Source organism: Rutilus rutilus (genome assembly GCF_951802725.1).
Source record: "Rutilus rutilus genome assembly, chromosome: 7".
Classification (NCBI taxonomy): domain Eukaryota; kingdom Metazoa; phylum Chordata; class Actinopteri; order Cypriniformes; family Leuciscidae; genus Rutilus; species Rutilus rutilus.
Window position 1 is genome coordinate 5,931,081 of NC_140221.1, and position 144,179 is coordinate 6,075,259.

A 144,179-nucleotide genomic window follows, 5' to 3' on the forward strand; every position below is an offset into this window, starting at 1 on the left:
CATTGTAGCAAAATTTAACTTAGAAAATGAGACCCGAAAACGGTTAGATGTCTTGTTCATGCTGGCAGCCTAGACTAACCAGGATGAGAGTCCTGCACGCGGGCACGGGTGAACCACTAATACTTGATGTAAAGGTTTTTTAATAAATGTAATCCACATTTGCAGTGCGGATGAGGGTCGGGAATCAATAGGCATGGGCGGACTGCAGGTCCAATAATGACGTACGGTACCTACTGATAGGAACTGCTTTCAAACGGTCCCATTTTTGTCACATTCTGTAGTCTGAAGACTGTCAAAGATTTCGAATTACAAGGCGATTTGCAGCATTTAGCATTGTTTTCTTTTTGCTCTCAAGTGCTCTTTGAAGCAAAGAAAAACAGTACTGGTTACACTTTATTTTGATGGTCCCTTTTATAGACATTCTGCTGACTATAAGTAACATTGCACCTACATGTCAACTAACTTTCATTAGAGTATTATTCGAGTATTAGTAGACTGTTAGGGGTGGGGATAAGTAGGATAAGGGGTTATGGCTAATACAGTAAGATGAAACGTACTTGCAAATTTAATTATAGTCAGTAGAATGTCTATTGGGAGACCATCACAATAAAGTGTTAGCAGACAGTCTGTTAATACTCTAATACTCTTATGAGAGTTAGTTGACAACTTTTGTTAGTCAACAGAATGTCTAAAGGAGATCATCAAATAAGCTTAGACAAACGAACAAGTTTAAACAAGATGGACATTTAAGGGACAATGTACAGTCTTATAATTTATTACACAAATCTCTTTGCCTCAAAAGAAAGTCTAAAATTGTAATCTAAATTAATCTTTTGAGTCAGTTTGAACTACAGTAAAGTAGGGTAGACAGTGTTTTGAACCAAGGAATCAATCATACTGCGAGCATTGGCTCGAGAATGGGGCACTGCCTCCAAAATGATGGCCAGGGGTTCATGATAAACACACTTGACAGGGAGGTAATTGAATCCACACAAGCTTTATTGAACACACAAGCTGAAGCAGAGGTAAACAGGCGAGTGAGTAGTTATCAAGTTTGTGGATGGAATGCAGATAATAATGAAATGTCTCTCTTACAGGTGATAGACAGAAGGAGTGGATGGATTGTTGAAGCACACACCTAAGAGGGTAGATGTGGGAGACAAGCACAGGTAAGTATCACTTGGAAATCTACAAGAGAAGAATCACAGGAACCAGAGTTAAGGTGACAAATCACAGGTAAGGGTCCATGTCCTAGTTCAAGGCCAGACATCAAGTAAACTGAGGTGTGTGCTTATTGCACACTCAGTATTTGAGTGACAGGTGTCATTGATTAGAACTTGGGTGACTTGGATCATTAAATGGTGGTGGTGAGAAAGCCTGGTGAACCCATGACAAGGGGTTCTCAACTCTGGCCCTCGAGGTCCACTTTCCTGCAGAGATTAGCTCTAAACCTAATCAAATCAAGATCTTCAGGATTACTAAAAAGCTACTGGTGCTGCGTTCCAGTCCACTTTTAGACACGCACTTGCAAACTTCCCTACGCACTTCCCCTCGGGAGAATCCCCGCCGCCATTTTGAAGTGCTTTCCACTTCGTGAAGTGGACGAGGGAAGTTTATATGGACAGACCCTACTTCATATGTACACTTCAGGCACCTATATGTCCCACAATGCAGTACGATTGTGCGTCACCACAGATCTCATCTAATCACCACCACAACAAACAACTCTATGATATATTAATTCTATTTTTTTATTATTGAAAACAACCCAAACACCATATATACATTTGGATGCTGCATTAAACAAATTCTTAAAGGGAAAACAAATGTAAATAATAAATCAACTACAAAGCTGATTCCAAGTGATCAAGGGCTTAGGACGTTCCAATTCAGCCCATTGCAGTTTCCGCCAGTAGTGGGCACTCGCAATGACGTACATCCGAGTGAACGAGACGGAGGGAAGTTAGCAAGTGAAGGGCATGACAATTTTGGACTGGAACGCAGCCTTGGAGTTCAGTTTGATAGTCCTCAGGTCCAACAGCTCCTCCAAAGGATGGAGAGAGGCTCTTGCTTTTAGAGTGCGGACTGGTCATAGTAGGTTTTATTATAGTCTTATTAAGTATTGTCATTCTGCCATGAAACTCTAGATGGTGCAGGCTGATGGGTCCTTAATGCAACCTGCTGACAATTACATTGTTAACTACATGGTACAAGATGATTGGTTCCTGTTGCATTGAGCTTGCTGCTGATCATTTAAAGGGTTAGTTCACCCAAAAATGAAATTTCTGTCATTAATTACTCACCCTCATGTCGTTTCAAACCCCATAAGACCTTTGTTCATCTTCTGAACACAAATTAAGATATTTTTGGTGAAATCCGAGAGGTTTCTGACCCCATATAGACAGCAATGTCATTGGAACATTCAAGGCCTAGAAAAGTAGTAAAGACATCATTAAAATAGTGTCTACAGTGGTTCAACCTTAATGTTATTAAGTGACGAGAATACTTTTTGTACGCAATTGTGTGCGCAAAATTGAGAACAATTAATTTTTTTATAAATCATACAGGGCCATAATTGGAAATCACATAATCCTATTGGGAATTACATGTTCCAAAATATTAGATTGATCTAGTTTTGAACCATTAGGTTTAGTTTGATGTTGGAATCCTAAATGACAATTCCCTGTAGGGTTCTAAAGAACTGATTCCAAATAATTCCCAGATGGGAATAATTAATAAAAGATTAATGTGTACAAATAATTAATGTGGAAATGGAAATTCCAATTTCCTTTATACATTCCTTTCACCGTTCACAGATTAGAAAAACCAGCACTTAAAACAAGACAGTTGTGGAAGAAGGTTTCGAGTGACTTTGGGAGACATACTAAGAAGAGTGGGACAACCAATACGTATTCTATTAAGAAGCGGTTAAGGACACCCTTGGAGGGTGTTTAGAATTGTATTTCTCAGACAGAGTTGAGAGAGAGAAAGAGGTGAACTGGTTGAGCAGAATAAAAAAGATGACAGTAGAGGGAAGAGATACGGATGTAAGGGGCATAGAAACAAAAGCAGGGGAAAATGGGGGGGGGGGGGGGGGGGGCATAATGAGAGAAAATGCAGTCCACTCCATAGCTGAAAGAAATGTTTTATTCATGCCGAGGCCGTAGATGCAAGACATGACAGAACAGAGGATTGCAAAAAAGAGGGATGAATACCATTACAGTCTAGCAAACACCACTGAAATATAAATAACTTGTTTACTATACTCACTGAATTATCAGCTTTGTTATTAGTTACAAAAAAAAAAAAATCTGTTTATCTAGTCAAGTTAATCTAGGATTTTATTTTATTATTTAAATTGTTATGAGTAGCCTAGTATCAAGGACTTTAACATTGCATTTATTTGGGATTTTCTGACCATTCTCTTCTAATAGTGAATATGTTCATTTTTTATTTATTTTTTTTATTGTAGATTTTGAATGCTGTTAGATGCTTTGCTGTAGTTTTGCTATCCTTATCACCTTTGAGGAGTTCACCTTTATAGTTAACAGCTATGCCGTTCCATCACTATTTGACATGCACCTTCCTTCTCTCTTATTGAAAATGCTGTGAGCATCGCCACTCTCTCAGCTCACGGAGAAGGATGCTGGAAACACCTGAGCAGACAAGAAAAATGATCCTCATTTTCCAAAGGGCTGCAAGTCAGCCAGGAATGTCTATTATTCCATCGACGCTGTCTGTATTAAGTTATTTCCCTCTCTAAATACAAAAAAAGTTCATGAATATCTATTGAGTTCCAGGTGCGGACTCAGGAGGTTTTTCTTCACCACAATACTGTTCTCTTGCGAGAGATTGAGACCCTATATTCTACCTCGCTAACTTTTTTTCTCCTGAAATTGAAGTGTAAGACAATAGTATTGGAAATTGGCTTATAAATCCTTTGAGAAAAGCACCACTACATTTTTTTTTTTTTTTTTTTCATGAGAGGGTTAAAGATGTTCTTTGTGTTTTCACCATCTTGTCTCTTGAATTTGATTGCTGGGCAATCCTACACCTGTTTAAGTCTGTATACCCTTGTGCCAGCCGAGGCTCATGAGAGAGATTTTAATGTGCTCCAAAGCCTGTGAGAATGGCAGCATGCCAGGACTTGACTGGAGGGTGATGCTGAGTGGAGCTACAAGCTGTTCATGCGCTCCCTCAATCATTTAGGTAAATAATATCATAAATAAAAGGGCCTGGGAGAGCTAGCACAATGAGGAATTGAAGAGGGATGAAGGGAAAGAGAAATGTTTGAGATACCTACAGTACAAGAAGGGAGGAAATCAGCTACTGTATTCTTATGAGCCACCAGGGTGATCGTATTTGCTCCCTGTGATTTTACCTTTACCTTTGTGAGGGCAATTTTTAAAATGACCTTTTGAAATGTGTCTGTTGTTTGCATGTGTCAACTATTTAAACGTGTAACTATTTAATGTGTCAGCTATTCAAATTTACAAAATAGAATAAAATATATTAATAGTTGTCTACACTGAAAACAAATTGTGTAGGATTTTTTGGAAACACAGTACATTTCACAAATAATTACAAGAAATGGCAGTAGCACAGTGAATTTAAATGTGAAATTTTGAAGTAAAGGCAGGAAAAAATTCTTGTTCCTTAACATTTTAAATTGTGGTGCTGATATTTAATTACCTGCTATTCAGTCCTTGACTGTGTGATGTGATAATTTAACTCACACATCCTTGCTTCCTCTATCTTTCCTTTTCCCAACTAATCCCCCACCCCCACTTTAACACTCATCTTTCACATCCTCCAACACACATAGCCACACATGTTGCCTCTTGTCAGTTCCCTCTTCGCTAGCGTGATCACACTAATGCTAAAGAGGTGATTGTGTGGAAGAAACAGTACTCTTACTGTTACTCAGCATGTACGTGGATATGCAAAAACAAAGAGCCAGAAACAAAGAAAAAGATGCAACCTAAAAATAAACCTTAAAAAGCCAAGACAAAACTGAAATTGACATTATCCTCATTGTATAAAAAAGATTTAAAAAAGCATGTATGGATTATGAGAATTTAGTAAATGTTCCAAATGAAAAAATTATATTTTTGTCTTACAGATATAAACGAAACTTTAGGGAAATAGTTCCCCCAAAATCAACATTCTGCCATTATTTACTTTATTCATTTCCTTCATTACATCATTTCATTTCATTCCAATCCTGCACACTAAAATGATTTTTTTTCTTCTTCTGTGCAACAGAAAAAAACACCATAAAACATGTTTGATTATAAGTCTTCAGAAAGACAAGATACATTGACAATTGACAAATGTAGTATGGACATTTTTTTCATATTCTTCAAAATGTCTCCTTTTGTTTTAAACAGAATATATAACAACAGCATGTTTGGAACAACACGAGGGCAAGTAAATAATGATCTTTACATTTAACTGAATTTATTCATTTTATTCACTGGGAATAAAATGAATCACTGGGAATAAAATACGTTTAAGAAAAAATGTAATCTCTTAAATCTTACTGCTGGCACAAAGTAAAGCATACCATACCAATCTTACCATGCCAATGAGTAAAAAATGAATGCTTTATCTATACTTTCTATACACATTTTCCTTTCTCTGCCTCCCTCTCTTTCTTGCTGTCACTCTCTCTCTCTCCCTGGTTTTTGCCTTGCTGCTATGTCTCATTTGAATAATTCAGCACAGTACTAGTATTCTCCAGGGATCCATTGTCTCAGTGTGGCAGTCAAGCAAAAGAGAGAGAGAGAGGAAAGGAGCAAAGAAGGAAGGGCAAAAGCCATAGCAGTGAGGCTTTCTTGCCTGCTCGCCTGACTGTGTAAATCAGTCCTAATGAGCCGGTGAAATGGCAGATAGTCCAACACGCGCACACACACAGCAGCCATCATATCTTCCAGAAGCTTAAGGTATTGACTGCTCACCTGACCTTCTCCTTATTCCTCTACTTCCATCTCTGTACCTTTTCTCTGCCTTTTCGACTCAATTCAAGCCAATTGTGGTGGCAAACAAGATACAGAATTGTATTTAAATGAATTTAAAGAAGCAGAATTATATTGTAATGAATTCAAATATATTCATTTAGCTGCAGTAAGTTCAGATTTTAATAATGCACTTAAGTCTTATAAGACATCTTAAAATGTCATCATAACAACAATTATTTTTTTTATTTTTTTTACATTAGCTAGATCCATCCATCCATTTTCCTGCTTAGCATTCCACATGTCCTTTTCCTCTAGTTCCTCTTGTTGTGATACCAGGGCACTTTTCCCTCTCTGCTGGGAGATCAAATTCCTCCAGTGTGTCCTGGGTCTGCTTGGGGTCTCTTCCCAGTTTGACATGTCCTGAAACACCTTTACTGGAAGACATCCCGGATATATCCTGACTAGATGCATAAACTATCTCAACTTCTCAGATATCTGGTATCTAGGGTTAGCCCAGATACTCTAGAAAGCTCATTCCAGATACTTGTACTCCTTCTTTCAGTCCCTATACCCAAAACTAATGACCATAGCTAAGGGTGGGGAAACAGATGCCCTGAAATCACCTTTACTGGAAGACATCCTGGATGTATCCTGACCAGATGCATAAACCATCTCAACCTCTCGGAAATCTGAGTTTTGCATCTGGAATCTCGGGATTAGCCCAGATACCCTACAGAGAAAGCTTTTCAGACACGCGTACTCCTTATTTCAGTCACTACCCAAAACTCATGAGTTTCATGACCATAGTTGAGGCTGGGAACACAGATAGACTCATAAATTGAGAGCTTTGCCTTCATGCTCAGATTCCTCTTTTCAGCTTCCTGCATTATAACAGTCACTGCACCCATCTGCCTATCAACCTCATTCTCCAACCTGCCATCACTTGTGTACAAGACCCCGAGATACTTGAAGTCCTCCACTTAGAGAAGCAACTCACCCCCTAGCCGAAGAGGGCAATCCACCTTTTCCAGCTAAGATCCATGGCCTTGGATTTGGAGGTGCTTTTCATCATCCTCACCACAAGAACCGTTTCAAAATGCAAAAACTGGAAAATCATGCAACAATTCCAAAACGTTACAATACAATACGACAGTGGGAATACTGTACAAAGAGAACAAAACAACATAAGTATTTTTTTTTTTAATTACCCACATACATATCATTTGAGAGAAATTAGAGAAAATAGCACTCACATAACAATCAGCTACACTTCACGAGGGCTGAAATCCCCAACATTATGTTGCACACTGTGTAAATAATCACATCAAATAATTATCACATGAAAAGCACATTCAACATTTGATTTTTTTTTGGCATAACGCCAAATAAACTGGCCTACACTGCATGGTGTGACGTCATATCATCACATTACACACAACATAACTTTTCAAACATGACGGTTCACCGAGTTAACACAACAAAATATGCATCCACAAATGGTATTTATCAAAAAATATATACACAAACATTGTATTTACTAGTGATGTGACGGTTGATACAAGGGCTCTGATGCTCCGACAGTTTTCAAAGCACTATTGTATCACACACTGTGCCGATGCTGCTTATATCGAAATGACAAAACCACGTGAGTGATGACGTTTGAAGCTTCGAAAGTCTTGCAGTATCGGAAGGTCAGGACAGCTGGTTTGAAGAAAATTGGCTGATTATGGAGGAGGCATTGTTTATGGAGGAGGCATTGTTTAAATGATTTAGGCCTAACACTACACTTCCCTATAACATAATTTACTTCTTTCTTTTTTTTCTTTTTTTACAGAACACCCAAAATATATTTTTCAATTACAATTACTATGATCACATAGATAATATTTTATATTATTGATCAATTATGTGAGTCCGTTGACCAGGCTTACACATGACACGAGTTGTGGTCTTACTGGCACAAATTCATTTAGATGAGAACTGTATTGATCCCACACTTGACTTCCGAAGCTTTATTTGGTCACATGCTTTTTCTGCTCTGCAGTGATTTGTTAGATATGGTGGAGAAAACAAGTCTGACCACCAGATGTCACTAATGCGCACTGCGTTAAAAACTTCGAGTAACGAACCTTTTTTGGCACAATTTGATGAAAGCATCAAATGCTTCAGAAAGCCTCGGTTTCCCATGACCTCAAATTCTCCACAATTTCCAGAGAGTGCGCGTCTCTCTCGCACTGCCCGCTGCATGTCTCACCAAATGGCAGAGGCGAAAGCGCACGCGCACATTGTATCGTACGCAACACACATGCCACCAGTTGATGACTTTATAATTGAACATATTAAATCACAATTAAATCACAGTTTAAACTTACAAGGAGAGAAACCAACTTTAAAGGCCCCCTGAAATCAAAATGTAAGTTGTTTAGCTCTTAGGATGAATATGTCTTTGTTATAAATAAGCTGTGTGTTCCGAAACAATGACAACATTCGCATTTAGGAGATATAAGCATTAAAAATGTACAGTCTCTCACTTCCACTAAAATGGATCACGGATTTTTATGACGTCTTTTATGACAGCTTCTCATCACATCTTCTGTCCAATCAAATGATCTCTAGAAATGATGTTTTATTAACAAGGTTCGGGAGGAGCACGTTCAGATAATTAACACAGGTGGAGAGCACTCAGCAATCAATGGTAAGAGGTGTATATATACTCAGCAGTCTCACCTCATTTCATTGACAGTTTTTGCAGCATCCCTCCACCACCCCTTCTCCACGCTTCTAGTCCTAAACACTTACATACGGGGGGAGTACTCTGGGTTCGGGCCGAACTCCGAGCTCGGAGCCCTCCCTCCGGACAGCACGCCAAATACGCATTAAACTTTACCCCCTCAAATTATATGTAAGTGTGAACTCGTGAATCTGAAGCTTCCCGCCCCCTTCGCTATAAATACCACCTGGCCAACGCGATCGTGGCTGTACCTGACTGTACGTTTGGTAGTAAATGCATGTTCGATGTCAGCTGCTCGTGCTCATCAGTTACATCAGTTAACTGTCGGAGTTACTGGAGTAACATTTATTCCACCGGTTCACAAAAAAAAAGAACCGGTTCAAAAGAACGATGTATATGCTATGTATACTCCCGTTGTCACGTGATGGAGCAATATGGGTTGGAGATGTGTGTTCGGTTGCTCAAACGTTCGAGTTTTATTCCGTTTTCAGAATGAAATGGCTAGAATTTATTCACACCTCTTACGTTACTATTGAATCCAACGTATCAGCGCTCGGATTCGCTTCCATGATGATGGTGCTGTCAAGTATGAAATTGCAGTCTGTAAGGTAAACTAAATTCTATTGGCTATTTGAAAAGGCGGAGGGGCCATTCAATATGTCCCGCCTTAGCTTCCTGTTTCAGTGGAAATTACGTCAAAGCATCATACAAAGCTGCACGTTTCAAGGCACTTAAGTGGGCCTTTAAGGGTATTTACCACCCGGTTACACTTTTTTTTTTTATCCAAACTTTCCCAGTTCCCCCTAACAATCTCTCTGGGTTTCCCTGGTCTGTCCGGCAGTCTCCCCCACCATCTTATGACTGGCCCCTACTTATGACCCACTTATGACGGGCCCCACTTTCGATTACAATTCTGGAATTGGATACATAAGGTCAGGAATCAGATACTTGTAATAAAATAAAAGCTCGATTCTGCTTATCGATTCCTGTGTGCAAATTTTAATGAGATTTCAAACCATTTTCAAGAGCAAGAAGACAAAAAAGAGATCTCAATTTGTCTTGTAGACACCTATACTCATATAGTGCACAATTTTGAATGAGTTCTCGTACATGTCTTCTTGCCCTTGAATGCACAAATACACACAAAATGATGTCAAAATATCCGGTAACACTTTATTTTGATGGTCCCTTTTGAACATTATGTGACTAAATTATGACTATATTAGTATATTCATACTACTGTAACTGTAGGTGCATCCCCTAACAGTAGGCCTATGTTGGATCCTGCATTGGGTCTTAAAGTGAGAGCAGCCTAATAAACCTGCTGCAGTCTGTCATTAACGTTAATCAAAGAACAAAGAAAAAGAAAATCACTTTATAACTTTTGTATCTTCAATTAATGATTAATCTATATTTTATTTATAAAAAGAATGCAGTGTTATTTTACATTTGATTATACTTTCTGTATCTGAACTTTGTTCAATTTTTTATTTATTTGTGCTATTGCTAATTTATTTGCTCTTATTTTATTACTGTTTACTATTATTAGTACAGTTGTTTTTACTGTGGTATTTTTGTTTAAACCATAGGAAAATGCTATATATCGTCGCCAGGGATGGATTAACGCAGTTATGAATGCGCACCATGCCAGATACGCTTTGGCCAGAGGAGGACTGATCCCCCTTCTGAGCCTGGTTTCTCCCAAGTTTTTTTCTTCTTTATTTCTGTCACCTGATGAAGTTTATAATACCGGTATTTATTTTCCCAAAAACAAAAAATCACATTCACTAAAAAGATGATTTATTATAAAGACCATAAACTAAAAACCTGTCCTTGATTTACATTATTTAATAATGTACAACACTTCCACATTAAGTAACACAAACATAATTTGTTCACACATAACTTCAAAAATGGGTTATTTCTATTTTAAGTGACCGAATAAAGTAATCTCAAAGTGGTTTTATATGGTTCCCATGGTTCTCAATCTCTCTTCCGTTAGGTCCATGCCTTTCTGTGACAATAAACACCCAACTTATCCATGTTAAACTGGCATTTTTCCGCACTCTGTCAAACCGCAGATTCCCAGTCTCTTTAGTAGGCCATACTGCATTAGTTTATCGTGAGACTCTTTGTCAGGTGCATGGATAATGATGTCATTTGAAATGTTCTCTGCTCCTTTAGTGCCAGTCAGAACAGTGGCTATTTTATGCTGGTATGGTTTATCTGAATCTGCTCTCCTTTCACTATGTTGCATTCACATTATCTGATCTCTACCCCCTTTTTTGGACGCAAGATTCACTGTCTCTTTTACCTTAATTTCTGAAGTGATGTGCATTGCCGCCATCTGCTGTTCAACACGTTCGCACTGTGCTTGATTGTCTTTATCAGCAACAAAATCACAATCCTTCTCTCTCTCTCTCTCTCGCTCTCTCTCTGTGTGTGTGTGAATGCTCTTTTATAGATTTGCACCTCTGAGTTCTCTGAATTTCAACTTCCACCATCGAGAACCTGCTGATTCTTATAGATGTTTGAAATTCTTTCAAAATACTACAACTACTAATAATAATGACAACAACAAAAAACTCAAAACATCCAAGGTCTAGTTCCAGGAGGCATGAACAATCAGATTTTTCTTATCTTATTGAAAACATCTGATATATTTCCTTTCTGAATTTTTCAGGTTTGTAAATTATATTTATTGCATGTGAAAATTATCCTTTTTGATTCATTCTTCTACAAAATGAGTGTAATGTGTTTGGAAAGATATTATTATAGGTTTTGGAAATAGGCTAATTGCTTGCTTACTTTAAAAAAGAAAGTTCCCTTTCGAGGGAACTCGAAAGCGTCGTCGCTGCGTCGATGACGCTTTGGGATTGCATCTGCGTGATTGTGTCTAAAGCATGAGTGTCAACTAGTCCAATGGCAAGACAGAATGTCACGGGCGGGTGACGTCACGACTAGGAAAGGATAAAAGCACATCCGAAATGACCGGCGTCAGCTTCTGTACCTCAGCAAGTGCTATGTATACAAAATCACACTTATTATGGCGAACCAAACATGAAAACAGTGTGCTTCTCACTGCCTGCATGCGCTTCCTAACGGGTGGGGATGCACACGACTTGTGTGATGTTTGGGAGAGGATCATGCTCTGTCAGCCTTCGAGGGGACTGTGAGTGAGCATTGTGAGAGGCTGCCGCTCTCCGCTTCACTCCCGCCTGCCACTTTTCGAGGAAAGTGTTCAGGTTTGCGTTCTGGCCACGCTGCTGCCGAGGCAAATGTATCTCTCGGAGGGGTTAGAGATGGGCGCAAACTTCCATTGACACATTCTTCCTTACTTCCACATACTTCCATATCCGCGAGGCGGATTCAGTCTCCTCGCGCCCCTCAGGAACCTGACGATCCGGCCGTGCTTTCCCACGGATCACCCATCAACTGCATCGTGATGTGCGGCAATAGAGGCAACATACACTTTGAGGGTGGAGGGAGACAGCCCTCGCTCCAGCACCTCTTGCAGGAAGGAAAGCACAGTACCGATCGAACATCTTTGGGGGGCTTCTCGGAGAGAAGAACACCACTCAACGAACAGGTTCCACTTCAGGGCATAAGCATGCCTCGTAGAGGGTGCTCTCGCAGAAGTGATGGTGTCTACGACAGCTTGTGGTAGAGAACCTCCGCGTCCTGTCCAGGGACCAGACATGGAGTTTCCAGGGGTCTGGACACGGGTGCCATACGGTGCCCCGTCTTTGAGAGAGGAGGTCCTCCCTGAGAGGAATTGGCCAGGGAGGGGCTGTCGAGAGGAGCATCAGTTCGGGGAACCAGGTCCGGTTGGGCCAATAAGGGGCAACTAGTAAAACTAGTGTCTGTGCAAGAAGGCTCACTGGGGGAAACGCATACTTGCGGAGGCCCCGGGGCCAGCTGTGTGCCAATGCATCCGTGCCGAGGGTCCCCTCGGTCAGGGAGTAAAACAACTGGCAGTGGGACAAGTCTGGAGAGGCAAACAGATCTATCTGTGCGGCCCCGAAGTGGTCTCAGATCAACTGGACCGCCTGGGGTTGGAGTCTCCACTCTCCCTGGGCACAGGCTGTTGTGTGAGCTCGTCGGCAGCACGATTGAGCAGGCTGGGGATATAAGTGGCACGAAGCGACCTCAGATGCTTCTGACTCCACAGGAGGAGATGGCCGGCGAGTTGCGAGGGGAGCGTAGACCACCTTGATGGGCAAAAAAAAAAAAAAATCCTGTTGTACTACCACACTTGACGGTGTGTTTCTTGAAACATAAAAGCCTAAAATGCCATTATACTACTATCTTTTTCTTTTTTTTCTTTATCTTTTTCTTCTTTTTTTTTGAATGCAGAAAGAATGTAATGTCTTTGGTTTTGTTACTTTTAGTTATTTGTGTTATTTATTGTTGTTTATTGTTAAAAAACAAGAAAACACATATAATTTCCTGTGTTAAAATGAAAACCTGAAATATTTAATTGCATACACTGTAAAAAATATTTTTGCAATTTAGTTATTTCAACTTATTTTTGTGAGTAGAGATAACTAGATTGTCCAGACAACAAATTTTTTTAAGTTTTCTTGTCCTCAACTAGACTGAAAGTTGAATGAACGACTTAAATTGTTACTTTAACTCAAAAATGTATGTTTAAACAACTGCACTAGATTTTCTGTTGAATTAACAAGTATAATTGTTATTTTAACTTATAAATGTAAGTTGAAACAACTGCACTAAATTTTCTGCTGGTTTTACTTCAATTATACTCTAATGCTTTATTAGAAGTAAATTTGTAAACTAAACTTAGTAAACTAAACTTAATTTATCTATATATCTTGCTGTCTGGTAGACTGCATAAAAACCTAAACTTCAATTTTATTAGTGTGTACATTAAAAACATTACACTGTAAACCCCAATGTTGTCATTAATAAAGAAATCAAGTTGTCATAACTTAACATTACTTACAAGTTTTTGCATCAAAAATTAAACATTTGATTTTAATGTACTCATCTGGCAGCAAAAATCTTTCAGATTAAGATTTTAAGTGTTATGCACTCAAAATGTCAAGTAATTTAAATGATTCCCTATGTGTCTGTTTAATATGATTGTGCCTGAAATTCTGCCTTGACAACACGCTGATTGGTCGATGCACAAGGCAGTAGTTTTTTTGTTAATCGTGAATTTGCTGATGCAGGCAGCAGGCCAGAGGCACTGACACTGCATAAAAACAGTAATTTCGGGGTTAAAACGGAGCCGGCCCGTTTCAGGCTTCGCATTTGGAACTGAATCACACAAGACCATAGACAGTATATATAAACACAAGACTGACGCAGGCTGTAAATGGAATCTTTTTTTGAACCGACTCTCGAGCCTCTTCTCCCCCTCCCCCGCTGACTCACTGCAGTTCTTGCGCGCGCAGCCGCAGAGAGCGTCCGGTATTTTCTGAGAAAACGAATGGTAAGTGTGAATTCATAAAACTATTTTAAATAACATGTTTGCCAGAACATAACGACAACATTTGTTCAATGTTCTAACGTTTTTATTTTTTACTGTATTTTCTAGACCGACATTGTTTTCGAGCCGTTAATTCCCGCTCCTGCTCCATTCAAATCTTGCGCGCTGATAACGTCCGGTATTTTCTGTGAGATTTACATCAGACGAAGGTAAGTTTGAATTCATAAAATCATTGTAAATAACATGTTTACCATAAAACAACGGCAAAGTTTTTCAATGCCATATTTTATCTGAACCGTATTTTATAGCCCACTGCCTTCGTTACTGCGTACGCTGACATCGTCCAGTGTTTCAGACGTTTAGCCTATATCAGACGAGGGTAAGTGCAAATTCATGAAACCTTTTTAAATAAAGTATTTACCAAAACATAAGATTTGGTGTTGATTTAAATTGAGTGTGTTTATGTTGTAAAATAAGTCTAGCTATCTTAGTTAGTCTAACTTAGTTAGGTACGTTAACTGCTAACTGATGTTACTTAACTTAGCATCTGCAACTGTAACTACACACATTTCTAAGTTAGTCATTAGTTAAATATTCACGTTTATTAATTAATTAACTGTTAATTAATTAGCTAGTGTGCTTGAGTTGTTAACGTATTCTCCTTTGACAAATTAGTAGACACTTTCTTCTCAACTGTCCTCAGAGGCTTCAGAAACAGCACTGAAGGAAGCTGACTTTTGATTGATGTGAGGCAGACAAGGCCCAAAAGGTTTTAGCTATGTACTTAAAAATATATCATATTTGTTAAAGTGCAGTGTATCACTCCATTTGTTTGTTTTAATGTTCTAGTAAGTGTAGAAATCTACCATGTACTTAGTTTTATTATGATGTAATGTACTGTGCAAGTTATATATATGATTGTTTTCAGGCCAGTTGGTAAATGCTGCCATTCTTCTCAAATACTGCTGCTCTTCAAAGAACAGAGTCATTCATCAGGTAACACACACAAAAATAGTTTTTGTTTGAATACCATTTAGTTTCCCAAGTTATCTTGTATTTTATTTAGTTAATGAAACGGCAAGAAAGCACTTTGACTTGCTTTATTTCCATTCTTGTTGCTGTCCAACTAACAAAATTGCTTTGTATTGTTACATTTTTATTATTATATCACTCTAACCTGTTATTTACAATTATGAGCACAGATTAATTAAAATTGTCTAGCAGTTTTTATTCATGGTCAGATTCAATCCATCATGGATGGATTTGAGCACATAGACGATTCACTGATTTTTTTACTTCCTTGTGTTCAAGCTTCAGTCAAGTTGATTAAAAGCTGCTTGTTCACCAACCGGACCAAACAGGATTTTTTCTTTTACCTCAGTTTCATCTCAGTTGCAGAGCTCTACCAGATATAGGTAAGTCTTCACCACAATCTTTGAATTAAAAAAAAGTTACTGTCAAATTGAATCGTTATGGGTGATATAAATAGCAAGTAATACGTCTGTGGTTTGAAATGTCACGGTTTTCATTATTACTATTCAGTGTTTGGATTTTGCCTCGCGCCATTTCAATGCGCTTTTGTTCATGTTTTAAGAAATCTTGATAATAGGGTGAATTATTCACAATGTTGTCACAAATTTAAAGGGGTCATATAATGCCATTTTTGCACAAGCTAATATGAGTCTTTTTTTCTTTCTTTTTTACCTCAGTCACTTCAATTCAACTCAGTTGCAGAGCGCCAGATATACGTACGTTTTGACCACAATCTTGGAATTACAAAAGTAAATGTCATATTGAATCGATATGGGTGATGTACAATTAATACGTCTGTGGTTTGAATGTTTTCATTATTTCTATTCGTAGTTTGGATCTTGCGCCATGTCATCACGCTTATGTTCATGTTTTAAGAAATCTTGATAATAGGGTGAATTAGTCATGATATTGTCACAAATTTAAGATTATTGAGTGTATTTCAAATCAGAGTGTTTTGCACATAGACGATTCGCTCATTGTATTTCCTCGTGTTGACTCACAGGTTCCGTCAAGTTGACTAAAAGCTTGTTCACCAACCGGATTTATTACCTCAGTCACTACATAAGTTGCAGAGCACCAGATACAGGTGAGTTTTCACTGCAATCTTTGGCAATCATTAAAATAAACTATCAATTTGAATTGATGTGTGTAAAATAAGTAACTTATTATATCTGTACTTTTAAATGTTACTGTTTTTATTGATATTGGAAATGGTTGTGGCGCTCTCGTGAACTCATTTTGAGGCCCACACAGAAGAAAAAGAATAGTTGAAAAAAGTATTTTTTCTTTTCTTTTTTTTACGAAGTATTCTCGTTACTTGATAAACTTAAGGTTGAGCCACTCTGCCGTGCAAAGGCAAAAGACCGTAACTTCGTTTTTGGTCGAAAATGAGTTATTTATATTTTTGGCACATTCAAGACCTTCTTTATCATGTGGATAAGTATCTTGAATCAATTCCGTTTTTTTTTTCGAGAAAATAATGATTTGTCTTAACAGTAACTTCCAAAAGCCCATGAGAAACCAAGGCAGAACACCGTAACATCAATTACCGCTCTTTGGCTTTGTTTTGGAACGCTCAAATTACGAGTTGCGGTGTTCTGCCTTTGTTTAGCCGCGCGTCAATATGAAGTTACTGTGCCGGTGTTCAATCAAATAATGCTACCTACCAGATTGTACGGTTATCTGCCTTTGTTTTAATGTCCATTAAAATTAAAATTACGGTGTAGCCTGTGTACTTTGTACAGCTGCCATCAGTCGCTCTAACTTCTGATGTCCTCAGAGCGGTCAGAACATTTGTCTGCTCCATCGACAAACGTGCGATATCGATCGCGAAGGATTATGCAGAGTTGACAGAAAAACGTTACACATTGCCGTATCAGATGAATACAACCAAGAATTAAAGCTCGCCAAACTAGCTGGCAGAGTGCCAAAACTTCGCCTTCAGCCCCGCCCTAAACGCGGTCGAGTCAACGCTGGACTAATAGGAGGTATTTTGTCATGTCATTAATAATGCCATCAGAATGCAACCAAAGCACAGGATAGCAATAAGTAGATGGCTATAAATAATTGTAAATCATACAAAATAAATGCCATGATCACTAGATTTTATACAGGTGTGTACTATAATGATTTTGTTAATGGTGATCAGCAACTAAATATTGATAATGTGGAAGTTACTGCCTTTTGCCTTGGCATGACTTCTCACTTTTTGCTGACAATACAAAGGCAGAGTAAAGTAACTTTAAAATAGTGGTCAAAAGTCAAGTTTGAGCTCAAGATTTTTTTATGTATATAATTTCCATTACTAAAACATCTATTTGCCAGATTTCCAGTGTCCTACCTATAATTAATTTGGCGGGACAACTACAAATCTTTAAAGTCATTTTTCTCAGTTCCACACTCTAGCGACTTAAGGTCTTTTGCCTTTGTAGGGCAGCACTGTAGTCACTTGGACTATTGTAACAATGTTTTTACAATTTTTTCTGGGCTGGCAGATATCGATTACCCAGCAGTCTATGAAGGAGTGAGCCAGCTCTCAGATTTCATCAAAAATATCTTAATTTGTGTTCCGAAGATGAACGAAAGTCTTACAGGGTTGGAACAACACCTTTAATGCTTTTCATAGTTTCTTTTTGAAAGGAATGTTGTGAACAGGATGTTTCATGTGTTGGTATGTTGTGGGAGTGGCATTTTAGAGTGATGAATTTGTTGAAGCTTGAGAGCATAAATAATTGGTAACTTAGTTGATATTAAAATGGCATTTAAGCCAATTCATAGGTCTTTAATGTGTTAAACAATGTTTAAACGGTATCTTTTGGAACAAAGGATGTTTCTATATTGAATGCTGTGGGTTGATCTTGTTTAATGTAACAGATTAATCCACAAGACATGCATTGAGACAGGTGTAAAACACCTTTTCACAAGGTTGTTTTCTGCAATTTCATTGCAGTTCATTGCAAAAAAAAATTGAATTGTATATAACACCTGATGTACTTGTTACATCATAAGAAGAATGGCATCTACGCTAATGTTAGTCTTTTTGTTTATTCCAAGGTTTACTGAAGTCAGCCGGATCCGGGCCGTATCCAGATCAGGTGGTGGACCTGCGCCTGGACACGTCCACAACGCATCCCTGAAGTGCCAGCCTCATCAGCCCTGTGAAGGCCTCATCGACACTACAGCCATCAGCACTGATCCTCAACAAACTCGTCTCCATACCGGCGTGACTCCGACTTCCAGTCAGATGAAACTGGATAATATTCTGAATGTTCTGATCCAATCTGACTTCTGACCTGTAATGCTGCCTGAATCATAATCATACACTGTTCGTTCTTTGCCCAGAGGTGAACTGAGTGACTGAGCCTGGGTTCTCCCAAGGTTTTTTTTCTCCATTCTGTCACCTGATGGAGTTTTGGTTCCTTGCCACTGTTGCCTTGGCTTTTGGCTTGCTTAGTTAGGGACATTTAATATTCAACAATATTATTGATTTGCCTTACTTAAGGTGAAAGATGACACAATTTTCTCCTAGAAACAAACTTTGTTGTATTATTTTCATGTTATCACTGTGCTGCTTTGATACAATCTGTATTGTAAAAAGTGCTATATAAATAAAGGTGACTTAACTAATTAACTTATTGTAAATTGTATCAGTGATCGTCAATTTTACATATTTTTTTAAATCAAATGTATTTTACAAATTAATGTTCTAGTAGTAATTCATTATTTGGTACTGCTGCAGTTTTTAAAACACCACTTTAGTTGGCTGAACTTATTGGGTGTAGTTTAGAAAACTAATCTTTAGTTTGCTGAACTTATTGGGTGTAGTTTAGAAAACTTAACTTTAGTTGACTGAACTTATTGGGTGTAGTTTAGAAAACTTAGCTTTAGTTGACTGAACTTAAATTCGAAGTTTACTTAACTAAATTAAATCAGTTCATTGTACTTTATAACTTGTCAGGTAAACTTATCCAAATTTGTCAGGTACACTTTTATAAATAAGTTAGTAAAACTCAAAAAAATCCATGCAAAAAGATAACAAAAAATAATGAGTTAAGTCAACAAAAGATTTTTTTACAGTGTACTTCAATAAATAAATAATTATAATAAAGATTAATAAAGAAATAAAGAATATCTTGATTATGTTTTAAAATAAATGAGTATTATAGTTCATATTTTCTGATTTCCATAGTATGTGTATGAATTCCGGTACTTTTACCATTAAGTGACATATCAACCATTTGGTAGAGGCCGATATTTAAAAAATGATGGGATGTGCTAAAAAAAAACAAAAAAAACATTGAGTGTGGTAACTAGCGACATAAGGACATATGCCCTTTCTTGGTGGGGCAGTTAAAGTTTAATTTTTAATTTTTATGATTTAATTAGTCTGCTTAATAGCTTTTCATTAAACTCAAGAACCCAGTTCCACCAGGAATCCCAATCTTTGTATTTTTATATCAATATACAAGATTACCCTATTGAAATCAATGTGATAAACAAGTTACGTCAAAAGTAATCAAAAAGTAATCAAAAAGAAGTCAGAATACATTATGAAAAATCGATTACATTACTTAAACTACAATTTGTGTCATGCATGTCATTTGGAATCAGTAACTGATTTAAATTTGTAAGTAATCTACCCAGGCCAGCACTATTTATGGTAGTGTAGAATAACTGACATAATAATATCTCTGCAAAGAAATGGATACTCTGCTCTCAATAGATCATTTTATGTAATAGGAAAGCATGATTCTGGTAATTATAACAAGAATGAGAATTTGAAATAGAAAGAATCCAGCACAGAGAAGAAGTAAAACCTCTTGATATCAATTAATATTCTTGTATAGCATATCAACTATTTTAAAGAAATAGCCTACATTTGTGTAACAGAAGAATAAAGATTCTGTTAGACTATTTCTTTCCCAGTACTTTATACTGTCTATGGTACTTTCACACGTCAACGCGTCACACTCCAGCCCAGTAGATGGCGAAAATGTACCAATAGCTTGACAACCGCCGTAAAACATAGTAGAAGAAGAGGAAAAAGAAGACGAAGAAGACATCGGCGCCAAATTTCAACGTTCATGGCGGAGTTTGCTTTCACTTGCTGATGTAAAGATTTTATGCAATCCTATCGAAGTCTTTTTAAGAAATTGTACTAAATGGCAAATCGTCTGGAAACGCCTGTGACATTTTGCGCCTTTTAATTCGAAGTGTCATGCCGGTTGATAGTTAATTTCACCACTAACAAGCGTCAAGAATGTGGAATAACGTCGAACTTCTGCTGAACGAGGACACTAACACAGTCCGACTGTACAGCGATGCTGAACAAGAGTCCGGGAACGCGTTATATCAAGTGGATACCTTGGTTAAAATCTCATCCTCCGAAAGGGTTAGCAAAAACTGTCTTTGTTGCTAACTGCTATAACAAAAAGTGCTGTCTAGTGACATGCCTTTGGAACAGTGGTAATGACAGCTGGGTTTTGACGTAACGTATCGTGTATTACGATCTCATCAATATACAGGACGGGTCAAAAGTTTGAAAACATGACTATTTACATTTTTAGTTGTCACTTTATTTCAGCGCTATTTATGCTGATTTGATACTCAGTTATTATTATCAATGTTGGAAACATTTGTGCTGTGATTTGGAACCTGTGATACTTTTTTTTCAGGATTCATTGATGAATAAAAAGTTAAAAAGAACAGCGTTAAAAATATATATATAAATATATTTTATAACAACATAATCTTTACTATCACTTTTTATCCATTTAATACATAAGTGCTTATTAAAAGTATTAATTTCTTTCAAAAAGAATGAAAAAAAATAAAAAAAATAATAATAATAATCGCCCAAACTTTTGAGTGTTTTGTTACAAAAGATTTCTATTTTAAATGCTGTTCTTTTTTGAAACTTTTTATTCATCAAAGAATCGTGAAAAAAAGTATCACAGGGTATACAAAAAATAAATAAAGCTGCACAGCTGTTTCCAACATTGATAATGACTGAGTATCAAATCAGCATATTAGAATGATTTCTGAAGGATCATGTGACATTGAAGACTCGAGTAAAAATTCAGATTTGCATCACAGAAATAAATTATATTTTAAAGTATATTCAAATAGAAAACTATTATTTTAAAGTGTAATAATTTTTCATGATATTACTGTTTTTTCAGTATTTTTTATCAAATAAATGCAGGCTTGATGAGCATAAGAGAGTGCCTTCAAAAACATTAAAAATAGTAATGTTTCCAAACTTTTGACCGGTACTGTATATGTAATAGTTTGTACATTTTTGCATTGCATTGATACCTTGCCTGTTTTACACTGAAATTTATATTTTTTTCTTTATATCTGTATTTGAGTTGTACTATATAGGCTAGTTTGTATAATGATGATGATAATAATAACAAATATTGTTTCTTTTATGCTCCAGGTACTGTCTAATCCAAAGGTCTATGCCTCCAGTTCTCCAAACTGCTGTATTGTTGTTGCTGACACTGCGGTGGTTGTCTTTGATGCTGGTTTTCAGACTGTTCTGATTCACCTGTATTTTGGTAACACAAGCTCTGTCATGCACAGTTAACATTCACTGTCCACAGTACTGTATACAAAATAAGGAAAAGCTATATCTTTAATTGCTCTCATGTGTGATTCAGACTCCGTAGTAGATGCTGTTACCGCTTGCCCCCAAGGCCAGTTTCTTCTGGTTGGAGAGAGAAATGGAAGTCTGCACATCATCTATGTCCCTCTGAAGAAGACAGTGCTGACCAAAGTAAGCCGCAATAAATGGAATTGTATTAATTGCTAGTTTGACTCCAACATCACAGAGCTGAAACGAAAGTTGCGATTAGTTTTTCCTTATGGTGACTTGCATCCGAGTGGAACGGCTTCTTGAACAAGAAAAAATGTAGGACGGGACTTGATTTTGTCCATCAGGAATCGACTGAATCATTGTGGTTTGTTATTGCTGTGATCTCATGTGAGTGACAGGTTGTCCTCCTGCCCTCGCACCAGTAAACACATCAACAGAGGAGAGATGAAGCTGGAAGGGGAATTAAAGAAAAAGATTACAAGGCCACATAATTAAAAAAAAATGTGCACGGATTAAAAAAAGAAAGAAAAAAGAATTAGCTAGCTATTTGATTTCATGGTAACTAATCTTTTTTCCAGGCTCTGCACCAACAAAACCCCTCTGATGGTGATGAGACAACCTTTAAGAGCCTAATTCTACACGAGACACCTGGTTCTAAAGGTGAGTTTATATAAATGGTATAGTAAGCAGTAAAATAAAGATGCTACATATATAGATGTGGCCACTGACAGCATTTCCTTAGTCTGTACTTGTTAAATTATTAAAACATTTTCTTTCTTTTGTGTTTTAGGAGTGTATGATCTGTTTTTCATTGTTAACAATGGTTTCCTACACACATCGAATGTGGCTTTGGGAAAAATACAGAGCGCGATTGAAAACATGGATCTAGTGGCTTTAAATAAGGTAGATGTTTCAATTAATCAAATGTCTCTAATGTTTTTCACACATTTCTTTTATTAAAGGGATAGTTCACCCACAAATGAAAATTCTGTCATTAATTACTCACTCTCATGTTGTTTCAAACCTGTCACCCCTTCAAGGCCCAGAAAGGTAGTAAAGACATTGTTAAAACATGTGAATAAAAGCCTGAATTAAATATCTTCATCATTTAAAAGTGATTGTGTCTCTTCAGAAGACTTGGATTAAACCACTCCATTCATATGTATTACTTTTACTATTTGTTATGAACATTTTTGAAGCGTGACATTTTTGGTAGAGTGGACTTTCATTGGAGGGACACAAATCTCTCAGGTTTTATTAAAAATGTCTTTGTGTTATGGAAGATTAACACGTTTTATGGATTCAAAAACTGGAGGGTGGGTAAATAATGATAGAATTTACATTTTTGGGTAAACTATCCTGTTAAAATGATCATAGCTGGTCATAGGAATGGTTGTCTCATGATATATGAGACCAGTCTAAATCAAAGGAAACAAGAGAAAAATGTATTATTTTGTTTTCCTTACAGATCCAAGATGATATTCTAATAAACTTCTGCTCTACTGAAGAGATTCATGAAGATGGTTGCATCTCAGCAGGTCTGGTCTGCTTTGGAAGCACAATCCACCTTCTGATTGGGGTAACTTTGATTCTAAATCTTAAACTCAACTGCATTTTCTCTTCCTTCCCCAAAATAATCTCATGCTTCTTTTCCTCCTGCTTTCCAACAAAATGATTTTCTGTGGAATTATGACATAAGTTGATTTCTGAAATAAATTTCAGGGGTTAAGGGGCGATCACAGTACAATTTTAATTCCACTGACTTCCATTTATACGCATTTGAATGCAGGAGATGGGGAAACTAAAGCTCAAGTAGAGAAGTTTCACATTTTGCTGCATCCAGAAGTTGTGAATTTGTATCACTTGAAGACTTGTGACTAGGGCTGGGTGATAAAACAATAACAATAATTATCGTGAATTAATTTTCCTCAAAATGATAACAAGAGTTTGATAAATTTTCGATATAATGTTTATGCGTCAAAAGTGGATCCGACCGCATCACATGCCCCATTTATCCACTCGGCTCAAAGTTCAAACGGCAGCTCAGAGCGAGCTTACTAGATCAGATGCGTTTACTTGCTGATCAATCTTGGTCATGCGACCACTAAACAGTGCAGTCAGAAGGCTTTTCAATCTACAAATCGCCATGGATTTACTGTAGTAACACTAACTGCACCATGGTATTGTGGCAGAAATGTGGGATATTCATATCAAATTTTATGATATATTTAATGTAGATGTATTAGATGTATTAAAGGAGTAATGTGATTAAGCTATAGCATTTGTGCATTTTTAATAAATGTTTGTAGTCTACTGTTTTTTTCATAAAAATACCATAGAAACCATTCAGTTACATTTTACCATGGTAGTAAGGTGTTATGCATGGTTTTAATCTGTGGTCAACATGGTCTAAATATATGCTACTTTTGAAAATCAATTGTTAATTTTAATAAAACTCAAACAGTCAGAATATTACAATTTTACCATATAAAAATGGGGTGGTGGTTAATTTTTTTTACAGATGTTACTGTTTTTTTAGGGATGAACAGTTATGAAAATGTTGGTTGATACCGATAATTATATATATTTGAACGCCGATAACCGATATATTGTCCGATAAGTCTAAATCCAAATTTTTATATACTTTGAAAGCCTGTCCAAAAAACTTATTCAAAAATATTCAATACAGTAGACTAGTTTGAACCGAGTGTAAGATTCCTTAACTTTTAAAATAAATGTTACACTCTTATGGCCAACTTTCTTTATAATAAAACAAATGGTAACACTTGCAATAAGGTTTCATTTTGTTAGCATTAGTTAAAGGTGCATTGCGCAACATTTCATGTTAAAAAGACCCGTTTTTCTAACCCATACATGCTTAAACAATTGCCTGATGGGCTGAATGAGCCCTTCTATGATCACTGCGATTGCCTCTATAATCCTGTACAGTAAAATAAATAAGAGGGATTCGGGTCGGAATCGACTGGGCGTGACATCATGCGCGTTCACGCTCACCTGGCTATGTCTGGCAGGTTTGTGTATTCGCCGCCATTATCCGCATCAGCGAAGACAACTCAAGCGACTTTTGCAAAAGTAGAAGATGGATTCAAAGAGACCGGCTTCTAGTTCATCCCAAACCCCAACGCAAACTCCACGTAACCGCGTGCACAACTCTGGTTGCAGTTTCGCGTGTCGCCAGAAGGGGGCATAGTTCTGCAAAAACTCAGAGACTTGCGCAATGCACCTTTAACATGAACCAACAATGAATGAACAATTCTTATTCAGGATTTCTAAGACATTTTTAAGATGCAAAGTTGTATAACATAGTTAATGCACTAACATGAACACAAATATTTTAACAACAAAGGTTATTGCTCTCTGTTAGTTCATGTTATTAATGCATTAACAAATGAAGACCTTATTGTAAATTGTTACCAAAAAATCGTATTACCTAACAAAAAAATAAAATACCTAAACAATGCAAACAATTATTTGAACAACATAACTTAGGCTACATATAAAGAAACAAATTGCATGTGCCATGGATAAATAAAATTGAATCGCCTCCGCATGGACAATAAGGAAAGGAATTTAATCACTATATTGTTGATAAGAATAATAGGAGAACAATACAAGTGCTAGTTATTAATAACGCATCAATGTTTTAATTTTTCTTTACAGTAATACATCTCTAATTTTACTGTTTCAAATAACATCATTGCTGTTTGAGCTCCGCGCGCTGAAGTTGAAGAGAATGAACACCCGTAAACTGAAGCACTTTGCTAGAAGGTTAATTAATTCAATGGAACGCATCTTATATAAAATACATCAGATAATTATACAAAATAAACATACTGCTACAAGTTATTTTTGCACAAAATCACGCACAGATGAACTTGAACTAATTTATGACAGCCGCAATCATAGTTATTAATGTTATTAAAGAGCTGCAGATTATTTACCTCAACAAAACATATATATATATATATATACACATACATACATACATACATACATACACACATACAGTGCTATGCATAAGTTTAGACACCCATGCTAAAGTTGACTTAAAAGAGGAATAAAAAATCATCTTTTGGAAATTGAACTTAATGCCTTAATTTAAAAAATTAGGAAAAATCCAACCTTTAAGGACACCAATTTTCTTTGTGAATGAATAATGTATCGTAAATAAATAAATGTTCTTCCTTAAAATACAGGGTGCATAAGTTTGGACACCCCTATGTTAAATTCCCATAGAGGCAGGCAGATTTTTATTTTTAAGTATTAAAAAAAATAAAATAATTTGGATACTATGCATCCTGATAAAGTTCCCTTGGCCTTTGGAATTAAAATAGCCCCACATCATCACATAGCCTTCACCATACCTAGAGATTGGCATGGGGTACTTTCCATAAGATCATCTCTCAATGCAAATCAAACTAGCTATTAGGCTAACTGAAATAAAACCATGCCAATCTCTAGGTATGGTGAATGCTATGTGATGATGTGGGGCTATTTTAATTCCAAAGGCCAAGGGAACTTTATCAGGATGCATAGTATCCTGGATCCATGAAGTAACTGGCCTTTAAAAATAAAAATCTGCCTGTCTCTATGGGAATTTAACATAGGGGTGTCCAAACTTATGCACCCTGTATTTTAAGGAAGAACATTTATTTATTTACGATGTATTATTCATTCACAAAGAAAATTGGTGTCCTTAAAGGTTGGATTTTTCCTAATTTTTTAAATTAAGGCATTAAGTTCAGTTTCCAAAAGATGATTTTTTATTCCTCTTTTTAGTCAACTTTAGTATGGGTGTCTAAACTTATGCATAGCACTGTATATATATGTATATGTGTGTGTGTATATATATATATGTATATATATATATATATGTGTGTGTATATATATATATATATATATATATATATATATATATATATATATATATATGTATGTGTGTGTGTGTGTATATGTATATGTTTCATATATACATACGTGTGTGTGTGTGTATATATATATATATATATATATATATATAACTTATAATGCAGTTAAAGCAGGAATCAAGGCTTCATTGGGACAGCATTCTTGCAATGCACGGAGAAGAGCCACTCTTTGGTTTTCAACCACTCAAAGAATCAGACGCTGCTGCTTTTTATATAACACATTTCCCGTTAGGAATTATGATACCGCTTGTTCCGTTGGTCCGTTGGGTTGGATTGCTTTCTCACCTCAACCGAACCGCTCCAGAGTTCGTTTCAATCAGGCCGAGACCACCTCGTTCAAGCGATTGTTTTGGTGTGGATCAGAGCCTGATTGCTGTTTTCATAAATGCCTATAATATGAACCAAGCTAAGGGAGAAAACACACCAGGTTTCGAAACAAAAGTTCCAAACAAGCCAGGTGTGAAAACGCCCATAAAGGAACGCAAACTTTAAATCTGCAGTGTTGCAGTAAAGTGAAGTAGATCGCATATTTTTACATTTTTTTTATATGTTGAATTATGTTTTTAAGACACTGCAGAGTGACGTCTTTTTGCATTTGCAGTGTCTGTAAAATTTTGCGTGCTCAAAGTCTAGTGTGACAGCGGCTTTACAGCAGGCAAGAATTGGTGGGGAAGGAATTAGGTACATCAAGTATAAAAAGAAAACTAAGAATTGATGGCTTAAACAAGTTAATTATCTATTGCTTAAACTATATAAGTTTTAAAAGACCTTTAAATGACTTTACCAAACATATTAATGTTTCATTAAAAAAACAAAAACAGATTCCTGTTGATTTCTTTGTTCTTTTTTTTAAGAATCATGGACAGACTGTGCCTTTTATTCTCTCTGGTTCAAATGTTAAACAGATCTCCTTTGTTAAGGATATTGTCAAAGATATGGAGATATTTTAAGTACTCTTCCTTAGATTTATTGATTGGAGAATTAAAATGCATTTTCAAAGTAAATTTCATTATCATTCCCTTTCCATGACTGATATACAGTCATCATTTTTAAAATGAAAATTTTCACCTGTATCTATATGACAGGCTGATGGTGCTAATGTTCTTTCACTTTGGACCATGGGCAGACATCATGGGCAGACATCACTGTCTCTCACAAAACTCCTTGACTCTGCTTTAATGTCAGGTACTAAATGTGTTCTTGCTATGTTTACATTGATTATTACTAAATATGAAGTGTGTAACATAGCTGTAAATAAATTAAAATGTTCTATTTGTCTATTCAAGAGGTGAAGAAGATTCAAGTTGTGGATAATTGGATGTATGTCCTAAACAAAGAGGTAAGGCCTTCTGGAAACTAATGTTGATGCTAGAGATCCACCCGAATTAAAATTCTTGCCTGAAACCCAAAATATTTTGGACACTAGGGGTGTGCGATACTGACAAAAAACAAAACAAAAACGGTTCTGACGCACTCTGTGTCTGAATTTGTTTCACTCATTTCATTCACTCCTTCAAGGGGACTATATTATTGGACTAATGTAGGGAATAGTGAATGAGTGTATAGAAAGTGATTCTGAACACAGCTAAGGTCTTCAGGATTACCATAAACGACCAGGCAGGTGAGTTGGAGCTGGCTGGGGGGGATCTGGGAAATGCTCTCCTCTGGAAGAAGAAATGTAAATAAAAAATGTATATGCATTGACTTCTACCTGGACCTTGCAGTCGACTCAAGCCTCTATTTAGATATATAATGTCACTGTCCACATTACATTCACAGTGGTGTTTTTAGGAAGCCAAACAATTTGCTAACCAATCAGATCTCAAGGTATTCGTCCAAAATGCCACCATAATCAATCAGACCATTTTCATAATCGATCATTGCTATCACTTTCGATTACCTGGGTACTTTGGGTGCCCATCCCTAGTGAACAGCATAATGCAGAATTGAGTACCGACCCACTTCAAGCACTGCCGTCCCTGTGATATTTCAGACTGTTCTCAGGGCTGCCCGATTGCCCAGGTCAAGCGTGAAAGATGCTCGGGACAGATGACACAGTTGGCTACATATTGTTACGAAAGTTGATCATTTTCACGTATTTTGGCAGTCTTGCCAATTTAAGCATTCAAGCAAGGCATGATAAGACTCTACATACAGTGAAGACTGAAGTGTTCTGTTTTTACATTTGATTATTCAGTTCATTACTTGAATGCTGCTGTTTAATAGAGTGCTGCAGGGATGGCTTATCTTTTTAGGCCAACCCCAGGAATTAGCATCACAGTGGTTACCTCGTCAAAAAACCCAGTAGGATTTTTCCATAGGCTTTATTATTATCTCATAAAATAAGCTTTTTGATCAACAAACATTTATTAATCTTACGTTTTGTCCTAGATATTTCTTCACAAATTAACAACTTTTAAACCCTGAATACAATCGCCCGAAATAAAAAGCTAACCATGGTTGCTTAACTTCAGCATCACCACCAAGCTTCCAACAACTCTTTCAGTCTTTAGTTACATTTTCCTTGACAGTTCAAGTTAATAGTTTGCAAGAGGTTATAAACACAAGGCTGTGAAAAGCAGACTATTGCGCATATGAGTTTACCTGTCCAGCTGATAATTAATGTCCCCGAAAACGTCTGTAGGCCGATTGAGCAACATGCTAGCAACCACCTTTTTCAAGACATGTAAAAGCATGAGTGGGGTATCACTGGTGTGTTTTATGTCATAGAGTAAAACGTGAAAATATCTTGAGCTTGTTTTCACCTCAGACCGTATTTCAGGCTTTTAACCAAAAACTCATAAAAAAAAACATTGAATTTGGGATGATGGACCCAGAAGTGCTAAAATGCTCACTTGTTTAGCACTCTATAGACCCAGTGTACCTGAAAAAATTGAAAGCAGTTTATTTCATTTGTACGTTTATTTTGTTTTTGCCCTATTGTTTGTAATTTGTTTCTTTGTTCTTACATTTAATAACAGAGATAAAATAAATAATGAAATAAAATAAGTGAAATTATAATTGATTGGTCATATTGCTCGCATGTACTTTGGTCTAAATGGAATGTCATTCACACACCTACAGTCAATGATCGCAGTGTTGATATCTGCAGTGTAAATTATGACTAGTAATAATTGTATAATGCATATCTGCATAAATTATATTTGTCAAAACTGAATTATGTAAACTATTAGTCAAGCTTGGGGCATTAATTAGTAAAATGGCTTGCTCTAATGTGTCAGCTGATGAGATCAGTGACATCATTAAAGATGTATCAAATGGAAATTTGACTACTCTGTGTTTTTTTTCTCTGAAATCTTGAATCATCAGTCCTCAGGCCATATAGCGCAAGCATGGTGTTGATGCTATTTTAGCTTCTTGCATGTCATACATTAGGCAGATGCTGTTTATAGAACTTTATTCTCTGTGTAATTTGTTATGAGCCTAGATGACACAGGCAGTTGTCATAGCTCTTGGTAGTTCGTTTTATTTACTAAGTCCTTCCTGAGATCAGAGGTGTAGTAAATGACATAGAAGTTTCCGGCTGTTATCTAGCTGAGATTTAGCTGCAATTCACACCATTTGAAGTCCAATGTAGTTCTCTGAACTGTTCAAAACTGTTTAATGTCAGCATTATTGTTAGCAAAATTGACAATCAAATGACAGTTTGGTGCAATTTTCTGTATAATTTGTAAAAGTGTTACAAGGGGAACTTTAAAAATACATATTCTTAGTGATCTGATTGATATGGGCCGATCACAGTGTAAAGAAAATCTGTTATTGGCATCAGCTTAAAATTTCCTGATCAGTGCACCACTAATTTGTATTTAAAATATTCTATTTCTTTCTAGGGCATGCTCAGCTTGTTGGACATCCACTCTTTTGTCATGCTTTGTTGCTGGCCGGATCAATACATTGTTGATTTCCTGCTGATATCAGAGAGAAACTCCTCATCTATTACACAGCAAGTGTCTTGTTTGACTTCTTTTTGTAAGACATAGAGAGACAGGGTGCTTGTTTTTCATAATTAATCCACACATTGACAGGTAAATGTCTTTTGTGTTGAACAGGCAAGATGATAACAGCTTGAAAATCATGACCTTGGTAGCTGAAGAAAACAAGGTATGTTTGTTACTATTTCAGTCATAGACGACTCTTGCTATACGTGGGAGACTCCATGAATTTTCTTAGCAATTATTTTTTCAGGGGTAGGTTGCTAGGTCTTTCCCCAACCCTCCCCATTACTCACACACATGTGCACTCACACCCACGGACAATTTAGCATCACCATTTCACCTATACTGCATGTTTTTGGGCTGTGGGGAAAATTGGAGCACCCTGTGGAAACCCACACGGACACAGAAAGGATGTATATATGTAATTGAAAAGACAGTTTTATTCCTCACTTGTTTTATTTGTTATCTATGTCAAGGGTCATGCTAGGAAGCTTGTGATTCAGTCCCTGCCTTCTATGGAGGTTTTCTACTCACTAGAAGTTTCTTCTGAGTCTTGGTTGATCCAGAAGGGAATCAATATGGTAAATATAACAATTGATATTTACAATATGGAAATAAATCAAATTAAATGAAATGTAATGTAATGCAAACCTGTAATATTTGTTGCTAATGTTCAACGGGTTGTCCTTAGAATTTCTTTGTCATATTTTGTAGGGGAGATACTGGTTGAAATAAAGCTAAAATTTGAATATTGTTTCTATCGCGATTATGCCAGTGTTTCTTGGCTGAATCTCCAATATCTGAGCTATGGGTGCAACTGTACACAAGAATGACAAAAGTGGTACAGTAAGTTTTCAGCACGGCAGGAGGGAAAATCTAAATATTAGTTGCTGCTTAATTTCTGGTAATCCGTATAAGTCTGACTGCTCTGATTGTTTTTCACATAGCTTTTTTTTTTTGTGCCTATGTCATTTTCTCACGCTACATAAAACATTAACAATGTCAGTCATATACTGTTGCAGGAAACATGTGCAAAGTCATTGCTGAAACAGGGTTGTGTTGCAAAGTGCACTTTGAGCGAAAAATAACAATATACTGTTTTTCAGCCTGGTCTACACACCTCTTTGAATTTTGTGACCAGTGGAGACGGCAGCATGGAAAATAAATTCATGCATGCCATCCTTCTACGTTTCTGCCACTACTTCATAATAGGTTGCAGTCCAGCGTCGCCACTGCACATTGTCATGTTGTAAGACAACATCTGTATTGCAAACACCTCCATGTTGCTTTACTTTTTGTGGCAATGACATTGGTAAGTCTATGCCATAAAAACCAAAGCAGATAATCTGGAAAAATACTGCCAGTGTATCAGCTCGGACAGTTAAATCATTTAGATCCAATTCTAATCGGATACACAAGTTTTTATTTCATCTTTAGAGGCCACTGTTGTACTGTAGAATGACAACAGGCCCTTTGAGTCTAGTGCTGGAGTAGCTGTGGGAGAAGGAAAACCAATTTTTTGGACTCCAAAAAAAATTGGTTACCAATGCAAATTAATCTGCAAAACCTATATATTGGTCGACCTTTAAAAGAAATTATACTTGCCGGTTAATACATTTCTACCAGTATGTCATCCATCCCAAATATAGTTATGATGACCCACCTGCCCTTGATATCTTGTATTGAAGGTAATTCATAAATTCAACTCTTTTCCTCAGGACACTATCTATTTGCTGGAGGGAATTTTGGCGAACACAAAGAGGTGACTAACAGACACAGTTATGACAGTCTATAGATATTAAGGGCAATTAACTTTTGCATTTATATTGTGGTGTTAATATGTTGTAGTGAATTCATCACATTTGTGGATAGCGAAAGATTGATTTCAAATAATTTTTCTGTCTTAAAGCAGCCATGAAGATCCAGTGTCTACTGTTGTGATACGATGCTTCACAGAGGCGCTGCCGGAGAACAGGTGCGCTCTTGAAAACATAAGTAATACTGATTATAATTGAATTTACAATTTAATTCTGATTTGGTTTTAATTTTATGTTGGTTTCAGAAAGATATTTTTAATAGATTCCGCTGAAGGAATGCACTGCTTGATTTTAATGCTTGTTTGGGTGGTTTTGCTCCTTATGCATTATTTATTTTGTTTATTTTATTTTCTATACGTTGCTTCACTTTAACACTTAAATTAAATTATACTTTTCTTCAGGCAAGCAAACTGCTTTTAATGCAGTACTTTGTGCATTGTTTCTCTCTCTGCTTCCTCCAGACTGAACAAACTTCTTTATAAGCACAAGTTTGAAGAAGCAGAGAAATTTGCAAAAGCTTTTGGGCTTGATGTTGAAGTAAGACATTAGTACATTTTCCTTATCTAGATTTCCTATATCAAATATTTGTCATGGTAAGTTGACAAGGTTTCTTTTTGTTTGTTTTAGCTGGTGTATAAGGTTAAGCTGAATGTTGTGCTGGAAAAGCTCATCTCAACATCAGGCAGTGATCAAACCCTTGAGTGGCCTGAGCTCATCGATGAGGCTAAAACCAACCTGATGAAGATCATGGTAATATCAGCTTTGCAACAAATGTGAATGTGCAGGACCTCATGTGAGACTTACACACAATGGTGGCTGGAGAAACTAATAACACTACTATCATTCTATTTTACACATATGTACAGTTAGTAATACTGTATGATGTACTGTTGGAATGCATTTGTACATTTGCTGATATTAAAAGGATGACTTGAGTAATCATTTTTTTTGACATACTGTAGTAGTAGTCATTGGTCCTACTCTACCATATCACTTTCATAGTCCACCCAGCAGTTATTACGATGCATTGCAATACTTCACAACTGGTTAAGATGAATATTATATCTTCTTATTCTTTTAAGGCAGTCATCCTATGTTGATATATTGTGAATGTTTAGCACTTATTCTTCTCATATATCCCACAGGATGAGCAGTTTGTGGTGCAGTACTGCCTAACTGCTTCCTGGCCTACTCTCAGCATAGCTGAGGAGATGTTAAATTACACCTTGAACCGTTTCCCGTGCTGCCAGATCCAAACAGCCTTGGCTAAGCTCGCCACCTTCGCCAGCATGTATGGACCCAACAACTTTGAGTACGTCAAGCTGGCCAGCAGTTACTTTTTTTCTAAGTTTTTCAAATGTTAGACATGAATTTTTTCCTCCATAGGCTTTTAACACTTTAGAAATAATTTAATCACTTCTTGTCCTACTCATCCTTCTGGGTTAATTGTATTCTCCATCTCCATTACAGGGGCATCTCATGGATTGAGTTTTTGAACAGCACAGATTATCTTAAAGACATCCACGCTCTTCTGAAAGAAGGGAATCTTAGTGGAGCACAATATTTGTGGCTACGACACGAGGTAAAACTCGAAGTATGGTTTGATCTGTTGCTTCAGTATTTGACCAGGAACCTGCCAATGGCTAGTGAATTGAGAATTTTAGCCACAAGAATTTTACACTGGCCTTGAATGTGTATTTTACATTTAAATTTTTTCATTTTTACATAGTAATATTTATTTAGCCAGTTTTCTCTTTGTGTTTACAACAAAGCACAAATCATGTTATATACTCTAGCCCGGTGGTTCTCAACCTTGTTCCTGGAGAGCAAGAGCAAAAGTGCTGTCTTTTCCGGAACATTAGCATGATTGCGAATGTCTTATTGATTTTATGAAACCGGTCAATAAACTACAAAATAACATTTTCAGTTACATTTTAGAGACATTATTGTTTTTTTGCATTATTCTGTCAACAAATTTCCCAGTTAAAGGTGAACTAAGTAACTTTTTTTACCTTAACTGAACAGCTTCGGAGTCATTGGAATGGTTATATTACTTATTTCGGGTTGAATGGTGGTCGTTTCGCACCCCCCTGGTGCCCGTGAGCGGAAAATACGCACTTGCAACTTTGGGGCGGCGGGCCACCGGCCGCCGCGTCAGGAAGTCTCGCGTGATATCAGGTCTCGCGATGTAAACAATTGCTTTACGGCCAAAAGAAATCTGCTAAAATGCCGTCATTATTGCGCTCCCTCACGCTGTTCGAACCCGAATGAAGAAGACGTTTGAAAGAATGTCCCATCTGCTTTGATGTCGTTGATCTGCTAGCCTCTGGTGTCTGAGAATCACCAACGAGTTTTTACAACAGTGTTGTCAAATATCTATTCCGAAGCTGTGGGGGGAGCTCTAGAGAGAAACCTGCGAGCAAAAAGCGAGAATACAGCGAAGAAATCCCGAAGTTACTGAATGCAGCTTTAACCATAGCACAACTGTTTCGCGTCTCCGAGCAACACAGCAGTGCTTTGTTACTGAATAAATCCACCTTTTGAACTAATCAGTTTAATGAATGATTCAACGACTAAATGAATCAGCCCTTTGAATGAATTATTTAAATGAATAACTCAATGACCCAACTCATTTATTTATACTGTGATTTGCTGACACAGACTGGTGGTTTTAGTTTCATATTTTAAGTTCATATTTAAAACAAACTTTGCTTGAGTTTTAAAACAAACTGCCATGACCAGCAGTTTTCATCAAGTTCTGAACATAAACATCTGCCGGTCACAGACACTAAAAGCCTCTGTGCAGTGCAGCAGTCAGACGTGTACCTGCACCAACCATCAACACCATGTGCCAAATCATTGAGATTGAATCTAGAAAGGTCCATTGTTAAACAAAGACAAGTGCATATTAACGGTTCAGAGACGAAGGAAAACAGACAAAAAGCAAAACATTGAGAAATAAACAAACAGCTTTAATGTGATGGGGCAGCAGTTATTAAATGAACTTTATCCATCCCAGATTCCCGGGCAATATGAGTCAGTATGGAGTCCAAAACCACTGGTTCAGTTGGGATATATAAGAGCCTGTTAAACATAAACTAAAAACAGAGTGCACTTTTAAGGCATATTATGAATTTGTTACTCATTTCATTTTGGTAGAACTTTACTCCATGTGGAGTTTTGACAATGAATGAATTTCTGACTTTCTATAAGTTGCTGATGGTATACTTTATTACTACTAAGGTAGAGGTGCAGGTGCAAAAAAAAAAAAAAAACACTTCCCTAGACTATTTAAATCTCTTTTGTTTTTAATTATTTTATCTGTTTTTATTTTGTTTCATTAGTAGTCAGCACTGTAACTTAAAGTTGCTACTACAGGTTCTTTCCCCATGATAATTAGGTTTTTCTGTTTCATTCTCTCTCTCTCTCTCAGGGTGAGTTTGCCAGTGCATTTGATGAAGACTGCCTACATGCTCTGTTGGGCTCCATTTCATCAGACATCCCATCACAGGACCTAAGTCTGTGGTTTAAGGGTGTTGTGGTCCCATTTATATGGAGAGTGTTGCCCAAAGGACAGGTATGAGGCAGTTAATACACTTGATTTTAAACTACACATTTTTTTCAGATTGTCTTAATGACCTTAGTTATATGCGACTTTGAATCACAACCCCAGTTATCAGGAATAATTCTTGCCCTGCAAGGTGGATAAAAAAGGGTTTTTGTGTGTATGCCAGTTTTGATGAATCACTATAAATAAGGTAATACAATTCAAGCAAAATGTTTGAAAAGCAAATAGTTCTTGCGTAATCTTACTGTAATTTAAGTTCTGTTGTAATCTCTTGGTTGAGAATGGAGTAGTGATTTTTTTTTATTTTTTTTTATTAACTAGTTAGTTGTGCTTCATATTAACACTTTTTATGTTTTAAATGTACACAGAAAATCCTCGCCAGGTGGTTGGAGCAGCGTGTAAGGAATCTGGAGTTAACCGAAAAGGTAGTTAACTCTTATGACAAGTTTTTCAAAAAAATTTAATTCTTTTGAAATACCAGGATATTGCTTTTCAAAATAAATTCGGAATTTCTAATCACAACCTAGAAAATTATTAGCCAGCCCATTTGTGACCCTTTCTGTCTCTAAAGCATAATTTTCCGGTTTGATAGACATCGATAGTCACACATTGTGTAGCCAAATCTCAATTGGGCCAAAGTAAATACAAAGATTCTCTTTCTCAGGTAATTTAATTAATTTAATTATTATAATTTTTTTTAATCTTTTTTTTTATAGGGTGACTGGCCTCATAATGGACTGGTTCTGGCTGAACTTGGCTTGCCTTCCCTCTGGAGGTCTATGGGTTTGGTAAATGTCAAGTTTGTCCCCAAATTTGAAGCTGTTTGAAAGTGTTGAGGACCATATTCCTGGAAAGTCGCAGCGACTTCCTCAGATAAGAATTAAATTGTTTTTCAGGCTGAAAACTGTGGAGAAGAGGAAGTGCAAAATCTGAGGTCATTAGTGGCAAACCTCCGACAGCTGTGTGACCTCTACACCAAATATAACTGCCACCTTTCACTGTCTGACTATGAAAGGGTGAGTATGAAAGTTTAGACTAAGTTCTACAGATGGTGGCACTAGCACCTGATTTGGTAGCGCTGGGGGGATTTTTAATCAAAGGTAATTTAATATTAAAATGACTTGTTTTGCATCAATAAGTGCAGTAACTAATAATATCACATTTATTTCTTGTAAATTTGACTGGAAAAGTCTTGACACATTTGACTAAAACACTGAGCTTAAGTTGAGATGCAGATAAAATCAACTTTTATTAAAGGGGTCATATGATGCGATTTCTTGTTTTTCTTTTTCTTTAGTGTGTTAAGTAGCTATTAGTGCAAGTATAAGATCTGCAGAGTTACAAAGCTCAAAGTGTCAAGCCTAAAGAGATATTCTTTATAAAAGTTAAGTCTTAGCCACGCCTTCCTAAAACGCTTCGTTCAAACACGCCCCCCAAAATCTACATCAGTGTGTGTGGGCAGAGTTTCATAACTTCGCCCAAATGTATACGCAAAGAAAGAAGGCGTAACTTTTATTCTTGCTGTATTATTGTGGCCGCCGGCGCCGCCATATCGTGGAGACGTTGTGTTTTTTGTTGCGAAAGCCAAACTACTTTGTTTGGCTTTTCAAAAGAGGACACAATTCGAAAACAGTGCTTAAGCTTTATTTACAACACTGTTCCAGAACAGTACAACTAAAATTTTCGACTGTGTGCTGCGCATTGTTCGGAGGACTGTTTCCAGAACATGGGAGAGTTACAAGGCCGGCTGTGCACAAAGGCTGATTCTAAAAAGTGAGGCAATTCCTCTTTACATGTACATTCTGGTGCTTCCGACTCACACAGCCTGTAAGTATCACAAATGCAGACATGGTTTTATTTTTACATAGTGTTCTCACACCCATAGCGCGGTGCAACGCATAAAAAGACAGTATAAGTCGTCATAATCAGCATAAATGTCCCCAATGAAATAAAACCTTACCAATCTGATACGATCTGGTCCAGTCGCACTGGCAAAGTTGATCGATCAGCTTGGTAATCTGCATTTTTCGGATCAGATTCGGGCTCGAATTGATAAGGTAGTACCGACATTATCACCTGTCATTATTGCTTTGGGAGCTGATGTTCCAAATATGGTATGGGGCGTGACATTTCCGTCACACACTTAAGGTTTTTGGGCCAGTCACAATGCACTGGATCGCTGGCCAATCAGAGCACACCGCTCTTTTCAGAACGATGAGCTTTGTAAAAATCTACGTGTTTCAGAAAGGCAGGGCATAGAGGAGCAACAATAATGTACAGTATGTGTAAAATAATGACTTTTTTTTAACCTACGGAAACACATTTTTTTAACCGCGGAAACACATTGCATTAAACCAAATACACAAAATAATGTTATTTTCTGAACCATCAGATGACTCCTTTAACAACAGTTACATGTAAAAACAGTTTTAGTTTTTTTTGGTCTTTACATTAAAAATAACATTTAAATTGGATAGTTGTTAGAGCTTTGAAGTGTGAAAAGTGCTTGAATTTCACTCTCAAAAGGTTGTACGAACCCTGAAATGAATAATGTAAAAACATTTGACTATTTCTGCCGCAATACCATGGTTACAGTTAGCATTACTACCTTAAATCCATGGTGAATGTTGGTAATATTTGTACTGAAAAGCCTAGAATAGAACCATGAATAGAACCAAATCCCCGTCCCACATTTTTCTTTTTTCGATAATCTGTCATAATATAGATATATCGCTACTTCTGTTTCATTGCGTTAAATAGACGTTCTAGCACCTTTGGTTATATTTTGTACTGTTTTGCAGCTTATTCTTTTTTTTTTTATCCCCTGAAAGTGTCTGGGCATCACTCACCTTCTGTGAATGGCACTTATTGAGTTCCAATAGTTCATTTAGTGAATGTATAAAGTAAGTTCTCCTCCCCACAGTTATAATTCACTACAAGAGAAATGTGATATTGCCCATACAATGGCAGGTGGGCTAAATGAAAATGCAAATTCACTCTCTGACAGTAGGTGGTACTTATTGAAAAGCAGAAATACAGCGGTTACCCCTGTACATAAACCATCCCATCAAATTTCAGATCTCTTTGACTTCAAGTTTGATGCCCAGACAAATCCTTTTGTTGCAAGATGTCACTTGGTGTCATACTTTTTATCTAATGGATTCAGAAAGATTAGTCTCTGAATATTTTTTTCAAGGGGCACTGTGTTGTTGCTAAATATAAATACAAGACAAACATGCTAGTGTTGTCACAACATTACAGTATTCTGTTTTAATACCAGTAGAATTCCACAAAAGTCCACATGTTTTCTTTTTAGAACCTTTTTTTTTTTTTTTTTTTTTAATTAGGTAAATTTATCTATAAAATGTTTTTTTTAATTTTTATTGATTATTCATGCACTGAGTATTCATATTGACACAAAGCATTGATTAACCTGTTTTCTGTGGCAGGGAAGCACACGTAGTATGGCCTTTCTGATGCTGGATAAGGTGAAGGCCTCAGAGCTGATTCCTGCGGTTATTGAGAACAGCATTGAACCTTATGCTCTTGAGAACGGACTGGACCTGGACCAAACCCTCTTACACTATATCAAGGTCACCATTATTTTTCAGTAATTAGGAAAATGGTTGTTTATAGTGTTATTTTTAGATCTACTCTCGTTGCACCAAAGTTTTATATTAACATGTTTTTTTGCTGTGTTAAGCATTGTAGCCAATCTCAGACATGTGATGCTTTGCAGAAGGCCCTGTCGAGGCCATTAGACAGCACTCAAGTGTAAAAACACTCTATATTATAATCAGTAGTAGTCTATAAGGTCATGCATTGTGTGCATAAATTCTGGATTCTGTTTGTGAGGGAACAAAGTTGAACAAAAATCTGATAATTAAATCATTCAAATGTAAAAAATTAATTAATAATAATTAAATGTAAAATTATCTAATACATAAAAACAATCAGAATAAATCACTTACTAAAAAAGATTTTGTTTACCTGTATAACGTTTGACAATTAATCACCCTCAGACAACCATGTTAAATTATTGAAATATAAGATTAATATCAGGGGGTACTTTGAGTAAATATTTTAGATCAATTTGACTGACACATTTTTTTTTGTGAATCCCTAACTATATGATTGGCTTTATGTTCCTAATGTTTCATCTCATTTTCTCATCTCATTTTGGTAGTTTAATGTTTTAAACATTTAAAGTTTTTTTCTCAAGTAAATTATCAATTTTACATGGAAAAACTTAATATTGATCACTGTCAAATTTTGTTGTGGCTGAGCAGCCGTAACACAGGCTATAAGGGCCTAAAACACAAGCCTAAAAGGGTATGCTGCATTATTTTATGTCAAGCAGCCAAAATGAATCACATAAATTAGCTATTTTTTTCCAGTCCTAGTTGATGTATTTATATTTATTATAAAAATATGAATTAAACATTTTAATGTCAAGGTGTAATTAATTTGGTTATTAGTTGCTGAAAACTTCTCGTTGTAGCAGCCTTGTGTCTTGTGCAGTTAAATATGACTCTCAGTCTGCTGATAAAAATGTATAAACAATGATAAAGAAGTCCCTAATATATTTGTATACAATGTACACTACAGACATCAGTGGTCTATTAGTCTACCTTTTGGGACTGGGAATTTTTAATGAATCGTTATTATAATATAATAGTTTTAATTTATTGTGCTGTCAGTTTATGTTTTGATGTGTTTAAATTTTAGGACCTGCTAGACTGTTGCAGCTCTCAAATCACCTCTCTCTTCACTGAATGGGAGGCCAAAGCCGTGGCTGTACTACACTGCATGACAGACACTAATGTAAGATCTGTTCATACATCTAACACCAGGGTCCCCGCGGATCCTTAAAAAGTCTTAAAAGGTCTTAAATTAGATTTTTTAAATTTAAGGCCATAAAAAGTCTTAAAAAAAAAAATATTTTTTAAATGTCTTATTTTTACTTATGAAAGGTCTTAAATTTTAGATGAGACTTTGACTTAGACTTATCTAAATACTTTCGAAATTAAAACTATCTAATTAGCGTAGGCCGTATTATTTTTTTAATTCTATCTTTGTGGATTTGCTTGTTCACGTGACAATTCGCGTCACTTACGGCAGTATATTAGCCTACGTCTGTCTCCTGCACGCGAGAGGAGAGAAAAAAACGAGTAAATGTCAGTTCAATTGTAAGTTCATTCTTTATGTGCTTAGGAGTGTGCGATATTGTCTATGAACTATGATGACATTGTAATCATTGTTTTAACTATGTACGAGGCACTGCGAGTGCGAGCTGACATCGCGTTTGTCTCTCATGCTTGCTTTCACTGCGTGATGTGTCAGTGCAGTTATAGATGTCCCCAAATGAGTTTTTGTCTTATATTTATATCATATTATGTTGTTATATTAGAATATCACATGAGCAAGAGTGCCGTTTTCCTTTGCACAATTGCAAGTGTGCTATTTATTTTATACAACAGGTAAATTAACAATAAAGTTAACATTGTGAGTTACTTTCTGGACAAAATATTGTCAATTTTCACTTTATATCGCAGACGAGAATTTCATAATGAAGCCGTACGTGTCCAACAGACAACAATGTTTTTTTTTTTTTTTTTACTGAAATCCACGTTTTGAACGAATCATTTTAACGATTCAATGAACAATCACTTGTTTTTCTGAATGAATCAGCCGTTTGAACAAATCGGTTGACTCCAACAACTCGCTTATTAAGATAGTGACTTGCCGCCACCTACTGGTGGTTTTAGTTTCATATTTAAAGTAACCTTTAATTAAAGCGTTAAAATTATAAATCATTTCATATTTAAATATTGAATAGCTTTATTTATGCAATTGTAAATGAAGTGTAAATATAGTAGGCTAATGCCAGTTTTTATGCCGCTTCTGTGTCTCCTCTGCACTGCAAGGATGGATTTTAATTTAATGATTTATTTTGACATTGGTACTGTGTTATTCTAATATAATTTAATTTGAATGTTAGAATTTGACATTAAAGGTGATGCATACCTCTAAATACGTTTAGAAACAATGTCCATATATAGGTGAAAATGCCCCTGGAAATCAATTTAAGGTGGCAAATATTGCCCCTTAATAAAAATGTTAATTTCGGTCACTACTGTGAACTGACCACTGTATAGAATATAAAAAATATTAATATCTTTGTGGGTCTGCTGTCAACAACAGGCCTAAACCAGCCAGGATACCAGTACAAAAACACAATCAGTAAAATATTATTATCAACAAAACTTTGAAAATATCTAGACATATTGTTGTCAATATTGCGCACCCCTAATGTACGGTATTAATTTTGATTTTGATTAAAAAGGTCTTAAAAAACCTTTTTAAAGGTTAAAAGGTTTTTTAAAGGTCTTAAAAAGCCTTAAATTTGACTTTAAAAATTGTGCAGATACCCTGAACACACAATATCCAATTTATATAAATGTATTTATTTATTAACAATTAGTGATGCAATTAGTGAAAATTCTTTACTCACGGTAGGGATCGACATATACTATAGTGGTATCGATACTACTAATACTGATGTTGTATAGAGAGGATTGATCCTCACAAAAATATTGATAGTGTTTGACTAGGAATTTTATGAAATATTTAGTGCAAAAAATGGCAAAGAAATAAAAGAGGAGAAGAGAAAAGTCACAGAGAGAAGTCATCTGGAGTTCTCTTTCTTATCTCACTATGGGAATGGTTCTTAACTGTCCTTAGACAAGCCGTAAAGGTATGTCACCAAAATTAGCTGTTTTTGATAGCGGGCATATTCACTTCTACAGTGAATATTATTTGTGCTAGGGATGAACTAGAGAACATGTTACAGTGTATTCTCTTTCTAACTGTTCTATTATGACGACCGCTAGTTATTCGAGTGGTGGAGCGAGGGGAAAAGAAGCCTCGAACCTATGTGTGTGGATGAATATTAGGAAGGTGGGACTCCCACATCACTGTCGTGACTCGTGATTGGTCTGTCAAATGATAGACATTGTGATATTGGTGCTTCCAGGATTGGTAAAATTGGCTTTCAAATATAATTATCCATTTTGATATGAATTTGTGTATTTAAATTGTGTATTGTGTGTTGAATCACATGAGAACTAGAGATTGCTAGAAGACAGCAGAGTTGAGTAGGGTTCCTAAATGCTGTCAGTGTGAAGGCCTACTGTCAAATTGACTTTAACTTCCTGTTTTTAGTCACAGTAGATTCTGTTAGCAAAAGATTGTCTTTTTACATGTTTTAGAAGGTGATGGATGCTGTGATTGAAATAATGTACAAGGCCGTGGTGCCCTGGAGTGAAACCATCGAGAAACTTGTTCAGCAGCACTTGGAGAAGGAACATCCAAAGTGAGTGGTGTGGTAAAACATAGTTTATTTATTTTATTTGTATAAGTTCTTTTACATGACTTCACTGTAGAGTGAGGCTTCAAGGCTAGCTCTGGTGGCACATGTTAACAGCACTCAGAGTAGTTTACACTATTTCAACACATCTGCATTTTACTTTTTTTAAATACAGCACATCATTTTTGACTCATGCACTTTAAAATTTTGATTTCAGTTGGACTAAAGTAATAATTTCACTTCAAATAAAGTCTGACTGATCTCATACTAGTCTGATTTTTGGGAAGACCTGAGTGATGAAATTGTTGCTTGACTCCATCCAGAATTTATACATATTAATCGGACACATTAATAGAGCATTTGGACCCGCAAATGGTCAATGTGACCTCAGACTTTACAATTGGATTACATATTTCTGTGTTTGCAACATATAGCTGCAGTACATCAAATTCAGTTAGCACATTTTGTAAGTATTTTCATATCTACAGACAGGAGTTACTGAGAGAGGGTTACAGATTGATGGAAATAAAGAAGCTTCTCAGATGCTATGGCATCCGCACCTTAGCCCTCTCTAACACTCGTGATATCATGGTAAGTTAAAAGTCCTATTATGTGTGTTCATTTAACAATTTTACTATTCCTTACTTTCTTAAAGATGTAAAGGTTTTGACCTTTGTATCAGCCACTCTGTTCATGCAAGTACCTGATATTTCACTGTTGTTTGCTTTAAGATGCTTGTGAGGCACATTCTGAAGCAGGACCTGCCCACCTCTCTCGAGGACTCACTGAAGTTGATTGAGGCCTACAAACTAAACCCAGCAGAGATCCACCATCTTCACTGCATCCAGCTTATACAGTGCAATAAGGTATTACTTCCACAGAATTGGGACTTGGCAGTATACAGGTAACAACATGATGGACCCTCACATTTCTTCTAAGAGGCAGAACTCATAAATAGGTACATTTCTATAACGGAAAATGAGGGACTACAGCAAACATCATTATTTCGTTTCCTTTTGCACAAATAATAAAGAAAAATCCTCGATAGACTTTCCAAAAGAGAAGAAAATATATATAGAGATTAATTACGCCAATAGAAGAGAGAAATATGTAAATTTTACCATCACTACCTCAGCCGTTGTATTATAAACACACTTGCAGGGTTGTATATCCAAAATAAATAAATAACTGGAACACGTCATTACAGTCTGTCCACTTGTCTTTTTAACTTTTTCTCAACTTTTAGTTATTAATATTAAGTGAAACAATCAAAAGTCACGCAGAGACGTCCTTGACCACTTGAGTGATAATACAAGCTATATAAATGAACTGACTCATCAAATATTTTAATGATCAATGCAGAAGAACTGGTTCAAGAAAACGTTCAAAGTCAAAACGCAGCGCTATTGCACATTCTACAGGCTTGCAGTTTCAGAGCAGTTCACAGTCAATGAATACCACTCATTTATGCCAAGCGATTGCTTACGATCTACTGTTGATGAATTGACAATATTGACTTTCTGTTGTTTGTATTGTAATGTTTTAGATTGTTCTAAGAGTGCATATTTTATCTCCCTTGTATGTTTAAGTGAGGAGCTGGAAAGTAGTTAAGGCATTTCAAAATAAGAGTCCGAGTGTATTTCAGGCTTTTTTTATAATTAAATGTCCTGGATTATGCAGAGCATATTTTTTTCTGGTTATAATTGGTGTTTCGGGTTACAAAATAAAGTGTATCTGGCATATACTTTAATATTTAGAATATACATAATTCCATAATTATTAAATAAACAATATTTGAAGCAGAAACATTTAAAAACCTAGTTAAAAAATAATAATAAATTAATCATGTTGCTTGTAAATGTCTCCTTGTATCCCTTTATTAAGGAAAAACAGATTTTTTGATATATTTTTAATATTATGCACGTAAATCTGCTCCAGAATTTCTCAAATTAGGAGCACAGTTTATCTGAAATTACCCAAGGCTACTAATATCAGACCTGAGGCACTTTTCATATTTTTGGACCCGAACCTGCTCGGGTCTCGGCCTCGGGTCAGACCACGGGTTTTCGAATCGAAGTGGACCAATGAAGACCTCTAATGAAACCACTGCAGTCTCCAACAAATTCATATTCAGTATATTTTAAAAATATATATCTCCTCCTAGCCCTAATCAGCAGTTACAACATGGAAATGTTAAGCAAGTAATTTTAATTCAGATAGGAATCAAGGGTGATATATTTGGATATTGTTGTATTCACAGAGGGAGAAGTGCATTGCGCTGCTGAAGAATCTGCCCCATTCTGAAGCAGAATTTGTGATTGAGCGAATGGCCTGTTGGGCAAGACTTGAACTTCAAGACAAGCGACACATTTCTGAAGAGGTCAGAATTTGTGTGAGAGAAATGTGGTGTTAATTGGTTAAAAAGAAGTAAAGATATTTTGCATAAAGACTATAGATTTAAATTGACAATGTTTCAGTCGAAAAAAAATCTTAATACTAAAGTAGGATTAGTTTTCTATATGAAAAGTTTTTGCATTGTTATTGTTAAACACATTTGGATATGTTCATCTATATAGGCAAAATTGATATATATTCTGAATTAAATGTATTTTCTTTCAATAGCAGAAGAAATTACAAATGCTAATATCACAGATTATGGTTGAAGCTTTGAAGTACCTGCAGAGCATTCAGACAGGTGAGTGCACAACCAAGTATTAGTACTGGTTTTCTATGTCTAATAATGCGGTTTTAAAAGGATAGGTAACCACAAAGAATTGACATTTGCGCCCCTACCCCACTTTGAAACCAAACCCCAGAAAGGAAGTACCCAAATTAAAATATAGTTTATGAAGCCCTTGGACTAGAAGCATAATTGTGGTTGGCAGTTTGTTTTATTAAGACTTTTTTATTAAAACTTAAAGTCATTTTCATTAAATATTTTTTTTAATTGGCCTTGTTGCAGTCTAGAAACCCAGTGCAAGTTTGACCATGTTCCATTTGAAATAAACATCAGCTATGAGAATTTGTGAGATTAAACCATGTTTTTTTTTTGTCTCAATTGTCACTGTATAACATCAGTTTAGAGTTTAAAATAACTTCCTTCTGTTGTCTGAGGTGGTTTCTTGTAGATTCATAGGTTTTTTCCTCAGTGGATGCATAAGAGGCTTGTTAAAGGCATTGATGGCATTTTTGATTTTATAAAATGGATAGTTCCAGTCCTTGATTCTGATTGGTTGAGCTGTGTTCAAAGGGTTTTTACAACGCCCCTTAGCGGTTCTAAATTCACTGTGAAACACGACTTCGTGGGACTTAAAAAAAAAAAAAAATCTGTCACTATATGATTTATACGATAATATAAAGACACATTATAAGACATATCAAGCCTTTCTAATTGAATAAAAAAAATTAAGACTTGTATGCAGTAAATATAATGCAGTAATAAATATATTAAAACAGAAAGGGATTACTGAACAAACAATACTTATTTTGACTGGAAGAGAAGTCTGTACATAAGGTCAAAATCTGCAATTTAAATATTTTAATCGACTGATAGTACAACTACGAGCATAATCAGTTTAATAAAAAAAAAAAAATGAACTAGATTGATTGTTTTAGACATTTAAAGTTTCCTGTCCTTTCTTCTTGTAGATGATGCGTTCAAGAAGACTGAATGTGGGAACAGTCTGAACATGTTCACAGCCATGTCTCATCTACAGGTCTTTATTTGTTCATAATGGATTTGAGGCATTTAATGCCATATTGGACATATATCTACAAATGGGTATGTTTATTTTAAAATGTTTTTGACTTTAGGAAGACTTTGACATCTTCTTAACACCAGAAGAGTATGAGGATCCTTTAGTGAGACATAAGTTCAACCAGCAGCTCATCACCGCATATGAGAATGCACAAGCATGGCGGCGCTCAGGGAAACAACACCCTGACAAGGTTTCAAGTAGTCACCTGAATGGTAATGCTGCAGTAGCCAATGATCCTGATGGTAAAACGAAGACTCTCTCTACTGAAGCTGGGCTACACCGGCTGGCCAGGCAGCTGCAAAAGACAGAGCAGGAACTTTGGGCAGACCTGGCACTGAGAGCTCTGGATGCCGGAGATGTGGAGAAAGCCCTGCAGATCCTAAGGTAAGGGAGAAGGGAATAATGGGGATCTAAATTTAAGGATCTAAATGCTGTGAAAAAGTGTATACATTCGGAATAGGCAGTTATTTCTCACATTTTAAAAATAATAGGCCTATTACCAAGCATTCTTTTCAATCTACAGTCTAATAAAGTTCCTCAGAAAAATAAAACAACTGCACCTGATTCTGAATATTGATTGATCAATTTATCCAAAAAGTCTAACAAAGTACAAAACAAAGTGGTAGTTGTTAATACAAAATAATTGTAGTATGCATAGCCTACAATTTAATAATATAATATAGTTTTATTGCTCCACTTCACTCTCCACTTCTAATATTTCCTAATTTTATATTATAATTAATAATATTATCTGTGTAAATAGTAAGCCGTAAACTAGCAAAGTTCAATGGTCTCATTACTCTCTACATTTTACAAATATTGAGATGCGAAAGATACAATGTGTGATATGCGCAAAATTATGTTTGTAAACTGCTCAAGTCACCTTTATTTAGCGCTTTATACAATACAGATTGTTTCAAAGTAGCTTTACAGTGATAAAAGAAAAAAGATTCAGTGATGCACACTTTCTCACTCGAAAAGCAAGTACATTTCAGCAAATGGACAATTTGATATATTAATTTGTGTTAAGATGAACAAATATCTTTATTTTGGAATAACTAGAGGGTGAGTAAATGATGACAGAACGTTCATTTTTGGGTGAACGTTCCGTTTAACTTCTAATATCTTTTCTCATACCTTTCTTTTCACCTCATATAGTGAGCTATACCAGCATCACTCCAACTGCAGCACAGGACGGGTTCTGTTCAGCACTGCGCAGCGCCTCTGCCAGATGCTGGAGGAAAATGTCCCCATGGTTCTGCCTGAAAAGGTTAACCTCCCTGCTGTCATCCATAGGCTGGCCTGCCAGGCCATTACAGTCTGCCACAGTGGTACTGAAACACTTTCACCATTCATATTCTCTTAAAGTACATATCACTTGAGTTCTCAACCAGTCAGCTTATTTATGTATCACTCATTTGTCCTCTACACCAACTTCAAAAAGTACATGTATTTTCACTTTCACAGACCTCTTGCTTGACTGTTTGGAGCTGTGTAAAAGCACCAGAAGTGCTGCAGATGTGTACAGACAATGTCAGATTGAAGATTTTGGATTTTTACCTAAGGTAAGCTCGCTAAACATTGTTTGTTCATGTACACACACACATGAGTGTTGACAGCACCCCAATATATTCCATCAAGCTGTCATCACTGGAAGCATCAGTGGCAAGCCTTTAGTTGACAAATGCTATCTTCATCTGGAGTGATATTCAAGTCACTTTGCTTTCCCCATACACTAATATATATATATAGAATAAGAATATATAGAATAAATATAAATTCTGAAATAGATATTCAGTGTTTCCTACTGAATTTTGTGAGACTGTTGGGTGGAGACTGTGAAAGGTTGCAAGTTCGTTCCTGTGTGGTGCAACATACATTTTTTATATTTCAAAAGCTGCAATTTAAACAGGGATGTGTAGACTTTTAATATACCCACTGTATATATTTATTTTCAGGAATCTGCATTGAGTGGTGAAGAGGACACTTACACTGATTCCCATTTTCATGATGTCTTTAATGAGGACTGCATTGTGCTAGATCCAGTCTCAGTGCTTCCGCTCCAGTATAAAATCACCAGAAATTTGTTGCCACTTTCAGGTAAGAGTTTGCTGTTACTGGTGTGATATATGCAAACTAGTGCCTTGATATGAATGATTGTTTTAAAGTAGACCTTGGAATTACTAAACAAATTTTAATATGGGAATTGTTGAAGTGTAGGGCTGGAATTGACATTTGAAATTAATTGAATTAAGAAACAGTTTTTGTTAATTCCCTCCTTTGTGAACATGTATTAATTTGTTCCTATGATTGAACTAAAACCTGTGTCCTTTATTCTAGAATCGAGACTTTATCCTTTTGGCTGTTCCTGCCTGTCATACTGTGCTCTCAAAGAAGGTAAGAGCATCATATTATTGCTTTGACTAGTATACTGTGAGACTGTTTATACTATGCTTAATCCCAAGGTAAGTCTTAAAGGACAAGTTTCTTATTTACTGGTTGGCAAAATTCTGCCGGCTAATGCAAAATGCATTATTTGGCTGTCAAAAGTCTTTTGCTTGGTATAGGAAACCTGGAGAAAGAACATTGGTCATTTACATATACTTCTGACATTGTAACAATCCAAAGCTGGTTGAAAATCAGCGAATGTGTACATGAGCAGAGAAGGACAGTCCAACCACTATCCAAGAGTTTGGTAGCGCACCAACTCTGGCTTTTTCCCCACCAGTGAGGTCAAATTCTAGAATACCAGATGCCAATTGGTATCCCTAAACCGGGCAAAGTCTTTCTTATTTTGACCACATAATATGAGAAGGGGTTGAGCTAATCTTTGTCTATTATAATAGGTTGTGGTTGTTGAATATTAGAATAGTATGTATTAATCTGTCCTAAACACTTCACTTTCATGTTTTCATTATTTTTAGTACATTACCAACTTTAATTGGTGACGACATTAGATTCTTCTCTGTAGATTCTGTTGTTATCTGTTCAAGACTAGCAGCTTTAGGGGGCCAATGGAAAAGGGGCGTGTGTTAAACAGTAATACTAGTTGTGTAAGTGTAATACTTGTCCAGGGATTTAAAGTGTATAGTATGAAATCTTACAACATACCTACCCAGGATTAATTACTGATCCAGCATAAAGTGTGAACAGTGTGATACATGGAAATAGCCCAGGATTAAATTTTTCCACGACTAAATGACCCTGGGTGAACCGTTTTAATTGTGAAAATCCCAAATGTGTAAAGGCTGTGGAATATAAAGAACTGTGGTTTATTGTATTTAAAAAGCAAAATGTATTTAAAATTTGTTATCGTGTTGTGAGAGGCAGATTTAAATGAAATGTCCTTATTTTCACAGAAACTGATTTGGTTGGGCCTTTACTCAATCCCATGGCCTCAATGCTGCAAATGCTACAGGAGTGCAGTCAGCTTGAACTGGCTCTGCGCCTTCTGATGGAGTCTTATGGCAGTATATTACTGCACTTTGTTTCTAACAACATGGACATCTCTCTAAGCAAAAGGGTGAGAATTCTGTAAAATAATTGAGTTTAAAAAAAACTATTATGTCTTTTAGTCTGTAATGTTGATGTTTGAGCATGAAAAAGGTCTGCAAAGTTACAAAGCACAAAGACCACTCCAATAGGAGTTATTCTCTACATCAGTAAACACTGTTTCTGAACTCCAAGAAATGGCTTGATTGTAGTCTTGAGTTTTCTTCTGGGAACGAACACATCACAATATTCCTCATTTAAATAATTCCCACCCAAGGCATATGCAGTTTAAATGAAGGTGTTAGTTAGTAGTGTGTTGAAACTCGCAGTCACGGCGATGGGCCTGACATTTACGAAACGTGCTCGAAGCGGTTGACCAATCACAAAACACTGGTCCAGCCAACCAATCAGAGCACATTGCCCTTTCGAAAGGAAGGGCTTCATAGAGAGAGAAACTAAACAGAGCTTTGCTGACAGACTGGGAAAAGAGGTGCTGCAACAATGGAAAAAAAATAGAAAAATTTGTTTTTTGAAACATGAAAACCTATTTTAGTAGACCCTAAAATCAAAATCAAGTCTTTGTAAAAGGGCATAATATAGCGGCTTTCAATATAATGCAAATGAAAGTGTTTTTTTGACGATGTTGTATTTCTCATTTCCAGCTTCAGTCTAACAACCGCATGGCCAGAGACAAACAGACTCTTGACAGGATAGAGAAAACTGTTCTCTCGTCTGTCACGGTGGTTGTGGTCTCCTTGTTGCAGAAGGTGTGCAAAGACACTTTAGATGCACAATTATATTATTTCTATGAAATGTAGTTCAGTCAGTTCATTAACTGTAACGGAGTTGTGTTTCAGGTGCTAAACTGGAGAGTGGTCGACTCTGATTTGGCCATCGGACTTTGCACCATTTTGTCTAAGGCAGCGGTCGTGGATATTCTGTGGAAGATGATCACCAGTGCCTGGCAAAATTACGACAAGATAAAGGTCAGACTGAAATTTGGTTTGTGACTCACTCAAGCTTTCATTTATTAGTTGTGCTTGCTAGGTCAAACTCCTAACCCTAAGTATTGATTGGTAGGCAATTTTGGAGAGGCTAGCAATAGTAAGATAGCTTTAAAAGCATATGATCCCACCCTCCCTTCAGAGCGTCTCCAAAGCCACACCTCCGTCAAAACATATAATCCAGGCGATTTCTGATTATTACTAATAAATTAAGCTACACTACACCTTCACTCAAATTTTCTTTAGAAAATGTAAAAATATACTTGAATAATAAATGTATTTATTTATCTTCTATAGGTTGTTGCTATGGTCGGAGCCCATCTAAGTTTTTTGTATAAGGATGAAGAGGAGAGAGGAAAGTTTCTGTCTGTAATCACTGATGCTGAGTGGGGCATTCAGCTTGGCAAACTTGGGGTCAGTGTTGAACTTATGCAAAGAAGAAAAAAAACACACAAAATGGCCAGAACTGTGTGAAAAACTTATACTATGTCCATTGACATTTCTTCTTAGGTTTCCATCCAGTCTGTGTTCAGGCAGTGCGCAGAGACGAAGAGAAACTTGATTCCTACACTTGTGAAAAACAAAAATATCACTCCTGACATCATACTGCATTACTGCAGGCAAGTCAGCTATTATTCACTATTTTGCTTTATTTATAATGGGTTGTAAAACACATATTTGGTAAGGTTTCTAAGATTATCAGTATTTATTAATAATAATGTATCATCAGTGTTTATGAAAAGGGAATATGATTCTCATTAATACTGGGCATTTCTTTTTGAGCTGAAGAGTGAGTGAACAACAGTAAACTAAAGCTCTATAGAAGCGGGTTAATTAACTTAACCAAACCAAACACTGTAAATGAGATTCTTTTAGATCTGCACAACAAAAAACATAATATTACAGCTTACATCTGCACAAACGGATGAAAATGCAGGAGTGAACTCGGCCTTGCTAGTCAGAACTTCCGTTAGATGCGCTCTTCTCATAACAACGTGATCAAACACAGGCAAATGAAAGCACTATGAATTCTCAGCATTCTATTACATTTGTGGTCTCATAATGTTATGAATTTGTCAGATGGGCATGTCACATAACTGCATTTTGCAGTTTTTCAAACCATGTTAATCACACATGTTTTTAATGAGAATTAAAATATGAAACAGAAATACTAACCGTCTGGAATTTTGAAGTGCCTTATTGTGAAACCGGGAAACGTTTCATCCCTAGTGGAAACAGACCGGAGGAGAGACATGAGTGAGGATGTTGGGAGAGAAACGAGATTCCAGTTGTAGTTCAGTGGAACATTAAATGAGATGCTGTTTAAATTGAGTGACCGGTTCACACAGTGTCTGTTATCTTTTTCACATTACCAGAGCATTGCAGTATTTGAACAATATTTTACCGATGGGTGAAAACGGAGCATGACAAATTCATAATCCAGTCAAAGGGACGGACAATTATTATTTGTAGTGCAAATACCTCTAATAATAATAGAACATTGCAATCAAAACAGTGTGATTGAGCTGGTTTTAGTCATTAATAGGCAAGTCAATTATTTTGAAACAAACAAAAACAATCCTCTAAATGTAAAAGAAAAAGACAATGTGTCAACCGACTATAGCTAATATATATTTAAAAGCTAATGTTGAATTTACTATACAAACTTGCATATTTTTATGGAAGCTTGTCTCCGCCACAGAATAAAAACTAAAAAAGGTAATTGCAACTTTTTATTTCACAATTCTGACTTTTTATTGTGAGAATTCTAACAGTTTCCTACTACTACTCTACTCTCACAATTGTGAGAAAAAAGTCTGAATTGCGAGATATAAACTCCCAATTGCAAGAAAAAAAGTCAGAATTGTGAGTTTATATATCACAATTCAGACTTTATAACTTGCAATTGGGAGTTTATATCTCGGAATTCAGAGAAAAAAGTCTGAATTGTGAGATCAAAGGTCGCAATTATCTTTTAAATTGTTTTATTCCGTGGAGGAAAGAAACAAGCTTCCATATATTTTTCTTCAAGTCTTAAACTAGAAGCATTTCCCATATTTAAAAAACAAAGCAAAAATAAAACCGCTTTGGAAAAATGTAGATAAAAATACCGGGAATCTAAGACATATTTCTAACAGTAAGCTCCAAAATATGACAAATGTGTACACTGTTAAAAAAAAAAAAAAAAACAACAGTCAGCTGCACTTTTTTACAGTACAGTTTGTGCACTTACTGTGTACTTACTTAAGAAAGTACCTGGTAATATAAGTTACCTATGCAGGTTAAGGTAAGGTTTAGGTTCAGGTTTGGCACATAATTATTACCTGGTTATTGCTTAATATAATAAGTCAATAGTATTTACATGCAGAACAGGACTATAAAGTACATTTTCTGTATTAATTTGTCGCAAGTGTTTTGCCCATATTTGAATCTCGCTTTGCACGGTATTTTAAAGTTGAAGGAAATTTACATCAACTTGATGGATAATGTCCTGGCAGAAATTTACCAGTACATTTTCTGTTGTTGTTTTTTCTCACAGTGTAATACTCAAGCTTTTTTTTGTTGTTGTTATTCTGCAGCACATTTGGATTGGACAGCGATTCTGCAATCAATCTGTACATAACCACTCTACTACTGCAGGAAGATAGATGGTATGAGATGGAGATTGAAGAAGGTGATGCCAAAGGTACCCTGCGGGCTGAAGAGTCGCTGCTACGAAAAGATGACATGCTAGAAAGAGCTCTTCAGATTGTTCCTCAGCTCGGCTCTACCAAAGACCTTGTATTCAGTCTCAACTCCGCCTTGACCAAGGTCTTGTATTGCATACTTCATCTCTGACTGCCTAATCCCAGTGATTTTAACTTCTATTTTATAGGGTACAGGACATAAGGCATTGACTAATGTTTAGTTTGTGCCACTAAGTGACATTTGATTACTCATATGTCATTTTGATTTGTTATAGTAGATATTAATCTAATGGTGTATATATGAATGTAATATTTACAGTTAAATCCTTACAACTATGAGTGGATAGAGAGAGTCCTCAAAACTATTCAGATGGCGGATGAGAGCACAAACCTTCTACCCCTTGGTCAGGTCAGTGAAATTCCAAGATTAAACAAACAAACAAACAGATGGCTGTTTGATTTGGCACAGGAATAAGTTTCATTGTATCATCTTTATGATTTATTGTTTAGATGGTTGGATTACTCCAGCATTTAAAGTCACATAGAAGAATCTCTCCTCCCACTGACCTGGAGAGCTCATATCTTTTGGAGAACGGTCTTGAACCCACTGCTCTAGCTAACACCCGCCTGCCTTTTCATCTGCTATTCCAGACCAACCACGCCTTCTGGAAAATTGTCTGTGTGTATCATTTTGTTGATTTTTGCAACCTTGTTCATTGTACCACAGCCTTCCAGAATTACCTTATTGTGTTTTTAATTTGTCCTTAATTACTAATTTATTTTCTGTTCAATTTGACATTTTCCTCTTTTATTGTGTACCGTGCCAACAGCTCCTGAACTTAGTGAGGACACTTTACCCACGCTGCTCTTCATCTGTAAATTGCTGAAGGTAACATACATGTTGACAGAGCTAAGACCACTATCATTCTTATTATTCCTGTTTTTAGTTTGTCTTTTTTTTTTTTTTTATGTCAATGATTTATTATTATTATTATTATTAGAAATGTAAAGTGACTGCACACATTTTGCATTTACAACACTAATAAAACAAGGGCTTTGAAGTGCCCCTTTCACACAGAAATTCTGGAAAATGTCTGTAAAAGATGGATGGATTGCGTGATTTTGTTCATTCACACTGCCAGAGCATTCCCGTGCTCTGCATTTATTCACACACACCCCGTTCAGTCCGTAAAGCCAAAGTGACATAACAATACCACAGCTAGTGTACTCGCCAGGAAGCCTCTCATAAACAATTGCATTGTATGTAGTACCGCTAAGCTCACGGTTCATTTTACTGTCTATACAGTGACGATGGCCACCCCTAAAATAAACTGACCCACCACCACCATCCGTCAAAACCATTTTAATTGTTTACATTAAACCTAGTATAATATATTTAGCTCTACTCATATTATCTGACATGGATAAATAGCAAAATTCAACAACCCAACAATATTAGTGCAGTTTTTAAAAACATATACCTGACATTCATAAGAGCAAGAGTTATGTGAAGAAACGTGTGTGTGTGTGTGCCACTTTGTGCCTCTTTTACAGGAGATATTTACAGTATTTTTTCTGTTTTGCTTTTTACCCAGCTTAATCTTGATAAGCTGTATGTTTTAGCTGTGAACCATGTGTTCAAGAAGAATCTTTTGCCCTTGCTAATGGATCAGTCTAAGAAAAACCAGCATCTTGGTCCCAGCAAAGAGTCGTCCAGTGTGACTCAGAGTATCTTTAAACATGCGCTGTGCATTCAGAATCTGGAACTTGCTGCAGCCACAATCCATAAAATTGCTCAGGACCTTCCTGCAGGTGAGTCTGCTGGTATGACAGCACTCGATCCCTTCAACACTGAAAGTGAATGTTGGCAAATGGTGTGAAGCTCCAAAAATGGCCAAAAAGTAACATGAAAGTAGTTCATGTGACTTGCACATTATGTTGCAAGTCTTCTGAAGAAATACAATAGCTTTATGCGAGGAACAGACCAAAGTTATTCACGGACTGTGTTTTCCAATGTATGCTTTGGTGCCTCATGCTGCTGTAGTGGACTTGAGCAAAGGCATTGTAATAAAAAATAAATAAATAAGACAACTGGTTGGACAGTGCTGTGTATCGCATTTGATTTATTTAGTTACTTTTTATTATTATTATTTTATTTCAGGTGCAGAAAAGACTGATTTCTTAAAGTTCAGCTTGGAACTCGTACACAAGTTGCGGAAGTCTGATGCTCTGGAGGTATGTTTGGCTTACCAAAGAAAAACTTAATATATTGTTTTGAGGACAAACAATGTAAAACCATGTTTTGCAAGTGCACCATTTATATATTTTAAAGCTGTCTTGATAAATAGATAAACATGAAACATGGCTCATCTGTTAAACCAACCCACTTTCCAAGGGAAGACAGAACTTGATTTGATCACAAGTGGTCAGTTTAAAGACTTTAAGTACACCTGATATTAATGCATCTCCAGTAACCTCTTGTGATCAGATTTTGTCGAGTGTGCTGGTTTTGTGACTACACAATACACATACTTTTAAGATTTTGCACATTTTGATGCGAAGCATGACAACAATGAAGGATTAGATTTATTTACATAGTGCCTTTTCCAAGCAACACAATATTTTACATTTACGTTTAACCATTTAGCAGATGCCTTTATCCAACTTACAAATGAGGAGAACAAAAGAAGCAACACATCAACAATAGGCAAGTGCTGTGATAAGTCCCAATTAGTCTAGCACAGTAAATGCAAGTTATTTTTTTTTACTGAATAATATATAATATAAATATAGTAGAATACTAAGTGTAAGTATTAACGAGTCAAGTGAAAAAGATGCGTTTCAACCGTTTCTTGAGAGTGGCAAAAACACAGCAGCTTGAGATTAGTTTGGCTGGTCATTGAAAGGTAAAAAGTCAGTGAAAGTGATTGTTGTGCCTCTTTGGGATGGCACCACAAGGCAATATGAAGATTTAATTGAGATTTAAATATGGGTAGGGAGTAGGATTTATTTTATATATATATACAAAGATTTATTTTTATTTTTAAAAACAAATGTTTGCAAAAAAGATTAAACAGAATTGCATAAAATGATTGATTGATTGCTTGAGTTATTTTCAGGCACTGCTGCTGAATTGGCTGATTTAATTGATCTCCCAAGTCTGGGAATTTAGGTGTTGCCAAAACAGAGCGGCTATTAGACTGGAAAAGTGCATCTAATTGACAACCAAACACTGATTACTTTTTGTATATGATGTTTAGTGACAGTTTAAATCTGGGATAACAGCTCTGGACAACACCACAATAATGAAATGATGAAAATAGTTTGCTGCAAAGTGGTTACAGTAAACAAATAAAAACAGCCTCAAACAAATCAAAAGTTTGAGTATTCAAAGTCTGACCTGAATCATTTATCGATCCTTCTCCCTCTCTGTCACCCCTACATTTTTGCTTGTATTCTATTGTATAATATACAAAAAAAAAAAAGACCAATCAGACCATCAGAGGCTTTCACAAGAAATGAGCACATTCAATGTATACATGTGGCCGAATCATATGCATTCATGCAGCTGTTTCATTGTGTTCTGTATGATTTTGAACAAATTGAATAAGAGTTCCAACAAACACAAGCAAATGCTAATCAGTTAATGATGGAGAAAAGTACTTCTCTTTGCATCTTCTCAAATTCATTCATAAATGGAAACTCAACAGGTATAAAGTTATAATTAGTAATCAAAAAATTGTTAATGGCTGAAATCATGATTCATTGTTTAAATCAACAGCCCTAAAAAGTAGTAATAATAACTCTGTCCTTGTGAGTAAATTTGTGTTATGTTGGTGCAATAAATGTTGTTACAGTTTGCAGTGCCTCTATCATTAAAAATGAACTTTTACGTTTAAAACTCACTTAAAGGAATACTCCACGTGAAAAAAAAAGGCATTTGCTCACCCTCGTGTCGTTCTGAAAGTGGGACTTACTTTCTTCTGTGGAACCGTTTAGAACTGTCCATGCTAGTTTGCTGACTAGTTGAAATTCACACAAAGTAGAAGCTGTTCAGTTTAAAGAAATAACATAAACACGTATGTTAGGAATGATTGAAGCAATTTCCCAATTTCTACCTGACAGCTCAACATTTAAATCATTATTTTATATTGGCATACTGGCAGGTATTTGACGAATAAGCAAGGATGTATTTACCGCCATGGCTTTGCATTTTGGTTGACAATAGCGCTTTCCAACCAAGTAGTTACAGGAACTTAGTTATAGGAACTGTCCACTTCTAAACCGTTCTATGAACTACTCTCCCCCAAACTCGGTTTTCCTGTTTGCGTTCACACTGGCCAAGTGGCCATAGGAACTGGTAGGAGGGGTAAGGGAGTGACGCAAGCACGGCGACTTTTATTTTGACGGAGCGACGGACCTTTATTTTGACTGCGCTGAGAACGCCAGAGCAAACAATGCTCGCATAGTTAGCGATCTGTCTAACATGTTATTAGATAGAATTGTTATAGAAAGTACACAGTATATGAAAAAAAAGTTGTTAGCCTATGCCGTGTGGTTGATGTCCAGTGTTGCTAGCTGAGCAGAAATACATAATCATGTTTGACTTGGTCCCCTCAAAGTTGCGTTGGATTTTCTCTACAGCATAAAGGTTTAGAGACCCAGCTATCACTGTTTTCCATGTTTGTATCTAGTTTCTGGAGTAAATATATAGGCTATAATCTGTGTGTTTACATATATCTGTTTTAAAAATGGCAGGTGCTGGTGTTTTGCGTGCGTTCGGTCATCAGCGTACACTAACGTCACGGATAGTTCCTATAGTGCTGGTTTAGACCCTACTCTGAAGTAGGAGCTAAATTAGTTCCTCCAAATGGAGTTCCTAGAACTAAAGTCGTTCCTATTCGGCGTGTTCGCACCGCAGGAACATACGGGTACTTTAGCCAATAGTTCTAGGAACTGTGAAAAGGGTCCTTCGGTCGGAAAGCAGCTTATACTGTGTTTTATTGTGCAATGACACCTTGTCAAAAGAAAATTGGATTTCTGAGTTCATGATTCCTTTAGTTTTATTAGTAAGGAGTAAGGATGTTGTTAACCACATTTATTACACAAATCTCTGTCTGTCTCAATCCTTCATTACTCTATCACACTCTCTTCTTGATTGTATCTTGTTTGGATCATTTACCAGGAGAATTTGCAGGCTCGAGGTGAGGCACTCATCTCTAAACTGCAGTTGCAATATCAGCGCTCGGCCACAGAGAACGCTCTCCTTTCATCTCAGCTCAGCTCCCCAGAGCTCCTCAAGCTCACAGGCCTGCCTGGGCGCCTTATTGTAGCTCTCTTTGAGCATAGCTCAGTGGTGGACCATATGAAAAACCCTGCTGGGATGACTTACCCCGGTAAGGACAAGGAGTATAGTATATCTGTGCTGTAAGATCAATCTGATCTTGCATTATTTGCTGTATTTTATTGATCAAAAGTGACAGTAACCTAGTGACATGTTAAAGTCTTTACTAAGTTCTTTCGAATATTCTATTCATCAAAGAATCTTGAAAATAAGACATTTCTTTCAAAAACCTTATTGAATCTTAACAACCCCAAAACTGTTAATGGTAGTGCATGCATGTGTGCTTGGATATTTATTCTGCCACCTCTCTCTGAAACTGGACAGACATTCACAGCGTGGCCAAGGATATTGCCGCCATCAATGGTGTCGATCTTCTGAAGATCCGGAACATTCTTTTGGAGAAATGGTTGTGCCAAACAGGGCAGTCTAATGGCAAGGTGTGTAAAATATATCAGACACGCTGCGAATTCTGCAAAGTCTTTTGAGAGACCAACACATTTATTGCTATAGTAGTACAGCAAATTCCGACTAAAGCTTGATTAAATCTACACATCTAAACATACTTGGTATGAGGGTGCATTATTAAACTAGACTTAAATTCATACCTTCTTTTTCTCTAGGACATAAATCAGCAGGACTATGTGACTGATATAAATGATGACCCTGATCTCATGAGGTACTAATACAAAATACAAAAAGATTTTACCTTGTAACATTACCAAATGGATTAAACATGTTTCTGTAACATGGTCAGAAGTCTTATTGAAGTCTTTATCTTTCCCCTGTTTCTTTTCCTCTCATTCTCTATATACTGCAGAGTTGTTTATTTGCTGCAGATGCACCCCATGGATATAAGTGCTCGTTTGCTCAGTCCCATCCTGACAGCTCAAACGTGGGTAAGTAGGACTTTTCACCCTCAACAGAAACCTGAACATCAGGCCCTGTTTATACTAGTGCGTTTTCGTTTTAACATGCCGTTTTAAAATGAAAACAATCCTCGTCCATACTGGCGTTTCCACTGCGTTTCAGAAAAGACCTCCTTCCACACTATACACCCGAAAAAGCATGTCACATGACCATTCATGCACACTTGGCATGCACGTAGAAGTGTAAACAGTTGCTGATTGTTTCCGATAACTCTAAAATAAAGGCTTGCCTCTCGCACATGTAGGCGGCTGCAGTAATATAAAATGCAGAGTTTAACTGCACAACTGCTGCTAAAAAGGTTGTCAAAGTCAGCAAAGCTTGCAGTTCCGTCTCTATGTCATTGTTTGCACAGTCGTCGGGGCTGGTATGTTACAGAGCTGTTAAGAGCGACGGCTCTGGCCTGTTATTGTCATGTTCCGGTAGCGTAATGGTCATAGGATAGGGGCTTGATGAATCAGGGAAGGATACGCAGTGATCCAGAAGACCCTATCAGGGAGCGAATGTGGGCAACCACGCCTTCGTTTTCAACAAAGTGTTTTGTGTGAACTAGCACCTAATCATTGTTATAATATGGTAAAAACAAACATTTAAATTTTTCATTTTCATTTTGATTGGAATTTAATTTATTCCACGTAATATAAGAGGTGGGAATAGATTGAAACATTTACATTGTTATACTTTTTGGATTTATACACTTAAGGGTACGAAGTTAACTTTCTTGTAGTAATTATCATTATTATCTACTGTTGATGGATTATAAAAATGTTTACTTTATGATGTTTATATCATATGTTGAAAAAGTTTATACGAGTGCATGTTTTATCTTCATCTTTTTGAATGAGCACTGGAATTACTAATAGTGTTTGTATGGTAGAACACTGATCGCATTATAACATCCCTGCTGAAAAGTTCAGCATTGCTGGTCACTAGTGAGGTTTATGAACTAGCTTCACCATTTTCCTTGTTCATCCAGCATCACCTGAAAGGCCACACTGATTGACCAGAACTTTAGCATAAAAAATAAAAGTAAAATTTTTTACTTTAAAAATACCTAAATATTGAACTTAAACTTAAAGTATAAAAAAACACTTTAATGAACTGATGTAATGTTAATACACCAACTTTTCGTACCATACAAACACAGGTGGTTAAGAGAAATCCTCATAATAAATCAAAGTTCATCACAAGTATATTTTCCACAAGCTGAGGTAAATACTAATATATAGATGGTTGTATGGTGTCATACAAACGAATACAAAACACATCATGGTAACACACATGACACTAAAATAATGTAATAAACATTAATTTAACAATATGAAATGTGTCATAAAACCCTAATGTATATAACTGATAACAACAAAAAAATGTAACAATTATTCAAATAAAAAAAAATACTGGTCAAATTAGTCATGCTGAGAATTCTGGGAATATCAATTTATCAGTTTTTGTGAGCTCTTGCGTGAGCTCTCTGATGCGCCCAAATTAGGCTAGATATGATAGCCTGTCTCCCAATATCAAACCTATCTTAGGCTGGACTGTGTAGTTGTAACCACTTCTTAGCTCTGGTCTTTGTTTTGGTCTCTGTTTGCACATTGAATATCGAGAGAGTACTTTGATTATGGTTGAACTTGTGATTAAGATTGAAATTGTGATTAAGACTAAGAAAAAATTATTTATTTTTGTTCAATTTGTGGAAAGGAGTTCAATTAAGAGGTCACACATAGCCTCAATCAGAAGTTCTAGAAGCTCATAATTCATGTATAGGCAGGTCTGAAGAGACTCATGTGAAATCATACAGGAGAGAAGCCAGTCAGTTGAGTTTGTGGCAAAAACTTTTAGTGCTTGTATATTGTTGTCTTTGAATGCATATGATAATTCATACTCAGATAGTAGAACTGAAATGACATTCATTTACAAGATGATTTGTTAAAACATTTCAAAATGCACCTGCAGACTATTTTTCCAGTCATGAATTTTGTCATTAAGAATTTCTCGTTCTCGTGAACCCAATCTCGTGTCTCGTCTCATCTCGTGAGCTAAGCGTCTCGTCACACCCCTAAAAATTACATTAAAGCTTCTGTTAATCTAAAAATAGTAAAAAGTTATAGAACTTACCATTAACCAATTAGCGTTTTTACAGACTTTTACCATTAAAAATTACAATTATTTTTTACTAAAGTTTAACTAAACTTAAAAAATGGTATTAAAATAGAAGCAAACTTGAAGATGCAAAACAATATCTTGTTCACCAAGATAACTTTATCTCAGGCATGCATTAGATAAGGTTTTGTCAGATTGCAAGAGTTACTTCTGATAATGTTTAAAGCATCATTTAGAATGTGTTGAAAATAAAGAAATCAGTGATGTTACACATTATACACCATAGTTTTCCAGCAAAATAAATGTATATTTTTACTTACCTCATAAAGTAATTAGTGGCATATTTGTTGGCAGGGAAAGTAAAGGTCTGACATGGTTAACATTTGTCCATCTTTTCAGCCCCTGGGAGGATCGGGCCTTCGTCTGACCTTTGAACATCGTAGCCGTGCTTTGATCTGTCTCACTCACTTAGCAGATGCTAACACTTTGGAGGCACTTTCCAACCGGCCTAGTAGCAAAATCAAGTGAGCAGCATCTAGAATATACTATTAAATTAAATTATTTCAGTTGTTTGCATGCAATTTGAATAAGAATAGAACTGTAACCATTTTGTATGTCCAAGTGTTATACAAAAAAAAAAACCTTTTGCCATTTTGTTTTAATCAAGATTGATGAATTTGCAGCATTAATGACCATATATTGTTGTTTTCACAGATATTTTTTGAAGTGTTACATGTACCTTGCCCAGATGGAAGCCCTGAACATTCCCTATACCTTGGAAATGTTCATCAGCAGCCCAAAAGAAGGCATGATCAAGGGTTTATGGAAGAACCACAACAGCGAACCTCAGGTAGATATTGCAACTAATATTAAAACCCCTCATTTCAACAGACAAGTTCTGTCAGTTCTTACTACAGTTTTGAAAAAAAGTTTAGTATGAGGAGGAGTGGTGGGGGAATTGAACATTTGGAAATCAGTAAGATTTTTTTGTTAGTTTGTCTTTTTCTTTGGTTCATTTTAAGAAATTAATACTTCTATTCAGCAGGGATGCAATAAGACATTTATAATGTTACAAAAGATTTCTATTCCAAATAGATGTTGTTTTTATAACTTTCTATTTACCAAAGAACTCTGACATTGATTAAAGAAATATATACATTTTTTATTATTATTATTATTATTATTATTATATATATATGTTTGCACTAAAATACATTTAAATTGAAATCAGACTGAATGTTCTTCTTGATGTGAACAGGCCTTAAGGCTGTGCTTGAGCATTTAAAGAAGTGTGTAATTTTCTCTGTTTTAAATACTTTCTCCTATCCAATTTAATTAGCAGAGAAAACTGTTAGGAATCCATTTATAGTTTGATGAACACTGTGGCATTGCTCTTTTTGAGTGTTGTTGGACCCATTGTAAAACATGTAAACACTAAAAAAATATATGAATAAATAAATATCAGTTAAAGCTTTATGTGTTTTATGTATATCTTTATTTTCATGCAGACTATCTCACAATTCCAGTAAAGCATAATCTGCATACATTTTTCATAATTTTTTCCAGGCTGTCCGTCTTGTGGCAGATCTTTGTTTGGAGTATGAGGTTTATGACTTGCAGCTGTGGAGCAGTGTCTTGCAAAAACTTGTGTCGTTCAATATGGTAAGTCACATGTACATTATTATCCTTTTAAAGCTGTTGCAGTCATTAGTTAGTCATTTTGTGTACTTGTGCACAAACACTGAATCCTGAAACAATGGCGATGATATTTTTGATATTGGAAAAACCCACGAAAATGATGCATGTGAACTATGAATCCTGTCTTTTTTTTAGACGATTAGTCATGCTTTTTACAGGGTTCGTACGGGTGCTTGAAATCCTTGAAAGTGCTTGAATTTTGATGTTGTGTTTTCAAGGTTTGAAAAGTGCTTGAATTTTGGATAAAATGCTTGAAAATGCTTGAATTTGTAACAGTATTTCTTTCACAAGAAATATCTTTCTGACAAAATAGTTCTTTATTAAATGGAGAAAAAAAATGTAGCCCTTCAGAATCAGAAACAGATTGATTTGCGTTACGCTGGCCAGAGCAAAAGTAGGCCGGAGTTTTCATTTTGATTTCCGCGGTTGTTTGGATGCACCGTTTTTATTGGCCACGCAGCGGCAACAGTTGAACTATTTTAAACTTTGACGGCGGCGTGCGCGCGAGCTCCGCTTTGGTCCGAGTCGCGCGGCGCAAGCTATTTTTTACAGTCTATGGGCGCAAGGCGCAAGCCATTGAAATATAGGCCTATTGGTTTCATTTCAAATTAAAATCTCAAATTACAGAACTGTAACGTGCAAATTAACCTGCAAACATTAGCCCAGTGCATAACAACAGTCGTTGATTGCGGAACTGAAATCAGTCAGTGTCATTAGTATACTGTTACTGTTTAGGATAGCCCTATGCAATATTTACACTGCTCTATTCCAGTAAATGTATTAGCTAACGTTATGTATTGGCCCAAGACATCTTGGCAAGGAAATACATTTATCAGGCAGGTGCCTGTGCACTCAGATATTGTTCAAACCTTGTTCAAACCTTGTCTATATCAAGACATGTGTCCCAAAACGGGAAGGCCTGTCAAATATTTCTGTTCAAATCCTAAGTCTTCATATTTTAAATTAATTCAGTTTTACAGCCTATAAATCACATTATCTGGTAAGAAATATTTGGACATTAATATAATGAAAAGTATATTATTCATATGTTTTAGGCTATATACTTAGTGATACATTTTGAAGAATAAAACTTGTGATTGGCTTAAATATTAGGGCTGCACAATATATCGAAATATTGCAAATTGAATATCACATTATTTAATGAGTTATCGCATATCTCATTTTTCTTCAATATCGTGCAGCCCTCTGCTATTATGAAACATTTGGCTGTTTATCTCTTTTGATGTGATAAAAACACTAAATAATAATTTTAACTATGTATTGGTATGTAATTTACGGTAGTGTAAGGTGCTGGAAAAAGCTTTAAAATGGACCTGGAAAGTGCTTGAAAAGTGCTTGAATTTGACCTTGGAAAAAGTGTACGAACCCTGTTTTTACTGCGTTTGAACAGTGTACCTAAAGCTGACTGATTCATGTGATGTTTGTTTAGTTGGATGGTACATTGCTGCCTCCTTGTGTTCATTGCTGTTGTAAATTTCAGAAAATGTTTCTTCTTTTTCTTCTATAGACAAGCTACTTGCAGAAGGTTCTTGAAGCTCTCATTGCAGTGCCCAGCCTTTTAGAGGTGATCATTTTCCTAACCTTTGTTTTTATTTAGATCAGGGGTGTCAGACTCATTTTAGGGCAAGGGCCAAACTAAAATATTATTTCTTGTGGGCCACAACATGTTCAACACAATGACAATAGAACAAGATTTAAAAACAAATAACAGCATATTGTATTACTGTATTGGAATCTATATTTCATCAGTTGCCGGTGTAAAGAGGTCACAAGTGTAAAATGGTCCGTCGTCTTGTTATAAGTCTTGCAGCAGCATTTTGCGCAAACTGTAAGCGAGATAGAGAGAACTGACTAATGCCATGCAGTAGTCCAGACAGAGGGAAGTAAAAGCATGCATAGCATTCTCAAAAACCTTAGAGATAGCAGATTTTAGTTTTAAGAGAGTTCCTTTACATTAGATTGCCCTGAAAGCCAATGCCCTTCTAGGCTGAGACATATACTCTACCCAAGAAAAATTTTTGTTTAACCCTCAATCCATCCGAAACAATCTTTTTTAGAAACATAATGCATCTCTGTGAGTCCATATAATGCAAGTGATTGGCTTCCCAAATGTTAATGCTCTAACAAAGCACACACAGCCATCATGATGGTAATCCATCTGAACCAAGTGGATAAATCAATGTCTTCTGAAGCAAAACAATAGGTGTGTGACGTAACATTAAGTGTTGTGAAGCTCATGCAAAAAAAAAAAATGATGTGGAAGCCTAGAGTACCGTATCTTCTAGAATGAGCCGTAACTTCTAGTACTTACATCGCTTCAGAAGGCGTTTCACAATGCGTTTATTTTTACATCAAGCCACATACTTTATCATATACTATTTTTTACCCATTCATAGCAGAGGGCCTTAAATTTAAGTCCTAAAGAAAACACACCCTTTTAATGTGAAATATTTCAGAGGGCTAAAATCAGTTTAGAAAAGGGCCTTTAGTCTAGCCTGGATGCCAGCCGAACTTAGCCCCGCCCACAACATTTGAGGTCGGGAATTTCGGTCTGGACTTGATCCGTTGTGGAGCAACTATGCTCGAACCAGAGCTGTTCGGACAATCATATTTTCAGGGCGGGCTTTATACAATGATGGACAGATGATCAACAGTAACGTAATCATCCACATCACCAAAGAGCGCTTGGGTTGTGATAAGATTTGTTTGCTGTATTGTCGAGTTCTAATCCTAAACGGAGAACTTTAATCTTCGTATATGCATTCACCTTTACTATTTCTCTCAAAAATTATGATTGTGTTGGTAAGTACTCCATGTATCCTTAAATTCTTTTTACAACACCAGCAAAGATCGTTTACTTCTTCCAGCGCGCATGCAGTTGAGTTCTGTTGACAACTATGCGTCGCTTAACATACGTCACTTACTCCATTGCTCTGATTGGTTGTAGGTCTATTCAATTGAGTGCAGAGGCATTTTCTTTCCTGGTTCGGTTGAAACATGCCCCATAATCACAGCCCAATGGAGCAGTATCAGACTCATATTCTGACTAGAATCTGAGTATGACGACGTCAGGCTACCTTTATTCCTAAATTATCAGTTTTTGATGTAAAAATCCAACATTATAATTGCACCTCAGGAAACATAAAATAGAAATTGCTGGATTGGGCTCCTCCATGGGGTAGTTTCTTTGACACTTCTGATTTAGGTCAATTTAACACGAAACTGCCAAGATTTTTATTTATTATATTATTATTTTCCTCCAGGGGCAAAGTCTTTCCAGGATATGGCGAAGTGTGATTCAAGCCCCTTTCTTGACAGGTAAAAATGGAAATACTTAGAAATTTCTCTGTAATGTTGCATATACATTTTTATTATTTAAATGTTTTCACTGTTTGTCTGTTTGATTATTTTACAGCCTCTCTTCCTCTCAGCCCTCGACAGCATGACGTTATGTATCAGACATTTGTCCTGCTTCTAAAGTAAGTCTTCAGTCAAAGGGTCTGTTTGATCAAAACAAAGTATGAGTATAGGGTGGGGCTAATGTATTGTAAAGCAATAGCTTATTAGTGAAGTTGTTTACAAAAAAGTTATTGTTAGGGTAGGTTTATCACTGAAAATTGTATTGGTCTTTGTTTACTCTTATTGTAATAACTGAACACAATGGCAACAGCTTTCTGTTTCAGAATGGCAGTCTCTATACATTTTTCCCCTGCATTTGACCTAAAACACTGTGTTCGTTGTCATCCAGTTTGAAATGTTGACTACAAACACAGAGGTTTTTCTGATTTTTAGTCGCAGCCTTTCACCTTATTTACGATTCTTTTCTGCCATTACCCACTGCCTACAATGCACTGGATCCTTAACTGGAAACTGAAAATAACTCACTCCCGCTAAACATTTACTCTTTGAATTCTTGCACACGGGAACAATACCAATCGAAACCATTATGACAAAAAGTTTGCTATGTAGTATTTCCTACTAAAGCAAGATGGTATTTGTCTCTGGTCAAGCCTATCCATAGCAGACTGGTGGGAGTGGTAATTTTGCTGGAAAACTTGCCGTTTAATAAATAAATAAATAAACATTGGAATAGTGTTGTCAAAAGACCCGGTACTTCGGTACCACGTCAGGGTTACACTTTATTTTAAGGTGTCATTGTTACAGTGTAATTATACATTTAATTACTGAGTAATATTAATTAACAACATGTACTTAATTAAGAATGTTAGGGTAGGATTAAGATTTGGTTTAGGGTAAGTTGCATGTAATTATGCAAAATGTATTGTTATTACTTTGGTACATGTAACATTATGTAACAATGACACTGTAAAATAAAGTGTTACACAAGTCGGTACTAAAAAAAAATAAACCGTTACAGTACCAGCTTTTCTTAAGTTCCGGTGGTACCAAAGTACCGGGTTAATCCGGTTCTTGATGCGCTGTCCGAATGGTGCACAGTTGCGTCCTCTTCATAAAAACACTGACACATGGCGACCGGTGGCGCTACTAATGCGGTGGCTCTGAATCCACTCGTTGACAAGAAAGGAGGAAAGAGCCACATATGGAAATATTTTGGATTAGGCTGATGTCACGTTGCTATAAGGGGCCGTTCACACGACAGTCAAGTCAAATAAAACACGTTTTATCTCCTGTATAGTTTGGTAACACTACAATAAGATACCATTTGTTAACATTACTTAATGCGTTATCTAACATCAACACATTGAGTGAACAATATATTTTTACAACATTAATTAATGATTGTGAATGTTATTTAATACAAACATTTGATTGTGCATGTTTGTTCACTTCATTCATTGTGCATTAAATAATGTTAACAGATAAAACTTTTGATTTAAAAAATGTATCAATCAATTTTTTTTAATTAACCCCAAGGAGAATAGTTGCTACAATATATAACTATTGTTTATTTTTAGGTCATTTTATCTAATGTTATCTAACAAATAGAATCTTATTGTAAGGTGTTTTTAATACTACAGTTTCCATCTTTGTAACCGTGATATACACTTTAATATATGTAAATTTAATCTTCGTATATGCATTCACCTTTACTATTTCTCTCAAAAATGATGATTGTGTTGGTAAGTACTCCATGTATCCTTAAATTCTTTTTACAACACCAGCAAAGATCGTTTACTTCTACTTCTTCCAGCGCTCGTGCAATTGAGTTCTGTTGAAAACTATGCGTCGCTTAACATACGTCACTTACTCCATTGCTCTGATTGGTTGTAGGTCTATTCAATTGAATTCATTAAATTAAATTAAGCTTTGGTACCGAAATTGGTACCGAGAACTAGGGTTGGGTATCATTTCATTTTTAGCGATTCCGATTCTGCTTATCGAATCCGGTTCTTATCGATTCTTGTTTCCGATTCCAATATTTTTTGGAGGGAGAAAAAAGGGCAAATACTTGAAGAATAAATATTTCTACCTTTTATTCTTGCCAATTTTAAGCAATAACCAATAAAATGACTAAAGTGAAAGGTGTCTCTTCATATAAAGGTGTTGATTACATTATTACTCCAGTAGGTGGCAAAAATCGACTGTTTTTTTTTCATTTAATTATTTATTCAAGACTCGAGAGATTCGTTCAAAAATGGTGAATCATTCATTAATTAAACAAGTATTTATGAGACACTGAATTAATTAGTGTTTGAATTAATGATTCAAAGTTTTTTTTTTTTTAAAATAGACTATTAGACTTAACATGTTATTCTGAGTAGTTGTCTGATGTATGTAATCGTGATCTCCATTTTAAATGAAACAAAGATTTTAAGCCAAATAGATTCCTGAATTAGGGACCGTTCACATATCGCGTCTAAAAATGCATGGAAAAGCACAGCCGCAACGCTTTCTCCTTCTTTCCACAAGCGCTTGCGCTCCCGTGGCGTCTGTTGTTGCTATGCAACCATGAACTGCGCTCTCCATGATGACGACGAGGAAGTATCAGCAAAGGATTCATTGATTTCTAGCCCTTGCATTAGCTTTACTAGGCTACTAGATATATTTATGGAGATGAGAAATAAAAACCCGCCCTGTTCAGCTATGATCAGCTGTTCGGCCGAGCTTTCGATGTTACAGAAAGGTTGGTTGTTTTTTGTCACATGACCTGCGCACCGCTTGCGGCATTCTGAAAAGTTGAGATGTTTTCATCTTGCCGAGGCATAGGCACGCCTGCAAAAATGAGCGGCACGCACCGCATGCTCGTCGCGCCCACGTCGCTTCTATTATGAACGTGCTTGCCGCGTGCCTACATATGAAATAACGAATTTGCAACTGTCCCAAAGTCAGGAATCAATAAGAGGAATCGTAATGCGTGCGTCTTATCGAATCCCCGGTTTTTGGAAATTTGTTACCGTTTCTAAAATGGAACCGGTTCTCGATACCCAACCCTACCGAGAACTGTGGATTTTCACAGGTATTGGTACCGAATACTGAAATTTTGGTACCGTGACAACACTACATTGGAAAATAAATTCAAAGAAATGATTCAAAAATAATGGCTAAACAAGCCATTCTCTTTTATTTTTTTCAGGAGTGCATACTCTTCCTGCACAGAGACGCTTACACAGAATACTTCGACAATTGTCCCGCTACTTAATAATTCAATTGTATCTGTGATTTGATTATTTGTTTCTGCTGTGTCTTCAATATTTACTCAATACGGAGCGCCTAAAGGGACGGTGGTGAAAAAAATATGGGATGGTAGGGGATTTTTTTTTTTTTTTTTTTTTTAAAGCTTCTGTATTTGTCTCGCAAAACTTTTGCATTCTCTCGCAAAGATTTTGTTCTCTCGCAAAACTTGTTGTGAGTTCAGACAAACTCTTCCTTTTTAATGTCTCGCTGGCGATGTTTCAGACAACTCCGTACATCAACAATGGAGTGGTTTGTCGAGTTTTATTTTGAACTTGGACTTGGACTGGAAATCCAGTCAGTAGTTCAAGGAGTTCAGTAAATATGGCAATATATTCACAGGTTCAAACTTCCCAGATCAATAACTTGTGAGCTAAATGTTGTTAATACACAAATGACACCTCTTTCCAATCATAGTACTGCAGACAATGAGCTACAACCTAATTTTCCTCAAAATGAGCTTTATAATATAAATTGATCTCTAAGCAGTTGGCTGAGAGTCAAGTCTGAAGGTTTGAAGTGCAAAACCCGAAAAGCACTAAGCACTGACTGGATTTCTTTATACTTAAGTCCAAGGTCAAAATAAAACACTATGAAACGCTCCATTGCTAATGTATGAAGTTGTCTGAAACACTGCCAGCGGGACATTAAACAGAAAGTGTTTTTCCGAATTCACAAGATTTGCGAGAGAAGGCAAATATTCTTAGCCAGAGAACGCAAAGTTTCTCGGGGGAACGCAAATGTTTTGCAAGAGAACGCAAAGCTTTGAAAATATTTTTTATCCCATCCCAATTTCTTCCACCACCATGTCCCTTTAAGGGCTCCGTAACTCAAAGATGACCATTTCTCTCTTTTTTTTTTTTTTTTTTTTAGATGTCCATTTTTATTCACTTTGGATCTGGTTGCCATTGCCAAGAGGTTTTCTCAGTTCAGTCTGCAGGCCTTCTCTTTGGGCACACTCTTGCTCATACCTTGTGTCAAAAAGAAGGAACCACAGATTCAAGTATGTTCACAATTCAAAACAATAAGAGGGATCATTAATTTGAATTTAGTTGTTTTTTTCAATTGCCTTGATTACTATTTTTACAAGCAAATGATAAATATCTCTTCTTTTATGAGAAAACGCTTCCCTGTCATTGATGAGATTGTACGGCTTTCCCTGTAGGGGAAAGGGGCGCTATTACACATCTCCTGAACGAGTACAGTATGCAAAGAAGCAGAAACAAGCGGCCTCACATGTAAGCAGATGCATATGAAAAATAATGCGATCATCAACAATAAACAGCGTATAAATCAAAGCAGCCTAATGTTACCGAGTGAAATGTCGACCCAGGACGGTTAGTAGCTTTGGGAGTGTTGATGGACTCGATCTACTCCATCTTTGTTTTGATCATCATTCGATTCGAATCCGATCTGGACGTAGTCTTTATAAAGAAATTAAAATAAAATAAAAAACGTGATTTTTCTCAGCTTTTTGCTCAATTTTGCTTTTTTATGAAACCCCTTCAAGCTAGAATAAAACTGTTTGTTTGTTTAAAAACAGAGGGTCTGTTCGTTCTTTTGATATATTGCATGTTCAGATATGCATACAACTACATTTTCTGGGGGACATGAACATTTTGTGAAAATGGCCAAAACACTGCCGATTGCTGGCAACAACAAAAAAATCGCTGGCAGGGAAAGAGTTAATTGAAATGTAATTGAAAATATGCTGAAATATGTTTTTTTTTTTTTTTTTTTTTTTTTTTTATTATTATTATCTGTTATGAGATTAGAATGAAAAGTTTTGAAAATGTACCATTTGCTTGAAAATAGTATCAAAGCATTTAAAAAAAAAATTAAATTAAATTTTATGGTTTTTTTTTTATTGTTTTTTTTTTTAATAACATTTAGCATTTTCTGGAAGGTGTATGTAAACTTGACTTTGACTGTTGATTTATATATACACTCTTATCATTTCTGAAGTTCCATTAAGTACCCAAGACTTCATGTCAAGACAGATATGACTGCAAGGGAGTCAGATTTTGATTCAGTAACAGCTCAGACAGTTCATGTAGTGAAGCTTTTGTCAGACTGATTTATGAAGGATTCATTAAAAGTTCAGATATTTGCTTGTGAATCAGAATTTTGCTCAGTATATTTTCTTTCTTATTAAATTTAAAAGGGAATTATTAAAATATCTAAATATTATTTTTAAGTTGATAGCAGATCTCATTTTCTGCCCACTATGTGATGTTAGATGTACAGTGTAAACCGTAAGAGAAACTTTTATTTAACACTTTTCACAATATTGTTCCAAAGCAGTTTTACGGAGAATAAAGCTTTACAACCCAAAAAAGGCTGAATAAAACCATAATAATATCATACCTTTTGTTTACATTTGTTGTATGGAAAAGAGTTTCTTGGACATTTTGCACATGCTGTATCTATTTAATGCTTTGCAAAATAAAAGTGCTAAGTTGTGTGAGTTTTGTATACTATGAGGGCAAGTAAATAATTCGTTTTTTTTTCTCTTCCTTTAATTTTAATGACACAAACAGGCACTGACTAATATGAATTAACAACATGTACTTACTATAAAGTTAATATTGGGGTTTGGTTTAGGGTTAGTTGCTTGTAATTATGCATAATTTACTATTATTACTACTATAGTAAGTAAATGTAATGTGTAGAATATCACCTTTAAATAAAGTAGGCCTATTGTGATTTTTATTTTGAATGTATACAAGCTTTCCTGGTTCACTGATCTGTGATCTGAATAATGAGTTAGATTTTTCAGTGTGTACTAAAACAATGTTTTGTGTGTTTTAAACAATAGAGCTTCCTGTTGTCCTGCAACCCTAGCCTCATTCTGGATCAGATAGAGGAAAGCATGACCACTGGAGAGTTAGCCGGCATTCCTGCACAGGTTATTCCTTGTCTTATTGTTAAACAAATCTTTTCACAGTACTTCAGTTGTATATTTTAAATCATTTTTATTGGCTCTAGATTAGAGACACAGTGTTCACCTTCCTTTGTGAAAATGGCAAGTCCCAGACGTTGATGAAGACCAAACACTTCACTTATTTGAAGAGGCACTTGATCTCGAAGGGTCTCTCTAAACTAGTGCAGGAGCTGCTGAACTGCCTTGTGGAGCAAAATGGGTTAGTTGATCCTACTTGAAATTTCAGGAAGATTCAGGTCATGAGTTTGCTAAGTTAAGCAGCATTTTTTTTTTTTTTTTTTTTTTTTTTTTTTTTACTGTTGTTGTACTGGTGAAGCTGTTCTACATAACAGATTTACAAGGAATAATGTACAGTCACCCGGTCAGTATTGCAAAATAAACCTTAACAGAGTGATCGGGAAGTATTAATGCAAACGTTGCAACAATTGTTCATTTACTCATAATTTACTCACCCCCATGTCATCCAAGATGTTCATGTCTTTCTTTGTTCAGTCGAAAAGAAATTAAGGTTTTTGAGGAAAACATTCCAGGATTTTTCTCTATATAGTGAACTTCAACGGGGAGCAACTTGTGACGTAGGCGGAAGTACTGACCCAGTGTGTGCAAAGACTGAGTCAAACGCCCTTTACAAAAAAAGGTAAAACAACAATGTCGGACAAGGGAGTTTTTCACCCTACCCTACGTACCTTTCCAACGTGACCACGTAATGCGTGAAGTCGTGGACGTACATCGCAGAGCTAGTGAATAACAATTATTTGTGGTTAAAAAGTGTATCAACTTTGAACTATATAAAGAAACTGCAATTTGGACCTTCAAACCGTTGATCCCCGTTGAAGTCCCACTATATGGAGAAAAATCCTGTTGTTTTCCTCAAAAACCTTCATTTCTTGAAGAAAGAAAGACACGGACATCTTGGATGACATGGGGGTGAGTAAATTATCAGGACATTTTAATTCTGGAGTGAACATATCCTTTAATACTGAAGTTCTCTGAGGTCAGATATAACAAAAAATGTGACTTATGAGGATCATTTGCTCCTCTAGAGTTACAATCTTTAGGATAATATTTTTAGCATCCTCCTTTCCCCTTTGCTTTATACATTTCTTTGTAATAATATTTAAATCGGGTCGCAACCAGTGGCACGTGGAGGGATAATCACTGGCATGTGAAAATAGCTAAATAGGTGTATGTATTAAATTAAAATGCATTCCCTTGAACTTGCATACAGACGTACTGTACATTTTGAGGTAATCATTACTTAGTCACAGAGCCTGTTTTAAGTTAGGAGCTATAGCTACTATTAAAATGTGAGAGTTTAAAGCACGCAGTGTTTCTGACAAACTTCACATTCTTCTGTGATTGAGTGCCATAGGTTGCCGACCCCTGCTTCAAATTAAGGTTTAATTTTACATTTACATTTCATACTTTATGATAGTAACTGAGTAACAGTTATTCAGAAGTTAAACATTCACATGAAGATACTGTTTAGGGAAAGTAACTACTTTCAATACATAATCAGTATTTATATTTGATTTGATGTGTGTCAGTTTCATTTGTCATGTTTTTTTTTTTTTTTTTTTTTTTTTTTTTTTTGAGTAGTAACAATCAAGATATAACATGTATAACACAAAAGATTCTGGTTCTTTGTAATATATGAATGCACCTATTCTCTGGTCCAAGCAAATATAGCAAAACTAATTATCAGATAGAACTGCTACAGATTTTACTGCGGCCTAACAGTAATGGGATGTTAAAAAAAGAGTCCCTTATTTACAAGAAAAAATAAATAAATTTCAGTGACATTTTTTTTTTTTTAGGTCACAAAAACCTGCTGCTGTAATGCATCATGCCAATTACATCAATTCAACGCTAATCAATACAAAACATCAAATTCTCTGGAATTAAGAGTAAAAGATGTAAGCCTGACATTAAAAAAATACATAAATCTGTTTACAGAATCACCCTGAGCCTTTTGAAACATTTCTGTAAATACTCCTGTCTACCAAGACAGAAACCTCTTTCAAATGGAAACATGAGCTAACAATGGGAATTTGCATTAATCACGGTCCCAGACCTGGGCAGTTTACACCTTACTGAGGACAGAGGGAAAACTCTTAAAACTAGGGATGCACCGAAATGAAAATTCTGGGCCGAAATCGAAAATTCTGGATTCACTTGGCCGAAATTAATTTATTTTAAATATATTTTTTGTATAATTGTATAATTATTATTATTATTATTATTATTATTATTAGACTTTTAAATTTAATGCAATAATTTTACTGAATCTGAATTTACAAAACTACAAGCCAACAAAATAAAACAACCACACTTTTATTTAAAGTGACACAAAAATTTGACAGAAAATAGCCCTATATTAAAATAATATTAAATATCAATATATTATTACAACAGAATCAGATTTAACAGATTTATTTTTTGACCAATTATCAAAATAAAGTAAAGTCCTACAAAGCTATTATTATGAGAGCATGTGAGCATCTAGCAGGGAGTGGGTCAGTGAACGAGAGCACGGCTACAGCACAGTATCAGGCTATTGCAAACAGAAACGAGAGAAATTTCATGTTGGCACGTTATTTGCGTGATCGGTACATGAGTGGAGTGTTTGAACGGAAAAGCGGAGCCGCTTGCAAAGTTACAAAACATGCTGCGCGAGAGGGAAACCTGATCGCTGAACACGGAGGGGCGGCATATTTTCGGCCTTTTTTTCCCCCTCTTTCAACCAAAAAACGAAAATGCCATTTTCAGCGACCAACATTTCGGTGCATCTTCTGTGGGGATGAGACAATTGACCCTTCGCTAAGCCACGCCCAAAAACCGCCACAGGCCAATCGTGGCTTAGCAACCGTGGCTTAGCAACCGTAACTAGGCGCGGGAGGTCTAGCAAGCTTTCGAGCGAGGGAAACATGCTGAAGCGGTGTGCGTATGGATTGTGCAAATCTGATACTCGGTATCCTAAAAGTTTGGACGGGGTGGTGGATTTTGTTCCCTTCCCGAAACCTAAAACCCAAGGGGAGAAATGCCGGGCGTCATCTTCATTTATATAGCACTTTTAACAATGTAGATTGTTCCAAAGCAGCTTTACATTGATAATAGGAAATAAAAATAAAGTGTTTTGGCTTTATAGCAGCTCTAGAATAAAGTTATTGTCCAGCTCGTGGATCAAGCAGTGTGATTAAAGGCAAGACGGAGGCTCACTGACATAATTTAACATTACTTAAAAATATATTTCAGCATTTTGTTAATCGACGGCCAAACTAGAAACGTTACCCCAATCCGATCGCGACTCTCCCGGTGTTAGTTCTAGTAAAAGTAAAAGGTAACGTTATTTAGTAAAAGCAGTGAACATCACGGGGCTTGCCGGAGATCTCCAAGGAAAAGGTTGGTATGCAAACTTAATCAGTTCATAACAGTAGTCACTTATGTGACCCACGACGTGTGAGCAGTAACGTTAGTCTGGCGCACTACAAATATAAGCGGGAGATCGTTATCATTGCAAAGTGGTCAGGCTAATGTCTTGTGTTTATTCCACAATACATATGGATTATGGATAAGTTGTTTGATCTATAAATATTAGAATATTTTCACATTTCACTTACCCTGCTGGCTCAATTTGTGTGTTTCCCATTTAAATGATCAGTGTATGAGGCGGCTGCTGCTTGCGCTGGGACCTAACGTTATAGACTTTAGCTTCAATTTTGATGAAATTATTCTCTAATCGTTTGCATATGTCGTGGATATATCCCTTGAATGCATACTGCAGTCTTGTTCTCTCAAATTTTCACCTGTTCACCAAAAATGACCAATTATCTCCTTAGGAATGTCTGAAACCAGTGCATACACACTGTAATAGACGTGCCAGGCGCAAAAGCTTGACAGGCGTAGCAACAGTAACTAAGGAGGGCGGGGCTTAGCGAAGGGTCAATTGTACCAGTCGCACTGAGAAATTTCAAATGATCACAAACATGTAGAGTGTTGTTGGACAAACGTTCACATTAAACCATATAGATTTGTAGGTGAATTTCAGGTGATCTTAGCATGAGAAGAGATGGGGAAAGAGGGGGTGATGAGGCGTGGTGCTCGGTGTGGTGCGTCTCGGATGGTGTTGTTACTTAATGCAAGAGTGTTCAAATGTTAATTTCCTTTGTTTTCTCAGAGAGAGTAGCCCTCTCTTCCAGTTCTTCCAGTTTATCCAGTCTTACACTGTTTTAACTGAAGCGTGCAGATTTTTTATATCCACTGTTACTTGCGTAATTTCCAAAAATGTTTCTTCACAAGTAACCTGCAGTTTTATGTTTCAAACGCTAGAGGGCCAGAAGTTACATTGTGTAGCTTTAATGATGGAGGTATTTTTATTAGATAGGTGTTCCTAATCTTTATAAGTAAAGTTCATTTTTGTTTCTAACATGAAGTTGAATAAAAGAATAGTTTCACTGAATCTTTCACTGTCCTTTTTTTTCCTTTGAATAGTGAAGAAGAGGCCATTTCCTTTGCCCACGAATATCTGAAATACAGAGAGATGAAAGGAGGACAAACAGCACCTGTGAGCGACACTCTCTCGGATCCTGTCAGGGTAATTCTTTTATTTTTTTTACATTTAATTGATTTTTATTTGTAATGAATGTTTATTGTGGTTATATAAAATCTACTTTTGTTTTGTCCTTCAGGTATTTTTGGAAAAGGCACTGGAATCTAGGGGTGCTCAGACATCAGCATAAGATACAAAAAAAAATATTATTTGTAATCTGTGGGCAGTAATACAGTATTTTCACTCTGACTGCAAGACTGCACAAGTAAAATGTTATCTGCTTGCATCTTTTACTTTGTATATTGTTACTTAATAGTATTTCAGTACTCATGTTTTGTGGATATAAACACCATTGTGTATGTAGACAGCTGATTTAAATAAAAAATACTATTACTTTTTTCGATAATATGGAAGTGTTTATGGAGCATTTTAAAAAAGGACCAAGAGCATCCCCCGTCACGTGTCGCTGTCATGGCTGGTTTGGACCAGAGCATTTGAAAAACAGAGCGCCGATAGACTACCATAGGAATTGAAGAATGCAGAAGTAATGCGTCGTTGGGCAGCCAATAGTTCCAAACACTGATTAGTTCCAGCATTGAACCCTGTTCATTTCAGTGTTTCTCAAGCACATTTGCTGGTAGGTTGATGAAATGACTCTTGACTCTCAATTTTTGACATTCTTGTATGGCTTGTAATCTTTTGAGAGTGTCAAAGAAAGATCTCATTCTCTTGATAACAACCTTATCTGAAAGAAGCACATATTACACTGCTGCTGTAGTGATACTTTAAACTTTAATCTATCACTTTACTTGTGCATAAAGAAATGCATACATCTTTCAGTAAACGGCAGGTCTAGTCAAGTGACGAAATTGCAGACCGACTTTAATTGAATGAAAGAACTACAGTTTGTTTATTGGATTTACCAATTGTTTTATTTTGTTTATTTTGGATAACAATTTTTTTTTCTCACTTTTAGGAGGTGGTAGAGGAATCTCTAGTATGCAGTAAATCTCAAGTTCCAGCTGTTGAACAGATGGGATTTTCTTATGGCCGAGGCTATAAGCACAAAGTGAAAATAGTTATTTTGTAAATATTAGTTCGATGCTATTAATGCAAATAGTGGCAGATACTATTTGCACCTCACTATATTGTTGTAGCTACATACAGACAGTATGCAATAATAACATTGTGTATATGATTATATTGATAAAATCATTATTTATTCTGCCTTCTCTAATTTTCCATATCAGTAAACACCTCTGACACATTTTTTGTTTGTTTTGTTGGTAATGTTTTACTCCTTTTCTGGTGATAAGTGACCATGAAAGTGGTTTAATTCGTCACACTTTATATTAGGTGTCTTTAACTACTATGTACTTGCTTAAAAAAATAAGTGCAATGTATTTATTGTGTTCATGTTGTATTGAAAAAGACTTTTGGTGCTATAGAGGTGGTATACGGGTAGGGTAGGGACAGGTTTGGTGGTATGGTTAGGTTTAAAGGTGTATGGGAAGGCTATAATTATCGATGTAATATGTAATTATATGCAGGTGTTTTGTTTTTTTTGTTTTTGTTTTAAATGTAAAAACATGTATGTACATAATTGCATTGTATCAAACGATAAATTGAAATGTTAGTACATAGTAGTTAAAGACGCCTAATATAAAATGTCACCAAATAATCTCACACTGTTAAAAAAAAAATCTATTGGGCTTGATGCAGATTAAACACGCAGTGGCACACAAACATACAGTCTCCATACACCACAGCTGAATGGAAGTGTAAGCCATTTATATATTCTGCATTTTCCACACAAAAATATATTTTTTAAGATTGAAATATTTCGATTATATGACTAAATTAAAGCCTTTTTTTTTTTTTTTGTGACTAAAAGAGTCACTCTTCTCATAGCTTTTGCCAGCTCTGTCTAGCTTGGCATTTTCCTGGTCTTATGATAAATCACTCATCATGAAATAAAGCTTAAACTGAAGGCCTGATGTAACAGTATGAATGGTATTGTTTGGTTCAACATACTCACCTGTTGATCAAACATTGTATTTAACCTGTACCAGAATTTTTTTTTTTTTGTGACTTTGGAAGTAGACTTTATTTTTGCAATAGGCCTATATTTATCACTTTGATTATAAACTCTTATTTTCCTTATTCATTAACTTTTTGATAACTGATAAACCAGATCCTGCTGGAACCCATATGTCTTCTAAATAGAAATAGAAGCTGACTTGTAAGTTTCAGATGGGTTGTACTGTATACTGTAGCGCGCATGACGCAAAGGTAGCACCTCTGCGATGATTTATCACTTTATACATGTGAACTCTTTTGACCAGATGTCAGCTTAGGCGTTATTAAAACGCGCATTATTACTCCTCCCACAGAGTCAGACAGCAATGCTGTAGTACGACTCAAACCGGCAAGCCACGAAGCCAGAACAGGTTTCTCCTCCATGTCCTACTTAGTGTCGCAACACGCAAGAAAACAACCCTCACACAGCCACACTGGATTGTCTAAGGACGGATACTTTGGAGCATAACACGATACGATAGGGAACTGTTTGTTAACCATAAACCACGAGAGCACCATAAAGGATGAATTCAATACGACAGGTGCCTTCGAGGGTTAAAAGCAAGAGGACGGAAACGATGTTAGGAGGCGAGAGAGATCATTTCGAAAAACAGCAGGTATGGCAACCTATGTATAGTTGATATCTTGTTACGATGCTAATGGTTAGCGTTCTTATGTGGATACTGTGCTAGCAATGACTACATTTTACGACGTAATGTGGTGTACACTCGAACGAGCAGAACAGCCTACATTACTGTGGATGCACGATTACAAACACAGCTTGCGTAGGCACTTTCTCATCTACACTATTGCAGTTATAGCGTATTTCCAGACATGTCGGCCGTTAAAACATTCAAGTGTATTTATTTATTTAAAGTGTTAAACTCAAACTTGCCGAAACGAAACAATAGGTTTTTCAACAACTGGCAAGACCAGTTTATTTGACATAACGTCATCCGGGGACTCGTTGAACCTGTCCATACAAAATGATTAGAAGAACACAAATGTTCACCACGTGATATTAACATATGTTATTCTTTTGGCTATGATTATTAATTCTAGACTGCTTCCAGGATTATCTGACTGGACTGACTTGTATGATTTGTGATGCTCGTGTGCACTGTCAGAGTAAAAATAAATGGGATGACGTAAACTGTATCAAAGTAAAACGATGTATTTATGCCATAGATTGTTGTTTTTTTACGGTTCCTTTAGATTTAGCAAACTACAGTCACATCTTTCTCTTTTATTTGCCAAAAAAAAAAAAAAAAAAATGCTGAGACCTATTACTGTACAATACAAATGACATCAATAATTAAATTGGGATAATATTGAACAGTACAGGCATGCATTTATGGGCTAATCTTGATTAAAAAGTTTAAATAGACTGATAAAAACAAAAGATCTGAAAGCATGGTAGTGAATTGTGGTCTTATAATTTGGAACATTTCAAGGGAATTAAACAGAAACCTCTTAATCAAATAAGATCCAACTGAATAAAGAAAAAGAAAAAATAACTATAGTATTCACTGATTATTATTTATTTTTTGGCATATTGAGAAGGAAAAGAATATATCTTCTGTTCAGGCCATTAAATATCAAACTCTTGATGTCACAAAAGTATGTATAGATATACTAAACTATAACTTGTCAAGACACTTACAATAGACCTTAAAAAATCTAACCATATTTACTTGGGGTCAATGTCTGGTATGTGTCCCTTAACCCCAAGTAAATATGATTAGGTTTTTTAAGGTCTATTGTAACTTTCTTGACAAGTTATTTCTGTTTAATTATATGTCAGTACCAATCTATAGTCAATAATTGCATTTCAGTTGTCAGTTTCCCTAGTCATTAGCATTTTGAACAATGCCACCAAATAATGCTACAAATAAGGAAGTAATTGTGTATGCTTTCAAGCAAATTATTGAATTAGAAATAAATAAATATTAATGTTTACTGTGGTTAATCAATACATTTTGATATTTTAAATCAATGTTTCATGTAGATCTTACAATAGCAATGATACTTTTCACATTACCTATTAAGTTGCTGTTATAGGAGAGGGGCAGAATTTGTGTGATAAAGCATCATACATTTGGTTAATTACCCTATATAAAAAAGGGTTACACTATTTTAAGGTGTCATTGTTAGACTGGAATTAGCGTATAGATACTGAGTAATATTAAGTAACTAGGCTACATGTAGCCTACTAACTACAGGGTTAAGATTAGGGTTTGGTTTGGTTTAGGGTTAGTTGCATGTAATTATGCATAATTTATAGTTATTGTAGTAACTACATGTAACATATGTTACAATGACACTGTAAAATAAAGTGTAAAAAAAACAAAACAAGGAAAGCATGTGATGTTGCATGATTAATAATGCAATGGCTGCATTTTTTCCCCTTAGTTATGCAGGACCAAGAACCTGGTTTGGCAGGTCCTTCTTCCCTTTTGCTTTGTATTCCACACATAGTGTTGTTGCTGGTTGAAAATGGTGAGGATCAGTCAGTACTAAGTGACTTGAGATATCAGATAATGGTTTGCATACTATAAGTAGCTTGTCAACTAACTCTCATTAGAGTATTAGTAGACTTTTAGGTTAAGGTTTGGGTAATTGGAATAAGTTGACATGTAGTTGACATATAAAGTTACTTATACTCTGGTTACTGACATGTAGTCGCAAAAGTGGACCATCGAAATACCCAGTTAATTAGTAGTTTTATGATAAAGAAAATTAAACCATGAAATATTTTCAGAAATGTTACGTGCTTCCAGAATGGTATGTAATTTAAAGGGATAGGTCACCCCAAATTATAATAACGAGTATAACTTGTTCTTCCATGTAGCACAAAAATAAATGTAATTCAGAATGTTAATGACTGCCAGCCTCAGTCACCATCCACTTTCAGTGCAACTTTTGTCACTCTGTCTCTAAGGCCCAGTTGTTCAAAAGAAATGTAATCAGATTTTGGTTTTCGGACTGGCTCAAATCTTGAAAATGGGTTGTTCAAAAGAAAAAAAGTCTTCTGAAATTGGATTAGATCATGTAATCCAATCTTAGTTTTGATCTGGATCAAACCCTCAGTAAGTGTTGTTCAAAACTCTTTTGTAAGATTGGAACACTTTTGATCCCAAAAATCTGGATTATCCTTATCCCAACAGAAGGATTCAGGATTAATTTAAGGCACAAACCGTAAACCTTGGTCAAAAATGGCAATGTTTGTATTCATGTAGTAAATGTACACATTTAAATATGTTGCACTTCATTTGTTTAAACATGGCTGTAGGCTATCTATTAAGCATTGCAGTAAAGTAAAGTTAAAACAATTGAGATTGTTTCCCCATAAAATGTTCCAGCTTTCAAAAATAATGATGAGATTAACCAGTCCGACGTAGTTTCTAGCAATTGCACCCCTTATTGCATGTATATATTTATTCATTTGGTGTGGGTCAGATGAGCGGCCTAACCGTTTAAAAGAAATTACAAATAGATGGTGGTGTTTATAATTCTATCATCATTTACTCACCCATATGTTGTTCCAAACCTGTATGAGTTGAACACAAAATATATTTTAAAGAATGTTGGTAACCAAACAGTTGATGGTAGCCATTGACATCCATAGTATTTATTTCCCCCAATGGCTACTGTCAACTGTCTGGTTACCAACATTCTTTCAATTATCTTCTCTTGTGCTCAACAGAAGAAAGAAACTCATACATGTTTGTAACAACCTGCGGGTAAGTAAATGGTGATAGAATTTTCAATAAAAAAAAAAAAGTGACCCATAGCTAGTAGCCAACATTATGAAATGTAGTCCCATTTAGAGCTCTGGAAATAGGGATTTGGAAAACTTTGTTTCTAGATCAGGGTGATCCGGTCCAGAATTTCTTTAAAAAACCAGCACAGAAGTAATAAGAATTACCTGGACAGCAAAATATGACATTTCCCAATCTAGATCCAGATTAAAGTTTTTTTAAAACTGGGCCTAAATGAAAGAAAGTCATTGGAACAACATGAGAGTGAGGGTGTTAACAGACCTTTATATTTTTTAATGGAGCTGTTCATTTAAATGCTCACACAAAACGTCAGAAACGATCTCACACAAAAGCTCAATGTTCTTTTCTCACTGACTGGTCAACTATGCCACATAGTTCTGTCTGTTTACTTTGCAGCCCTGTGTGTTTTGCGTCAGTCTGCCGTAAGCTCTCGCGTGAGTTGGGTCGCCCTGCATTGGCAAATGTTGCCAAGCAACCTATTGCCTTTGTGTTATCTCTCTGTAAAGCGAGTATTCAGAGGTGGTGAGTATATGTCAGCCTACCGCTGGGATGTCCTTGCACGAGTCAGTGAGTGCACTCTCAGTGTAGGTTGTGTCAGGAGGGGCATCCACCATAAAACATATGCCAAATGAATATGTGAGTGATCCTCTGTGGTGACCTCTAGCGGGAGCTGACGAAAGTGAGAGAGAGATCGTAGGGATGTCCTTGCCTCAGGAGTGTGTATGCAGAGGAAGTTACCTTGAAAGAACAGAGTGTATTGTACACTGCTGACGTGTTGAGCTTTTGTTGGTAACCAGACTTGACTGTAGCCATTGACCTCCATAGTATTTTTTTTCCTACTATGAAACTCAATGGATAGCGTCAACTGTTTGATTACCATCATTCTTTACAATATCTTTTGTGTTCAACAGAAGAAAGAAACTCATACAGGTTTGGAACAGCTTGAGGGTGAGAAAGTGATGACAGTTTTTGGGTGAGCTATCCCTTTAAAGGTCGTGTTTTTCGTGTGTTTTTGAAGCTTTGATTGTGTTTACAGTGTGCAATATAACATGTGTTCATGTTTCGCGTGTAAAAAAAACACAGTATTTTTCACACAATTTACTTATCTGTATACCGCTGTTTTCACTGTCCTAAGAACGGACTGATGACTTCCTTGTTCTATGAAGTCCCTCCTTCAGAAATACGTAACAAGTTCTGATTGTGCCAGCGGTTCATGTACGTTGTGATTCGACAGCAGCTTAGCGCACGTTGGTCACGCCTCTTACCATAACGTCAGAGAATGTAGACGGGCTCTGATAACGTGGAGATGCATGCGCTCAGGGAAGGCCAAACAAAGGTGATTGGACTCCGGGATGAAATTAACAGCGTCTCGATGACATGGCGACAAACACACTCTACAAACGCAACTCTTCCTCTTCTCCGTGGGAGCGCAACAAGACCACGCCCCCTTTTTTTGTGTATTCCTGTGGGAGGAGGTTAGTCAAAAAACTGTTCTAGTGACGTCATTAAAGAAGGAAGTAGAGGGATGTAGTCCAAACGGGCCGTTCGATGTAGGCGACTTCTGTTAAATAAAATATCTCGCTTGGCATTGAACTTTGAGCTTTATAATTTTACAGATATTATTTATACTCTAACAACAACATTACACACTAACTAAAGTTTGAAACATGGGATCACGAAGAACGGGACCTTTAATATTGTAGCAGTGCTACTGAAGAGGATATTCATCACACAAAAGCCCTAAAACATCACAACAAACCACAACTAAAATATGGTACAAGAGGCAAACATATTACACGTTAGTAATATAACAACCGTTGGTTGTTTATGGTTGCCAAACAACATTATAGATTGTACTCAGATGTGTGTGTCAGGATATTTTATAATGGCTTTGGATGTGGCCAATCAAACCAGAAATGAAAATGTATGAAAATCTGAAGTTGTCTGTCAGTATGTAATGTTTTACCAGTGTTCTTGTACCTCAGTTTCACACAGTCGTCCTTTCTTATTAAGTAGGTATAGAATGCCATTCTATTCATTGAGAGCAGGAAGGGCAAACTCAGTTCTGGCTCAGGTTTCCTTCAGTGTTGAGACTTTAGCCACCTCTATTTGGTGACACAAAAAGACAGTAGGCAAAATGAGAAGCATGTGAAACAAAGTCTTCCAGGGACAGTTTTTTACTCTGCTAATGGCCAAATAGAGTTCAATTTCATGCTCTGGAATTGTTTTATGTAAAACGTATATCCATCTTTTCCATTTTAATGGTTTAATTAAATTAAAGAGGTCATGTATTTTAGCCTACCCTTTTACATAGTCTTGATTTTGATTTTGTAGAATAGGTTTTCATACTTGAATTTTCAAAAAACACATTATTTTTCACATATTTTTCATTATTGCAGCCCCTTTATTCCTAGACTGTAGCCTAACACTTTGTTTAGTTCTTGTCTCTTTGAACCCTGTCTTTCTGAAAAGTGCAATGTGCTCTGATTGGTCGCTGGACCAGTGGGTTGTGATTGGCCATCCGCTTCGCCACGCCCCTTACCCTAACCATTAGTATCAACACCACTAATGTAGCTCAGCCAGGCCTTGCCCTTTCTTTTTTCTTTGCAAATGCCTTGGTTAGGAATTATTTAAATGAGGAATAATATGACACGTTCATTCCCAGAAGAAGGCTTTCAGGGTGTTTCAGGGAGTGTGCACTGATATAGAGAATAACTCCCTTTGGAGTGACTTTGTGCTTTGTGACTTTGCAGAACTACAGTAAATAAAGTTAAAAATGTAAAAAAAAAGCATAATAGGTCCTCTTTAATTCGTTAAAACAACGTCAATTGAATTCATAAAGCTTAATTTAATCAATATTTTTAAATCCAATCAATGAAAATATATTTAAAATTCATTTAAATGACCATTTTATTATAAGATATTTCTGTCATATTTTCTTTGAAGTTAACCAGACTTTAGTGAAGACTGTTGAGATTCTGTTTCTGTGCAATAATTACTGACGCTAGTCCATATCACGATTTGAAAGTCCAAGTCCTAGTCCAAATCCGAATCCAAATCTGCTTTTGTTTTTCGGCATTGTGGAAATCATAGGGCCCTAATTATCTGATTGTTTTAACACATTATGTAATGAGTTGCCTGCTTAGTTTTTTTCAGTGGACCTTCATGGAGTTAGTGTTAGTGAGCCTCTCATACAGTGGTTAGTGGCTTTCTTTGGTTTTAGATTTCTTTTATGCTCGTAGGGGTATGCGATATTGACAATATCTTGATATTTTCTGCCATTTTGTTGATTACAATAATTGTGTCTTTGTGCTGGTACCTTGGCTGGTTTAGGCCCATCGTGGACAGCTAAGTCAAGTCAAGTCACCTTTATTTATATAGCCTTTTTATACAGATTGTTTCAAAGCAGCGGAACTGTTGATTCAGGCTACGTTTACGTGGAAACGATCTGAAGAGAAAACGCAAAAGTGATACATTTTTATTCTGCGTTTAGACGAGCGTTATGGGGGGGAAATCTGTGTGCATATGGTGACGCAAAAGTGTGTGAAATTCAATGTAGTATGCACTCCAGACGGCTAGGTGGCAATGTGAAGCACTGATCGGTGCCTTCACTGTCTAGCAGACTTTTGCGTTTTTACCATTTATACGGGAACGCAGCGGTGGAGCGTTTTTAAGATTTCCACTCTGGAGGGTGGTTTCACTTTTTTGCGTTTTTAAGCCCCAAAAACGCTGTCGCCGTCTAAACGAAAGGCACATTTGATAAAATATTTTTACGTTTTCACCCGCGAGCGTTCTCGTGTAAACAGGGCCTCAGTTCCGCTAAACTCTCTGAGTGTTTGGCATGGTAATGGGTTTGACAATGATTGGTCTTGGTGAAATATATCTGCTACACTGCTGCTGCAATGAAAGTACGGGACTTGCTACTGCCAATACAATCCCGACACTCGGCTGTGAGCAAGTAAGTCATGCTGCTGCTGTTCAAAAGAGCACACATGAATTACCCATAGCAGATATATACAGGTGGAGCTGGGGAAGGTGGAGGGTTTCTGAAAGCGTGCTGCACTGCTAATACAAATTGCTAATAACTTTAGCTAAAAATTGCTAATAACACTGCACTGCAAATGCTATCCGGCACATTCTCACCTCTGAAAGGTTATCCCATTTCAAATGGAATTTATAGCTTGGTGGTTTTTACAGCCATAGGCTTCACAATGCTGTGATATTTTCTATGAAAATGAATTGATTTGTTAGTGTGAAGAACAGCGTCATGTTAACTGTTCCAAGATGGCGGATGCATCAACGTGTCTGGAGTGGTCGATTGTGGCATCTATCTACATATTTATATCTATGGTAAAACCTGCCAGTTTAAACCAATGTGACAAGATGGGGCGGTGTATCGTTTCCATAGCACCGACCCTTTACTTAAAGTCCGTGTGAACCGGAAGTTGCAACCGACTTTACTTCAGTGTTGTGACGTATTTCCTAATGAAACTGACATCATTGGTAACAATCCTCCACTATCCTTCCTGTGATGGTGCTTAAATATCATTCTCTGCGTCTGTTTGGTGCAGCTGTGCATCATCATTACACCATGTGCTGTAAAAACAGTGTATTTCGTGATGTAGAAAGCTCCCTTATCACACAGACCTGATCCTCTGATTCATAATGAGAAGCAGGACCGCTTGCACCCTGGAAGTTATCATAAACACGTTTGTCATCTCTCAATGATATTCTTAAACTATGTAATATGCACACAGTTTAACAAACCCATTAGTAGTAGTATTGCTGCTGTAGCTCGTCTCATGCTTACTGTAGATTAATGCAAACTCATGGTTATGTTAAGTATAATGTGTTCTTGGAAATAAATTGTGTCTTAAATAATTTATTATGTATAATATTTTAATATGTCAGGATAAGTTATTACAGGATAATCCAGACTTTTGGGATCAAAAGTGTTCCAATCTTACTAAAGAGTTTTGAACAACTCTTACTGAGGGTTTGATCCGGATCAAAACTAAGATTGGATTACGGTATCTAATCCAATTTCAGAAGACTTTTTTTCTTTTGAACAACCCATTTTCAAGATTTGAGCCAGTCCGAAAACCAAAATCTGATTACATTTCTTGTGAACAAGTGGGCCTTAGAGACAGAGTGACAAAAGTTGCACTGAAAGTGGATGGTGACAGAGGCTGTCAGTTTAACCATGGAGGGAAGAACCCCCCAAAACGGGGTCTATCATGAAAGTTAGCCAATAGGAAGACCATCTGTCTAAGATAGTGTGCCAGCGTTTGGCACCTAACCAACCCAATTCCTCGGGCTGACATGCTTTGTTCTGCACAGTCTGCTCTTTGTGCTGTCCATTGCCTTCATTTTGTTCGCCCAGATTTGGGGCCAACAAACACAATCTCACTTGCACATTAATGAGCCACAGACCAACATTCAAAGGAATGCACATTCAATTCTGTGCTTCTGTTTTGTGGTTTTGTAAAACATCCTCCAAACTCCTCCTCCAAAACGTTTTATTTTATTATATATACCCTGGCCTAGCCGATCTAAGAAATCATTCACTGCTAAACATGCAAGAGAATTTATAATATAATGTCAATCATTTATTCGTTTTTTTTGTTTTTTGCATTATTTTTAAGTAAGTATGTCAGACTTTAAGAATTATTAAATTAATGTAATGAAGATAATTGTTATTTATAGTAGTATCATTTGGAAGACGTGGCTGTGCATTATTAGTGAGCCAGTGATAAAGAGTGGTTATTTTATTAGTGGTAAGTAAATATATTTTCTTCAATATTTTCTTGTTTTAAAACATACAATGTGAAGCATTAAATTATACCTTTTGCCACGCAAAGGTTTATCTAGTGTAAAATTGCATCCGTAAGTTGGATTATATTTAATTTTGAGAAAACATCGTTTTTCTGTAGTGCCACAGCACATCATTTGACGCCTGATCCCAGAACCAAAGATGTGTTCACAGCATGTTGGAATTACTTGTAGAACTTATATTTACAACTTGTACACTCTACCGCTACAACTTGTACCACATATCGCTGCAATGTGATGAGACACTCAAAATGGCAGCAGTAAAAAGCAGTTATCTAGGAATATTTCTGTTTAATAATTCCTATAATTGACTATTGTTAATGTCTTAATAATGTAAAAATAATCTGAAAATTAACAGAAGACATAGAATACAGTTTAATGTAGCTAGCTTAGAGTTACTAATGTCTTAAATAAGGTAAATAAACTTAAGGCATTTGCATAACTGTTACTTGCATTGTGGTTGTAATACACATTGTGGTGCTAATATTTATGTTTAATTCAGTTTTTGTAAGGAAAGAAAACAAGGCTGTGAGGGATGGAAGTACAGTGAGCCACAGACCAACATTCAATGAGTTCAATGTTCAATGGATTATACTGTTGTTTAACAACAGACCGATTGTTCAGCTGACATAACATCTTTACAAAAAAGTAGACAAACACGTCATAAAACAGTTTTGTAAGTTGTGAAAATTACATGACCTAGGACGTTTATAGGGTGCGTGCCATTGTAAAGACTGTAAGGACCGTTGATTTTTGCACCCTTGAAGGGCACTTCGGGAAGGGGACGCCATTTGTAGGGGTGTTCCAAATGAAAGTGAAGGACCGAATCTCTTCACGAAGGGCCCTTCCACAAGTCTGTTAGCGGAGGGAACATGCGATGGTCACTTCAAGGCAGCAATTTAATTGTTTATGGTCATGTGACCCAGGGTGATAAGTCCTTGCGATTCATATTAAGTTTAAAAAAGTTACTTTCATACTTAATAATGCGTTTAATGCTTTATGTGTTTTTGCTTAACTTATACAGTTAAAGGGTAACTCTCGCCAAAATTGAACCTAGGCTCTTTTTGTTAATCTACCCGAGTCAAACTTTTGTGTAAAAGCATAATTAGAATGGAAACTCCACTTTTAAGTTTGACCGTATTTTCATTTTCGGTCAAATTGCCATTTGAATGGGAGCGCTTGGGGCACTACTTTGATAGCATCAAAATGGCTATTTTTAAAACACTAAGAAGGCTCGACACAACATGAAACTTTGCTGGAAGTATCACCAGGGGCTCTACACATGAACTCCAGCATTGAGAACATTGTTCGTGTTCACAGAGTTTACTAAAAAGAACGATTTTGAACAACTCACTGTAGCTGTTGTTCTTCCCGGCCGCCGGCATTTTGTCTGTCAAAAATAGTCGATCTGTATCACTGAATCATTTCATTATTATATGAGGATCCTTTTTCAAATACAAGGTCAATATTGATTTTCACTAACGACAAAACAACAAATTATCCGTGAATTTATATGGAACTAAGCTTTAGGAGCTTTCCATCTTTACTCTCCTCCCTGTTACGTTGCATTCGGAGATCGACTATTTTTGACTGACAAAATGCCGGCGGCCGGAAACACTAACTGATAAAGTGAGTCGTACAAAATATTTATTTTTAGTAAACTCTTTGTACACAAACAATGTAGTCAATGCTTGAGGTCATGTGTATGAAAATGTTTCTCACTTTCGGATTGGAATTTGCCCTGATTTGATGTCTGTCCCCTCACAGCCTAATGTGAGCCTTCACATAATTATAGAACCTTCACATGACAAGACACGGTGCCTGATGGTTTTAGTGTACTGTTTTTGTATTTATTTGACAGTGAGAACTTGACAATTCACTTTGAAAGGACATGAGGATGAATAAATAATGACATAATTTAAAGAAACTTGCATAGTAATTTTTTTTGTTTCTCTTTCCTTTTTAGCTCAGCAGTATCAGTAAGGCCATCAATTCCACAGAGACGCCGCTGAAGGAGAAACATGCACGCAGTATCCTTAATTCAGACATCTAGTTATTATTGTTTATTCAACTATTATTGTACCAAGTACAGTAGGTCAACTGAACCCTTCACTACAGGATTAAAGGAGTATTTATTTAATACCTAAAGGAGTAGAACTGCAATCCGGTCTGAAGTTCTGTGTTTGTTAATATGGGTTTAAAAGTGTTGAAAATAGTTTCAAACTTTGCTGTCTGATAATGCTGTTAATGCTGGTCATATCATTGAGTGTGTTGAGACGCACATTCTTAAACCGATTATGCCTAATAAGCCGACATCGTGCGTGGTCATAACACGTTGAAGCGTTTTCCTTTCTTGGTGTAAGATCATAAACGGCTTAAGAATAAACTGATCGACAGAGCTAGATTTTTTACCATTACCTCAATTTCACCCTGCATGTAAACACCTCAACCTGTTCTGACAGTTTATTGAAGTGCGCATGTGACAGGAAAACGTCCTTATATACAAGAGGCTGCTCACTGCAGAGCAAATAGGTGGAGCTTACATCTAGCTCCTCCTCACTAGACGTCCAGAGGGGAGGAACGAATGTAATCTGGGCCCAATGGGTGGAGCTTGAATATCCAACCACATCCTAACCCTACCCACAACTCGTATCCCTCCACCCATTAGACGTCCAGAGAGGTGGAGCTGGATGTCATCTGACTCTGCAGTGAGCACCACTTGTTATATACAGCAGATTTAAGCACATCCAGCCACAGCAAATGTTTTGCAGTAGGGGAGGAGAAATATATCGCAAACTCGAAACTCAAACTGCTAGCTCCATCTAGCATCCAATCAGTGCTAATAATCAGCTTGAACATGGATACCATACTGGTGTGAAAGTTATGACATCATCGCAAATCTACATATCAGTCTTGAAACAGTTAGACAGCAGGCTTTCCCTTAGTTTGATGAATTGTGATATTACATAAAACAATTTATTAGTGTGATGTGATAATCAACTGTGATGAGATCTTTTCCTTAAAAGCATGAACAGGAATTATTTTGGGAACCCACAGAGAGAAGGGGGCCTATACCTTCTGGTCATATGCTGTTGGTCTGCCTTTGCCAAGCAGCGCCATCCTTAGCTGGAAGTTCTCCCATGTGTTACACAAAATCTTGCGTGATGGTCACCGAAATGTAAGCATGCTTTTATTTAAATTTTGTTGGAATTATCTGTTCAAATACACTTTTATTCATCTATTTTTGAGAACAGATGCATGCGATCCTGAATTCAGTTCTTTCAGAGCTTGCATGGTCAAATACACATCATGTGGAGTATTTATGTTTACACAATCTGCTATGTCCTACGCGAACGTTAACAGTTAGGAGAAAATCAGATGTGTAACAGTATATTAGATCCGTGCATTAATTCTTAAAGGGACAGCAGCCTCGTAAACTGCTTTCATCCGTTTCATTAATGTTAATAAAATAATCACTCACTGCTTTTGGCAGAATCACTTTTGTATTTTTAATATGAATCAATTTATATTTAATTCATAGAGCGAAGATTATACAGTGTTGTATTTTTACATTTGATTATTCGATTTCTACGGAAGAGGATTAGGGCCAAGCAATAATAAAAAAATTAAACCATCTCGAGATTAAAGTCATTATAATGCGAGATTAAACTCGTTAAATTTCGAGAAAAAAAGTCGAAATACAATCTTGAGAATAAACTCATTAAATATCGAGAATAAAGTCGTTGTGTTTCGAGAAAAAAATCGTTAAATTTCGAGAAAAAAACTCGAAATACAATCGTGAGAATAAACTCATTACATTTCAAGAATAAAGTCGTTGTGTTTCGAGAAAAAACTCGTTAAATTTCGAGAAAAAAACTCAAAATACAATCTTGAGAATAAACTCATTAAATTTCGAGAATAAAGTCGTTGTGTTTCGAGAAAAAAAGTTGAAATGAAATGTAGAGAATAACGCATTCGATCAGTGTTCATAGCCTACTGATAGAGGACATGGCAGAGTTGGATCACTTAACGTTAGTCAAGCTATATTTTAGACTTTCTTTCAGTAACAAAGAATATAACATTCTTAGGTCTAGGTCGGCTAGGTCTTTTTAGAAGAAAAAATCTGTCCAATTTGCGCGATGTACTCGCTTTTGTCCAACATGAAATTCATCGAGGTTTCGTGGTTTCCCAGGATACCATAAGACGCATTATTAAACTTGTTGATACTCAAGGTGTGGAATTTCGACGAAGGAGACGCTTGAGAAGACGCCAGTACACTTGCGCTGGCCCAAATGCACTCTGGCATATGTACAGCTATGATAAATTAAAACCGTAAGGCATTGCCATTAATGGCTGTATAGATGGTTACAGTCGTTACATTCTGTGGATGGAGGCGTACACAACCAACAACGATTAATAATGCATCTTATGGTATCCTGGGAAACCACGAAACCTCGATGAGGTTGATATCAGTAGGCAATGAACGCTGATCGAATGCGTTATTCTCTACATTTCATTTCGACTTTATTCTCGAAATTTAATGAGTTTATTCTCACGATTATTTCAAAAAATTTTCTCGAAATTTAACACGTTTTTTTTCTCGAAACACAATGACTTTATTCTCGAAATTTAATGAGTTTATTCTCAAGATTGTATTTCGAGTTTTTTTTCTCTCGAAATTTAACGAGTTTTTTCTCGAAACACAACGACTTTATTCTCGAAATGTAATGAGTTTATTCTCAAGATTGTGTTTCGACTTTTTTCTCGAAACACAACGACTTTATTCTCGAAATGTAATGAGTTTATTCTCAAGATTGTATTTCAACTTTTTTTTTCTCGAAATTTAACGAGTTTAATCTCGCATTAAAATGACTTTAATCTTGAGATGGTTTTATTTTTTTATTATTGCTTGGCCCTAATCCTCTTCCGTAGATTTCTGTACTTCTTACTGCATGTTAAATAAACCTAGGCTACTGTAACTGAAAAACTTGTAAAATTAAATTAAATTTGTTAAATTAAATTTGTTCAGGTATTTGTCTTATTGTTTGAAATGAGCTTCTTTGTTCCTATTTTTAATATAAAAAATAAAATAAAATAAAATAAAATTGCCTGCTTTGCTTTATTACAGAAGATTTCCAGTCATGTGTGTAATGATTGCAGTCAGCTTAATGATAATATTGGGTGGACTAAAATGGGAAGAAAAACAAAATAAATGTCAAGGTTCACATTTAATTCAGTGTGATTTATTTCAGTCAAATAGGAAAAGTAAAACGAAACAGTAAACTAGAATAAAATCTATGCATATATTGAATCGAAATTTTATTCAAAATCAAGAATCGATTTAATTAGGCACCAAAAGATTCCCACCCCTATTGTTTTAGAAACATTTTCGTATTTCTTGAATATATTCATTTAAATTACAATTAAAAATCAAAGTATGTGTGCAATGCATTGTCTAATGTCTTTTGTTCTTGGAGTAGACTGTATTGTTTATTGTCTTATTCATTCCTACCAGAGCTTACAAGACTGCATGAGACACTACAGCAACATTGCTGAGACAGGGTTAATGTGGGTAAGTCAAGGTTCATCCACAAAATCCCTAATCTCAACATTCAGACAAAAGGAAACTTTCTTTTTGACAGGTTTGACTGAAAAATGTAATGGTTTATTGTCAATAATTTCCATCTTCAGAATAACACGCGAGACAGACATGGGTATGCACAACTGGTTTCTCTACATTCCAAACTCCTCTGCACCAAGATTGAGTTCCACACAAAGGTAAATTTTGATATATTCACATTGAGGCCATAATATATTTTCCACATTTGACAGCCATTATTTTATGTCAGTGGTTCTTAGCCTTTTTGACTTCACGGCTCTCTTTTGTATGAGACAATATTCAAAGGCCCTCCAACCAGATCTCATGAATAAATGTAACTATTTTACGAGGTGACTATTTTGTATGAAAACGTATGAATAAAGTCCACCCATAAGCAAATCAAACAGAAATGTATCCATGACATTGTACAAATTCACACCAATTTGCCAAAACTTTTGAATTGCGATGAGAGTGTGTTTTGCCTCTTGTAACTCTACAAAGCTTTGGCATATTGACACCAAACTTTTCACTGTCACCTCACACTGACCACAACACACTCATCTGGTAACATTTGTCAAAAGGGATAAGCATTTAAATCATATTATTAGTGATTGTATTTATGATTTTTCAGCTATTTTGACTTATATCATCTAAAAATGTCTTTAATTACTCTTTGTTGCAGTTAGTCTGATGCTCCCAGACATGCTTACATAACTAATTATGCCTTTTTATGCTTGGCCCTATTGGTTGCTGCTTGCAGCTATATTTTCATTCAATTATTTATATATCTACATTTAAATAAGTTTAAAACTTATTGGGGCCTCCTTGGAGGTTTGACGAGGCCCCCTATAGTGGGCCCCAGTCCCCTGGTTGAGAATTACTGATTTTAATCATTTATATAAGTATACCTGTTTACTCAGAAGAATTACACTTAAAATGTGAAAAGGCTGTTCTTAAATATGGTGTAATCTTTTAAGTTTTGCCATATGATGAAAACGTCATTTAAATTGTTAAACCATACACTTGACATCTCCAGCTAATATAAAGGGAGCATTATTTGCATTAAATGCCAATGGTGACCGTTTAAAAATAGGAAAAAGCACCTTTTTTTTCTTTTTCTTTTCTCATTAATATGCTATGGAATGGTGTCTTGTTATGAGCCAAATGCTCATGTGAATAACTTTTGTGCATTTTTTTTTTTTATAAAATAGGAATTTGGATTTCTATCCCAATTTCACCAAGTAGCAGTATGGATTCCAGTGTGAACAAAGGGATAGTCCTGCTTAGTTTAAATGAAGTTTCTCTGTCCTCTCTTTGCAGCATTCTGAAATTCCAGCCAGTCTGGAGGTCTCAGATGAACTCCTGGAGCGTACAGCGGGAACAGACATCAATAACGTGTATGTGGAATTCCAATTACTCTAAATTTATTTCTTCTGTATTATATCTCGACAACAATAGCTTTTCAGACTTTACACTACAGGACCCCTACATTAGGTCTCCAATTATTATTGGTACTAAATGGTTCTTTCGAATTGAAATTGTGATAGTTTTCTCAGGATTCTTTGATGAATGGGAAGTTTAAAAGAACACCATTTATTTGAATTGGAAATCTTTTGTTAAATTCAAAAATTCATTACTGTCACTTTAGATCAATGTAATGCCTCCTTGCTAAATGAAAGTATTCATTTTTCTTTTCTTTTCTTTTTTTCTTACTTTCTTACTTACTCCAACATTTAGAATGGTGGTGTATCATGGTTTCCACAAAAAACATCAAGCAGTGCAACCTTGATAATAGTAGGAAGTGTTTCTTGAGCACCAGAACAGCATATTAGAATGATCTCTGAAGGATCATGTGACACTGAAGACTGGAATAATGATGCTGAAAATTCAGCTTTGCATCACATGAATACATGGCATTTTAAAATACTTTACAATAGAAAAAAATGTTAACGGTTCAAACATTAAGAATAATGTCAATATGATGGCGTCAATGTGAAGTTCTTCTACGGCTTATTGCTGGCTTAACAAGTGAAAGCACTTTACTAGATTAAAATGACAAGCTACTCCCTCTCACTCCAAATACATTTTAGATGGTTTTAAAAGAGAAACATGATGCTTTATTGACAGCTTTGTTTGGACACTGAGGACCCAAGAGCAAAGTTAGTCAACCTTTATTGAATGATAAAGTCAAATACCGGTAAATAATAATAATAATAATAAAAACCTCTCCATCTAAACATATTGTAAAAGATGCTGGCTAATGTAGATGTACACCAGGTAATTTTGAGAGATTTTGAGGCCCGTGATGGAATGTCCCACATGGCGTACATAATGATGTTAGCCATGTGGGACATTCCATTCTATCTAGATGACGAGTGTAGTAGCTAAACAAATAGCTTATTCTTATGCACATCAAAAAAATTATAATAGCTTCAAAATAGCAAAATAATTTTTCCATGTTGCTTGTAGTGTAAGCCAATCACATAGCAGCAACTCAATCCATTTAGGCATGTAGTCATGGTCAAGACAATCTGCTGAAGTTCAAACCGAGCATCAGAATGGGGAAGAAATGTGATTTAAGTGACTTTGAACGTGGCGTGGTTGTTGGTGCCAGACAGGCTGGTCTGAGTATTTCAGAAACTGCTGATCTACTGGGATTTTAACTCACAGTCTTTACCTCTAATTTGGCATAAACAACATGAAAGCATGAATCCATCCTACACATCCTGAAAGCATGGGCCCAGATCTCAGCTTTGGGATGTGGTGGAATGGGAGATTTGCATCATGGCTGTGCAGCTGACAAATCTGCAGCAACTGTGTGATGCTATCAGGTCAATATGGACCAAAGTCTCTGAGGAATGTTTTCAGCACCTTGTTAAATCAATGCCACAAATAACTAGGGCAGTTCTAAAGGCGAAAGGGGGTCCGACCCGGCACTAGCTAGGTGTACCTAATAAAGTGGCCGGTGAGTGTATGTTACCTTACTTTAACATGTTAACTTCTAAAAGGGTTTTGTCTCTGATTCCTGCTTCAGGTTCCAGCTCACAGTGGAGGTGTTTGATTACATGGACACAGAGCTTCGATTAGCAGAAGCTGGTGAGTGTTCAGATCATGGTGTTGTCCCAAAAAAAAAGGTTTTATCATTGACTTTGCAAATGTGGTTATAAAAGTTTCTGGCAAACCAAAATCAACCTTATTATAGAAGTATAAGAAGTTAATGTTGGATATTGTAGTCTCCTACTTTTAGTTTGGTTTTGATTGTGTCATGGAGGTTACTGTCTTTTGAGTTTGACATGCATGAAAAAAACCTGCATAATCTGGTACAAGGTTATTTTACTCTGTATTCTTTATCTTCATAGTGCTCCGCCAGCTCAACATGTCCATTGCTATCTCCACACTGACGTCAAGCCAGTGTAAACTAGCACCGCTCATCCAAGTCATCCAGGACTGCAGTCACCTGTACCACTACACCGTCAAACTGCTCTTCAAACTGCACGCCTGTAAGAGCTCGAGTGCTGCTGTAGCTCCATCATGCTTCCAACACTAATTCTACTGATAATACTTAAAGCTGATCGACAAAGAAAATAGTTTTAAATGTCTTAGTCAAATCATAATTAAGCTTCTTAAAAGCTTACCAATGGGGCAGATAAGTCATGTTGGCATTTCTACTTTGTCTTTTTATACATTCATAAGTTAGTTTTCAAAATTACAGAACGTAATTTGTAAATCAAAATTAAAACCAGCTAATAATACTCACAATGTGACTTTAAAATGAATGCATTTCTAATAAATGCTGAAACTGCACCCTGATTGCACTTCTGGAGCTGGTTGTTGATACTGGTTATGCTGACAGGTTTGCCAGCTGACACACTCCAGGGACACCGCGAACGCTTCCATGAACAGTTCCAGAGGTACATTTAATCATTTTCATACTAGATTGTTTTAGACATTTTTATTGTGTCTGTAGCATACTGTATTCACCATATGATTCACCGAAAATGCTTGTGCTTTTAAGTGTACAACATTTATATTAACATAGCAGTGAGGGGGCATATTTCCATGTCTTTAATCCCTGTGTTTTTAGGAAATGGGAAAGAAAATGTTACATGTGACTAAAATCATTCAATTCATGGTTGATTTAAACAGCTGTCACTTCAAGTTCATGATTTTCCTTCTATATATGAAATGCTTATTCCCAAGTATTCTGAAGCCAAACTATAGCATTGTGTAAGAAACAGACAGGAATTGATGGTTTCATTCACAGTAAATAGAAATCCGCCTTAGCTCTCCTTTTTATGCTCTTAAGGAAAGTAGCAATTTCTGAATTTTTGAACAAATCATTCTTTTGAGTCTTCTTTTTTTTTCTAACAATATTTTATTGGTCAACATTATGAAGGCAAAGTATGAACAGTAATTGGGAGTTTACCATTACAAAAACAAGAACCAATCAATCATCAATCAATACAGTACATACATGCACATACAAAACACCTTACACCTCCAGGTACGGATACAGCAATAGCATCTTAAATTGTTTACACATTATCATTATCTATCATTTTCATACATTATTTTTCAATGTATTCTAAAAAGTGATAAAACCAAAATATACAAAGATATTTTTGAACAGAAGATTATCAGTGAATAATGATTTAAATTTCTCATACAAAGAATGGCTTCAGAATATTTATGTAGCGCACAAGTTGTATTTATGATCATATTATAGTCCTTTTTTAAATTACTTTTTGAAGCAATATCCGCTATCGCATACTGTCCACGCCACTGCTCCTCTTAAAGGATGGGTTTCTTTTGTAATTTTCTCTGGCTCAGTCAGACAGTGGTGGGCAGAGGTGAGGTGGGTGGAATGAGAAAATGATCACTACATTTTTTACTGTTTAAACCAAATCAACCCAACAAATTATGAAAATGACTGTTGTAACACGTTTTCCTTGATAGAGTAATAGATTTATATTTACATCTTACCTCAAGGATTTTTAAAGAATCCCATGGAGATTTTCTATTCTTATGTACATATTATATGATTATTAATTATCATTATGATGATGATTATATTTTTTAGCCTCCAAACATTCCTCAATAAAGCACGAGATATGCTATACTTCAAAAGGCTCATCCAAATACCTAGACTGCCCGATGTAAGTAAACTATCTTTGAATTCCGTTCAACTTATTGAAACATAATGCTGACAAGGAATAAGGATATATTTGTAAGTGTGATACATATGTTTCTTATTAAGTATTTTCCTTTCTTTTTTTATTGAAGACTCCACCCAACTTTCTCCGGGCCTCTGCTCTGGCTGAGCATGTTAAACCCATGGTTGTCATCCCAGATGAAGAGGAGCTTGAGGAGCCTGAAGAGGATGAACCCGAGCCTCTGATAGATGTTAGCGAAGCACAGCCTGTCATGGCATCTCAGCCAACGGTACTTAAAGCAGAAACTAATGAGCATGATCATATAGATAGGGTGATAAATAAAACAGTAATTGTGTTGGCACATTTTGTGGATTGTCAAATGTTGGAGCTTCCTAGAAAATTTAGCATGATCCATTCTTGAATTTCTCGGCTCCGATTTATTTAGCTTCTTAAATGTCTCCTGTTTTGTTTTTTAAGAGTGATATATTTGACCAGGCCTTTGGACCGCCTAATAATGGATTTGATGATAGGTAGGTTATTCTTGATAATCATACCATAATCATTTGTTTTTATGGGGAATTATGAAAGAGACATTTATGAAAATGTCAGAAAGTTAATATTTCAAAGACTCTCTGTATGTCTACAAGTATCTACCTGTACTGTACTCTGTACTTCTTCTGTAACACAGAGACCTCCAAATCGAACACCTGAAACGAGAAATTGAATTGCTGCAAGCTGAGCTTGAGAAGATCAAAGGAGAGGTGAGACACTGTCTGTATTATTTTCAAGCATTTAAACCTTTGAAATTGGAATACAGTTTTTGAGATGAAACATATATATTCCCTGATATATTCATATGAATATCATCATTTTCAAACCGGTATGGTACCATGTATAAATGACCCCTGCGGTGTGGTTCAAAGGAGTAGCGCTGTTTCGTTCTGCTTTTGGAGTGTGTGCCATTTGATGTTTCTCATATACAACAGATATGACAGTCCTTATCAGTTGAGCAACTTGATAGTGGCACCAGCAGGAAAAAAGGTCGCAAAATGTGACCATTTAGTCACAGTTTAGAGCCCTGTAAAACGATACTGGCTGTTTTCTTCTTCATGCTTCAGCCAAACAGCAAGTCCACACAGCTAAATATATATCGGTTCAGATTTTGTTTACATTTGTATGGGAAAAATTCTCATATTCCAGCTAATTTTGTCAGCAACAACTAGACGGGATTCTCAACTCTGGCCCTCGAGGTCCACTTTCCTACAGAGATAAGCTCCAACCTTGATCAAACTCATCTTCCTATAACTTTGCAGTAATCCTAAAGACCTTGATCAGCTTGTTCAGGTGTGTTTGATTAGGGTAAGATCAAAAACCCTGCAGGAAAGTGGACCTCGAGGGTCAGAGTTGAGAACCTCTGAACTAGACCAAGAATTGCTATGCCTGCTACTTATGCGATTTCAGCAATCCTGTAAGATCATTACAAATCACACTGTATGACATGGATCTAATAAACTTGGGTATGACATGTATGTAGACTGTACGATGATGACACCTATTGAATCGTAGACTAAGATGCAAGTGGTGAACAAATAGAGCAAGATGAATCGCACTTTGGCAATTGTGGTATTTATGTGCGCTAAAAAAAAAAGAGGAAAAAGCGTAAAAGGAGAATATGGACTAGAGGAAAGTGGCCAACTTGGCATTTCAATTTTGCAAATGAAGCTTGAGTGTACAATGTGTACCGGGCATTGCTCAGACTGAATGTTTCTAAACACCATCCTAAACCAATTAAGTAACAATGTAATACAATGATGTGTCTATGTGATTTGTTTGCAACTTTTGCATCCTTTTTTAAGCTTGAAAGCGAGCCACTGTTCACAGCCATTGAATTGGGAAACGTTACTGGAATATTCATCAACATTTCTCATTTTGTGCATTGGAATATGTGCTATAATCTCAACATTGTTTTTTTTTTTTCTTCTGTCCCTTTCGCCCGTATTCTACTCTTCCACCTCTCCCCTGTGTTCAGGCTCAACGCTATATCACACAGCTCAAGTCGCAGATCAACATTCTTGAGGCAGAACTGGAGGAGCAGCGCATGCAGAAGCAGCGCACCCTGGTGGAGAATGAGCAGCTACGCATGGAGCTAGAGACCGTCCGCCGCCGCAACACTGAACATGAGAGCGTACAGAGCAACTTTTTTGAGGCAGAAAGTGAGTTTGTGCAAGCATGCAAATAGATATTCTTAAACGAAAATATGGCAGCTGATGCTGATGCTGATGACTTTCTCACTCATAGAAAAATCCCAAGCAACAGAGTTGCGTTATAATAAACTGAAGGAAAAGCACGCTGAACTGGTTGCCAACCATGCTGAACTCCTACGAAAGGTATGACAAAGAATAGAGTGTACCTATGTGTGTATATGCGATCACAGAGATATTACTTACCTTAGTTTGCATTTGTTTCTAATAACTTTTTCTGGAAATCTGAATAAATCAACTGGTATATGCCTTTATTACATAGAATTTTTGTACATTGCATGTTTAAAGGATATGCAGTTGTGAATGTGTCCTTTATCTTTTATAGAGTGCGGACACAGTAAAGATGTTGTCAGCCACACACCAGACTCAAGAGGAAATTGAACGAACTAAGCAACAGTTATCCTTTGAGGTAGATAGAGTCAGACAAGAATCAGACATGAAGGTAAGTGTGCACACAAGTCTTCCTTCACTTGAACTGTAAAAGCACCCAAGGACTGATTTTAAGGCGTCATCTTGTTGCTTTAGATTGAAGAACAAAAGTTTGAAATGGATAAGCTGAGAAGGGAGCTTGATGCGAAGAATGCAGAGATCCAAAAAGTCAAGATTTCATTGCAGACCTCTGAGATGGTATAGTATCTAGTATTAACATAACTTTCAGGATGCCGCACCATCAGCCAATGAGTCAATATTTTTTTATTTTCTGTGTTTCGTTCAGTCAGGAGAACAGATGAACAGCTCCATGGCTGCACTTCTGGCAGAAAAGGATAGGCTGACACAGTCTATGGGCAAGAAAGATGCCGAACTGTCCTCCCTGAAGAAGGAAGCTCAGCTGAAAGAGTCTTCTCTACAGCAGGAGCGAGACAAGACCATCAAGGAGCTGGGAGAACTACAAGGCAAACTCAAAGAGAAGGTAGGGTTATGGGTTATGCTAATGAAGAAGACTTGGACTGATCTATATTGTGGCAAATTCACTGCAATATTTTTTTTATTTTTTTTTGCAAGTCATTGTATAGGGCACAACATGGACGCTAGTGACCGCCCACTCAGAGCACATTAGCAACCCAGAACACCACTGAAACCATTTAGCAACTGCCCACAAAACCCAAGCAACTGCATCTATTTATCGACCTATTGTGTGTGGGTTATATGCTAACTTCACAGTTCTTACCCATTGCAGTTCCGTGGGTTCTTGGTTTTGTTCTGGCGATCACAACACTTGTTTTATTGAACATTTGGAGGCTGATTAAGGAGTGTATCTCATCTCTCTCTCCACTATCACAACTGCCGCCAGACTTTTCTCTCCTGCAGTCTAAATCGTGGGGTGCTGTTCTCGTGATATTATCCCCCAAATCCTTTATACAGTTGTAGAACATTATTTATAACCTTAAATTTCACTCCTCACGCTATCTATTAGAGGTAGAAAAAAAGGAATGTAATCCGGACGTACTACATTCGCCATGTTGGCATTATCATGTGACCTACCAGCATCAAATGTGTCGCTTCACCACCATTCACAAATCCTCTCCCATGGCCTCATGGGATAGTATAGTGTCCATTGTATGCTCACTTCAGAATCTCAGTGGAAGAAGTAGGTCATCCGGGTACTTTTCCTTCATTAGTACTGTGAATTCGGACATACTTCTTTTGTCACATACTGTTTTTTGCCTACTATATAGTAGGGATGTATGCGATTTCAGATACAGCCACAGCCTCAGAATGGCGGCCATGTTTCTCAAGACACACTACTAACACTGCATGCAAATTTTGAAGACAATCGGAACAACAGTTCTTTAGTTAGACACAATTTAATGTTTTGTTGTATTATAATGCCACCAAATGACACTTCCAAGTTTCGTAACAATACATCACTGCTTTTGTAAATAATAGGATTGTACTGCAATATTCAAAATGGCCTGCTCTCAAAATGGTTGACATGGGAAAATTGTGTATCGATCACTTTGGTACAGTATGATGCACTGAATCTATCGAGACCAGTCTCATGATTTTTGGTTTAACTATTTGGATGCTATAACTAAGCAACAAATGTAATCATTCATAGCAATGTATCCCTTTGGCACGGATACATGTACTGTTGCAGCCAACGCCACTACGTGAATGTGGTATTTTCTCCACATTCGTTTTGCTGTATTAAATTTAACAATTCATTTGAATGAATATCTGATATTTATTGACCCCTATTTTGTGGGCACTTGCTTTATACACATATACCAGCACTGTGCTAAAGTAACTTTTGCTCTATGTGTCTGTAGTCGAGTCATGAGGAGCAGCTGCAGCAGAAGTTGTTGGAAGAGCAGTTTACACTTCTGCAGGCGACAGTCACTGAGGCTGAGAACATCATTCAGGACGCTGTCGCTACACTGGACGACCCCCTGCACATCAGCTGTTCCAGCTCCCCAGGTACTGCCACTCATCCTAATAAAACTTTTTATCTAACAAGTATTTACATTTTTTATGAGCTGGATGATCTGCATGATTTTAATAAAACAATCCTCAAATTGACTGTCACTAGATTACCTCATTACCCGAGCTGAGGCCACGCTGGGCTCCATTGATAATGTGAAGACGGGCCACTCTGAGTATGTGAAGAGTATGAGGGGTATGTTCTGTCTCTCACTCCCTCACCATTTGTGTATATGTTTGTATATGCTTTATTCATGCTTGAATGTTATTTCCTGTTTACTGTTTTTGGTTCAGATGCTGGGGGTCTGGTTAGGGCTCTTACTAAGTTTTCTCATCTTGCTGCTGACACAATAACCAATGGAAGTGCAACGGCACACATGGCCCCTACTGACGACGCTGACCGTAAGAGCACACACTTATAAAGCTTGCTCTTTGTGGAAAACACTTACATAAGCACAACCCCACAGCTGTGTTAACATGGATTATGATTTTGTTTATGTGCAGTTTACTGTTTTGTTATGTGAAGACGAATTATGTTTTTGGACGAATCTCACAAAACCTGTCAAAAATATGTTCAGGTGACATTTCACTCAAAATCAAATTCATAATTAATATATTAGAGAAAATAATGCCTAACATTATTTCATGACAATTAGGCATATCCTCCCAAACTCATTGCTGTATTGAAATAATTACGTAATTCTCTTTTATTGTAATATGACAAATTTACTATTTAAATTGTACTTAATATTGTATTAATAATTTTATTAGGGTTTGCTGATGCAATCATGTATCATATGTCATAATTGATATCACTGTTTCAGGTTATTGTCAATATTTGAATTGGGTGATATGTTCATATAATTTCCCTTGCATTTGCTGCCAATATGGAGTTAATTAAGTTATTGTACGGTATTGAGATGTATTGAATCATTCCAGATGTCATGGGGTGTATCATGTTGTAAGGTTGAGTTAAGAGAGGTGGAGTTGGACAGGGGATAAAAGAGGTCGGACTCAAAACTGTGTTCCGATGAGCCAACAGCTCTTAGGTAGCCTAGAAATCTAGACGCACCCTAGCATCAGCAAAATTTATTTTGCAGCCAGTGTAGTCTAGCAACTCTCCGTTGACTTTCGAGCTAGAAAAAAAAAAACTCTAGTCAGGCCAATCAAATCATGTATAGAGTTGGTGGGCGGGCTTTACATAATGACGACAGAGTTGTGAGTGTGACGTTCCACGTGAATTCCCTGCTACTTGAAAACAAAGAAGAGCTGCTGCTGCTGGCGAACAGCGGTCTTTCCAATCGGTTTTGGCCGTGACTCTGGAGGACTTGAAGTTAAGCTTTTCTTTGAGAAAAGAACAAAGAACAGCACTTAAGTCGTTCTTAAAACAGGAAGATGTGTTCGTAGATTTGCCGGCCAGATACGGCAAAAGTTTAATCTATCATCATCAACTAGCTCCGCTGTTGGGAAAACTCTCTGGGCCAGGTTTCCCGATAACGATGTATCTTAGCTCTTAAGAGCGCTCTCTACGTGCAAGGTTACGAACGCTCGCAGCAATTCCACGAGCGTTTCCCAAAAATGCACTTAACATGAACGCGCGAGAACGCGTTTTACGTGCTACTTAAGAGTCGCTGTCCATTCGCGAAGTGCTGAAATATAACCTTATATGGAATCGTATTCTGAACGTTTAACCTAAGAATCGTCATTTGTTGTGGATAAGAAATCAAGACAGGTCTATATAAAGCACCTATGGCTGAATAAACAACAAAACAAGAGAAGATACCTTTCAAAAAGATAAAATGAATGTCCTTTTAGAGGATTTAAAAGGTCCTCTTTTAAAATAAAATAAAGTTATTTTTAAAGGGGTCATATAATGCCATTTTTGTACAAGCTAATATGATTCTTTAGGGTCTAAATTAAAAGTTTGTAATATACTTTAATTAAAAATTCTCATTAGTATTGTAAGAAAACACTAATTTTACCTGGTCAAAAACAGCTGTTTTCAGCACGCCGTTTCAGTGCATGTGTCTTTAAATGATAATGAGCTTTGCTCACCCCGCCCCTCTGTTCTGTGGGTACACCGTATTAGACATTCTCTGACCGTATCTAACACAATAACCACGTGTTATTCGTTATAAACGTGGGATTATGAATTATATTGAGAACGTCGTACATAGAAAACATGCCGTAATGTACCCTGAGTGTAAACCTTAGATGCATTCATCGTGAAGCCTGCAGCAAGGTTTGCAAATTTCGCAAAGATTAATATAAATACTAATATAAAGGTTAATAAAACATTACACTCACATCTTCTGGAGGTTCAGCAGGAACACGTTGGTACCGATCCGTTTTTTCTCGTTTGTGAAGCTGTCTGGTGTGAAATGATTCGCGCAAACATGAAAGCACAGACGATCGTGGGGAATCCCCGTGAGGGAATCCCCGCGTCAATCCTTTGGGCATATAGCTTCAAAAACAAAACTCAGCCACTGCTTCTTCAACGGCTCGGATTTAGGAACATCCAAATGACTGCTGTGTTCCTTATTACATCTAAGAACAGAACACCACAATCGCTTAGACGCCATTCTACTCCAGCATATCAACAATGGCGGACTACTATGATGACGGCTGTCACAGCTTGCTCAGGGCGGGTCTTGTGTTGAAGCACGGCTGTCAATCACAATAGCGGGAGGGGCGTACGATCTTATGACGTCACAATATCGAACGGCTTGATTTCAGAGATGGTCAAACATATAAGGAGATTAAAACAAAACCACTGGATGGATTTTTATCATGATAGGATGGTTGTGTACAGGCACTGCCAACAGACATTTCAGTGCAATCAACTTGTAAAAGTGCATGTACCATTATATGACCCCTTTAACAGATTTAAAGGACACCATACAAATAAGGAAAAACAAAACATCTGGGAGGACATTGCAAACTAACTGCAACCAGGGGTGTTCAAAGATCAGGGAAGGAGGTCCGCAAGAAATGCCCAATACATGGCTGGTTTTCGTGCACGTCAGCAAGTCATTGACAGATTTTTTTAAATTCATCCCTATTTTACCCAGTCTTTAAAGCATATTTCCCACATTACTTCTTTTATGAATTTTTTTGTTCATTCATTTAATTTAGATGTGTATTTCTATTTTTGTCTTCCCTTTTTAATTATTTCATTTATAAATTCATGTAAACAAAAAACGAGTACAGTAAAGTCCTACAATCAAAACCTTATATTATACTGTAGGTTGCAGTGTAATCTGTTAAATCTACATAAAAGTGTAATCTGCCGGCTGTCTTCTTACGATGCACTTGGGGATTTACGATTACTCCAGAGCACTCGTAGATCTACGATGATTTTTAAGTGCTAATTAAGTTACGATGCTTTTGGGAAACAGACCGTAATATTAAGATCAGTCGTACGATCGTTTTTACGATCTACTTAGGCTTACGATGCTTTTGGGAAACGCAGCCCTGGTTGATTGTAGCGCTGTCCTATTGCATGCAGAGCGAATTTGAAAGACAGCCGTTTATCCCGCGCCTCGGATTGAGCCCTGACAATGGTGAGTTGCCAGACCTAACATCTTGATGTAGGTCTGGCTTGCCAGGCTAGCTCTTAGGTACTAGTGGGGTGAAATGTGAGCCTAGGTATATTTTCATGAGATTTGCTCTTGTAGAACTGCCTACGATGTAACTTTGTGTCAGCTTATGTGTGTATGCGTGTTTATTTATAGGTCTGACAGATCACTGTAAGAGTTGTGCCACCCAGAGCCTGCAGTATCTTAGGAAACTCAAGTCAAAATCAACTGTAAAGGGGGCTGATCCCACCTCGATTCAAGCTGCGGTGCAGAAGATTCTTAGAATAGCACAGGTGAGGAGTTGCAAAGCACACACACTCTATTCCAAAACAGAGTGAGCTGCTTTGCTGTCTATATAGGCAGCTTCTCTCAGCATCATTCTTACTGAAATGAAACACTCTACATAGGCAGCAGTTTTCTTGAAGCGGTCATGACATGAGAAATCAAATTTGCCTTGATATTTTGACATATAAGAGGTCTTTGTACAATTAAAACATCCTATAAGTTTCACAGCTTAAAACCTCCACATTATAAATGAAGCAATTATTTAAACAAGCTCCAAAAACGTCTCGTTTGGATATTGTGGGATTTGTGACATCACACGGCCAAATACATTGCATATGACTTCCTCCAGAGCAAGACATCAATGAATAGCTTTACATCATCGCACCATAGGCCCTGCTCAGTGCCCACTGGCATTCAGTCTCTTAACAGCTGATATTTACCTACACTGGATTTGAGCGTCGCACTGCGTCAAACGCAAACAGAGATCATTATAATCACTGACGCTGTCTACACTGGATACAGTATACAGATGCGGGTTCAGTTTCTGACATACTCCACGCGCTTGAGTCTGCCGACAGGAGTTCAAATGGAAGAGTGAAAGAAAGTACGCTTTGATGCGTCTAGTTTAAACAGCTCATTTGCGTCTCTGTACAGACTTCAGAAGGATATTTGAATGGCGTCCCGGATCGCATCAGAGGATTATATATTTGTTTGTAGCATTTTGTTTTGGCACAGTGTAATGGAGAGTTCGCTAAGAAACTTTTGTTGAAAAATGAAGCAGCCAACTGTATTGGATCTGACTGTAGCTGCATCAAAAATCTTAAGTAAATGATTTCATAATGCTTTTAAAAGCATGACTGTAAATGGCGATTTTTGAAATTCGACGATATCGCAGATTTTGTTTTGTTTTTTGACCTGAGGGAGGGGTTTTAACAGACCAATCACAACGCTTGCGATCTGCGTAGAATTGACGACGTGTTGTTACATTTTGCATGCCAAAAGAGAGGTGCATGTCAGGCTACGCCATAGGCTACGGATGCTACACACAGCCTATGACGTAGCTACGGCGTAGGTTCGACACAGAAGTATAAATCAGCCTTAATGGTTAGAGAGTCAGACTGGTAACCCGAAGGTTGCAGGAAACGGCTGAGGTACCCTTGAGCAAGGTACCTAACCCCCAATCGCTCCCCGGGTGCCAAAGCAAAATGGCTGCCCACTGCTCCAGGTGTGTGCACTAACTTGGATGGGTTAAGGCGAGACACGGCAGGCAAAAACATCGTTTTTTTTTTTACTGGTCAATTTTGAGATTTGGGGATATCTGTCTTCAATAACATGTCTTCTTTCAGACTTGTGTTGAAAAAAAGTCCGAAATACACATTTAGGTCTTTATTTTATTACACTTTGTCTGTTTGCGTCTGTAGATTTCTCATAAATTCAACAAAAGTTCCCGTTCTTAATCAACGTGCTGCTCCGCGATTTCTGCCGTCAGCCTGTCATCAGAAGCACCGTTAGGAAGCTCTCTCTCTTGTGTACAATCCTGTCGGATCCAAATATGGTCATTTCCTTTTTATCAGCAACCAATCGTGAAAGTAAAAGGGCTGAATGCGCAATCTCATTGGCTGATGAAAAATCTTTAAAGCCCGTTTTCTCAAAATGACTTTTCTCTCATACTCCAAGGACGAAATCTCCACTTCAGTAGCACCTATATACACCAAACTTTCCAGACTTGTACCTAGTTATATTATGAAGACATTTACAGAGGGATTTGTAAATATATTATTCCTAGCCTGATTTATATAACATTTTATTCCAAAAAATATGGCGAAAATCATTTTTTTAAGGCTATTGACAGTATTTTCTGATTTACAGGATAACAAAAGTAGATATCCATAAATCCCTCTGTAATTTTTTTCCCATCTAATATGTGAACACAATGAAAAAATAATTTTTAACCTGGCTTTATCCAATACTCAGATATCGTTTTTTAAAATATATGCAAATTAGTGCATATTTGATTAGATATTGCCTGATTTGCATATTTAAACATTCAATTACAGAAAACTTGTAATACATTTTTTTCTCATCTTAATGTAGGTAATCAATTGGGAAAGTTTCATGGTGATATCTGCTAGTTAAAAAATTTACCCTATTCACCTGTAGTGTCTCGCCTTAATGCAGAGGACAAATTCCGAGTATGGGTTACCATACCTTACCATGGCCTTCACATTTCACTCAAATACTTATTTATACTTATATACTATCTTTATTAACATTATAAATGAACCTCAAGGAACATATTAAAATATTTTAAAAAATCCATGTCATGACCCCTTTAAGAGTCACACAATTGTGTCATATCACACAAATAGTGCAGCACATCCAAAGTGAGCAATACAGAAAGTTAGTAATACAGTACTCTAATGAACACTAAAAACAGCACACACAAATATTGGGTAAATTTGTTTATTTCATTTCATAGATATACTACAGCAAATTGATAAATGTATAGCTCTAATTATAATTCACATTCAACGTGCGAGCTTGTTGCAGTGCATTGTGTACTAATTGATTAAATATGATTCTTCCTTCTGTTCATTTATTGAAACAATGCCTTAATTATTTTTACACTGATTTTTATTTATAAGGTTAATAATTTTTCTACCTCGCATTAATGACTGCGTTGTTAATGACATATATTATATAATGTCTGAAGGCTGACAAATATTGAGATAATTTGTTTTAGCTATACCACCCAACTCAATACACAGTACTTTATGATACATATTTAAATGCTCACACAATTAATATCTCAATCATTCTTTTACTCCAACTTTTCTCTGCTTGTTTCACTCTCTGTTTTTTCTTGTCCCTCTATATCTTGTATTATTAATTTCCTTTTCCTTTTTCAGGATCTGAGGCCAAAAGGAATAGATGTTGGTAAGGACGAGCTGGGCGACATGGTGGATAAAGAAATGGCTGCTACCTCTGCTGCTATTGAGGAGGCTGTTAGGAGAATAGATGTGAGTAAAAACGGGACAGAGTCATTTATTAGTCACAGAAACACTCTGCTATCTTAAGCATCTGCTGTAAAACATTCCTGACATATAATAACTTCTTATTGCAGCTTAGTGTCCAGCTATGAACCACAGACGTGTTTACAGCCCTGTTATGAATAATAGCTGTTATGTTAGTATTTGTGTTGATACTGGGTCACAGAGGAGCATATTTTGTTCGTATTCACATTAATTTTAAGATTTTGTTATTGAGGCATTAAGGTTATTATATATTATATCTTTTGCTTTTGTTTTGATCTTGATTTTAATTGTTTGGCTGTCTAGGAAATGATGAGTCAGACCAGGAAGGACGCAACAGGAGTCAAACTGGAGGTCAATGAAAGGTCTGTGATTTGTATGCCTGTAACCAGTTGATTTGTTGAGACCTATAAAGTGTCACTCGTTTAATATACAGCATGCTTGCATGTTTCCATTTATATGCATCTTCTCTTTTCATATTTTTCTCTCAGGATCCTAAATAGCTGCACTGGCCTTATGAAGGTAAGACTAGAACTTATGGAATTATAGATGCTGGAACTGCTATATATTGGAACTGGAAAATTTGAATTCTATTTACTTCAGTAGATATGTTTCCATCCACCTATTTTTATGCAAATTTGGGGGTATCGCAGGGGTATCTAGCAACATATAGAAACTTTCAAGCAGGCTTTATCTACTTTCTGTTGAAAGTTGTCAACATTGTACTGTGGCTCCCCGATTGCAGCAACTTACATTTTTATTACAGGTATTTTCCCAGGAAGTGACGATTTGGTTCTCTTAAAACATACTGTAGGGGATGGAAACTATGCTTGTTATTTTGTGTGAAAATATTTTACGCGATATTCCAATTTTGCGCATAAGTGAAATTTGCAACTTTGATTGGAAACATAGCTAGTGATGTGAATAAAACAAACTTGTTCTATCTGTTGAGTACTTTATTTTAAGGTGTCCTTGTTACTGTGTAATTACACAAATTAGTACTGAGTGATATTAATTAACCACATGTACTTACTATAGGGTTAGTGTTTGTAAATATGCATAATTGAATGTTATTACAATAGTAAGTACATGTAACATGTATAACAAGGACACTGTTAAATGAAGTTACTGTGTATCATTTATATATTATCCGAATGTTAATATCCTGCAGGCAATTCGTCTTCTGGTGTTGGCATCCACAGACCTGCAAAAGGAGATTGTGGAGAGTGGAAAGGTAAAGTGTTACAATTAGTATTAATACTAATTTGGTGTATTATTATTAATACTAACACCACTCCTTGGTGGCCTAAATTGTACTTTAAAGTTAGTTTCAGTCTGTATTATCAAATGGAAAGTTTTAAATCCTAAAAATATTAAGTCTGTTTCTGATATTATGCATTTTGTGCACGTTTAATTTCTAAAAAGAAATCCTCAAAGTTTCAGTAGAATGTGATTACATGTGATTGTTGTGTGTGTGTTACCTGAGAGATCCCTCAACATGCATTCTTTCTAGGGCGCAGCTTCGGTGAAAGAGTTTTATGCTCGTAACTCTCGCTGGACAGAGGGTCTTATTTCTGCCTCTAAAGCTGTGGGATGGGGCGCAACACAGATGGTGTATGTATTTTTGCTACATGTCCGAGAGTTATAATACATCTTATGATACAATTTTAGATTTTTTTTTTAATGAAAACTGTTTTGTTAACGAATGTGTGCTTTCCCTTTCCAACAGTGATTCTGCTGATAAAGTGGTGTTGCACACTGGGAAGTATGAGGAGTTGATCGTCTGCTCTCACGAGATCGCTGCTAGCACTGCACAGCTTGTTGCTGCCTCCAAGGTGACACTTTTATATCATATATATATATATATATAAGGCAGCAAATCGAAAGCGATCAGAAAAAAATGAATGATGCAATAATTTTCTAATGCATTACTGATTAAACGGTCTATATTAATATATTAATCACATTGTTTTTCCCAGTCCTAATGTTTGGGTTTATATGTTAATTTTAGTTTTTTTTGGGGGGAAAGGCATAAATATACAGCTTTTTTGTTGCTTGCGACAATACTGTTGCTCCACCTATTGCCTGTTGGACAAATTTTACATGGCTCCTCAGAATTACATCATATACATGTGCATTACCTTCTGTGAAAATTGGATGTTTTATTCAGTAGTAATAGCCTTCAGTGTAAACCAGGCTACACCCATTACTAAATGTCCAGGAGAAAGCATCCTGGATCCAACTAGTACTTATTGACCAATACATTTCAAAGAACTACACTACACCTACACTGCTTTTGTTGAAATTTGACACACATCCAATAACTACAGAAATACATGACAACAGTGGTTCTTGAAGCAAAGTTATTTAGGTTGAAAGGACCCATTGTGTGCTGAATTAATTGTTGAGCACTGCAATAAAAGAATTTATAAACTATAAAAAACTGTGAAAATAAATGGCTATAACTTTTGAAAGGAAAAGCAATAGGCTTTTAAGTAAAAGTGGCCATGCCCACTACTTTTACTCTCACTATGTTGGTACACAGCCTAATCTAGTCACCCATATTGAATGCACATTTATAACATTATACTTTGTGTTATATTACCCTGGCATTAAATTAAACACACACACACACACACACACACACACACACACACCCATAGACAAAAAGTAAACACTGCTGCAATAGGGTGCAGTTGCAGGGGAGAGACTAAACTGTTCACTTTCTCCAGACTGGCATAATCCATCTCTCATTTTTCCTCTTGTGCACAGTCATGGAAATGCAATATTTGATTACATTTTTTTGCTGTTTTGCAAAAGGGAAAAATATCTATTATAATTATTTGCTTTTGGTCTCCTATATGCCTCAAAAGACGTTTATCCTGCATTTCAAACCCAGAAATGTAAAAAGGGTCCATAATGGTTTATACTGTCTCGACCATTTAGTTGCAGTCTACTATTGTTTGTCATAATTTGTAATATTTGCTTTGTTTTATCATCTTTGCTCTATCATCTACAGGTGAAAGCGGACCGTGGCAGTAAGAGGCTCGGTGTTCTCCAGCAGGCCTCGCGTCATGTGAATGAGATGGCTGCTGGAGTGGTGGCGTCCACCAAGACCGGGCTGGACCAGATCGAGGATAAGGGTAAGTGGAATGTTATAGGGGCTTTTGTGTCATGGTTGCTCATGCTTCTCTTTAATAAAAAAATATATAGTTATGCTATGACACATTTATTCAAAAAAATTTTTTTCTTTTTCTTCTCATGTGCATATTAAGACACCATGGACTTCTCTGGCATGTCTCTAATTAAGCTCAAAAAAGAAGAAATGGAGGCACAGGTTTGTTTTAACAAGTTTATTTTTGGCCACATGCTTAATGAAATTGTAAGGATGTTGTTTATTTGCATGTATGACTTGACAAATACATTTTCTGCAAGGTATTAGTGTTGGGGAACAAAGGTTATCAGATCTTTTGGAAGGTTAAGATATCAAAACCTGGGAGTTCTTATTTAGACTGTAGAATTATTTGAGACCTGGTTCAACAGGGGCGGATGAGATCTAACCTCTCTTTCCCCTCTAACCACCACACACTTCCTTCATTTTCCTTCGATTTATGAAAGTCTTGATGGTTTCTTCTTGAAATCAGAGAGTTGCTCAAGAGAGTAGTGGTGAAGTTGTGTCGCGGTCTTCCGGAGCTGAGCGAAGAATGACGAACTTCAACAATGTTATGTTGACTTGATGGTTGTTGTCTGGAAGTCTTACTCAAGATCTGAGTCAGATAGTGGTCTTGAACTTCCACAGAAGTCACACTATTAAAAGTAGATTTACCAATACAAAGGTGTAATTTTGTGCAGAGAAAAGTTTCCTAACTTATTCACATAATCAGAGTAAGCTGGCAGATTTCTGTGCTGTAAAAGAAGTATAATGCAAGTTATAGAGCTGGTAAGTCCCGCCCCTTCCGTAAAACCCCGCTGGACCTCAAAGTTGAAAAACCGTCAATGCAAGTGAATGGGAGAAAATAATTATTTTCTGGTCGCGTTTGAATTGTGCCATGAATGTGAACATATGTTGTCTGTGAATTTTTTATATAATCTTTCATGTTACGAGTTTGACAGTATATGGTATGATTCTTCGGCTGGCAGTTGTGGAAAAGACATAACGAGAAAGACTACATGTCGCCTATGTGACGTCACCCCATAAAGTTGACTTACCCGTGGTTTTCACCAACCTCAACGATTTTGTCCTCTCCCTGAAAGAAGGCGGTGAAGTGCACCAAAGACACAGTCATGTTTAGCGGGATCCGTGAGCTAGAGCCGTGTGCTAGTGGTGGTGACGTTTCAAACGCGTCGAAAGCAGCGAAGAGTTGTAGTCCACAAAGTGCTTTCACACAAAGTCTAACCGTATCAAACTTCTACCCGCTAAATTGTAGCATTCTTTACACGAAAAGTTCTATAAAAAATTCAAAGACAACATATGTTCACATTCATGGCAAAATTCAAACGGGACCAGAAAATAATTATTTTCTCCCATTCACTTGCATTGACGGTTTTTCAACTTTGAGGTCCAGGGGGATTAGCGGAAGGGGCGGGACTTACCAGCTCTATATGGTACACATCAACATCCAGGAAAGTAAGAGATATTATTTTGAAATGAGACATTACATTAATTAGTCAAGCAGTTCATTCAGAAGGTACTATAGCCTTCTGAAGCACATTTTTAGGTTTTAATTCTTTATTTGGCTTATAATACAATATATACTATATGAAAACAAATTGAAGCATTTAAACAGATATCTGCTAGCCTGGATGCCAGCCGAACTTAGCCCCGCCCACAACATTTGAGGTCGGAAAGTTCGGTCTGGACTTGATCCGTTGTGGAGCAACTATGCTCGAACCAGAGCTGTTTGGACCAATCAAATTGTCAGGGCGGGCTTTATACTATGATGGACAGATGATCAACAGTAACGTAATCATCCACGTCACCAAAAAGCGCTTGTTTTGAATTCGTTTACAACAAAGATGGCTGCCGCTGGAGAATTAAGATGTGTAGATTCTGCCATCGTGTCTGTTATAGAAGATATCGACAGCGCATTAATTTTAAAAGAGGAACAGAGAACCGCGATCAAGGCATTTGTCGATCGGAAAGATGAATGAAGAATATACGTCACTTACTCCGTTGCTCTGATTGGTTGTAGGTCTATCCAATTGAGTGCCGAGGCATTTTCTCTCCTGGTTTGGTTGAAACACGCCCCTTAATCACAGCCCAATGGAGCAGTATCAGACTCATATTCTGACTAGAATCTGAGTATGACGACGTCAGGCTAGATATCTGCTAAATATTTTTAAGAAATGTGAATATGTGAATTCTTTGTACTGTCATCTTAAGTTCCCTGAAAGAAACAAGGTATTTTAAATGTGCACACCCGTCATCCATTATTTCCACCACTTAATCAAGCAACTCTTTTCATGACATTTTTTTACCCACACTCTAACCGATCTGACCCGTTTAGCATAAAGACAGTGATCCGAAATGCATGGCATTAAAATAAATCTACTAATGCATCACCATATCTGATGTCAGAGGAGCGTTTTGCAGGGTTCCTGCGTCACAAGCCTGTAATGAGGATTGTATCTCGAGTCGTGCGCTCGGTCTGCTCAGCAGGGGATGATGGTAATAGTCAAACAGGCAGAGGTCAGCTCTGGGAGATCAGTCCACACACAGTGTTAATCCAGGGATGAAGCGAGATCAAGGTCAGTAACATGCAGAGTTTGTTAGGAGGAAGCAGTGATGATAAAGCAAATGAAGCAAATAAAAATGGGGCAATCTCACACTTGGTAAGAGTAGTACACAAGATCAAAGCCAGGCGTGATAAACCGAAGAGTGATGGAAGCATCACTGGGCAAAGAGATGGCATGAGCTCTGGACACATGTAGTCACAAGACTTAACAGACCGTGAGCCCAACAGGGAAATGGAGAGCAAAACATTGACACAGAAGAGCTGCACAGCAAGTCTAGATTTAGAGCAAGTAATAGAGCAAGCCTCTTTGTGGGGAGATAAAAAGCAACACTAGTTCTGACATCGCAGCTTTTACACAAGGTGAAAAGCACAGGACCCTAGTACTAAGCCTTGTGGCACTACTTTTGATTGACATGACGCTTCATTTACTGAAACACAGTGATAGCAGTCGGTCAGATAGATAAGATTTAAACCAAGCTAATGCCATGCTTTGTCAAGCCAACGTAATGATGAATGGCATTAAAGTCCGTAAAGTGGCTAGATGAGCGCAGATTTCCTTGATGTGTTGACGTAATTTCGAAACATGAAGTCATGTAATATAAAATGCCATGGTCACAGGGTTGATTCCCTGATTTGACATCACTAAGCTGACCTCCAGCTGCTTCAGGTATTCAGTGTCAGTTTAGCAGTCTTGTGCGGTTTATTGTAATGTGCTCCACTGATCTGGAATGCTATGCCTGGCCACAGTGCGCTGGTTAATAAATATTGTCCTAGCAATCAGGCTATTCTATATTTTGAAACAAATTGAATGCAAATGAAAGGCTCAAACTCAAATAGAGAGAAATGGTGTTTGAATTAAAGGCAATTTTCACCAGCTGCCAATTTTTTTAAAGGGATGGAAAAGTGCTTGAATTTCACTCTTAAAAATCTGTACAAGACCTCAGTAGTTTAGTGTATTAATGAATGCTAGTGATAAGTTTCTGAATTCAAGCAGTACTTCTGTGGGTAAACTCGATATGATGCATATAATACAACCTTGCCTTTTATTTCCTCTCCCAGGTGAAGGTTCTAGAGCTTGAGACCATGTTGGAAAATGAGCGCCTGCGTTTGGGTGAGCTAAGGAAGAAGCACTATGTGATAGCTGGCGTCCCTCTAGAGGAACTGGCTCAGGACAACGGCCTGGTCGCCTCTCCAAACGTGACCGCTGGCCCGCCATCCCCCAAACCCTCAAAACCCACTCTAATGAAGAAACCAGTTCTTGCACAAAAACCCAACATCCCACCCAAAAGCACGGTAACACTCTTTTTGTAAATGTTACACGCAATTTCATCTGTTTAGGTTACTGACTTTGAGGGGTTTTCATATGTTGCAAGGAGTCTTTTATAGATATAAGTGAATACGAATAGTCATTTTTGGTCACACTTTGGATTAAGGTCCAATTCTCATTATTAACTATGACTTTTGCCTCAATAAACTCCTAATTACTGCTTATTAATAGTTAGTAAAGTTACAGTCAAAGACCCAGAACCAGATATGATGAATGAAAACCTGGAGTCAGAATTATAATAAATTGAAGAAAAGTTTTACTGAAGATAGTTTGCAGTTTCATCAGCAGAAGTCAGCTTCAAGACTCAGACACAGGAGTTCGTAGGCCGCACTGCTTACAGTTACAAAGATCACAGCAGTTATACCCTTCAGCACACACACACACAGCAGTTATACCCTTCAGCACACCCACACACACACACACACACACACAGCAGTTATACCCTTCACCAAGGTCTAAGCTACGTCCTTGCTTCAGGTTGAATGCTTCTGATTGGCTAAGAAATAGATGAACAGTAATTTTCCACACATATACAGATAGACTGAGGCCTATCTCCATCGATTATGCAGCTGACACTCGGACCCTGAAGTTAGGCACGTCATGACCTTCCAGGTCGCAGATTCGGGTTGCTGGGTGCCAGCATGTCCAGAACAACAACTCAGTCAATCTCCAATAATGCCAGTGGTTCCTTAACCTGCAACCAAGAAGACTAACACACACACCGACACACAGCTTTTCCAAGGTTGGATTTGGCCAGGCTCTAACTATAAACAGGAGAGTCTTCTTAAAACATCGAGATAATGTGTTCTTTCTCTCAAGGAGAGCTACACTTTAGTCGAACTGGAAATAAGGCTTTAACAAAGAAATGGTCCCTTAAACTGTAGACTTCAATGGCCATAGTTGTCAGGGTACCCTAGAAAAACAGATGTATGTATTGACACATATTGAAGACCTTTCTCAACAAAACAAGTCCAGGCTAAATGAGTAAGCACTGTTACTGCATTCATATCAAATATAGACATTAAAGAATACATGAAAAGGACATTTCAGTAATCACACTGGTAACTTCTATAACAAAGTAAAATCTCATAAGCCCAGAGAAGTCATTCAACTCATTTGATATTTAGAAGGAAAAATATTGATTAAGCTACTAATGATGTAGCAACTAATAGTTTCAGTACTACTGAGAGCCAGGGCAGACGCTAGTAGTAACACACAAACACAACTTTGTTACTCCGAAATTCATTAGAAACAGACAGATGTTGGACACCTAAGGTTTACTTAGGAACTTTTCCCTTTAGAGGTAGTAAAAGCATTTATTTTTTATTTTTTTTAAACAGTCATCAAACTGTTGGTTTATAGATAATGTTGGACCGAATCTCCACGCCAGGAATATTGAAACCATTCTCTTTACCAGATCCCGTCTCTTTTGTGTGGTATCTAAAACTGTTGTGTCTAATATTTAAAACAGAAAGTCTTGTCTAATGCCCATTTCTGGTACCAAAACTGTATTAACTAAAGTCTTAATCTAATCTAATGGGTCATTTCTGGTTAAAAGTTATTGTGTATACGTTAGTCATCAAAGGAAACTAGTTTTTATCACGCATCATCAACTAAAGCTTTCTGTCCATTTCTTACAGCTGAGGTGAGCACATCTGGATGAAGATATTTGAAGACTCAAATTGACATGCACACAAAACTTTAACTAAATTTCTCTTTCTTTTCCCATGTGTGGTCATTCAAATGGTTTACCATTTACATGTGAGACCTTTGCCTTCTTTCCATTTGAGAGTGCCTTAGAGGCTACAGATTATTTTTATCTTAGATATGGAGCTATATAGTACTGGGTGTTCATTTGCATACAGTTTCAAACCATTTAGTTTTTAAATTATAGACATTGTTTTATTTACAATACACATAGTATGTAATAGGGCAAGTAGTGAAAAACGTCTGGCTTAAAGGGATAGTTTACCCCAAATAATGCTAATTCCAACATTTTTGCAACACTACAAAAACATACCTATACATACAGATCACGGCTTTTATTCATTTTCACACAAATTATGATTACAGGGCAGGTTGATTCATAATTTAATTTAACTCATTTCAATATTTCAACTTTTTTGTTCATACAATGTTGGTTTGGATCTCATTGACTTTCATTGTACAGTATTGGCAACAACAGCAACAACAACAAAAAAACACTAAGATCTATTTTTCAAAATGTCTTTGTGTGTGTGTGTGTGTGTGTGTGTTCCACAGAAGAAATGCAAACAGGTTTGGAATGAGTAAATAATCATGTTGATGTGAACTATCCCTTTAAGGACAGAGAGAACGTTATTGCAATGGATTTGTAATGTGTCTGCATTCACAGACATTGTTTTATGTGTGATTCTAATATAATGTATTTAAAATATATTTAAGACATACTTCATTTTATGAAATACATAAGGGTATTAACATGGTGGAAAATAATTCTGCAATGTTGTGCATATATCTACCGAGTACTGTATAACTGGGATTTTGTGTTTTAAAATAGGGTCTTACAAAAATGTATTTTGCTTTTCCACTGTGTCTTAATAAAATGCGTCTGTCTTTACACATCAACATCTATATATATATATTAACATATTTTAGTCATGTTTGACTGTCCCTTGTGATAAATGTAAAACGAACAATAAATATTTGAAGGAAAAACATTTTTTGGAAATTGACTTATTTGTCATATGCAATTACATTTTGGGCAATGATTATAAAAATATGAATGGCATTTTATGTAGTATGATTTATGTAGTATGATTCATCATTTCTTCGAGGATGTGGTGCCAGGGCTGGAACTAACCTGCTTTTTGCAGAGAAAAATAAAATAAAAATAATAATAAAAATCTATGACCAGTAAATGACCTGAAATCAGCTACTGTCTCTACGATAACTTAAAATAATACACATACGGGAACACTACAATACGGTTTGTTAACATTAGTTGACTATTACTTTACATGGACTAAGGATGAAAAATACTTCCAAACATTTAATAATCTTAGTTAATGCTAATTTAAACATTTACTAATACATTATTAAAATAAAAAATTGTATACTGTATGTTAATATTATTTAATGGACCTGAGCCATGAACTAACAATGGACGATTCATTTTTATTAAATTAACGTTAAATATGAATAAATAGTGTAACAAATATTGCTCATTGTTCGTTAATGCATGAACTACTTATAGATGTTTTATTGGAAATAAGGATTTTATGATGCTAAAATGAAATTTCACAATTCTCCATATACCAAAAAGTTCTCAAGGAATTATTGAAGACAAGTACACAATCAGTAATAACATAAGAACAGAGAACGTGTGTCTGCTGCATGTAACCACTTAGATATCGCATATTGTTTAACTAAAACAAATAAAAATAAAGTAAAAAAAATAAATAATAATAAATAAATAAATCAATTCAGGACTAAATCTAATTAAAAATGAATTGTGGGCCATTTGTTTAGTTTTATCAGGTAAGATATTCATTTTTCATGTATCTTATTATTTCATATTTATTTTATTTAAATTGCATATCAAAAGAGGTATCTTTATCACTAATCAGCAATTAACCCTCAATTTATGCATTGCATGTGTGTTCCATGCACTGTATTCTTTTCTGGGCAAATATTCGTATACAATTTTATAGTCAAACATTTGAGGCATGTTTCTATACCTGAACTGACTTTCAAAAATAAAACGACCCTGAAACATATTGACTGGAGTAAAGTGTGACATCTCACCCCGGTCTCAGAATAGTTTTCAAACGATTTGTACTGTCTTTGACCGCTAGATGGCAGTTTAACATAAACTCCGTTAGTGTTTGAGAGAGAGAGAGACAGAGAGAAAGAGAGAGAGAGAGAGAGAGAGAGAGAGAGAGAGAGAGAGAGAGAGAGAGAGAGAGAGAGAGAGAGAGAGAGAGAGAGAGAGAGAGAGAGAGAGAGAGATCATAAAAACAAACACATAAAATGATTTTGAATAATTTACAAACATACCACATGTGTTTTATAGCCATGCTGTTTGCAAACAAAATTCATGGAAACAAAACTACTTTATCATATACAGATTTGCCATCAGTCTTTTACAGAATTTATCATTTTATTTCGTTTCACCAGCTGGAAGGTCTTGAATCCCTCTGTGTCTATTGTTTACACCCTGTCCTTGGACAAATTAATAACCAGCTTGAACTAGTTAGAAATCACTTAATACGTTCCTTTACACGGCTACTGCAGATTTCAGTGGATTTTCAAGCAGAGTAAGGAGGAATAATACAGATGTGGTCTTTCAAAAGCATACAGCACACACACACTGCAAACAAGGAGCCGTGAAATATGCTTTGATTAAAGGCTATTGAATCTTGTTTATTAGAAGTTCATCATCAAAATATGTTTGATCATCTCAATCAAAGTCTAGAGGGGATAGTGACAGGCCCCATTTACTGATACTATAAATACATGAGCCACACACACACACACTCCCTCTCTTTCTTTTTTGCCTTTCTATCTCACTGTCACACACTTTTACGTCTCCAAGGCAAACTTTGTTTGACTTGTCCCTTGAATTTCTTCTGAGAGAAAAAAAAGATAAATGGATGCGAATGTGGAGTGAGTTTATATTTGTCCGACTGTAATCTGCTGCCATATTTTTGCTATAAAAGAGACATAAACTGAACAAATTTCACAGACATTTGACGAACTGAAATGGAATAATGAGTCCCTGAACAGAGCATCTCATCTTCATGAGGTTTGTCAGTTCTTGCTGTGAGATGTTACTCCACTCTTCCACCAACACACATCTGGAGGGACGATCAGCTGTCCTCCCTGTCTCTCTTACATTACGGACATTGCAGTTTACTGCTCAGGCCTCATGTGCAGTGACATCAGTTAGTGACATCACTAACCCTAGAATTTACATAAACCCCGCCCCCAGAACACGATTTATAGATGAGCAAGACAGAATATGCTAATCAGTGACTAAAAGATAACTACACGTAAGCTACATAAATTCATCAACTAACCATTCAGAAATGTTGTCTACATGTTGTCACTTCTTCTTGAGTCTCTCCATCTTTGTCTGAATCCGGTTTGAACATAAAAGGCTAAAAGTGTTTGAAATGTTCAGTGCATGTCTGTGTGAGGTAATAGAAGCTGCTAAGAACGAGCTGTTGTAGCTCTGCCCTCTGTGCTGGGAGCAGCAGCTCATTTGCATTTAAAGGGACAGACACAAAAATGCCGCGTTTTTGCTCGCCCTCAAAAAGTGACAATTTTAACATGCTATATAAAAATATATTTTGGGTATTTTGAGCTACAACTTCACATACACACTCTGGGGACATCAAAGACTTATTTTACATCTTGTGAAAATGGCATTATATCCCTTTAATGACATTAATTAGGCTGTGTTTATCAGGCGGAGATCTGAAACCATTCAGCTGCGCACAATTTCAAGATCATTTGAGGAGAAATTTCACATCTGGAAGAGAGGCATACACACTTTTTTGAGCGTACGTTCGTTCTCTGAATCACACATACGCACATTTGAGATATGGTCGTAAGATCAAATGTAGGGCGGTTTCTATGCAACATTTTATAAATGAGGCCACTGTTGTTTTTCAGTCAGTAGAAAGGTCTCTTTAATGTCCACTCCTGGAACTGTGACCTTCATTCTCTTCCGCCTGTAAACTGTTAGTGTCTTGAGGACTGTTCCACAGGTGCATGTGCAAAAATTGTTAGTGGTTCATTGAATAAGCATGAACAACATTGTTTAAACACTTTCCAATAAAGATCTGTAAAGCTTATTTGGATTTTGTAAAACAAAATCGTGAATCGTGATCGTGAATTGCATAGACTGAACAATATAACCTAATGTTTGTAACTGTTTTTGTAACACTTTAGTTTAGTATTAGCATGCATATTACTAGAATATTGGCGGTTTATTTGTACTTGTAAAGCACATATTAATGCCTTATTCTGCATGACCATATTCTACATCCCTTAATCCTAATACCTAAATTGAACAACTACCTTACTAACTAAGCATTAGTTAGGAGTTTGTTTAGGCCAAAGTTGTAGTTAATGGACCCTAATCTAAAGTGTGACCACTGTTCTTTCAAATGTTAAATCCCTAATGGAATAAATTAATACAAATAAATCAACATGGCAATTCTCTGCTTTTCAAGTCACATTCATTTTGATACCAAACAACAAAGTGAAAATCCTTGTTCCTTGGTCCACCTGCTTCTTTTGCCATTGCTTGTCAACTAAAGCACAGAAGTTTGGAGATTCTCTGTAGCTCACAGCTTGAAATAGTAGTTTATTGACTGTGAGCACTCAAGTGTATCCAGATGGACACGGACACAGAGAGTGTATTTGTGGAAAAGGCCAAAAACCCATCTGTTGTTTGAAGTGATTCCTGTTGGGACGAGGTGGGGGAAAAGATAAAGAGGCTGATCATGTCTTTCATCAAACTGAGAAACATAAAAAAAACATAGTAAAATGAAACTTTTTTGTTAATAATTTTCTTTTCTTTTATCCTATTACAGTGTCTTGGGCCAATGGTAATTATATTTTAAGTATTATTCAGAATATTCCATTGTTTATTATTATTATTGTTGTTTTGTAACTTACAGTTTTTCTCAGTCGCTTTGGTGCATTTCTCACATCACTATTTACATTTGCACAACAGTTAATGCAGTTCTCAAACCAATTAGTACAAACTGCAAAACCCAGTTGATAACCTGCAAAAGCGTGTCACTTGCTCAAAATGGATAGCTCATTCCTCAAAAGCAAGTATTCATGTCAATGAAAGTGTCAGTGTCATCAAGATGAAAAGTCCTGACACCATTGTTTATGAACAAGATAGTCAAATGGCTTTGTCATGTTTTCATTATGACAGTTTACTCTGTAAATGTTTTCCAATGCAAAAAAGTCAGATCTTGGTGACACTACCTGAAAATGCTCAAGACAGCACTATATACTATTTGCACAGCCATTTGAAAAATACAGTAAAGTTACACATTACTGTATTTAGTGAGGTAACTGAGTACAAGACACTGAATATGTATGTTTCACATTTTTACTGCATATGCTCTTTGCAATTCTAATTTGTTCACAGCATTGTGCAAAAGAACAAATACACCCTTATTTACAACAAACATAAACTCCCTTTGGGTAGAGCTGTGCACAACTGTACACAATACTGCAGTACATATTGGAACTGAGCATACGACATACATAGTACTGTAATCATTCATGCACATCCAGACGTTCCTCATCAGTGAAAGCTGAGATTCACCTGAGAGAAATTGTTCAATTTAGGAGACATTTTCAGGAAAAAAAAGATAAAAAGATTTTGACAACTAGTTCAACATTTTTGTATGTAATGACTCAAGCAATGAAATGAGGACTATTAGTTTTATATGGAATGACTATTCAGCATTCAGAAGTATAGTTAATTTTGACTGACATGAGCAAATGATAATGTTATAAAACAGCAGAGAGTTGTATGAAAGCAATTGATGCATGTCCAAAAGCATTTGCAATTTGTTGGAAGGAATGAGAAACTGCTACTATGATGTGCACAAATGACTAAATGTTGTGGAGGTTGAACTAACTGTTGTGCAAATGTAAATAGTGATGTGAGAAATGCACCAAAGCGACTGAGAAAAACTGTAAAAAGCTACAACAATATTTTTATGTTTCTAAACTGGTTCCTTTCTGCCCCAGATCTGTGGTGTGGGTCACAGCTGGTGTCCCATCGGCTCGGGTAGGTTGGCCCGCAGTGATGCAGAGAGTAATGCAGGACAAAGACTGGCATCTGGCATGGCACTAGACACACAATTCCATTAAAAAATGAAAGGCCCAGGACAACTGATGGACCTGAGAAAACAGTTTTTTGCATTTACAGGTCACCTGGTGTACATAAAATTCACATGATCATTCTTTAAAGATAGCGTGGTATGTTTGGACAGAAGACGAGACAACAGGCACTATAGGCCCATATTGCACAACTCAAAAAAGGTTGATCTGTTCATCTGTAAATTCTGAATCCACAGTTCCTCTGTAAAATTGCGTGCTATATCCTCCCAGAAACACCTCATGCGTGGCCACTCCCAAGTATAAGGTGATTTCCTTGCCATTAATGCTTGGATAACGTGCCCACGTCTCCTTCAATTAAAAATAATGGCTGGTGCGGTGGCTGTGATATACGTGAACCTACCAACATTGGTAGCCATGATTTTTGGAATGACTTTGTCGTTTTGACGTTTTAGTTACATAACATCGGTTAATGGAAACGCCGTCCTTTCGCAGAAAATATCACTAAAGATTTGCACAATTCTGTAATGGAAACCAGGCTATATAGCTCACAGTTTTTGTGAGACTTTCATGTCACAACCGCACATGTTTTAAGTCAGAGTAAATTAAGTGCAGCTAGCACAGTGAATATATCATAGATTATATAAATGATGTTAAAGAGGTCCTATTATGCCCTTTTACAAAGTCATGGTTTTGTTTTTAGGGTGTACTAGAATATGCTTCCATGCTTGATTGTTCAAAAAAGGACAAGGATGATTCACATTTGTCACATATTTTACATTATTATAGCACCTAAACATTATTATAGCACTGTAAGTGGCACCACATAGCATGTTTGGGAAATGTCACACCCCACCATAACTGCGAGTTTCCTCTGCTCAGGTATATATATTAAGAATGGTGTAAATTTCAAACCAATTCAAACCTGATTCAAGACTTAAGAGTGTTAACAAACAAGAAGATTTCATGCACAGACTTTGCAAGCACAGATTTCACAGGTCGTTTTAGAGTGGTATGTTTTTTTTTGTGTAATTTTCTTAAACATTTTAGATACAATGTTATCGCCATCTAATCATGATACTTGTCGGAAAACTCAGGTAATACAGTAATCGATTCCAAAACCATGGTTAATTTTCTCAAGGGGCAGTGAACAGTCTTTCAAAAGCGAGAGCTTACAAAAGCTACAGTAAACACTATATCAACACTAATGTTGGCTAGCAGGCGAGCGGAGGCAAAGCCCTTTGTTTACATCGTAGCAACAACATAAAACAACAAAAAATTGGGACTGTTAATAGAAAATGCAACTACAAATAAAAAGACATTCTTAAAAGTTGTGATTTAAAAACAGCAGATTGTCCCGACAAAGTGGGACCATTTCAGGAGAAGCTTTTGTGCGTAGCCTGCATTGTAGTTTGTCAGCCTTAGGAAGGTCAAATAAACGAGTTTTGGAAAAGGGGTGGAAAAACAACATCTCTTTGACATAGCAACAACACTATCTTCTCTAATGCAGCTCAGCCAAGCCTCTGCCCGCTTTTTTGCGTATTCCGTGGGCAGGGATTATTTAAATGAGTAACATTGTGACTATACATAAAGCCTGGAAAAAAATGCCTTGTAGTCCCAACAAAAAATGCCTTGTAGTTTGTTGTAGTTCTTGGAAAGTGAATTCTGTTAAATAAAATATCTCCCTTTGGAGTGGACTTTGAGCTTTGTAATCTTGCAGATTTTTTTTTGCTCAAACAGCAACATTACACATAAGCAAATATTTACATGAATGATATGTACATCAGTTCTCTGAGATTATAGAAGCATGAATAGAAACTATTCCCCAATCACGTCCTGATTTTGCAGAGTTAGACTGTAAAATCAACATATTCAACATATCCTGGGTTAACATATTTTGTTGATCCTGGAACAACATTCCTGTCTGAAAATGTAGTCCTAACCATATCACTAAACCTAACCCTACCCATAAATTATCCCTATAATCAGAGGGAAATGACAGGTGAATAACACTGATGTAGAAGCACCTACACCTGGTTGTAAGCCTAAACTTGACATAAACTGTAAACTTGTCTCTCAAATCTGATTGGTTGATTGGAATGTTGTTTCAGGACCAACAATGATGTTGATACCAGGAACATGTTGTACAGAATTGATTATTTTTAGCTGTCACAGAATTGATTATTTTTAGCTGTCACAGAATTGAACTCGATACATACATAAAAAAAAAAAAAAAAAAAAAAAAAAAAAAAAATGAATATATATATATATATATATATTATAGAATTATTATAGAATTTATAAACAATGTTTGTCAGCCTTTTGACAATGTTTGTCAGCCTATATACAGTGGGGGAAATAAGTATTGAACACATCACCATTTTTCTCAGTAAATATATTTCCAAAGGTGCTATTGAAATGACATTTTCACCAGATGTTGATAACAACCCAAGGAACAAAGAAACCAAAACAAATAAGCTCAGAAATTAAGTTATGTGTAATAATGTGAAATGACACAGGGAAAAAGTATTGAACACATGAAGAAAGGGAGGTGCAAAAAGCCATGGAAAGCCAAGACAACAGCTTAAAACTATTTAGTAATTAAAAAGCAATCCAGCCCCCTGTCCGTGCAAATTAATAACAGCTGGTTCAGTCCCAACGGATGGCCTACAAAAAGGTCTCACTGCCAAGGTGTCACACAAGACACATCTCATGATGGGTAAAAGCAAAGAGCTGTCTCAAGACCTTTGCAACCTAATTGTTCCAATACATTATGATGGCATTGGTTATAGGCGCCATTCTAAGCTCGTGAATGGTCCAGTGAGCAATGTTGGGGCCATAATACGGAAGTGGAAAGACAATCATTTCACCATAAATTTGCCTCGACCAGTGCTCCTCGCAAGATTTCTGATAGAGGAGTGAAAAGAATAATCAGAAGAGTTGTCCAAGAGCCAACACCAAGTTGTATGGTGTTATTAGGGTAATGTGCACTGCCATTTCTCCTCCAAACATGGTGTGTATTATGGCATCCAAACAATTCAATTTTGCTCTCATGTGACCACACTATATTCTCCCAGTATTTCACTGGCTTTTTCAAATGTTGTGCAGCAAACTTTAAATGAGCTTCAACATGCTTTTTCTTCAGTAATGGAGTCTTGTGTGGTGAGCGTGCATACAGGCCATGGCGGTGGAGTGCATTACTTACTGTTTTCTTTGAGACAACAGTACCTGCTATCTGCAGGTCTTTTTGAAGCTCTCCACAAGTGGTCCTTGGTTCTTGGACAACTCTTCTGATTATTCTTTTCACTCCTCTATCAGAAATCTTGCGAGGAGCACTGGTCGAGGCAAATTTATGGTGAAATTATTGTCTTTCCACTTCCGTATTATGGCCCCAACAGTGCTCACTGGAACATTCAGAAGCTTAGAATGGCGCCTATAACCAATGCCATCATTATGTGTTGCAACAATTAGGTTGTGAAGGTCTTGAGACAGCTCTTTGCTTTACCCATCATGAGATGTGTCTTGTGTGACACCTTGGCAATGAGACCTTTTTGTAGGCCATCCGTTGGGACTGAACCAGCTGTTATTAATTTCCACGGACAGGGGGCTGGATTGCTTTTTAATTACTGTAAGTTTTCAGCAGTTGTCTTGGCTTTCCATGCCTTTTTGCACCTCCCTTTCTTCATGTGTTCAATACTTTTTCCCAGTGTCATTTCACATTATTACACATAACTTAATTTCTGAGCTTATTTGTTTTGGTTTCTTTGTATGTACTGATTCCTTGGGTTGTTATCAACATCTGGTGAAAATTTCATGTCAATAGCACCTTTGGAAATATATTTACTGAGAAAAATGGTGACGTGTTCAATACTTATTTCCCCCGCTATATATATATTGTACGGAATTTGTATGGAAGCTTGTTCCTGCCATGGAATAAAATTATTAAACTTTTTCAAATTAAAAGTAATTGTGACTTTTTATCTCCTAATTCTATATCTCAACAATTATGATTAAAAAAAGTCTGAATTGTGAGATAAAAAGTTGCAATTACCTTTTTTAATTGCGAGGTTGTATCTCGCAATTCTAACTTTTTTCGTGCAATTCCAAGCTTATATCTCACATTTCTATTTTCCCCCTCAGAATTCTGAGTTATGAACTTGGAATTGCGAGAAATAAAGTCAGAATTGTGCGATATAAACTCAAACAAGCGTCCATACTCTCAGCTAACAGGGACTTCTCAGAACTTTGGCTAACGTTCTGTCAAGGTTCTCCTTTTACTAAGTTATAAACAACTGTTCTTAACATTATAGAACATTCATTCAGAGTTATCTGGTCTTTAACAATGTTCTCAAAACGTTAGCACAAAAACATTGTTTATACATTGTTCATGGAGTGTTTTAGTTGGGTGTCTGTCTAACGTTTTTAAATGTTACTACTTGTTTTAGAATGTTCAGGAAACATTAAAAAATAACGTTCCTATAATGTTTGAAGAATGGGTTAGGTTAAGGTTCGCATAACCAAGAAAAGCCGTTTTTAAAACTATAGATGTTTTGAACGTACAGGAAACATTCAGAAATAACATTTTAATAACTTAATGGGAACGTCAACAAAACATTATATATTTTTGTTAGCTGAGCTATAACTATTGTAAGGCACTAAGTAAAATGTCCAGATTAAGCTGAAATGACCAAAGCTATTAAAAACCATACTCCCAAACATTATTTTCTCATCTTCATTTCATTTAAAAATGGCATGATTTTTATTAAGGAACTGTAAAAGTATTCCATATGGCTTGTGTGCTATATTTCACATGCTGAAAAAAACATAAGTTAGCCTAAAAGTTAGTTTGACCATCTTAGATGGTCTTCCAGACTGGTGAAGCTGGTGTTCAACAGGGCAGCTAACTCTTCTCCCAACCTAAATAGCTTGAAACTGCACAAAATCCCTTTAAAACCAGTCAACAGACCAAAAAAAAAAAAAAAAAAAAAAAAAAACCCTTTAGGGTGGCTTATTTATTTTATTCTTTCTGTTGAGTCAAGTCTTGAGAGGATAAGTTTAAAATGTAAGTATACTTGCAGAAGATCTTCACCTTGGCCATAGTTCTCAATTCTTTAAACCCTGGAATGCAAGTGAAATGTAAGAACTTGTCAGTCGCTTGTGACTATATGCTTTTGCTGTATGAAAAATAGCAGCTTGAACTGAAAAATGTTTGGAGTTTGTATCAGAAGTGACACGAGCAATGTCAGGGTTTTTTTTTTTTTGGTTGAACTATCTGTGTGACTAATTCAAACATTCCCTTATGAATAGAGCCAAGAACTGCAATGGCATTGAACCGCAACTCCAGACAATAAATGTTTCAGATGCCTTCGCCCAAGGAGAACTCCATTCTCATAAGATAAAAGCAGTGACAGTGTTCATCTGGACACAGGCTAAAATGGATGCTCAATGTTAAAATATTGCCTTATCCAACCTCAGTTTTAGTCCCACACTCCATCTACCTCCTTTAGTTTTTCATTGCTCTCATTCTGTCTTTTACTCACATGTTTTATTTATTCTCTCTGACTGTAATTTTCTTTTTCATTCCCAACTCCCAGCCAAGCTGTATGAATGCCGTTATTGTTTTTCCTCAACTATGTAAATATGTATATTCATCGTTTCAAACCAGCCCATCTCAGTGTGCGACTGAGACCAGTTGGAGATGGTAAATGAGTCTGTGAAACCACAGGAAAACTTCCCTAGTGAGCCATTTAATCCAGCTCGGAAAACTCTAGCACCACCTCAGTCACACATCAACATCACAGGCCTGACGGTGCACTGCATGTGACTAACAATGCTACATTTACCATATTTTTTTCTTTCCTTTGCCATGGAATTGTTTATCACAGTTGATTTAGTAGGAAAATGAGTTTTGAAGCACTGCTGTTTTTTTTAGGACATGTCAGATGTCCTACTCTCTGGGAGAAAATCGTTTTGTAGCCTATGGTCAAACAAATTTTGATTCATTCCACATCAATACATTCAATTCCTCTTCACAGCGAATATTGAATATGTTGCAATGAAGTGAAATTGGGATACATCTAAGCAATGAGATACAATATGTTGTGATATATTGTGACTATAGCTATGGTATAAAAAAGACAATTAAAGGGATAGTTCACCCAAAAATGAATATTCTGTCATTAATTCCTCACCCTCATGTCATTCCAAACAGGCAAGACTTTCGTTCATCTTTGGAACACAAATGAAGATCTTTTTTGATGAAATCTGAGAGCTTTCTTTGATGCTTCAAAAAGTTCATAAAGGGATCATAAAACTAATCCATATGATTTGAGCGGTTTAGTACAAATTTTCTGAAGAGACTTAATCGCTTTACATGATCAACAGATTGAATTTAGGAATTTGAGACATTCATCAACTCACACATCAGTGGTAAACGGAAGCTCAAGCATGTTCATTTGACGTGCGAGAACCAATGAGCTTCATTCTCGTGTTACGCATCACGTTTGAGCTTCTGCAAGAACCAATGAGGTTTGTTCTTGTGTGTCAAGCAGGTTCGGTTGAGCTTCTGTTATGTTCACTGATTAAAGTTTAAATGTGAATAAAAGCCTAAATTCAATCTGTTTATCATATAAAGCGATCGAGTCTTCAGAAAATTTGGACTAAACCGCTCAATTCATATGGATTTGTTTTATGATTTTCTTGTACAATTTTTGAAGCGTCAAATGGTAGTTGCGTAGCTGTCAACGGAGGGACAGAAAGCTCTCAGATTTCATCAAAAAGATCTTCATTTGTGGTCATATAAGTCCAGCTGTTTGTGTTATGCGGTTTAGTTGGGTAGTAAGGCTGCTGGGTTCATATGAGGGGAAGTTCTCATAATTATGCAGCGAGCAAATGATTAATATGCTGTTGTTTCATTCCACGTTTTGTGCTGCTTTTGTCCACAACAATAGAAGTGCTATTAGAAGGCCCGAGGAAGCACTTTCAATATCCTGGCAGCTCATTACGGCACCAGCCTGAAGCTCCAGCCTTTATGTACCCATTTTTGGATCTCGCTTGTAATTGGATGTCAGTTTTTCACTTTCTGTACTTTATTAAGTTGTTCAGGTAAGATAATGTTTAATCTTTTCTCACAAAGAAAGGGAAGAAAAATTAAGAGGAAAACAGTGTTAAGTTTGTTACTACAGGCTAATCACATCCGCACCCCAACACCTGCTGTCTAAATGGCCCTTTCATATTTGGAGTGTTACATTCCTTTAACAGTGGCTATTCCGGGATGTGGGAACCAGTGGTGGGGGAAGTGGCAAAAGTGACAGCCTGACCTTCAAGAGCAGTGCTTCTCAAACCTGTCCCAGAGACCCCCAGCAATGCGCATTTAGTGTGTCTCCCTCATCTAACACGCTTGAGTCAAGTCATCATCTCATTAGTAGAGCTCGCAAGACTTGAATTGGGTGTGACTGTGTCCGATGAGGGAGACATACAAAATGTGCAGTGGTGGGGGAACTCCAGGACAGGTTTGTATATGCTAAAGCTTGTATTTATATGTGTGGTAAATACTAAAATACATTGGTAGCCACTAAAACCGGCTTCGTTGAAAAGGCCAAAAGAGGCGACCCAAAACTGTACCATATAGTTTATTGTATAACAATAACAAAATGTCCTTAAATCAAACACTGAAATGTATTAAGATACCTACCTGCATAACTAACTACTTAACCAGGTACTCAAGAGAGGCGGAAAGAGGGATTCCATATATACTGACAAGGCCACTTGCGTATGTTTACACGACAACAATGTACTAAAAACTGAAAAGTTTTTCCTTTGAATTTTTCATGTACAGACGACACCATTGTCAAAATGATCCACGAAAACTACTTAAAACGCTATATACTGCTGCCAGGCCATGAAGAAACACTTTAAAGAAACACTACATGTAACAATATGCCTATACAACATGTCATTTGCATGTGCATGATTGTTTTCACAAATTCGCTTTTTTGTAGTTTACACAGAGATGACAGAATTTTTTTTTTTTTTAAAGTTTGCATTTTAAGCCCCCCAAAATGCCGCTGTCGTGTAAACACTTGAAAAAGTTTCCCGCTTTTAGTTGAAAATGGTATTCTATTTTTTTTCCTTTAAAGGGGTCATATAATGGTACATGCACTTTTACAAGTTGATTGTACTGAAATGTGTGTTGGCAGTGCCTGTACACAACCATCATAAAATGATACAAACATTTTTTTTTTTTATCTTCTTATATGTTTTCCCCCGTCTCAAATCAAGCCGTTGAGACGGGGGAAACCTCGACGACGCCCCTCCCACGATTGTTGATTGACAGCAGCGTTTCAACACAGACCCGCCCTCGCTTGTGAGCCAGCTGTCAATCATAGTCCGCGCGGACCGGCGCGTCATTGTTGATACGCTGGAGCACTGTCTATGAGCAGAATGGCTTCTAAGCGATTGTGGTGTTCTGTTCTTGGGTGTAATAAGGAACACAGCAGTCATTTTGATGTTCCTAAATCCGAACCGCTGAAGACGCAGTAGCTGAGTTTTGTTTTCGAAGGGAATATTCCCCACGATCAACGTCAATGCTTTCATGTTTGCGCGAATCATTTCACACACCAGACTGCTTTATAAACGAGATCAGTATAAAGCTGGTTTTGCTAAGAAGCTGCTCCTGAAAAAAGGATCGGTACCAACTATTCGTGTTCCTGCTGCACCTCCAGAAGAACTGAAGTGAGTGTAACGTTTTATTAACCTTTATATTAATATTTATATTAATCTTTGCAAATCGCTTGCTGCACGCTTCACGATGAATGTGGCTAAGGTTTACACTCAGGGTACATTACGGCATGTTTTCTATGTACGACGTTCTCAATATAATTCATAATCCCACGTTTATAATGAACAACAGGTTATGGTTATTGTGTTATTGTGTTACAAACGGTGTACGCACAGAACAGAGGGGCAGAGTGAGCAAAGCTCATTATCATTTAAAGACACATGCACTTAAACGGCGTGCTGAAAACAGAGCTGTTTTTGACCAGGTAAAATTAGTGTTTTCTTACAATACTAATGAGAATTTTTAATTAAAGTATATTACAAACTTTTAATTTAGACCCTAAAGAATCATATTAGCTTGTACAAAAATGCCATTATACGATCCCTTTAAGACTAGTTATATATTTATTTTATTGTTTTTATTTTTCTAGTCAGTTACATAAAATCTGAATCTGAACATTTTGTCTATATTTGTGACCAGACTGTTATTCTGCAGTTAAACTATTTTAAATATAACAAAAAGTAACTCGTCATTGTCATTGAACGTAGTGAGCCATTTAATCCATCTCAGAAAACTCTAGCACCACCTCAGTCACACATCAACATCACAGGCCTGACGGTGCACTGCATGTGACTAACAATGCTACATTTAGCATATATTTTTCTTACCTTTGCCATGGAATTGTTTATCACAGTTGATTTAGCAGGGAAATGAGCTTTGAAGCACTGCTGTTTTTTATGTCAGATGTCCTATATAAATGCAATCGAGTCTCTTCAGAAAATGTGAACAACACCACTCATTTCATATGATTACATAAAACTGTAGATTGGTCTAATCTGAATCCGAAACTGGAATCAAGAACATTTTGTCAATATGTGTGACCTTAGACTGTTATTCTGCTGTTAAACTATTGTAACTATTACAAAAAAGTAACTTGTCATTGATTTATTTTGGATAGCTGTAATCATGTTAAATTTAACCAATTTGTGTGACAGTGAATGTTGATACTAAATCTGTTTGCATTTCATTCAATACAGAAAATTAGTATTACAAAGTTAAATCTAATAAATCAATATCTGTGTATTGCGTTCTTAGCTTAGCAACATGTTAACATGAAACAATTGTTGTCAATTGAGAGTTGAGTCTGCTTTTTTTTTTTCAACAGCATGTTTTATTGTTCTATTTTAAAACGGAGAAAGGAAACTGATATGTTTGAGCTGTAAAGCCCAGGTAAAAGGTCTTCTCCCCAAAATCTATTTAATTTTTCAAAAAAACGCAAATATCAAACAACATGACATAAAATATATATCCTTTAAATCCAAACATCTGAATACTATAAATACATTAACAAGATGATATGTTCTCTAACAGATAGCGCAACACAAGAAATATACAAAATGGTAAAAGCAACTATATACTGTATACTTTTTCATAAAGAAAACAATTCCTCGAGAACTTGCTCCATTACTTTTCCTTCCTTATGGAAGGAGGTCCATGGGATATGCTGCTGAAATGGTCAAAAGGGCACAAACCCATTTCTTTAAAATGCCCACCAGGACATTTAATTTGAACACTCTGAATTCTTGCAGTCCAGCTTACAATTTTTCTTCATACTTCATCCGTTCTGAAGCTTGTAACAACAGCCCATCATGCTCATTTTAGGCCTTCACACTGTACATGAGCAACTGACTAATACGTTTGAGTGTGCGTACTTGTATATGTAATATGCTAGATTGTGTGTACTTGTAAATGGCTGCATCCCAATTCACATACTATCCGTCCTAGATTACTATGTCCCGAAACACAGTACATTAAAAACAGTATAAAATTAGCACCAACAATCTTAAATATATAGGGTTCAAAAGGGATTTTATAGCGATGCCATAGAATAACCATTTTTGGTTCCCAAAGAAGCTTTCAGTGAACAGTTTTTAAAAGAATCATTTTAAAAGAATCATAAAGAACCTTTTGCGGAATGGAAAGGTTCCATGAATGTGATGCCAATAAAGATGCCAATAAAGAATCTTTCCTTGAAGAGTGAAGGATTGTCCAAGTTTGCATTAGCGCCAACTGCACAATGGAAACAGAGGCGTTTGTGATGACTCATTTCAGAGTTTCAGTTGTAGAAATTTGTCAAGGTTGCAATAGCAATAGCCATTTTTAAATGTATGATTCTACAGGTTAAGTGGAAAGAAAAATCTTAAAAATACTCTTAAAAATAAAATGTTCCAAAACCATTTTGGGATTCCCAAAGTAACCTTTCAGGACCCATCTTAAAATAACCTCTTTTTTTTCTTAGTGTGAAGAATACTTCAATAATCTACCTTGTGTGGAATGGAAAGGTTCCATGGATGTGCTTCATGGAACTATAGATGCCAATAAAGAACCTTTATTTTTTAGAGCACACAAACGCAAACAACGCATAGCATATGCATGTGCATTGGGAAGCAGCCAACACAGTCCCATGACAAGTATTTGGTAGCAAATTCATATGAATTTGCATGGTCTCTTCCCTCTAAGGGTTAGGTGTAGGGAGTGGAGATTCATGGTGATGTTTTGATGTTTATGAATTCTCATGACATTGAGTTGTAACGTTTGTATGTGTTGTGAGTGTGCTGCATGTAGGTCTCCTGTTCTGTATGTAATAGAGATTGGTTACTTGCTTGCTTTGACAGATATAGTGTTTGAGTCTACTGAGTGAGCATGATCATGTATTGGAGCCCTTAGTACATGGCATCTTCATATATGTCTGTTCTAAGGCATAATAAGATTCCTCCTCCCAGCATGAAGATGGTGGCGCCCCAGCCCAGCCCGTAGCCCCAGTTGAACTCGTGATACGTTTGCAAGACTTTGCCATCAATGAATTTGATCGGGTAGAGAACCAGAGCACACGCCTGGAGGACCACTGCAAGAGAAAGAGACAACATATCAGAATAAATATATAAAGGGGTGTAAACACTACTTTTTTCATTCCATTGACTTCCATTCATACGCATGTAAATTTTGCAGAGAGGGAACACAAGCTCATGCAAAGAAGTTTTGCATTACAGCGCAATCCAAAGTTTAAGTTTGGTGAATCCTGACCTGCAAATTCATATTACGGGAGCTTGTGTGACTAATAGAAGATCAATAAGTGACGGCACGACCTCTCAGCTGAATTAAAAGATTTTGCAGTAAGTGGAGTAGATTGTATATTTTTACATCATGGATTTATTATTTGTTATTAGTCTAGTGTGACCGCGACTTAACACAGCGATAAGTAACAAGAAGTTATGTGTAACAGTGATTTTAAGCCAGTTACAGGGTGTTGATATGATTAATGTGAAGCAGAGCCTAAACCTCTTAATCATGGTAAAATTACAGTAAAACACCCTAGTGTGGCTTATTGCTTTTATAAAATAGCTGTAACATGAAATACACAAATGCTCAATTTAAGAGGTCATGGTATGCCCAATTTCAAAATCCATGCCTTGATTTTTGGGGTCTAGCCTACTAGAATATGTTTTCATGCTTAAAGTTTCAAAAAAAAAAAATTAACATAGTTGATTGTTGCAGCACCTCTCATCCCAGTCCGTCAGTAACGGTTTAGCTCCTGTATCTATGAAGAACCTCCTTCTGAAAAGCGCAGTGTGCTCTGATTGGTCGACTGGACTAGTGGGTTGTGATTGGCCATCCGCTTTGTCACGCACCTTACCATAACCGCGAGTTTCAACAAACTACTAACGCAACTCAACCAGGCCTTGCCCTTTTTTTTCACGCATGTCTCGGGCTGGAATTATTTAAAGGAGGGATATTGTGACACGTACGTTCCAGAAAGAAAACTCAAGACTACAATGGAGGTGTTTCAGGGAGTTAGAATAACTTTCTTTGGAGTGCTTTGTGACTTTGCAGACTTTTTTCATCCTTAAACAGCAACATTACACAAAAAAAATAAAAATAAACCTTAACAGATCCTCCTTAATATTTTAATTAATTAATGATAAAATCCCAATGAACAATTATTTTGCCAAATAATGCAGTTACTTAGCCAACATGCCTAACAGCAGTGCTGAGTTCCCACTTTCAGTACAAGCAAGTCGCCGTTCGATGACCCGAGTGATCTAGCACAATTATATTTAGTAATCATATTGCTAAGGTATGCAGAAGCAGTACCATGAAGACATTTAAAAATCAATATCAGGATTTTAAAATCAATTCTGTAAGAAACAAGTAGTGTGTTGGGTAATTTGAGTGTGGTGATATGATTCCTCAGTATGCGGCAACATTGTTGCAGTTGCATTCTAAATTCTTTCTAAGTGCTTGATAGAGTTTTTTGTTAAGTCAGCCAAAGTTCTGTTCTGTAACAAATGCAAGTATGAGGTGCTAATTAGTTTTTGGGCATCTGGTGCAAGTGAGAGATAGAGAGTCAGCTGCACGTAATTTAAAGAAAAAAGTATTTTCCACAAATACCCACCACATGTCATTGTACAACCTGAAATTACCTTGCCTTGTCATAAAAAATGTCTAATTATCCAAAACTTTAAGAGACTTATTTACATTCAGGGTAAGCAAGGGGATCTATATTCTTCTCTATTTTCTGTAGAAAAATACATGTTTATTGCACCAGATTACTGATTTACTGTTTTTCAAAAGAATTTAGGCACTCAAGCAGTTTGACAACATGATAAAAAAAAAAAAGATAAATAAAAAAAAGATTTTTCTCTCCATTTTGATTTTACCACCCGGCCATTTTTTACTTTATGCCACAAAACAAATAATAATAATAATAATTTTCAGGCCAGAAATTAAAAACATGATAAATCATAAAACAGGTGTATTCAAATTCCTGTCTGTATGAACTGCAAATCAGATTTCAATGTATTCTCAAATATATGAATGCATATTTTAATTAATATATTAATTAATACATTTAATTATTGTAATGCAAGGTGCTTTGGTTAAAAAATGTCTCCCAAATGCATAAATCTATAAGTAAATTACCCACATGTCAACGCCTGATTATTTGGGTTGGAGGTTTGTGTAATGCCTATGCCTAAATATGTGCAATAATGATAGAGATAGAAGCACTAATAAGCAATCAGCCAGAAAAGTTACAACTGGAGAAGATCATGTCAATCAAATAAACAGAGGACAGAACTCTAAGCAATCCTGTTTGACTTAGCAAGTCCCCCTCTGTAAACAACAAATTAATGAGAGAAATTGTGCATGCTACCATGCTGCAGGGTCTGGCACAGTGTGTGCAGAAGACCTGCCAGCTTGACACACACACACACACACACACACACACACACACACACACACACACACACACACACAACAGAGAGAGAGAGAGAGAGAGAGAGAGAGAGGCTCATTCCCTCAGGGTCTCCTCACATTCCTCTGCTTCTCTGTGCGAGACTGAAACAGCTTCTTGGTGCTGCTGAGTAATATACCGTTGAGCTCCTATGAATTTGTTTCATATAAATATGCTAATAAAACCACAGACTAGAACAAAAAACAATCACACAGCTTTCAAAAGCAACAAGTAAGATAGCTTGATACATCTGCGCTGCATGACCAAACAGGACGCCCTTCAACCAAATGTATAGATTGAGCCAATGTTGTTGTCTCGGGCTGCATTCCCAAAAAACATCATTAGCCAACCATGGTCACAAGTTACTGCATTGCCAACAGAGGTCAATAAATCATAGTTCCAACAAACATCCGTAAACCGTAAAACGTCCATATCTGAGTACATACAGCTCATACAATGTGCACGTAAATGAGAATTTCTCATATTTTTTTCTTGTGCAAATTTCTCCAAATTAACGGCTTTCTGCTATAAATGAGTTATAATACTCTGAAATTTATACTTGATTAATTAGCAGTTCCCACTTTATATTAGGTGTACAACCTGTAATTACATGCTAGAATTCTTAAATATATAGTGCAATTTAAATGCATTGTGAAAAAAGTTGTAAATGTGTTTTCAAAGTTGTAAATAAAACTAGCCTATATTGATTATAAGATTTATAAGATTATTGGAGTACGTTTCACAAGAAAGTTCTGTTTCAATCTTTCTATTTCTATTTCAAAATTTCGCATTTATTTCAATGTATTATTTGCGGTTTCTTTGCAATTACTTGTGAAATTTACTAGAAAATTCTGAATGAAAATTGTTTTAAAGTAAATCCTACACCATTTTTTTTTTTTTTTTCACTGTACATACAGTACCAGTCAAAAGTTTGGAAACACTACTATTTTTAATGCTTTTGCAAGAAGTCTCTTATGCTCATCAAGCCTGCAGTTAAAAAAACAAAAAAAACAAAACAAAAAAAAAAACAGTAATATTATGAAATATTATTACAATTTAAAATAATGGTTCTCTTTTTTAATATACTTTAAAATGTAATTTATTTTTGTGATGCAAAGCTGAATTTTCATCAGCAAGTACTCCAGTCTTTGGTGTCTTATGATCGATCCTTCAGAAATCATTCTAATATGATAATTTGATACTCAGTTATTATCAGTGATGGAAACAGTTGTGCTGTTTAATATATTTTTTTGGAATACTTTTTTCAGGATTCATTGATGAGTAAAACGTTAACAGCATTTATTCATAAAAACAGCATTTATTCAAAATAAAAACATTTCTAACAATATAAATCGTTACCATCACCTTTTATCAATTTAACGCATTCTTGTTGAATTAAAGTACTAATTTCTTTAAAAAAAAAAAGTTATTGTTCCCAAACTTTTGAACGGTAGTGTATATTGTTACAAAAGATTTCTATTCTAAATAAATACAGTTCTTTTTAACTTTTTATTCATCAAATAATCCTGAAAAAAGTATCTCAGGTTATAAAAAAATATTAAGCAGCACAACTGTTTCCAACATTGATCATAAATCAGCATATTAGAATGATTTCTGAAGGATCATAAGACACCAAAGACTGGAGTACTTGCTGATGAAAATTCAGCTTTGCATCACAAAAATAAATTACATTTTAAATTATATTAAAAAAGAGAACCATTATTTTAAATTGTAATAATATTTCATAATATTACTGTTTTTTTTTTTTGTTTTTTTTAAAGGCATTTAATATAAAGTGTGTCCGAAGTTATTACTTCAGCACCAGCGCAACATCATTAATGACAGTTTTAAACTGTTGAACCAATGTGGTTCAAACAACGGTTTTGGAAAACATTGACTAGCACTTCTCCACAAATGAATCATACTATGATGGTTAAGCAGTGAGTTACGTTGTTGAACAGGAGATGCATCCTAGAGCAATGTCTTGAAAGCGCCACAGAAACTCAGTGAATCAATCTGCAATTGGCTAACTTAAAGACTCAAGTCTCTCAGCATATTAAGCTGAGATAGGAGACTGTAATGTAACAACAACAAAAAACATGGTCTTCATGTTTCTAATAAGAAATTACATTGACATTCTTTGAAGGGGTTGAGTGGACATTCCAACATTCCAAGCCAAACAAACTGGAACTATCCTATTCCAAAGGTCTTGGTCTCAGACTAATTTATTCATCGTCTGATACATACTGCACACAAAATCCGAATCCAATGATTTATGGCATTTCCAGCCATCAGGGTGTGCAGGTTTTTAATAAGTCCCCAGGCAGTATAAGAATGAAGAACTAGTTAATGGATTTTCCAACATTTGTAAGGTTGACGTTTTGTTGGAGACAGTTAACAGAACATAAATGAGATTGTAATAAATACATGCCATGGAACAGTTGTCACATACAGTTAAAACGTTTGAAAAGCAGTTAAGGGAAAGTAAAACAATTTCAAGGTTGGGAAGTTAAATTGCAAATAAAATTAGCAAGACATTCTAGTGTC

The 144,179-nt window shown here is 36.4% G+C and overlaps 3 protein-coding genes and 1 long non-coding RNA gene across 6 annotated transcripts in view; 3 read left to right on the plus strand and 1 right to left on the minus strand.

The window, feature by feature from the left end:
- Window positions 1-15,014: 15,014 nt before the first annotated feature.
- LOC311293066 lies at window positions 15,015-16,259 on the plus strand. Its single transcript, XR_014627880.1, has 4 exons — window positions 15,015-15,142; window positions 15,458-15,561; window positions 15,856-15,894; window positions 16,182-16,259. It is a non-coding gene; the product is annotated as an uncharacterized lncRNA (long non-coding RNA).
- Window positions 16,260-20,217: 3,958 nt separating this feature from the next.
- Window positions 20,218-79,023, plus strand: kntc1 (kinetochore associated 1). 3 transcript variants are annotated; one of them, XM_084415414.1, is made up of 60 exons: window positions 20,218-20,570; window positions 21,621-21,741; window positions 21,844-21,959; window positions 22,358-22,439; window positions 22,570-22,682; window positions 23,248-23,358; window positions 27,814-27,913; window positions 28,015-28,067; window positions 30,580-30,692; window positions 30,799-30,850; window positions 31,161-31,265; window positions 32,403-32,446; window positions 32,594-32,659; window positions 32,963-33,038; window positions 33,129-33,251; window positions 33,647-33,813; window positions 33,972-34,083; window positions 35,935-36,078; window positions 36,438-36,494; window positions 36,786-36,857; window positions 36,966-37,085; window positions 39,519-39,662; window positions 40,798-40,893; window positions 43,341-43,444; window positions 43,927-44,029; window positions 44,170-44,304; window positions 45,699-45,818; window positions 46,061-46,133; window positions 47,087-47,154; window positions 47,252-47,580; window positions 48,355-48,527; window positions 48,664-48,761; window positions 49,155-49,296; window positions 49,537-49,593; window positions 50,556-50,719; window positions 51,351-51,455; window positions 51,546-51,674; window positions 51,990-52,106; window positions 52,203-52,312; window positions 54,272-54,503; window positions 54,699-54,788; window positions 54,890-55,058; window positions 55,210-55,268; window positions 55,975-56,191; window positions 56,541-56,614; window positions 59,565-59,775; window positions 60,048-60,160; window positions 60,344-60,399; window positions 60,541-60,619; window positions 63,153-63,277; window positions 63,468-63,603; window positions 64,320-64,415; window positions 65,980-66,036; window positions 67,736-67,790; window positions 67,888-67,951; window positions 72,000-72,129; window positions 73,945-74,034; window positions 74,115-74,269; window positions 78,562-78,664; window positions 78,759-79,023. In XM_084415414.1, exons 1-60 carry the CDS (start codon window positions 20,439-20,441, stop codon window positions 78,807-78,809), a joined length of 6,708 nt encoding a protein of 2,235 aa, XP_084271540.1. In that variant the 5' UTR covers window positions 20,218-20,438; the 3' UTR covers window positions 78,810-79,023. The 3 variants fall into 3 exon arrangements, with proteins under 3 accessions (XP_084271540.1, XP_084271542.1, XP_084271541.1); XM_084415416.1 differs by having other exon boundaries at window positions 20,236-20,570; window positions 46,064-46,133; XM_084415415.1 differs by having other exon boundaries at window positions 20,236-20,570; window positions 32,597-32,659.
- Window positions 79,024-81,011: 1,988 nt separating this feature from the next.
- hip1rb (huntingtin interacting protein 1 related b) lies at window positions 81,012-122,395 on the plus strand. Its single transcript, XM_084413882.1, has 32 exons — window positions 81,012-81,315; window positions 92,279-92,342; window positions 93,348-93,490; window positions 95,828-95,884; window positions 96,004-96,090; window positions 97,232-97,308; window positions 98,946-99,007; window positions 99,271-99,411; window positions 99,765-99,822; window positions 100,992-101,067; window positions 101,195-101,353; window positions 101,542-101,594; window positions 101,753-101,825; window positions 103,094-103,277; window positions 103,363-103,451; window positions 103,651-103,767; window positions 103,851-103,952; window positions 104,041-104,235; window positions 105,596-105,743; window positions 105,856-105,942; window positions 106,041-106,148; window positions 109,481-109,617; window positions 112,519-112,629; window positions 112,948-113,006; window positions 113,133-113,163; window positions 113,813-113,875; window positions 114,155-114,255; window positions 114,371-114,476; window positions 115,661-115,784; window positions 115,917-115,978; window positions 119,436-119,669; window positions 121,344-122,395. The coding sequence occupies exons 1-32, from the start codon at window positions 81,223-81,225 to the stop codon at window positions 121,350-121,352; spliced, it is 3,210 nt and encodes a 1,069-aa protein (XP_084270008.1). The 5' UTR covers window positions 81,012-81,222; the 3' UTR covers window positions 121,353-122,395.
- A 15,663-nt stretch (window positions 122,396-138,058) lies between these two features.
- LOC311294199 (transmembrane protein 47-like) overlaps window positions 138,059-144,179 on the minus strand; it is a 25,890-nt gene continuing 19,769 nt past the window's right edge. The window contains exon 3 of the mRNA XM_084414920.1: window positions 138,059-139,244. Coding sequence (XP_084271046.1) covers window positions 139,063-139,244 — 182 coding nt within the window. The 3' untranslated portion in view covers window positions 138,059-139,062. The remainder of the gene's footprint in view (window positions 139,245-144,179) is intronic.

What these genes read in the sequence shown, in the direction of transcription:
- hip1rb (XM_084413882.1), top strand. Translation starts at nt 81,223, where the DNA reads ATGAATTCAATACGACAGGTGCCTTCGAGGGTTAAAAGCAAGAGGACG. An exon ending in TCATGGCATCTCAGCCAACG is followed by an intron (nt 101,354 to 101,541) that starts GTACTTAAAGCA and finishes TTGTTTTTTAAG; the next exon opens with AGTGATATATTTGACCAGGC. An exon ending in CAACTTTTTTGAGGCAGAAA is followed by an intron (nt 103,278 to 103,362) that starts GTGAGTTTGTGC and finishes TCTCACTCATAG; the next exon opens with AAAAATCCCAAGCAACAGAG.
- kntc1 (XM_084415414.1), top strand. Translation starts at nt 20,439, where the DNA reads ATGTGGAATAACGTCGAACTTCTGCTGAACGAGGACACTAACACAGTC. An exon ending in GAGGCGCTGCCGGAGAACAG is followed by an intron (nt 32,660 to 32,962) that starts GTGCGCTCTTGA and finishes TGCTTCCTCCAG; the next exon opens with ACTGAACAAACTTCTTTATA. An exon ending in CCTGCAGAGCATTCAGACAG is followed by an intron (nt 46,134 to 47,086) that starts GTGAGTGCACAA and finishes TTCTTCTTGTAG; the next exon opens with ATGATGCGTTCAAGAAGACT.